The following is a 124,586-nucleotide window of genomic DNA, read 5'->3' as shown; positions in this document are numbered from 1 at the left end:
TCCCTGTCTCTGCTCCCAACACCTTCCAAATCATTTCACTCAACGCATTGGTGAAACCCATTCTCTGACACATCTCTTGCCCAGGACTTTAAATCAGTGGAAACTCTCCCCCAAGTCCCTCAACCATCAGCCCATGACAACGCTTTTCCTTTATCTGCTCAATCTAAACTTATTTCCCCCTCAATGACAGGAACAATATCAGGCAACATCTCAAATTCTACAGAATTCTCTTACGTACGATTAAGGTAACCATTGGGCAAGTTCAAAGGAGATGTGAGATGTAGGTTTTTCACACAGAGGGTGGTAAGTGCCTGGAATGCACTGCCAAAGGGAACACTGAACGCAGATACCGTAACAATGTTTGAGAGATGTCTTTACCAATATATCAATAGGCAGGGAATAGAGGGATACAGATCGCATAGAGGTTTTGTGTCAGCACTGATATGATGGGCCGAAGGGCCTGCTCCTGTGCTGTACTGTTCTTTGATTGCTGAGCAGTTCGCTCATTGTTCCTAAATCACCTTACACTGACCTGACATTGGTTAGTGTGTCAGCTACAAATTTGGGTTGTGTTACAGCTAAAAGGGCTATGCTTGACGCCTATAAAAAAAAGTGTTCCTGGGATGTTGTTGTTGCTGGCTAAGCCAGGATGGCTTAACTGCCCAACTGTGCTCACCACATAAGCACAGTGGCTATAAAAGCAGGGTAGAGGCTAGGAATATTACAGCCAGTAACTCACCTCATGACTCCCCAAAGCCTGAGGATGTTGACTTGCTGGCCAAGCTGGCTTGGTTTTGTTCAGACATTTCGCCACCACGCTGGGTAACATCGTCAGTGAGGCCTCATGGGTGACGTTACCTAGCATGGTCATGAAATGTCTGAATAAAAACAAGCCAACTCAGCGAGCAAGTCAACTTCCTCACCCTCAACCTGAGCTACAAATCTTTGCTAAAACTTTAAATCCCCAAAGCCTGTCCCACCATCTACAAGGCACAAGTCAGGAGTGTGATGGAATACTCCCCACTTGCCCTGGATGAGTGCAGTCCCAACAACACTTAAGAAGCTCAACACCATCCAGGACAAAGCACCACATCCACAAACATCCCACTCCCTCCCACCAATGACTCGCAGCAGTGTGTACCATCTCCCAGGTGCCCTGCAGCAACTCACCGAAGATCCTCTGACAGCACCTTCCAAACCCACGACCACTTCCATCTAGAAGGACAAGGGGCAATAGATACATGGGAACACCACCCCCTACACGTTCCTCTCCGAGCCGCTCACCATCCTGACCCGGAAATATATCGCTGTACCTCCACTGTCGCTGGGTCAAAATCCTAGAATTCCCTCCCGGGGGGCCTTGTGGGTCAACTCAGGGCAGTGGCTCAAGAAGGTAGCTCACCCCCACCTTCTCAAGGGGGCAATTAGGGACGGGGACAATAAATGCTGAACCAGCCAGTGACATCTAAGGCCCAGGCGTGTTAAAAGAAAAGTTGAGAGTCAACCACGTTTACCGGTAGGGAGTCACGCGTAGGCCAGAACAACCAGGGATGACAGATTTCCTTCTGTAAATACGTTGGTGACTGAATTCATTTTTTACAAAAATTGTTAGTTGTTACAGGTTAGAACAGTAGTTTTAAAACTGAATACCAATTCCATCATTGACCATGATTTGAACCCTGACCTGCAGAACACTAAGCTTGAGACTCAGCGTTAAGAACCCTCTGATATAACCGTTAATTCAGTGCCTGGCTCCTGCCGAAAGCCAAAAATTACCGGAGATCACAGTGGGTCAAGGTGCATCCATGGAGAGAGAGAGAGGGCGAGTTAACGTTTTGCACATAGGTGGCCCTTCATCAGAGCATCCTGCTGTCAGGATGGTCACAGGCAAGTCGTGTTTGGAAAGTCAGGAGGCGAGTCTGACCCAGCAACAACAACTGCCTGTGCCAGGTGGCCGCTACGCAAAGGTGCAAGCAAGAAATAGAACAATGTACCTTCATGCGGCACATCTCACAGCCTCACTAACTGAATCACAGCCAGCAAGTACCTGTGAAACGTAACAGCAGAGACTGTGCATTTGTGCACAGCAAGATCCCACAAGGAAAGATGAAGCCCCATCATTGCACTCTGTCGTTACATCTAACAGCGAGCTTCATCTGAGAAGGTGGGATCTTTGCAGTAACCACACACACAGGATTTGAACTCTCAATGTCAGTATTGTTCGACATTACATTGCAGCCAGCCAGCTAACTGAGCTCACTCAGCAGGGCAGGGAGGTTAGTCAAAGGTGATAAGTGAAGCAGCTTGCTTCTTCAAATGCTCCTTTACATCCAACTGAGGGTACAGATAGGTTTGTCCTCTCCACCTAAGAACAGTCCCATGGATGGAGCAGTGTACCTTCAGGGTCAGAGGGGAGGGCTGCTTCTCTCGGAGGAGAGAAGGTCTGAGAGAAGCAGGGTGCGGAGTAGATTGGGAGAGCCTGTTCTCATTGGTGGGAGGATCAAGAACCGGAAAAGCGCAGCAGGCCTGGCAGCGTTTGTGAAGGAACACACGGAGTTAACATTTCGGGTCTGGTGACCCTTCCTCAGGACAGGAGGACAGCCATTGAATGTCAGCAGTAAAAGGACCAAAGACGAGGCTGAATAGGCTGGGATTAGTTTCCCTGGTGCATTACTGGCAGAAATGTGACCTTGTAGAGGTTTATAAAATCATGAGGGGCACGGATAGGATGGGTACATGGATAGGAAGGATTTAGAAGGACATGGGCCAAGGGGCCGGATTAATATCGGATATCAGGTCAGCATGGATGTGTAGGGCTGAAGGGTCTGTTTTGGCGCTGTACTTCTCTACAACAACATGACACAGGGAAAGAAACATTTTGTGCAGCGGACGGTGAGGATCTGAACATACACGACAGAGCTACGAGCTGAGCCATTGAGCCATACATCTCAGAAGCGGGCCCTTTGGCCCAACTCATCCGTGCTGACCAGATATCCTAAATTAATCAAGTCCCAGTTGCCAGCTTTTGGCTCTAAACCCTTACTATTCATGTCCCCACCCCATGCCTTTTAAATGCTGTAACTGTACCACCCTCCACCACTTCCTCTGGCAGCTCGTCCCATACACGCACCACCCTCTGTATGAAAATGTTGACCCTCAGGCCCCTTTTAAATCTTTCCCCTCTCACTTTAAACCTATGCCCCTCTAGTTTTGGACTCCCCCACCCTGCGGAAAAGGACCTTGGCTATTCACCCCATCCAAGCCCCTCATGATTTTATAAACCTTTATAAGGTCACCCCTGACCCTCCCACACTCCAGGGAAGCAAACCCCCAGGCCCATCCAGCATCTCCTGAAAACTCCATGCTTGGAAAATCTTTTCTGCACCCTCTCAATTTTAACAACACAGCCTGCAGTGAGCTGGCATTGACACGATGGGTCTCCTCCTGTGATTATCTAATCTGAAGCATCCTTGCCTTTCGACGAGCTCCATCTTCTGAAGGGCAATCAGAGAAGTAGAGCGAACGCAGGCTGCACTGGAAGCAAATTATTTCTCCAATTCCCTCATGCTCAGCAAAGGTGAAAAGTCTCAACCAAAGTCAATTATCAAGGTAAATAAGAACTACTCCAGGGTACACATTCAGATGTAAAAATAGTTCTGCCTTGGGTGAAGGTGATACTAGATGGGCCCAGCCCCTGCCCAGTGCCCTTCACTATTAGCTAGCGAAAGGCTTTAATCCGTGCTAATGCAGGTGTACTGACTGCTTTTCAATAAACACATGTATCAGCAAGTTAACAGCTGTGAAGAAGTGTCAACCATCATTAAAATCCCACTTAAGTCCAATCTGACTGAGGGATCCCTGTCCCATCACGTTGCTGTACCTTCTGTACTTTACTATTATGGGGTTCGTACATTGACCGCACGTTCCTGGGACCTGTGTGATCATAGGGGCAAACGACAGGACCATACACTGTCAAGGTCGGGTGGCAATGAAATCTCTTCTTCCCAAGGGATCCGCCAAAACACAATGGAGACACTTTGTCAGGACCTTCGGGAAATACCCTGGCGTGTGGAGCTGTCTTCACGCACCCTGGAACCATCTCAGATTCCTCGGGTTGACACATCGACACCAGTTGTATGTAGGTGATGATTTGAAGTTACCAGTGTCACACAGAGAGGCTCTGTGTTGTGAATGTTCTTTACGCAAGATTTCAGAGCTGTTTACATTTTATCTGAGATACTATCAGGCTCAAGTTGAGATATAGCACACACAGAAGACCTGGTTACCTCTTCCCAGGACCGGACCTGCAATAGTGGGGGAGTTTATCTCAATGATGTTGGAAAAACATTTCACGCACCAATTTGTACAACCAGACTCACTAGTGTAATGGTGTATCCCTGAGATTAATTAACAGGCAATTCACTGCGTCATCTCGAGAGAGAGCTTTACTCTGTATCTAACCCCGTGCTGTCCCTGTCCTAGGAGTGTTTGATGGGGGGACAACGTAGAGAGAGCTTTACTGTGTATCTAACCCCGTGCTGTCCCTCTCCTGGGAGTATTTGATGGGGGGACAGTGTAGTGGGAGCTTTACTCTGTATCTAACCCTGTGCTGTTCCTTGCCCTGGGAGTGTTTAATTGGGGGACATTGTAGAGGGGGCTTTACTCCAAGTCCAACCCTGTGCTGTTCCTTGCCCTGGGAGTGTCTGATGGGGGGGACAGTGTAGAGAGAGCTTTACTCCATAACTAACCCTGTGCTGTTCCTTGCCCTGGGAGTGTCTGATGGGGGGGACAGTGTAGAGAGAGCTTTACTCCATATCTAACCCTGTGCTGTTCCTTGCCCTGGGAGTGTCTGATGGGGGGGACAGTGTAGAGAGAGCTTTACTCCATATCTAACCCTATGCTGTTCCTTGCCCTGGGAGTGTCTGATGGGGGAGGGACAGTGTAGAGGGAGCTTTACTCCATATCTAACGCTGTGCTGTTCCTTGCCCTGGGAGTGTTTGATAGGGGGGACAGTGTAGAGGGAGCTTTACTCCATATCTAACCCTGTGCTGTTCCTTTCCCTGGGAGTGTCTGATGGGGGGGGGAGAGTGTAGAGGGAGCTTTACTTTCAGTTTAAAAGAGTAGAGTAGGAGGCTCTGCACTCTGCCTGATAAACTGCGGAGTTATATGGCCAACCCACAGTGTTGGCAGTTGGGTCAATAGGTTCGCAGCTGGGTGCCTCTCTCCTGACCCCCTATCATCCCCTCTCCAGCTCTGGGCTGGAGGGTGGCTGGGGAGGGGGTGTGCTTGGAGATGCCAGGGCTGTGAGTTCCAACACAGCGTGTTGCTGAGGAAGTGGGAATGATTAGCTCTTGTTCCGAGCAGGATCTTTATCACCATGGTAACTGCTAGGCTGCTGGGAAATTGGTACTGTTCTCTCCGAGAGCTGGCAGGGGCTAAGGTGAGGAGATGTCCACATCCTCAAGGAGATCGTGATCCTTCTAAGATCTTCCACTGAGTGTCGAGTCAGGGCCCGACGAAGGTGTTAAACTGTTCGGGCTTTGCGTCGGGAAACGCTCTCGGGTCTGCCTTGGAAATTGGGAGCCTTCAGAATGTCATGGAGACTCGGGGAGGGAAGTGTGGAACTGAGCTCGATCTGGAATCTCATAGTGACTGTGTAGCAAAAATCCTTCATTTGAAACACAATCCTCCAGCACCATTTCCCTTCGTGGCTTCCCACACAGCCAGTCAGCCGGACTTAAGACATCGCTACGATCTCACGCAATCTCAACGTGGACAGGTACGTGGATAGCTAGGGTTTGCAGGGAGACCGGCCAAACGCAAACAAATGGGACTGGCTCGGTTTATGAAATGCTGGCGGGCAAGGACGGGTTAGGCCGAAGGGCCTGCTTCCGCGCCGGCAGATTTCCCAGTCAGTCCATCATCCGCGATCGAGACGCCACTATGCTCTCACACAATTTCAATGCAGCGGGGAGCCTGGGGGAGAGATGGGGGGGCCAGTTCAGAGAGACGGAGAACAGAAAGAGGTCTCCGGACATAGTCGACTGTACAGAAACGTAGAAAATAGGAGCAAGAGTGGGCCATTCAGTCCTTTGATTCTGTGCTGATGTTCAGCAGGATTATGGCTGATCATCCAACTCAGACCCCTTTGCTCATTTTCACTTCATATCCTTTGAACCCTTTAGCCCTAAGAACTATACTTAACTCCTTGAAAACATTCAATATTTCGGCCTCAACCACTTTCTGTGGCAGGGAATTCCACGGACTCCCCCACTCTCCGGGTGAAGACGCTCCTCCCCATCTCAGTCCTGAGTGGCCTACTCTGTGTCCTCAGAGGATGAGGGATAGGCCTCACATCCAACTCTTCGCCAGCGTTTTGCACGTATAACTGCTTCCACCCGTTACCGTAACAACACGGGATTGAGCAGGGTGCCCATTGACAGGAATTGTAAGGGTTACCAGCTTCTGGGCCTCACAGTGGACAACCCGCACGTCCCTCCTGAACCCAGGGATTGTGGACCCTGCCCTCCTCCAGGGACTTTGGCCAAAAGCCCAGTTGGGCCCACTCAGCGCAGTACAGTGGGAGAGCCGCACTGTCAGAGGGGAAGAGACCACAGCGTTGACTGAGCTCCTATGTAGACGAAGACAAGCAGGAGTGTTTCCTAGCTAGTTTTTTTAAATTTCATTCATGGGATGCGGGCCTCACCAGCCAAGCCAGCATTTATTGCCCATCCCTAACTGCATAGAGAGCAGTTAAGAGTAAACTGCGTTAGAGATCAGTTTAACTAGGGAGGGACTTTCTTGAGAAAGGAGGCCGGCTACCACCTCTGTCAGGACATAAGATATCGGAGCGGAACTAGGCCACTCGGCCCGTCGGGTCTGCTCTGTCATAGTGGATGGCCACCGTGCCCAGGAGTTTGTAGGCCGGGTGGATCGGCCTCAGGAAGTGCAGAGATATGGTAGTCCGGTTGGGTCTGGGTGAGATGCTGTTCAGAGGGTTGGCATGGATTTGCTGGGTCAAATGGCCTACTTCCACACTTCCCTGACCAGGTATGGAAGGCGGTTTCCATCCCTAAAGTGCACTCGTGACCCAGATAGGTTTTGTGGCCACACAATCGTCAGCAACACTGGCTTCACAGTCATCATTAGATTCTTTATTGCTTTTTATTCAAATCGATTTGAAATTCTACTGTAGCAGGATTTGAACCCACATCCCACGGAGCATTAACTGGGTCCCTGTATTAATAACAAAAACGGAAATTGCTGGGAAAGCTCAGCAGGTCTGGCAGCATCCACGGAGAGAAATCAGAGTTAACGTTTTGGGTCCAGTGACCCTTCCTCAGAACAGTGACTTCTGTTCTTCTTTCCAATTTACAGCATCTGCAATTCTTTCGGTTTTCTGGCTTATTAGTCCAGCGATAAAATCACTGGGCTATCACCTCTCTAAATATGGAGGTAAAAAGCTAATGGAGGCAAGGGAATCACTGTTTGTTGTTGCAAACACAGACCAAGCTCGCAAGGGAACTCTTTTTAAGGGAGGGAAATCTGTCGTCCTTACAAGGTCTGGCCCAAACGTGACTCCAGACCCACACCGATGTGGTCAACTCTGAATTGCCCTCTGAAACAAGCCATCATCCTGTGAATGAATGGTTAAAAAAAAAGACATTTTCCACCCAGAGAGCAGCAGTGGTTTCCTGCGTCCTCTGAACAGGTGGCTCTCGTGCATTGTGTGTTCAGACTGCGCTGGGACACAGCTCCCCAAGTCCGGGGCAGCTCCCCACGGTGTAATGTGATCCATCCATTTCATGCTTGGCCACAGAGGCAGAGGGAGCACTTTGACAGTCACGCCAAGGTGCTGGTGATGTGTCTTGCAACACTTCACATCTGACGGGTGTGGAGAGATGATTGTCACACGCTGAGTCAGCACAGAGGGCTCTGTAAGGGCTGCCCGCGGCAGAGGCATTTCTGTCCTGGTGTTCCACTGAAGTGCTGCCCCTTGAGAGCAAGCTCGGAATTGCAACGTGGGGCAGGGGAGCGGAGTGCTGGGGAGCAGTGGTGAACCTACCTCTCCAAACAGCAATGTTGGCAGCTCGGCTTTAACTAGGGAGGTGAAGTGGGCTGGATACCATCAGGCCATAAGATACAGGAGCAGAATTAGGCCATTCGGCCCGGCTCTGTCATGGTGGATTGGCCATCGTGCGCAGCACTGTGCAGGCCAGGTGGAAATGCAGGGATATGGTTGTAGGGGGAATGTCTGGGTGAGATGCTCTTCAGAGGGTCAGTGTGGATTCGATGGGCCAAATGGCCTGCTTCATCACTGTAGGGATTGCATGATTCTGTGATCATGGCTGATTTTTGTTTTCCTTTATTCACGGCTGTCGCTGGCCAGGCAGCATATATTGCCCACCTCTAATTGCCCAAGAGGCAGCTATGAGTCAACCCCCCATTGCTGTGGGTCTGGAGTCACATGTAGGCCCAGACCAGGTAAGGATGGCAGTTTCCTTCCCTAAAGGACATTAGTGAACCAGATGGGTTTTTCCAACAATCGCCAATGGTCATCGTTAGATTCTTAATTCCATGTTTTTATTGAATTCAAATTCCACCATCTGCCTTGACAGGATTTGAACTCCGGTCCCCAGCACATTGCCTGGGTATCTGGATTAACAGTCCAGCGGTAATACCACTAGGGCCTTTGAGGTTCCCAATGCCATTCTCCTGCCTTCCCTCCAGAACTCGTTGCCCTTTCTAATCGAGAACCGATCTATCTCTGTCTTAAAGGCGTTTGCGCTCTCTAGCACTATCACAACAGCTCCATACCCACCACACTTCCCCTCCCCCCACCCCAGACACTTCCCCCCCACACCCTGCACACCCCGCACACTTCACGCCCCCCCCCACCCCGAACATTTCCCCCTCCCCCACACCCCCCCCCCCCCACCCTGGACACTTACCCCCACCCCAGACACTTCCCCCACCCTGGACACTTCCCCCCACCCCGGACACTTCCCCCCCGACCCCCGCCCCACACTTCCCCCCTACACCCCCCCAGCCCGGACACTTACCCCCACCCCAGACACTTCCCCCACCCTGGACACTTCCCCCCACCCCGGACACTTCCCCCCCGACCCCCGCCCCACACTTCCCCCCTACACCCCCCCAGCCCGGACACTTACCCCCACCCCAGACACTTCCCCCACCCTGGACACTTCCCCCCACCCCGGACACTTCCCCCCCTCCCCTGCCCCACACTTCCCCCCTACACCCCCCCAGCCCGGACACTTACCCCCACCCCAGACACTTCCCCCACCCTGGACACTTCCCCCCACCCCGACCCCCGCCCCTCACTTCCCCCCTACACCCCCCCACCCCGGACAATTACCCCCACCCCAGACACTTCCCCCACCCTGGACACTTCCCCCCACCCCGACCCCCGCCCCACACTTCCCCCCTACACCCCCCCAGCCCGGACACTTACCCCCACCCCAGACACTTCCCCCACCCTGGACACTTCCCCCCACCCCGGACACTTCCCCCCCTCCCCTGCCCCACACTTCCCCCCTACACCCCCCCACCCCGGACACTTACCCCCACCCCAGACACTTTCCCCCCCCACACCCAGCACACCCCGCACACTTCGCGCCCCCCCGCCTCATCCCGAACATTCCCCCTCCCCCATACCGCCCCCCCTCACCCTGGACACTTCCCCTCAACCCCGGACACTTCCCCCCCGAACACCCCCCCACACTTCCCCCCTCCATTCCCCTACCATCTGCAGCAATATGTTCCACAGATCCCCACCCTGAGATTGAAGGAAGGAGCAAGCTGGTGAATTACCAGGCCAGAGGGGCAACAAGAAAGACTTGCATTCATATAGCGCCCTTCGCAAGCCTCTGCCATTGTCGAGAGCCCCCTTATCGGCCAATCAGTTACTTCAGGTGTGTCGCCACCTGGTAGAAGCAGAGCCAATGCGTCGGCCATTTTTCTCCCTCAGCCTTCTGTAAAGGATGTGGAAGTCGCTCTGTGCGGGCCGCCAAACCTTGCCCCATCTCTAATTGCCCTTCGAGAAGGTGGTGGCGAGCTGCCTTCTCGCACTGCTGCACTTCTGCGCGGCGTAGACGCACCCCAGAGCGCCGTGCGGGTTATCCAAGATGGCGACCTGACACGAAGAGCACAGCAAGATCCCACCGGCAGCAGTGGCTTCTCCGTAAGCCACAGGACTGGTCGCAATCCCAGCCATAATCGCGTGAAGAAGAACTGGACTGGACTGGAAACTCTGCTTTCTCTCTCCGCTGACACTGCCAAACCACACTGAGTTTCTCCAACAATTTCTGTCTTTGTTTCAGGTTTTGAGGTTCGATCCCCAACATGGCAGACGGTGAAATTTGAATTCAGTAAAAATTTGGAACGAAAACAAATCTCCTGGTGGCTAGAATAGTTTGGAAACCCACCTGGTTCACCAACGTCCTTTAGAGAGGGAAATCTGCCAACCTTAGCAAGTCTGGACTACACGTGACTCCCAACCCACAACGATGTCGTTGACTCATAACTTTCCTTCACGCACTTAACAAATGCTGATCAATCCCATAAATGAGTGCACAATCTGTTATAAGTGACTTTTTGTAATGCACACATGGGAAGTAGATATAACAAGGCGTACAGCTGGATGAACACAGCGGGCCAAGCAGCATCAGAGGAGCAGGAAAGCTGACGTTTCGGGCCTAGAGCCTTCATCACTGGTTAGACCAACACTCACACTTAATTGCCTTGGGATGAGTGGGGTTGTATGTTAACTGTGTTGCTGTGGGTCTGGAGTCTTGCCAAGAGGCAGGAAAATGCAGGCTGAAGAATTATTTTAGTGCGACAAATCTGCTGCAATCTGAAAAATGCAGCCTGACAGTAGACTCAAACAATAATTCAACGAAAGGAACTGGTTAAATACACCAGGGAGGGGTGGGGAAGAAAACATGGCCTATGAATGTGAGTAAATGGGAATGTTTTTGTAAACGAGACAACACAGGTAGAGTTTTCCAAAAGGTCTATACTGTAGACAATGCTGGTTGATGTTCTGTCCTTAAATCTCTGAGTTTTGAAACTGAACAGCCCCATCAGAGACAGAGACGCACTCAGGAATCTAACAGGCTTGTAAACATCCCCTTATATCAGGATATGTTAGCAGGCATTGTCAAACAAGAGAAGATGGACTGGATATTACTACTGTCACTGGCTTCCTAAAGCAGCCGCTCAGCTGTTGAGAGGCACGGCATCTTTGTCACGATCCAGGGAGCAGCTCCAAACAAACCGGGAACAATCCACAGCTCTGGAAACTTCCGCGTCGCCCGGGACGCTCTTCAAAATAGACACGCTCTCGATTCAGAAGTCAGAAGTTCACGGGTTTGAGTTGAAGTCAATGCATCGTCTGAGCCGACACTCCCAGGGGATGTACTGAGGGTCTGATGTACCTCCTTCAGGTGAAACGTTAAACTGAGCATGCACACACACACACCAAAACCACCTCCCCAGCCCTCACCTCTGGCCTCTCGGGAAGACATTAGGCAGATCAGGGGGATCTGGCTAATCCTTATCCCTCAAACATCCCCATTAAAACACTGTATCAGAGATAGTAGGAACTGCAGCTGCTGGAGAATCCAAGATAACAAAGTGTGGAGCTGGATGAACACAGCAGGCCAAGCAGCATCTCAGGAGCACAAAAGCTGACGTTTCAGGCCTAGACTTCTCCTCTATCCATCTTCGATCCGCCGCCCCCTCTCTCCCTAGTTATTTCACAACCCTTTTCCCTTTTCTGAAGAAGGGTCTAGGCCCGAAACATCAGCCTTCCTGCTGCTCTGATGCTGCTTGGCCTGCTGTGTTCATCCAGCTCTACACCTTGTTATTTCCCATTGAAACACTGGTCATTATAGGGTCATGCAATGCAGAAACAGACCCTTCGGTCCAACCACTCTGTGCTGACCATAATCCCAAATTTATCCAGTCCCACCTGCCTGCTCCTGGCCCATATCCCTCCAAACTCTTCTGATTGCTGTTTTTGGGAGCTTGCTGTGCACAGTTGGCTTCCACTTTTCTCAGGGAGGGAATTCCAGGATTTTGACCCAGCCATGGGTGAAGGGACAGCGATATATTTCTGAGTCAGGGTGGTGAGTGTCTCGGAGGGGAACCTGCAGGGGGTGGTGTTCCCATGTATCTGCTGCCCCTTGTCCTTCTGGATGGGGAGTGGTCGTGGGTTCAGAAGGTGCCATGTGCAAGGGAGGGTGATAGCGTTGTCAGTGTGAGTTAGCATCCTGAGGCCAATTTGCACACAGCAAGATCCCACAACGAGTAATGTATAACGTGCGATGAGGTAAAATGTGCGTGCTCGCGGACGATGAATAGCACAAAGACAGAAATTTGCTGGCTAAACTCAGCAGGTCCGTGGAGAGAGAAAGCAGAGTTAATGTTGTGGCTCCAGTGACCTTTCCTCACAAGGGGCCGAAACATTAACTCCGTTTCTCTCTCCACGGATACTGCCGGACCTGCTGAGTTTCTCCAGCAGTTTCTGTTTTGATTTCTCATTTACAGCATCTGCAGTTCATACAGCATGGGAACTGACCATTCGGCCCAACACATCCATGCTGGCCAGGTTTCCCAAACTGACTAGTCCCATTTGCCTGCGTTTGGCCCATATCTCTCTCATTTTCAGGGGTTGTTTTTTCGAAAGGGAGGTTGATGATGTTGGACCTAGCTCAATGCTTATCAAATGCTACGGCATGTCATCTATGCATTGGCTTTTTCTCTCTCAATGTAGGGCCTGATCCTCAATTTTGAGACGGATTGCCAGATTCAGATTCGGCCTCGCTACACCAGGCTTTGCTTGGGGTCAATTAGCATTGCCATGCTGGGTGAGACCAACAGCGTAGGTTCAGTTCCTGCACCAGCTGAGGTTACTATGAAGAACCTCGCAAAGTCACATCTAACCACATCCCGTCATTTCTATCTCACCAGACAGAGTCTTTCTTTTTCCCCTTATTTTTTGACTTATTACCAGCAGCAAGATGATTCACCTTAAAGTCACAAAACCATAAAAAAAGAAGAAATGAAATCTCCACATTGATAAATAAAGCTGTTGGAGCATTTTCATCAAATTTCAATTGTACCCTCGAGCGAGTGTTGAGTACGTTTATAAATATAGACTCCCAACAGCCTGGAAGCAGGCCATTCAGCCCACACGGACCCTCTGAAGACCATCCCAACCAAATGCACCCCTTACCCTGTAAGTTACCCTGTACCTGCCAGCTCTCTCCTTCTGCCTGAACACTCTTGTCCGTGCAAGGGAAAGATTTACCAGTAGCGGGTACTTTTCAGAACAGAGAGACCTGGTTTGATTCTCCTTGGATCTGATACAGTCAATCCCAAACAAGGATAAACAAGGATGTAAACACACCAAGAAATTTGCAGAAACAGAGAGTGTAAACCTTTCTAATAGCCTGTACTAGGGTGGCTCTGTGGTTAAAATTGCTGTTCAATTGTACTTTTACGGAGTTTGAATTTTGTCTTTATGGGTGGGTTTCCTCTGGGTGATCTGGTTTTGTCCCATCGGACTAAAGATGTGCCAGCTGTGTGGAATTGCCCAGGATGTGCAGGCTAGGTGGATAGGGTAAGGGATGAATTTGGTTGGGATGCTCTTCAGGGGATCAGTGTGCACTGAATGGCCTGCTTCCAGGAGTCTATATTTATAAACGTACTCAACACTCGCTGAAAATGTGATGAAAATGCTCCAACAGCTTTATTTATAAATGTGAAGATTTCATTTCTTCTTTTTTATGGTTTTTGTCTCATTAAAGGGCTTAGTTCTGATTGTTTTTTTATTCACAGGCCCTGCTATCGGAAGGATATTATGAAGCTGAAGAGGGTTCAAAAAGATTTAGCTGAATGTTTTTGGGCCTGGAGGGTTTAAGTTATAAGGAGAGGCTAGATAGGCTGGGATCCTTATCATTAGAGAGCAGGAGGCTGAGAGGTGACCTTAGAGAGGTTTATAAAATCCTGAGGGGCATGGATAGGGTGAATAGACAAGGTATTTCCCCTGGGATTGGGAAGACTAGGGGCATATTTTTAAGGTGAGAAGAGAGCAATTTAAAAAAGACAGGAGGGTTAATTATTTTACACAGAGGGTGGTTTATGTGTGGAATGAACTTCCAGAGGAAGTGGTGGATGTGGGCACAGGTACAATGTTTAAAAGACATTTGGATAAGTGTATGAACAGGGAAGGTTTGGAGGGATATGGGCCAGGCAGGTGGGACTAGCTTAGTTTGGGATTCCTTCATTCATTCATGGGATGAGAGCATTGCTGGCCAGGCAACATTTGTTGCCCAGAGAGCAGCTCAGAGGCACCTGCATTGCTGTGGGTCTGGAGTCACATGTAGGCCAGACCAGGTAAGAACATTAGTGAACCATATGAGTTTCTGCCAAACAGTCAACAATGGATTCACGGTCATCATTAGATTCTTAATTCCAGATACTTATTGAATTCAAATTCCACATTTGCTGCAGGGGAATTTGAAAGCAGGTCCCCAGAACGTTACCTGGGTCTCTGGATTAACAGTCCAGTGATATTACCACATGGCCATCGACTCCCCTTATGGTCAGCATGGACTGGTTGGGCTGAAGGGTCTGTTGCTGTGCTGTGTAACTCTCTGTGAGCATCGCTGACTGGGTCAGCACTTATTGCACATCCCAGGGGGCAGGTAAGACTCAATGACATTGCCGTGGGTCTGGAGTTCACATGTAGACCAGAGCAGGTAAAGGGCAGCGGATTTCCCTCACTCATTAGTGAGCCAGATAGTTTTTTTGACCCCAACCCCCGACCTGAAATATGCATGGTCTTCGTTAGACTCTTAATTCCAGATTTAGTCAATCATCTACCATGGCAGGATTTGAACCCACATCCCCAGAACTTCCCTACCCATCTTCTATCCGCCTCTCCCTCTCTCCCTATTTATTTCAGAACCCCCTTCCCCTCCCCCATTTCTGAAGAAGGGTCTAGGCCCGAAACATCAGCTTTCCTGCTCCTCTGATGCTGCTTGGCCTGCTGTGTTCATCCAGCTCCACACCTTGTTATCTCAGTTACTCCAGAACAGTACATGGGTCTCTGGATTAACAGCCCAGCAGTCATACCACTCGCTTCCCCATCAAAGGTCAACGGCGTGGATTTCTAACTCTGTTTCTCCTCACAGAAGCTGACCTTTTCCAGTCTTTCTTGGCTCTTCCTTCAGACTTCCAACAGCTGCTTTTGTACTCATATATGCCTTTAAGACAGAGAATCACTGATATTCCTATGGGAGGACGCTACCAGAGGTAGGGGACATGGACGAGGGGGATGTCAGAATTCCAGAATCCCTTTTTCAAACGAGGAAGTTGGTAAATATTCACAAAAGAAATCTTTTTTCGAGAAAGGAAAGCTGTGAGGGATAGGAGGATGGGGTAGAAGATAATTGGATAGCTTTCTGAAGGCATGATGGGTAAAATGGCCTCCTGCCATGTTGTACGTTCCTGGGATTTGCTTGTGTAAACTCACTACGGTAGATCCCAGCCCGCGATGATTCCTTGAGGTGAGAAGTCTCTGTCAAAATGGAAAATGGATATCTTACACAAATCTTCATTAATTGCTCAGTAATAAATACTTGCCCCCCAATACCATAAGTTAATACCATAAGTTAAGACTGAGTCTTCCCAATCATTCAGAAGGACAAGGGGCAGCAGATACATGGGAACACCACCCACCCTGAAAGATCCCCTCACAGCCACTCACCCATCCTGACTTGGAAATATATCGCCGTTCCTTCAGTGTCACTGGGTCAAAATCCTGGAACTCCCTCCCTAATGGGGCATTGTGGGTCTCCCTGTAACACATGGACTGCAACGGGTCAAGAAGGCAGCTCACCACCACCTTCTCAAAGGGTATTAAGGAACACCAGAACAAGAGTAGGCCATTCAGCCCCTTGACTCTGGTCCGTCACTCAATGCGATCACAGCTGATCTGTGGACTGAATCCATATACCTGCTTTTGGCTCATATCCTTTTGTTTAACAAAAGATTAGCTACCTCAGATTTAAAATTAACAGCGGATCCAGCATGCGCTACCATTTTTGGAAGTGTTCCAAATCTCTACCACCCTCTGTCTGTCAAAGTGCTTCCTAATCTCTCTCCTGAATGGTTTAGCCTTAATTCTCTTGTGTCCCCTCGAGACCACAACCGGTGGAAATAGTTCACCTTGACCAACTCTGTCTTTTCCAGTTGGTATGTTGAAATCTTCGATCAGATCACCCCTTTGCCTTCTAATTAACTCCATGAAGGTTGGTATTCTGTCACAAAGTCACCCTTTATTTACATTGTACATAACATGCATAGTACACAACACTGACTCAGCGAGTTCTGAGATGGCTCCTAGAGTGAGCGGAACCTCCGACACTCCTGTTTATATCTGTCAGCCAGGACTCCCCGATTGGACCAGGTTAACAGCCCCAGTCAGGGAACTCATATTCTGTGAGGTGCACGTGGCTGAACTAATTTCAACGCAAAGCTAGCTCCATTTGCCTGCTTTTGGCCCATATCCCTCCAAACGTTTGCTACACATGGACCTGCCAAAATGTCTTTCACAAGTTGTAACTGAGCCAGCGTTGTACCAGTTCCTCTGGCAGATTCTTTTTTTAGGTTACTGAGGTATGGCAGGACTGTAAGTCAAATCAATTGAAGATCTCCTCATGTCATGACGAACCAATGTCATGCATCAGGTGTAATTAGCAGTACAAGAGCAGTAATTTGCACAGGGTTGAGGGAACATTGAGGGGGCGTTGTGGCTTCTGTGAAGCTGAACGCAGACCAAAGCAAATGGTGCAGACATTCGCTTGAGTTTGTAGCTCAAAGCAAATCAACAGCTACTGGGTGCTTTACGCATAACAGCCAGTCAACTCCCTCGTTTTCTCATCAAATGTCTGAGACAATTTTTCTAAAACTCGCACATCCCTCCTTCTGTAGATTCTAATTGTAAATGTCACTCTGTTGCTATATCTTTCCTCTCTGATTTATCAGGTTCTGAAGGATATAATCATGACAAAAAAAATAAAAGCAGACACTCAGGGTCAGGACTGAGGGAGCACCGCAATTTTTGAGTGTTAGTTCTGAGGATTGGGCACTGTCGGAGGGTCAGTGCTGAGGGAGTGGGCACTGTCGGAGGGTCAGTGCTGAGGGTGCGCCGCACTGTCGGAGGGTCAGCGCTGAGGGTGCGCCGCACTGTCGGAGGGTCAGCGCTGAGGGTGCGCCGCACTGTCGGAGGGTCAGTGCTGAGGGAGTGGGCAATGTCGGAGGGTCAGTGCTGAGGGAGCGCCGCACTGTCGGAGGGTCAGTGCTGAGGGAGTGGGCAATGTCGGAGGGTCAGTGCTGAGGGTGCGCCGCACTGTCGGAGGGTCAGTGCTGAGGGAGCGCCGCACTGTCGGAGGGTCAGTGCTGAGGGAGCGCCGCACTGTCGGAGGGTCAGTGCTGAGGGAGCGCCGCACTGTCGGAGGGTCAGTGCTGAGGGAGCGCCGCACTGTCGGAGGGTCAGTGCTGAGGGAGCGGGCACTGTCGGAGGGTCAGTGCTGAGGGTGCGCCGCACTGTCGGAGGGTCAGCGCTGAGGGAGCGCCGCACTGTCGGAGGGTCAGTGCTGAGGGAGCGCCGCACTGTCGGAGGGTCAGTGCTGAGGGAGCGCCGCACTGTCGGAGGGTCAGTGCTGAGGGAGCGGGCAATGTCGGAGGGTCAGTGCTGAGGGAGCGCCGCACTGTCGGAGGGTCAGTGCTGAGGGAGTGGGCAATGTCGGAGGGTCAGTGCTGAGGGAGCGCCGCACTGTCGGAGGGTCAGTGCTGAGGGAGCGCCGCACTGTCGGAGGGTCAGTGCTGAGGGAGCGCCGCACTGTCGGAGGGTCAGTGCTGAGGGAGCGCCGCACTGTCGGAGGGTCAGTGCTGAGGGAGAGCCGCACTGTCGGAGGGTCAGTGCTGAGGGAGTGGGCAATGTCGGAGGGTCAGTGCTGAGGGTGCACCGCACTGTCGGAGGGTCAGCGCTGAGGGAGCGCCGCACTGTCGGAGGGTCAGTGCTGAGGGAGAGCCGCACTGTCGGAGGGTCAGTGCTGAGGGAGTGGGCAATGTCGGAGGGTCAGTGCTGAGGGAGCGCCGCACTGTCGGAGGGTCAGTACTGAGGGAGCGCCGCACTGTCGGAGGGTCAGTGCTGAGGGAGCGCCGCACTGTCGGAGGGTCAGTGCTGAGGGAGTGCTGCACTTTAGGAGGGTCATCGCAGATGGAGTGCTGCGCTGTCGGAGGTTCAGCGCTGAGGGAGACTCGCACTGTCACGGTGTCAGCGCTGAGGGAGTGCTGCACTGTTGGAGGGTCAGTGCTGAGGGAGTGGGCACTATTGGAGGGTCAGTACAGAGGGAGCGCCGCACTGTCGGAGGGTCAGTGCTGTGGGAGTGGGCAATGTCGGAGGGTCAGTGCTGAGGGAGTGCTGCACTGTCAGAGGGTCAGGAATGAGGGAGCGCCACACTGTCGGAGGGTCAGTGCTGAGGGAGCGCCGCAGTGTCGGAGGGTCAGTGCTGAGGGAGCGGGCACTGTCGGAGGGTCAGTGCTGAGGGAGCAGGCACTGTCGGAGGGTCAGTGCTGAGGGAGCGGGCACTGTCGGACGGTCAGTGCTGAGAGACCGGGCACTGTCAGAGGATCAGTGCTGAGGGAGCGCCGCACTGTCGGAGGGTCAGTGCTGAGGGAGCGCCGCACTGTCGGAGGGTCAGTGCTGAGGGGGTGCCGCACTGTCGGAGGGTCAGTGCTGAGGGATTGCGCACTGTCGGAGGGTCAGTGCTGAGGGAGCGCTGCACTGTCGGACGGTCAGCGTTGAGTGAGTGCCACACTGTCAGAGGGTCAGTGCTGAGGGAGTTCTGCATTGTCGGTGGGTCAGCGCTGAGGGAGTGCCGCACTGTCAGAGGATCAGTGCTGAGGGAGCGCCGCACTGTCAGAGGGTCAGAGCTGAGGGAGTGCTGCACTGTCGGAGGGTCAGTGCTGAGGGAGTGCCACACTATCAGAGGGTCAGTGCTGAGGGAGTGCCGCACTGTCAGAGGGTCAGTGCTGAGGGAGTGCCACACTGTCAGAGGGTTAGCGCTGAGGGAGTGCTGCACTGTAGGAGGGTCAGTGCTGAGGGAGCAGGCACTGTCGGAGGGTCAGTGCTGAGGGAGCGCCGCATTGTCGGAGGGTCAGTGCTGAGGGAGTGTCGCACTGTCGGAGGGTCAGTGCTGAGGGAGCGCCGCATTGTCGGAGGGTCAGTACTGAGGGAGCGCCGCACTCTCGGAGGGTCAGTGCTGAGGGAGTGCCGCACTGTCGGAGGGTCAGTGATGAGAGCGCGGGCACTGTCGGAGGGTCAGTGCTGAGGGAGTGCTGCACTTTAGGAGGGTCAGCGCTGATGGAGTGCTGCGCTGTCGGAGGTTCAGCGCTGAGGGAGACTCGCACTGTCACGGTGTCAGTGCTGAGGGAGTGCTGCACTGTAGGAGGGTCAGTGCTGAGGGAGCAGGTACTGTCGGAGGGTCAGTGCTGAGGGAGCGCCGCATTGTCGGAGGGTCAGTACTGAGGGAGCGCCGCACTCTCGGAGGGTCAGTGCTGAGGGAGTGCCGCACTGTCAGAGGGTCAGTGATGAGAGCGCGGGCACTGTCGGAGGGTCAGTGCTGAGGGAGCGCCGCACTGTCAGAGGGTCAGCGCTGAGGGAGCGCCGCACTGTCGGAGGGTCAGTGCTGAGGGAGTGCCGCACTGTCGGAGGGTCAGAGCTGAGGGAGCGCCGCATTGTCGGAGGGTCAGTGCTGAGGGAGTGCCGCATTGTCGGAGGGTCAGTACTGAGGGAGCGCCGCACTCTCGGAGGGTCAGTGCTGAGGGAGTGCCGCACTGTCGGAGGGTCAGTGATGAGAGCGCGGGCACTGTCGGAGGGTCAGTGCTGAGGGAGTGCTGCACTGTCGGAGGGTCAGCGCTGATGGAGTGCTGCACTTTAGGAGGGTCAGCGCTGATGGAGTGCTGCGCTGTCGGAGGTTCAGCGCTGAGGGAGACTCGCACTGTCACGGTGTCAGTGCTGAGGGAGTGCTGCACTGTAGGAGGGTCAGTGCTGAGGGAGCAGGCACTGTCGGAGGGTCAGTGCTGAGGGAGCGCCGCATTGTCGGAGGGTCAGTACTGAGGGAGCGCCGCACTGTCGGAGGGTCAGTGCTGAGGGAGCGCCGCACTCTCGGAGGGTCAGTGCTGAGGGAGTGCCGCACTGTCAGAGGGTCAGTGATGAGAGCGCGGGCACTGTCGGAGGGTCAGTGCTGAGGGAGTGCCGCACTGTCGGAGGGTCAGTGCTGAGGGAGTGCCGCACTGTCGGAGGATCAGCGCCGAGGGAGCGCCGCACTCTCGGAGGGTCAGTGCTGAGGGAGCGCCGCACTGTCAGAGGGTCAGTGATGAGAGCGCGGGCACTGTCGGAGGGTCAGTGATGATGGAGCGCCGCACTGTCGGAGGGTCAGCGCCAAGGGAGCGCCGCACTGTCGGAGGGTCAGCGCCGAGGGAGCGCCGCACTGTCGGAGGGTCAGCGCCGAGGGAGCGCCGCACTATGAGCCATGCTGAGCTCTGCACAAATCATTCAACTGACACCTCCATCTGCCTGTTTCATGGACGCGAATTAGTTTTTAAAACACATGGCATTATTTTGAAGAGGAATGGGTGGTTGGTGGGGGGGTGGAAGGGGGCGCGGGTGTCTCCGCGTTGGCCAATTTTTATCCCACAATCAACACAATGAGGAAGGGACAAACTTCATGTGGTCATTTCCACACTGAATGCCAATGGGATCTTGCTGTGCAGAGATGAGCGGCGCCCATTTCCGCTCCTGCGTGACCACAGCCATTGCCCTGCGCTGACTGACTGAAATGTGCCTTGAGCTTCCCTTATCTTGCAAAGTGCTTTGCAGATCTGCCTATTCATATTTCCCGAAGTGACTGTATTTCCCTTCCCTTCTGACGCTTTGTCATCCTTTTTCAGTTCCTCTCTATTTATGGAATCGCCTTGAGAGAAAGGAAATTCCCGAATGAGTGGCAAAAGGCTTTCCTGAGTTTCCTCTCCTCCTCCTGCTCTGGGACTTTGAGCCAAGCGAACGTATTATTATCCGATCGCGCTCCTAGGTCTGCCCCCTCACTGTGGACGCTGGCCCTAATTATGACTAGCAGCTCTCTCAACGTCTGCTTTGAGTGAGACACAAACAGCTCACGTGCAAAACTTGGCGTTGTGGGTCTCTCCACAGTCCCCCCCGGGTCAAAATCCTGGGAATTCTCTCCTGAAGGGGCATTGTGGGTCTCTCCACAGTCCCCCCCGGGTCAAAATCCTGGGAATTCTCTCCTGAAGGGGCATTGTGGGTCTCTCCACAGTCCCCCCCGGGTCAAAATCCTGGGAATTCCCTCCACAAGGAGCATTGTGGGTCTCTCCACAGTCCCCCCCGGGTCAAAATCCTGGGAATTCACTCCTGAAGGGGCATTGTGGGTCTCTCCACAGTCGCCCCCGGGTCAAAATCCTGGGAATTCCCTCCGCAAGGGGCATTGTGGGTCTCTCCACAGTCCCCCCCGGGTCAAAATCCTGGGAATTCCCTCCGCAAGGAGCATTGTGGGTCTCTCCACAGTCCCCCCCAGGTCAAAATCCTGGGAATTCTCTCCTGAAGGGGCATTGTGGGTCTCTCCGCAGCCCCCCCGGGTCAAAATCCTGGGAATTCTCTCCTGAAGGGGCATTGTGGGTCTCTCCACAGTCCCCCCCGGGTCAAAATCGTGGGAATGCCCTCCGCAAGGGGCATTGTGGGTCTCTCCACAGTCCCCCCTGGGTCAAAATCCTGGGAATTCTCTCCTGAAGGGGCATTGTGGGTCTCTCCACAGTCCCCCCCGGGTCAAAATCCTGGGAATTCTCTCCTGAAGGGGCATTGTGGGTCTCTCCACAGTCCCCTCCAGGTCAAAATCCTGGGAATTCTCTCCTGAAGGGTCATTGTGGGTCTCTCAACAGTCCCCCCCGGGTCAAAATCCTGGGAATTCACTCCTGAAGGGGCATTGTGGGTCTCTCCACAGTCCCCCCTGGGTCAAAATCCTGGGAATTCTCTCCTGAAGGGGCATTGTGGGTCTCTCCACAGTCCCCCCGGGTCAAAATCCTGGGAATTCTCTCCTGAAGGGGTATTGTGGGTCTCTCCACAGTCCCCCCCGGGTCAAAATCCTGGGAATTCTCTCCTGAAGGGGCATTGTGGGTCTCTCCACAGTCCCCCCCGGGTCAAAATCCTGGGAATTCTCTCCTGAAGGGGCATTGTGGGTCTCTCCGCAGTCCCCCCCGGGTCAAAATCCTGGGAATTCTCTCCTGAAGGGGCATTGTGGGTCTCTCCGCAGTCCCCCCCGGGTCAAAATCCTGGGAATTCACTCCTGAAGGGGCATTGTGGGTCTCTCCACAGTCCCCCCCGGGTCAAAATCCTGGGAATTCTCTCCTGAAGAGGCATTGTGGGTCTCTCCGCAGCCCCACCGGTCAAAATCCTGGGAATTCCCTCCTGAAGGAGCATTGTGGGTCTCTCCACAGTCCCCCCCGGGTCAAAATCCTGGGAATTCACTCCTGAAGGTGCATTGTGGGTCAATCCGCAGCCCCCCCGGCTCAAAATCCTGGGAATTCCCTCCCCAAGGGGCATTGTGGGTCTATCCGCAGCCCCCAGGCCAAAATCCTGGGAATTCCCTCCCGAAGGGAGCGCTGTGGATCATCCCATAGCACATGGACTGCAGTGGTTCAAGATGGCAGTTCACCCCCACCTCCTCAAGGGGGCAACTAGGGATGTACGATCAATGTTGATACAACTCAGCGATGCCCACAGCCTATGACTCAATAAAAAAAATTGGGAAGAGCAGACCAGTAGGGAATAGGGGGATTTAAAATAGCCAGAAACTAACTCAATGGAAGCCTGAACTCATTGTCCCATCGAATGAGAATTTGTATAAAATTTATTCATCCCTGAGATGACACTAGCTGGGCAAGTATTGATCCCTAATTGCCCCCTTGAGCAGGTGGGGATGAGCTACCTGCAGTCCTCCTGCTGTGGGTTGATCCACAACGCCCTTAGGGAGGGACTTCCCAGGATTCTGGCCCAGTGACACTGAAGGAACAGCGATATATTTCCAAGGCAGGGCTCCGAGGGGAACTTGCAGGGGGCTGGTGTTCCCATGTATCTGCTGCCCCTTGTCTTCCTATAAAGCCGCGTAATGTAGGAGCAGTAACAGGCCATTCAGCCCATCAGGTCCGGTCCGCTTTTCAATGCGATCAGTTCATGGCTGAACTGATCTTCCTCAACTCCACATCCCTGCCTTTTCCCCATAACCTTCGATTCCCTTACTGATTAAAAATCTATCTCTGCCATGAACATACTTAATGACCCAGCTTCCATGATACCATAAGACATAGGAGTGGAAGTAAGGCCATTCAGCCCATCGAGTCCACTCCACCATTTAATCATGGCTGATGGGCATTTCAACTCCACTTGCCTACACTCTCCCCGTAGCCCTTGATTCCTTGCGAGATCAAGAATTTGTCGATATCTACCTTGAAGACATCTAACGTCCCGGCCTCCACTGCACTCCGTGGCAATGAATTCCACAGGCCCAACACTCTCTGGCTGAAGAAATGTCATCTCATTTTAGTTTTAAATTTACCCCCTCTAATTTTAAGGCTGTGCCCACGGGTCCTAGTCTCCCCACCTAACGGAAACAACTTCCTAGCGTCCACCCCTTCTAAGCCATACATTATCTTGTAAGTTTCTATTAGATCTCCCCTCAACCTTCTAAACTCTAATGAGTACAATCCCAGGATCCTTAGCTGTTCATCGTACATTAAAACTACCATTCCAGGGATCATCCGTGTGAATCTCCGCTGGACACACTCCAGGGCTAGTACGTCCTTCCTGAGGTGTGGGGCCCAAAATTGGACGCAGTATTCTAAATGGGGCCTAACTAGAGCCTTATAAAGCCTCAGAAGCACATCGCTGCTTTTATACTCCAAACCTCTTGAGATAAACAACAACATTGCATTCACTTTCTGTGACGTCCTTCTGTGGTAAAGAATTAAACAGATTCACTGAGAGAAGAAATTCCTCTTCATCTCTGTCTTAAATGGACAATCTCTTGTTCTGAGATGATGCTTTCTGGTCCTAGACCAGAGGGTTAGTGATTGCTTGGGAGCTGATGACAAAGGAAGCTTGGCGAGTTGCTGCAGTGCATCTTGTAGATGGTACATACTGCTGCGACTGAGCCTTGACAGAGGAGGGGGTTCACCCTGAGAACTCACCTTTCCCCACATCCCCCCATGCCCACCCTGGTGCCACTGGCTTCTAGGTGGTGGGGGTGGGTATCACAATTTACCTCAGTGCCATGTAGCCAGCAAGTCAAAAAAATTGTATCCCTGCCCTCTGCTGTTTCTCATTCATTGAAGACCAGTGACCTCTTAACTTTGTCCAAGGCACTACATAAATGCACATTCATTCACCGTCAGTCAGCAGAGTTAAAAGTGGGCAAACAAGACATCTCCGAGATAATAAAATGTGAGGCTGGATGAACACAGCAGGCCCAGCAGCATCTCAGGAGCACAAAAGGTGATGTTTCGGGCCTAGACCCTTCATCAGCAAGACATCTCCCCCTGGCTTGGAGTTTCATGCACAAAGGAGAGAATTTTACCCCAAAGAGGCTGAATGTTATCTACCCGTGAACTTTGGAACCAGCTGAGATCGGAAGGCTTGACAAGGGAACCCTAGTCAATTAAACCTTCTCGGGAGATTCCCAAGAAACCAAAACCTTTGCTCCATGTTAATAATGCTCTTCCAGGGATTCATAGGCTCAATGAATGAAGGAGCGACCTGCATTTGCGTAGTGCCTCTCGCAATCTTAGGACTTCCGAAAACACTTCAATGTTCATCCAGCTCCACGCTTTGTTATCTTGGATTCTCCAGCATCTGCAGTTCGCATTATCTCTGATCACAGCCTTATGGGGTACTTTCGTGACTCATTCACTCAGGGTTTATATTCTCTCGGAGAATGTGGGCATCAGCATTGAGGTCATCCATTATTACCCATCCCTAATTGCCCCTTGAACTGACTGGCCTTTCAGAGGGCAGTTAAAAGGTGGGGGGAGAGAGGAGGAGAGACAGGGTAGAGAGGAAGGGAGGAGGGGAGAGGAAGGGGGTAGAGAGAAGGGGAGGGAGGAGAGAGGAGGAAGAGAAAAGGGGAGAGAGAGGAGGGAGAGAGGGGGAAAGAGGGGAGGGGAAGGGGGAGAGGGGTGAGAGAATGAGGAAGGAGAAGGAGAAGGGGGTAGGGAGGGGAGAGAGAGAAGGGAAGGGATAGAGTGGGAGGAGAGAAGAGGAGGGGCAGAGGGGGAGAGACAGGGAGGGGAGAGAGGGAGAGAGTGGGGGAGAGGGATGGAGAGGGAGATGGGGAAGGAAAGGGGGAAGAGGGAGACAGAGGGGACGAGCGGGAAGTGGGAGATGGGGGAGTGGGGAGATGGAAGGGGAAGGGGGTTGAGAGAGAAAGGAAGGAGGGGGAGGAGAAGGGGAGAAAGGGGGGACTGGGGGGGGTGGAAAAAGGGAGAAGAGAGGAGGCAGGAGAAGGGGGAGCAGGAGAGAAAAGGGAAGGAGGGGGGAGGAAAGGGGGAGTGGAAAGGGATGGAAAAGGGGGAAGAGAGGAGGCAGGAGAAGGGGCAGGGGGAGAGAGAAGGCGAGGGGGGAGACGAGGGGATAAAGATGAACCCACATCGCGGGGGCTCCAGGGGTTTGAGATGGGGTCAGCTCAGTGTCATCTGTTCAAGGGCCATAAACAATGACACACTCACCCACCACCCTCCCACCCCGTTTCTCCACCGCCCCCCCCCATACCAAAACCGAATAAATAGCTGGGGAAAACATTCCAGTCAGTTTGTCATCCTTCACACAGCATCGGTTAGCATGGGGCCGATATTGGCCGGTGCACCAGGGGTGGGGATAACTGTCAGCCGTCTCCCTCTTCCCCTCCCCTTCTCCATCCCTCATCTCTCTGTCCCCTTCATTGGAATAGCGCCGTAAGACATTGCACATCCCCTCAAAGTGCAGGCTGTGTGGTGGTGGTTCTGTAAAGCCAGCATGTAAAGCGGTTCTGGCTCAGTACCGAGGCAGGGAGCAGCTGCTAGGCCTGGCCTGGCTACGAGAGCCTCGATCTCTCTCCTTGCATGACAAATCGCCCCTTTTGACATCCCTCGCAGTGCCAACTGCCATCTGAATAAAAACCCAAAGAGCTTCCGGATGCTTTAAATCAGGAACAGGAGCAGGAGTTGCTGGAAAATCTCAGCAGGGTCTGGCAGCACCTGCGAAGAGAGAAATCAGAGCTAACGTTTCGGGTCTGGTGACCCTTCCTCAGAAATGCCATCTGACGGCTGCCCGAGAGGCAAGGTGATGAATGGTGTACCTTGGCCACTCGTCAACTTCAATCAGTCTGACATCTTTGTCACTTCCCCAGACGGGCACACCCACAGCTGGCCGCTATGCACACAGGAAGGAATCGCAAGTGTTTGAAAACAGACCTGGGTCAAGTGCCAAGTCCGCATGGCCAGCCTCGAGTGTGGTGTTGTCAAGCTGAATAAATAGGTTCCCACAGAAAGAGGAAGCGGTGATTTTCTGATTGGTTTGGTGATGAGGTGGCTCCTGTTGTTTAGATATTTTTAGAGCCTGTGAATAAGGTCAGCGAATGAATTACAACAGATGTCAACCGGACAAGTCCATTGGAGCAAACACACAGAGGCGTCAGAAGTGCCACAGGTAGTTCAAAGCAGGAACTTGAGCCCAGCTCCAGCCTGGAGACCATGTTTCAGCTCCAGCCTGGGGACCACGTTTCAGCTCCAGCCTGGGGACCACGGCCCAGCTCTGGCCTGAAGACCACATCCCAGTTCTGTCTTTGGAACCACAGGCCAGCTTCAACCTGGGGATGACAGTCCAGCTCTAATGTAGAGACCTCATCCCAGCTCCGTCCTGGGGATCTCAATTACACCTTCAGTTCAAAACACTGAAGGAGCTAAGTGCTACCAACAAAATGATAACTTTAGCCTGTTGCTCCATTCAATCTGAAGATGGCTGATCTTGAGTTTCAATCCCCATTTTCAGCCATTATCCTTATCCTTTCATTCCCTGCCACAGCCAATCACTGGCTCTTTCCCGGCCTTACCCATTTCCAAAGATGGAGCATTCACTCCATCTGAAGCACAGAATTCCATTGATTCACACCGCAGTGGGTGAAGTACATTCTCCTCGTCACTGTCCTAAATGCTCAGCGGTTTATTCTGAGACTGTACCCCCTGGATCTTCAATTCCCCAACCAATGGGTTCATCTCTCAGAGGTGACATTGACCAGATCATGCGGAATCTCAGCTTGCTGAGTGAAATCATCTATTGTTCTTGTGAACCCTGGGTTTTCAACTATTTTACGAAACTCTGCATCCCAGGAACGTTACTTTCTGTTTAAAAGAGTAGAGAAAGCTCTATGTTGTATCTAGTTTCCTGTTGTATGTGTACTGAGAGTGTTTGATGGGAAAAGTGTAGAGGAGTAATTAATTTTAGTTTAAAATATTGCAGGCTTTACTCTGTATCTAACCCCATGCTGTCCCTGTCCTGGGAGTGTTTGATGAGGGACAGTGTAGAGGGAGCTTTACTCTGTATCTAACCCCATGCTGTCCCTGTCCTGGGAGTGATTGACGGGGACAGTGTAGATAGAGCTTTACTCTGTATCTAACCCCGTGTTGTCATATTGCTGCAAATGTTTGATGGTCTTAGGAAGAGGTGAGATATTTCCTGGGATTTCGGATAAGTGAGCTACTGCCCAGAGATAACAATCAAAATTGCTGCGTTTACTGGAACTCTGATTCCAGACAAATCCCATCTATATCACAACCTGCAGTCTATTATGCAGTAATTCTTAAACCCTGTTAACTTCCTTGTTTAACATTCTCAATCCTCCAGGTTGCCTGGACTCTGGTCATGAAAATATCAATGGCCTGAATATTTACTGCTTTGTTTGTAATAGTGGTGATATATACAGGTGCAAAGTATGGTTTAGTTAAGTACCGAGGGCACTTATGAAGTGATACCACATTTTCCTTTCTCATGATTATAATCATGACTGTGGGGAACAGCCACACGGTGTCCAACAGTAATCAGGCTTTTCCATAATCAGTGCTTCATGATCCTTCCAAAGGTATTTTCATTTAAATTGATCAAATTCCTTTAAGTTCTCCCTTCATTTACATTGTCCCTTTAAGGGCCATGGGGTTAGATAGAGAGTAAAGCTCCCTCTACACTGTGCCCCCATCAAACACTCTCAGGACAGGGATAGCACAGGGTTAGATACAGAGTAAAGCTCTCCCTACCCCATCCCAATCAAACACTCTCAGGACAGGGACAACACAGGGTCAGATACAGAGTAAAGCTCCCTCTACACTGTGCCCATCCAACACTCCCAGGACAGGGACACCACAGGGTTACATACAGAGTAAAGCTCCCTTTACACTGTCCCGCATCAAACACTCTCAGGACAGGGATAGCACGGGGTGAGATACAGAGTAAAGCTCCCTCTACACTGTGCCCATCCAACACTCCCAGGACAGGGACACCACAGGGTTACATACAGAGTAAAGCTTCCTCTACACTGTCCCCATCAAACACTCCCAGGACAGGGACAGATACAGAGAGAGGCCCGCACTGTCCCTAAGCGGAATGTCTCATTGTGTGTCAGGAAGGGAGTGTGACATCAGGGAGCGGAGTGCTTTGGGAATCACACATTTCTCCTGCTGTGACGCCTGAAACAAATGGGACTTTTTTAAATTTCGAAAAGAAAACATAAGTTCCTGAGATGCGGGCGGCATTACCCAGATTGGTCCCTGAAAATGTGCTTCTCTTGCTGCAGTCACTGTGCAGCGCTGTTGGGGAGAAATGTGTCTGGGACTGGACCCTTCAACAAAGCCCACTCCACCCCCCTGTGAAAAGCCAGTGATCCGGGAAGGAGGGGGTTAATTATTCTTCCCCCATTGGCGACAAGCTTTGGTCTTTGAGAAAAGCTTACTGGACGCCCAGGGATTGTTATAAACCACTTCCTGTTTCTCAGACTCTATTGTAAGGAGTTGTCAGCAGCTTTCTGAACAGTGTATAACAGGTTGGACATAGAGTCCTCTGTTTTTGCTTCTGAGCACACACACACACACACACACACAGAGACTGAAGGCAAGGAAAGGAGCGTGAGAGAGAAAGTAGAAGGAAGGGATATTTTAAAACACACACACACACACAGGACGAGAGAACCATCCACAGCACCTGTGAAGTGAGCTGAAGGCGACCAGGGAATTTCAGAATGTCTGATGTTTAAATTGATCGCATCCGAGGCTGACTGTGAATGCAATCCAAGCCCCTGTGTCGGCTTTCGGCTGCTGCTGGAGAATGGCTTTTGCAGAAGCAGGCAGAGCTGAAACGTAGATAACAAAGTGTGAAGCTGAATGAACACAGCAGGCCAGGGTAGCGATTCTTTTTCTCTGCCCGGACCGAAGAGGAGCTCTCTGCTGTTGGCATTTGGAACTAAACAGTTTGATACCTTGGGACAGCGGGACTATGGAAGTGAATCTCTTGCCATCACCTGGGACCCGCAGCTTCGACTTTTAAGGTCATTTTTACCCCCGATTTTCTTCTTAAATGTTTTTATTATCGCAGTCGGTGAAGGGGAGGGAGGAACAGCATTGATGCTTGATAAAATCCTACTAATGTGCAGATTTCCTGCCAACTTTCTCTCTGCTGCTAGATATAATAATTTTGTTTCTTTCTGACTCCTTGGGTTGTCAGTTCGCCCTCTCTCGCTTTCTCTCTCTTCCCCCCCCCCCCCCCCCCCCGGACCCTTCCTTTTGAATGCTCTCCTCCATCCCTGGAATTCCTCACGCCAAACCGTTGCTGATGCTCAGTGCCAGAGGATCTGGGGCGATGTGGGGGCTCCCAGGCCAACAGGGACACCCCCTCGGATTGTGGGTGAACGGGCTCCCAGGCGTCTGGGCGCAGCCCCAAAGGCTGCTCGGCCCTTCCCTCCGATTCTCTCCCAGCCCAGCCAGGCTCGCGTTCCACCTTCACCCGAAGAGGGTCGTGACAGTTTTCAAACCCGAAATGGGGCAGAAAGATTCTGGGAAGTACTGAGAGAGGGAGAAACTGATGCCTTTGATGGGGGAGTGGAGGGGGGGGCGGTGTTTGAGAGCAAGTTGGGTGTTGAATAAATGAATGAGGCCGCACAGCCCCTCCTGGTCCTCCAAACCCACCTGGATGATCTCTTGCTCATTAAGAATCTATCCAACTCTGCCTTAGGACGTCCCAAGACTTTGCTTTCACCACTCTCTGAAGAAGTGCTTTCCAAAGACCCTCGGCCCTCTGCGAGAAAACAAATTATCCTTATCTCTGTCTCTTGGACGAGCCCTTTATTTTCACCAATGAGCCCTGGTCCCAGACTTTCCCACACCCACCCTCAGGTTCTTAAACAAGGAAAATAGAAATTGTTGGAGAAACTCAGCAGTGTCCAGGGAGAGAGAAACGCAGTTAACATTTCCAAGTCCAGCGACCCTTCGGGAACAATCAAGTCACCTCTTACTCTTCAGATACAAGCTCAACCTGTCCAACTTTGCCTTTAAGAGACAACCCACTTGCTCCAGGTATGGCGGTGGCACGGTGGCTCAGCGGTTAGCACTGCAGCCTCACAGCACCAGGGACCCGGGTTCGACCCCACCCTCGGGTAACTGTCTGTTTGGAGTTTGCACATTCTCCCTGTGTCTGCATCGGGTGCTCCGGTTTCCTCCCTCAGTTCAAAGATGTGCAGGTTACGGTGGATTGGCCATGCTAAATTACCCATAGTGCCCAGGGATGTGCAGGTTAGGGTGGATTGGCCGTGCTAAATTACCCATAGTGCCCAGGGATGTGCAGGTTAGGGTGGCTTGGCCGTGCTAAATTACCCATAGTGCCCAGGGATGTGCAGGTTAGGGTGGATTGGCCGTGCTAAATTACCCATAGTGCCCGGGGATGTGCAGGTTAGGTGCGGGGAAATGCAGGGTTACAAGGATGGGGGAAGGTGCCCTGGATGAGATGCTCTCCAGAGAGACGGTGTGGATGCAAAGGGCCAAATGACCTGCCTTCCACACTGTAGAGATTCTATGACTCTATTATGCTGGTAAATCTTGACCAGGCAGTGTCATGGTGCCCGGGACCTGGGTTTCAGTGCTGGTTCTAATATGCTTACATCTCTCCTTAAATAAGATAGCTAGTACTACACACCGTACTCCAGATGTGGCCTCTCCAGCACCCTGTATACCTGAAGCATAACCCCCTCGGTTTTTGTGACAACTGGATGTAAAGCAGCCTTCCTGCTTTTCTGATGCTGCCCGGCCTGCTGTGTCCATCCAGCTCTACACCTTGTTATCTCAGATTCTCCAGCATCTGCAGTTCCTACTATCCCTCAGTTTTTGTATTCAATTTCCCTCGCCATTGGTTCAAGGCAATTGGGAACAAAATAGGCTGGATCGTTTGTTTTGCTCTCATGCGGTGAGTGGTTTAGGATCTGGAATGCATGGTTTAAGAGTGCGGTGGAAGAACCAGGATCAATTGAGATTTTTGCAAAAGAATTTGCTGATTATCTGAAGTGAAGAAAAGCAGTCACAGGGCAGAGAGGAATTGCAAACAGCCCTTTCCCCAACAGGGAATCTGCAGTGGCCTAACAGCTCAGTTGAAGTCCCTTGCCCAAGTGTGGGGGGAGGAGGGCAATAAATGGGATGGGGGAACAGGAGGGTGACTGCTGAACAGAAGCCCTTATTCTCAATGCCCCCTTCCCAGGGCATTCCTCAACCTTAGCCCAGAGGTTCAACTCCCCTACTCCCATAACAAGAAAACTAACATTTCTTTGGTGCAGCATTCCATGGTTGAGCAGCCCTGGGCCTCAGGCCGTCAGCTGCATACAGATTGGGACTCCAGTTGAACAAGGTGCCTGATAGGCCAGAAGACCCTCAGGGGCTAATCAAGTGCTCGATTGGTCTTTTTTTTTGGTAGCGATGAGGTAGTAGCCTGGCTAACCACCAGTGAAGAGTCAGTATGGGACCCTCTTGTTTGAGGTTCTGCTCCCATCCCAGCATCCACCATGTCAGGTCCACTCCAAATTTGACATAGAGTCGCGCAGTGTGGGGACGGACCTTTTGGTCCAACTAGCCTTCGGAAAGAGACCTTTGCTATTTCCCTTATCCCCCTCATGATTTTATAAACCGCTACAAAGTCACCCCCCTCCACCCATCCCCAACATCCTATTCTCCAGCCTCTCCTTGTAACTCAAACCCTCCATTCCTTGCAACATCCTGGTAAATCTCATCTGAACCCTCTCCTTGATTCTGTCTTTATTTCAGCAGTATATTTTATTCATAAAAATGTTTAAACATACATATTCACTGAAGCAGAGATAATTGAAAGGGTCTAGGCTCGAATAGTCGGCGTTCCTGCTCCTAAGATGCTGCTTGGCCTGCTGTGTTCACCCAGCTCCACACCTTATTCACTGAAGCAGTTCGATTCTGTAGAGTCTTACTGTATTGGGAAGAAATAATCTTTGGAGTTTGACTCTCCCGCCAGTTCCAACAACTCAAAATCACTTCTTAGTATGCAGTGTGTTATTTATAGATATTTGGGGTATACACCACCTTCCTTTCTTGTTTGCTCCCTCAGAGTGCTGAGCAGAAAGTATCAGGCCCTTTAGCTCAGTCCGCAGGACATCCCTGGGATGATTGTATGCTCCTTCCAATTTTACCCCCTGCTAGTTGGCAAATCATACAATCCCCAGCCACATAGAAGCAGGCCATTCAGCCCCTTCGGTTTGCGCCAACCCTCCGAAGAGCATTCCACCCTGTCCCTGTGGATAATCCCTACCTAGCCTGCCCGTCCCTGGACACCTTAGTATGGCCAATCCACCCTAGCCCGCACATCTTTGGACTGTGGGAGGAAACCAGAGCACCCGGAGGGAACCCACGCAGACACTGGGAGAATGTGCCAACTCCACACAGACAGTCACCCGAGGGTGGAATCGAACCTGGGTCCCTGGTGCCGTGAGGCTGCAGTGCTAACCGCTGATAACAAAGTGTGAAGCTGGATGAACACAGCAGGCCAAGCAGCATCTCAGGAGCACAAAAGCTGATGTTTCGGGCCTAGACCCTTCATCAGAGAACTAGGGTCTAGGCCGGAAACGTCAGATTTTGTGCTCCTGAGATGCTGCTTGGCCTGCTGTGTTCATCCAGCTTCACACTTTGTTATCTTGGATTCTCCAGCATCTGCAGTTCCCATTATCTCTGAGCGCTAACCGCTGAGCTGCCTGCGGAGGCCAGCAGGTCCCCTCAGATTCTGAATAAAATCTGGAAGAACTGCGGATGCTGTAAATCAGAAACAGAAACAGAAATTGCTGGAAAAGCTCAGCAGGTCTGGCAGCCTCTGTGGGAGAGAAATCAGAGTCAACGCTGGCTCTGATTTCTCTCCACAGATGCTGCCAGACCTGCTGAGCTTTTCCAGCAACTTCTGTTTTTTATTTGTTCCGTGAGATTTTATTTTCTTGCTGGTTCAAATACGTTTGTTATGCATCTTTACGAAGATGCCCAGGAATTAAAGCATCTATAGATCAACACAGATTGATAGAGTGAGTTAGCATTCAACCAATGAGGCTGAACCCATGAACTGATTGAGTGCTGTGTCAAGGAAAGAAAGGGACAGTTGCTTGTGCACACAATGGTTTATTAACAAGACAACTCAACCCACAGATCTGATAAAATGTGGATTACTCTCTCCATTGCGCAGCTTCATTTGGATTAGGTCACTTCAAAACTGTGGATCGCTTCTGTGTTGTTTGTTTTCGGGGTTTTTTTGGAAGGAAACTCTCCTGTGCCTACGTGATGTGTTAGCTGAGGTCAGCTCAGAAGGGCTCTTCTTTACTCTGGTGTGTCTGAGATTTCTGTGTGTGTGTGTGCGGGGAGGGTCACACGTGTAAATCTTAAATCCCCACGCTCCATTATTTTCCACTCGTCTCCACAACAACGCACCCTGGTGGGTCATTAATTTTATATTCACACAAAGTCAAGCGAGGGGATGGGGAATCGATTGGCCCAGCTTGTATCTCTCACAAAGTCATACGACACAGAAACAGACCCTTCGGCCCGATTCGTCCATGCTGACCTGGTTTCCTGAACTGAACTAGTCCCGTTTTGTCCTGTGTTTGATCCATATCCCTCTAAACCCTTCCTAATTCATATATCCATCCAGCTGCCTTTTAAATGTTGTAACTGTACCAGCCTCCACCACTTCCTCTGGCAGCTCATTCCATACACACACCACCCTCTGTGTGAAAAGTTGCCCCTCAGGTCCCTTTTAAATCTTTACCCTCTCACCTTAAACCTGTGGCATAATGGAAAATGTGCAGACTTGGAGGGATGAAGAGCCTTTTTCTGAGCTTTACTGTCCTTTGTTCTGTGCCCTCTAGTTTTGGGATCCCCTACCTTGGGGCAAAGACCTTTGACTATTCGCCTTAACTATGCCCCTTATGATTTTATAAACCTCCTGCAAGGTCACTCCTCAGCCTCGGACGCTCCAGGGAGAAAGCTTCTGGCCTCTCCAGCCTCTCCTTGTGACTCAAACCTTCCAGTCACTTCCCTAGTTTTCATCTTCATTCTCAAATGTCTCTGTGACCTTGCGTCCCTCCTGTCTCTACAAGCTCCAACAGCCCTGCAAAAACCTCCAAGATTTCTGCACTCCTCAAACTCCCCCAAGTCCCATGATCATTGCAAATTTTAATTGCTTTAGCGTCAGTAGTAATAGCTTCATTTACCAAGTATGAGAACATGCTCCATTAAAGCCCTTGGTCCATCTTTTTGAAAAGCTTATTTAAAACCTCCTTGGTCAGCCAAGCTTTTGGTCGCTTGATCAAAAAACTACATCATACGGCTCCCTATCATATTTTGCTTTATAGTGCTCCCCTGAAGCAACCTGGGAGCCTTCATCACACTAAAGGTGCTCCTTAAATAGAAGTCGCTGCGTTATTTCCCTGGAAGGGTCAGAACAGCAACCTATTACAGAATCCCTACAGTGTGGAAACAGGTCATTCGGCCCATTGAGTCCACGCCAACCCTCTGAAGAGCATCCCACCCAGACCCACTCACCCCCCCATCCTATCCCTGTAACCCTGCATTTCCCATGGCTAACCCCTGCTAACCTGCGCGTCCCTGGGCACTAACACTAACCCTATCGCACTATGGGTAATTTAACATGGCCAATCTGCCCTGAACTGCACATTACATTTGTATAGCGCCTTTCACAGCTGTAGAGTATTCCAAGTTCCTTTGACACGTAGGAACCAAATTACGCACAGGAAGCTCCCATAAATGACAATAACCAGATCATCCCTTGTAACAATTGTAGGACATCCCAAGCTCCTTTGGTGTGTAGGGACCAATTTGTGCACAGGAAGCTCCCAAAGCACAGTGATGACTGGATCATCAGTTGGGATTTGTGATGCTGAATGAAGGATAGATATTGGCCCTGGTCACCAGGGTGACCACCTCTGCTTTGCTTTGAAATAGTGAGATTTTTTAAACATTGGGGCATGTTGGAGGCTATTGGGCCCCTTTAACCTGTGCAGTGCTATCTTCCTGCACTGGCCCCACTCGTCTATAGCATCTCTAACACCTGATTAATCAGGTGACCAGGGGCTATAGCTGGACACCTCAGGTGAGGGCCGGGCTCCTCTGGTCATGTCATTTTTTTACACTCGAGCTCCAAGTGTAGGTCTTGAACCCAGGACCTCTGTCTCTGAGGTGGGACTGTTACTCACAGAAGCAGAACTGACCCTGTGACACCATGACTTGGGTATCCATTCTCAGATCTTCAAGGGCACCCAAATCATCGAGCAACCCTCGTCTTCCTGTGCCTGTCCCTGTGTGCTGTAAAGATTATAGTTTGAGTTACTGCACAAACATAGAAAATAGAAGCAGGAACATGCTATTCAAGCCTACATCTCCATTCAATATGATGATGGCTGATCATGCAACTCAATCCCACTTTGTCCACCCCCCCAACACCCTTTGATCCCTTTATCTCTATGAACTATATCTAACTCCTCCTTGAAAACATTCAGTGTTTTAGCCTCAACCGCTTTCTGTGGTAGAGAATTCCACAGAATCCCCCACTCTCTGGGTGAAGACATTTCTCCTCACCTCGGTCCAACCCCATATCCTTAGGCCGTGACCCCCTGGTTCTAGATGCCCCCTCCCATCATCGGGAACATATCTGTCTAGTCCTGTTGGAATTTTACAGGTTTCGATGAAATCTCCTCCCTCCTCACGCTTCAAAACTCGAGTTAATATAGCCCTAATCAATCCAATCTCTCTTCACGCGAGAAGAGCCAATTATTGCCTGTTCCTCCCAGTAACTGGCCGATTCTCCCTGTAATTCTGCCCTCTTTGAGCAGCCTAACCCTTTGCAATCATCAAACACTATGAATAATAATCAAATTTCATCTTGGCCTTTCTAAAATCTTCTGGCACAGCAGGTAGTGTCCCTGCCTCTCATCTGGAAGCTCTAGGCTCAAGTCCCACTCCAGGAACTTGGTAGCCAAGGCTGATGGCCTTAAAATGTGGCCAATCCTCCCAAGTCTCAGTAGGTAATGAAACCACATAAGATGGAGCCTCTCCCATTTTCTAATGTCAGACGATAACACACGTCTAAATGTGTACACCGTCAGAACAACACCATCACCATCTAACATTAGTCATATAATCATACAGCGTGGAAATAGACCCTTCGGTCCAAACAGGCCATGCCGACCATCATCCCAAACTAAACTAGTCCCACCTGCCTGCTCCTAGCCCACATCCCTCCAAACCCTTTCCTATTCATGCACTTATCTAAGTGTCTTTTAAACATCCACCACTTCCTCTGGAAGTTCATTTCGCACACAAACCACCCCTTATGTAAAAAAAAAAGCCCCTTATGTCTTTTTTACATCTTTCCCTTCTCACCTTAAAAATGTGCCTCCCCCAATCTTGAAATGCCCCCACCCTAGGGAAAAGACACCTGCCATTCACCCTTTCCATGATCCTATGAATTTATAAACCCCTAAGTTCACCCCTCAAACTCCTACATTCCAGTGAGAAATGTCCCAGCTTATCCAGCCTTTCCTAATAACTCAAAACCCTCCATCCCCAGCGACAACCTGGTAAATCACTTTTGAACCCTCCCAGTTTTATGCATATCTTTCCTATAACTGGGTAACCAGCAATAGGATAGAGTATTCCAGAGGAGGCCTCACCAACGTCCTGTGCAACCTCAACATGACTTTCCAATTCCTACACTCAAAGGGGTCTTCTGGAGAACTGTGTCCAGTTCTGGCCGCCCTGCGGTAGAAAGGATACTGTTAAGCTAGGGACAGTTCAGAAGAGATTTACCAGGATGTTTCCAGGAATAGAACATAGAACATAGAACAGTACAGCACAGAACAGGCCCTTCAGCCCACAATGTTGTGCCGACCATTGATCCTCATGGATGCACCCTCAAATTTCTGTGACCATATGCATGTCCAGCAGTCTCTTAAATGACCCCAATGACCTTGCTTCCACAACTGCTGCTGGCAACGCATTCCATGCTCTCACAACTCTCTGCGTAAAGAACCTGCCTCTGACATCCCCTCTATACTTTCCACCAACCAGCTTAAAACTATGACCCCTCGTGCTAGCCATTTCTGCCCTGGGAAATAGTCTCTGGCTATCGACTCTATCTATGCCTCTCATTATCTTGTATACCTCAATTAGGTCCCCTCTCCTCCTCCTTTTCTCCAATGAAAAGAGACCGAGCTCAGTCAACCTCTCTTCATAAGATAAGCCCTCCAGTCCAGGCAGCATCCTGGTAAACCTCCTCTGAACCCTCTCCAAAGCATCCACATCTTTCCTATAATAGGGCGCCCAGAACTGGACGCAGTATTCCAAGTGCGGTCTAACCAAAGTTTTATAGAGCTGCAACAAGATCTCACGACTCTTAAACTCAATCCCCCTGTTAATGAAAGCCAAAACACCATATGCTTTCTTAACAACCCTGTCCACTTGGGTGGCCATTTTAAGGGATCTATGTATCTGCACACCAAGATCCCTCTGTTCCTCCACGCTGCCAAGAATCCTATCCTTAATCCTGTACTCAGTTTTCAAATTCGACCTTCCAAAATGCATCACCTCGCATTTATCCAGGTTGAACTCCATCTGCCACCTCTCAGCCCATCTCTGCATCCTGTCAATGTCCCGCTGCAGCCTACAACAGCCCTCTACACTGTCAACGACACCTCCGACCTTTGTGTCGTCTGCAAACTTGCTGACCCATCCTTCAATTCCCTCGTCCAAGTCATTAATAAAAATTACAAACAGTAGAGGCCCAAGGACAGAGCCCTGTGGAACCCCACTCACCACTGACTTCCAGGCAGAATATTTTCCTTCTACTACCACTCGCTGTCTTCTGTTGGCCAGCCAATTCTGTATCCAAGCAGCTAAGTTCCCCTGTATCCCATTCCTCCTGACCTTCTGAATGAGCCTTCCATGGGGAACCTTATCAAATGCCTTACTGAAGTCCATATACACCACATCCACAGCTTGACCCTCATCAACCTTACTAGTCACATCCTCAAAAAACTCGATAAGGTTTGTAAGGCATGACCTACCCCTCACAAAGCCGTGTTGACTGTATTTGATCAAGCCATGCTCTTCCAGATGGTCATAAATCTTATCCCTCAGAATCCTTTCTAACACCTTGCAGACGACAGACGTGAGACTTACCGGTCTATAATTGCCGGGGATTTCCCTATTTCCTTTCTTGAAGAGAGGAATTACATTTGCCTCTCTCCAGTCCTCAGGTACGACTCCAGTGGAGAGCGAGGATGCAAAGATCTTCGCAAGTGGCGAAGCAATTGCATTTCTCGCTTCCCAAAGCAGCCGAGGACAAATCTGATCCGGGCCTGGCGACTTGTCAATCTTAATGTTTGACAAAATTTTCAGTACATCAGCTTCCTCTATCTCTATCCATTCCAGCATGCACACCTGCTCTTCAAAGGTTTCATTCACTACACAGGTCGTTTCTTTCGTAAAGACAGAAGCAAAAAACTCATTTAGGGCTTCCCCTACCTCCTCAGGCTCCACACACAAGTTCCCTATGCTATCCCTGATCGGCCCTACTCTTTCTTTGACCATTCTCTTATTCCTCACGTAAGTGTAAAATGCCTTTGTGTTTTCCCGGATTCCTTCTGCCAAGCCTTTCTCGTGCCCCCTCCTGGCTCTCCTCAGACCATTTTTGAGCTCCTTCCTTGCCTGCATGTAATCCTCTCTAGCTGAACTTGACCCTAGCTTCCTCCACCTTATGTAAGCTACCTTCTTCCTTTTCACTAGAAGCTCCACCGCTCTCGTCATCCAAGGAATGTAGGGTTTAAGTTATATAGAAAGGCGAGGACTTTTTTCACTGGAGCTTAGGAAGTTCAGAAGCAACCTTAGGGAAGTTTATAAAATAATGAGGGGTATCAATGGGATTAATGGCAGGTATCTTTTCCCTAAGGTGGGGTTTTCAAGACTAGGGTCTCATTTTTAAGGTGAGAGGAAAGAGGTTTAAAAATAAACAGGAGGGGTAAATTTTTTTACACAGTGGATTGTGTATAGAATGAACTTCCTGAGGACTAAAAATAACTATTGATTAGCAATTCAGGTCTTGAGACTTGGTTATGTGATACCAGCCAAGAGACAGGCAACTTTTCTTATACAGAGAGTGGTTTATGTCTTTTTTACATCTTTCCCTTCTCACCTTAAAAATGTGCCTCCCCCAATCTTGAAATGCCCCCACCCTAGGGAAAAGACACAATGTGTGGTTTATGTGTGGAATGAACTTCCAGAGGAAATGTTGGATATGGGTACAGTTACAATGTTTAAAAAACATTTGGATAAGTGTATGAATAAGAAAGGTTTGGAGGGATATGGGCCTAGGAGCAGGCTCGTGGGGACTAGTTTAGTTTGGAGTTATGTTCAGCATGGACTGGTTGGACCGAAGGGTCTGTTTCTGTGCTGTATGACTCTAAGCCTATAAGACTCCTCAGAAATGCCATGTACAGCCTCAACATGACTTACAAACTCTTTTGGAGCAGGAGTGAAGCCATTTGGCCCTTCTTCCTGTTCTGCCACTTGAAATGGGTTCATTTGTGATATTGATCTTGAAAACAAGGAGGGATTGAGATCATTAGTGAATGAGGAATGGAGGGTGGGGTGGGGGGGGGGTGGGGAGTTGGGGAGGGTAGCACATGATTCGGTCACGTTAAGGAGTGAACCAGCACTGGGGTGTTTTCTCGTGCTGCAGAGGTTCTATGCGACTGAAATTCAGGCTGTTTTAACTGGTGCCACCTTGTAGAGAATCCACCAGCCAATTTCCCGTCAGCTCCAGGGAGAAAGTGCCAGGAAGTCAGTCCCCCTAGGGATGCCATCTCCTTTTGGACTCTTCTTTAAAAAATTTCTCACCTCCGACTACCCAACGAGGTCAAAAAGCCCTTTGCTTCCCGGTCCACATTATTTTCAAAACGAGCTCAAATGCTCAGACAAAATGGGGTGGGGAATTGTGGGGAGAAAGGTGATATAGTTATTTTTAATGCCCCCCCCCCCCCCAACCAAATCCCAGTGATTCATTCTCCATCTTTTTTGGGGTTTCGAGGGCAATCCTGGAGACTAGTTTCTAGAAGGCCATTCTAGAGGGCTGAAGGTGACCTAAGGAAGGTTCTGGAAGCACGAAGCGGGTCAGGTTAGAATCCCTGAGCTCGTGTTTCAGATCGGTGAGCTGTTGTGCGATTGGGAAAGTATCGCCACGGTAACGGGCTGTAGAGACAGGCAAAGTGGGTGTGAGGGAAGGGGGTGATTAACTGTCAAGGGGGACGAAGGCAGAAACTAAAAACACAAAGAGGACAACATTGCGACAACCAAAAGGAACAAAAGGTGGGTCAAAAGGAGTTGTAAATTGATACGGGATAATTATTACCGGGCCTATGCTCTGAATGTGGGTGTTTGCAAATAAAGGTCACCCAATCTGTACTCGACCTCCCAAGAGTAGACCTCCAACCGAGCGGTGACTACAAAAGGATATAATCTACTTTCTTTGTTTTAGTCTTCTCACCATGGATGGGTCCTGACTGGCAACTCATAGACTCATACAGCACAGAAACAGATCCTTCGGTCCAACTAGTGCATGCCAACAAGGTATCCCAAACTGAACTAGTCCCATTTGGCCCATATCCCTCGAAACCCTTCCTATTCATGTCCCCATCCAGATGCCTTTTAAATGCTGTAACTGTACCAGCCTCCACCACTTCCTCTGGCAGCTCATTCCATACACGCACCACCCTCTGTGTGGAAAAAGTTGCCCCTCAGGTCCCTTTTAAATCTTGCCCCTCTCATCTTAAACCCATGCCGCTCTAGCTTTGGACTCCCCTACCCTGGGGAAAAGACCTTGGCTATTCACCCTATCCATACCCTTCATGATTTTATAAACCTCTATAAGGTCACTTCTCAGCCCTTGACTCTCCAGGGAAAATAGCCCCAGCCTATTCAGCCTCTCCCTGTAGCTCAAACCCTGCTGCCCATGCAACGTCCTTGTGAATCTTTTATGAACCCTTTCAAATTTCACAACATGTTTCCGATAGCAGGGAGACCAGAACTGAACTCAGAATTCCAAAATGGGCCCTAACCAAGATCCTAGCCTGTTAGAATTTAACACGTTTCAATGAGATACCCACCCACTAACTTCTCATCTTTCTCAATCCTAGTGAATACAAATCCAGTCGACCTGATCTCTACCCAGAAGACAGTCCTGCCATCCCCAGTATCAGTCCAGTGAAACTTAGCTGCTCTCCCTTCTGTGCCAATTACAGTCTGGATTTGCACCTTGTAGATGACCGATAGGCTTTTGGCGGAGCGGGGGGCATGGAGAGAAAGTGACTTAGTTGTCATGGCATTCTTGACTTCTGACCCGCCATTGTGGTCACAGTATTTGTGAGGCTGGTCCAGTTAAGTTTCTGATCATTGGTGACACCAGGATGTCTATAATAGGAGAGTTGGTGATGGTAATGGCCATTTTGTTGTAGAGAAAAAAAATTATACATAAGGATATGTGCATGTGTGATCTACGCTGTGGTTCACTTGATAACGTTCAGGTCTTTTGGTTCAAGTCCCACTTCAGGACGAAGTATAAAGTTAAGATTAATGTGCCGGTGGAATATAGGAACAGGGTAGGCCATTCAGCCCCTCGGGTCCGTTCTACCATTCAGTGAGATCATGGCTTACTTCCACATACCTGTCTTTGTCCATGTGCCTTGACACCTTTACTTAACAAACAAAACAATCTCCGATTTAAAATTAACAAGGGATCCAGCCATTTGTGTTCATTTAACACTGAATTGGGGTTTCTGATGGTGCAGTGCTAGTGTCCCTACCTTGAAGCTAGGCAGCCCAGGTTGAAATTCCATCTGGTCTCAGGGTTAGCCATGACAACATTAATTAGGAAAGTATATCAAATTGGTTGAACTCGATGATTTGAGAGCGAGGCAATGTCTATGGATGTGACTTTTTTGAAAAGCAATGGACACCTAGTTTTTGTCTGTTTTGACAAGTGTTCTATATTTCAGTGCTTTGCTTTAATTTGATTGAAGCCTTCATGATATTAACAGGAAAAGACACGGTAGATAAACTATTTCCATTGGTTGGGGTTTCTAGAACCAGGGGGATAGTCTGAGACTTAGGGCCAGACTCTTCAGGAAAGATGTTAGAAAGAACTTTGACACACAGAATGCTAGAGATTTCAAACTCTTCCACAAGTGGCAGTTATCAGTTTTAAATCTGCGATAGAAACATTTCTGTTAAGGGAATGTGGGCCAAAGGCAAATATATGGAGTTAGGTTACAGATCGGCCATGATCTCATTGAATCTCAGAACAGTATCAAGGGGTTGAATGGCCTACTCCTGTTGCTATGTTTTATTTTATCAATTTCCTTTCGTACAAAAGGTAGTAAATTTTTGAGGTTTACTTACGAAAACCTGCAGCCCTGTGTGCTTATATTCCAGGGCAATGACCTGATTAAATTAAATTTAAAACAAATTATACATGATCTATCAAGTCAGGTCTCATTCCGGCCTGTAACATCAGCTGGGATCATTACACCAGCTATTGGCTGAGATTTGAAAACCTGCCAGAGCTGAAGGGGCTTCAAAGGTCTCAAGGCGCTAGTTTAATGAAGACACCAGGGCTAAGAACAGTATGGACCAGGAGTAGGCCATTCAGCCCCTCGACCCTGCTGTGGCATTCAGTTGAGATTGAGGCTGATCCGAATGTGGCCTCAGCTCCATATCCCCAGTGTCTAGGCCACGACTTAACCCTATCGCAGAAATCAATTGATCTCAGCCATTATCTCACTGCTGGTTGTGAGGAGCTTGCTGTCTGCAAATTGGCTGCTGTATCCACTACATGGACAGTAGCTGCATCTCATTGATTAGAAAGTTATTTTGTTCTTTTTGCCACCTTTCCTCCTTCTGTTTTTACCCTTTAATGCCTAAATGTGAAACTTAGATAGTCAAATTAAGGCTGTCCAAATGGTGCATGCATATATATTGTAATGGAATCCTTCAGTGCAGAGAGAGAGAGGCCATTCAAGTCTGCACTAAACCACCCCCTCACCCCCATCCTACAGCATCCTACCCAGATCCCACTCCATCACCCTGCATTCCCTGTGGCTAACCCACTTAGTGACCAGGGATGTTCAAGCTACAGGCGATTTGGCACGGACAATCCACCCTAACCTGCACATCTTTGGACTGCGGGAGGAAACTGGAGCACCCGGAGGAAACCCACGCAGACACGGGGAGAATGTGCAAACTCCACGTTGAGCCGAGGGTCCCTGACACAGTGAGGCAGCAGTGCTAACCCCTCCGCCACTGCGCCACCGCAAAATCACATCAAAACGCTGAAGCACCACTTTATTAACACTAAACCCATTCAGTTCCAGCTTACAACGAGCCCCGTGGTATTTATTTCGACTTGCGTGTGGAACAGTTCTGGTCCACGATGACCGAAAAATATCTGAGCTGGCAGGGAGCTAGCTGGGGAATTTGTCCCCAAGCTTTTATCATGAATGTTGTAAATAACATATCCCACAGAGAGCTACATGTTCTGAAACTAACCCAGAGCTCACCATGAGCGGAACTGCAAAAATATCGCTGAGAGGTTTATAGCAACTTCCTGAAGTGAGCAAACAACAAAAGGAACTGAATTTTAGGGTTAGTTCCTCTTTAATTCCTGAAAGGTTTGTTCAGGAAACTTAAATACAGTGTTAAAAATGTAATTAAGAAATTAATTCACACCTTCCCAATTGTTATAACACTGATTTGCCATTTAAAATAATCACAGTTCTGAGGAAGGACTCGAAACGCTAACTTTTTCTTCACAGACGCTGCCAGACCTGCTGAGGTTTTCCAGCAACTTCTGTTTTTGTTGCTAATAATAACGGAAGCTGAATGCTAAGCTCAGATGTCAGTGGTCCCATTAGTGCTATTAATTTATATCATTGGATTAACCCACATGACCTCAGGCACTCTACTACACTCTACAGTCATGCACTGAACGAGGCCATTTGGCCCATTGAGCCTGTGTCAGGCCGCTGAAAGAATGCCACCCTCCATTCTTTCTGACGTGGCATACAAATGACTCCAGACCCACATCAACATGTTTGACTTTACACTGTAAAGGCCTGGCAAATCACTTCATTTGAGGGCAGTTACAGATGGAATCAGTGCATTGAGTATAGCAGTCAGGGGGTCATGTTGCGGCTGTACAAGGCATTGGTTAGGGCCACTTTTGGAATACCATGTTCAGACCTGGTCTCCCTGCTACAGGAAGGATGTTATGAAACTTGAAAGGGTTCAGAAAAGATTTACAAGGATGTTGCTGGGGTTGGGAGGGTTTGAGCTACAAGGAGACGCTGAATAGGCTGGGGCTATTTTCCCTGGAGCATCGGAGGCTGAGGGGTGACCTTGTAGAGGTTTATAAAATCATGAGGGGAATGGATAGGGTGAATAGCCAAGGCTTTTTCCACTAGGGATGGGGAATGCAAAACTAGAGGGGCATAGGTTTAAGGTGAGAGGGAAAAGATTTAAAAGGGACCTGAGGGGCAACTTTTTCACGCAGAGGGTGGTCCATGTATGGAATGAGCTGCCAGAGGAAGTGGTGGAGGCTGGTACAGTTACAACATTTAAAAGGCATCTGGATGGGTACATGAATAGGAAGGGTTTAGAGGGATATGGGCCGAATGCTGGCAAATGGGACTAGATTAATTTAGTATATTTGGGCAGCATGGATGAGTTGGACTGAAGGGTCTGTTTCTGTGCTGTACAACTCAACGGCTCTAAATACCTTTGGCTTTTGTTTCTGTGGGGCATGTCAGATCCAATTTTTTTTCCTTTTGATATGCAAAGACTGTACAGAACGGCTTCAGTCCCTGTGCATGCACAGTCAGACCTTCCATTAGTGGCGTATATTTTAGGAAAAGAAAAGATGTAAGATGAAGGACAACAAACAACAAACCTCATTGGACAGAGGAGTACAGAATAAAACAAAATCCTTGAGAACCACAATTAAATGTGCCTCGTTTCTAGCTCAGATCAAAACAATGTGCTCACAGATGAATTACAACCAGGAGGTGGCTATTGAGCCCTTCATTGGCCGTGCTATTCCCCCACAAGTATGGCTGAGCGAGTTCCCACTCTTGGCTCCCAATAACAGATGGAAACATTTGCAGGGCACTGACTGGAATCTTGACTCGCAAAAGGCCCATCAGGGATTGAGGGATCCTCAACCGGCTGTGATTCCCTGTGACAGCCTAATGGGCACATTCCATTTGCGACAGACACGGCGTCAACATCTGCTTTGAAATGACAGCAGACACTGGGAAATACCAAAATTATTTGCAGTCCGTAGGGATCAAAGGAAGAGCAACAATATTTTTGTGGATGAACACAAACTAAAACATTACCAGATGCTGAGAGAAAGTCAGGGGGAGAAGAGCTGTTTGAGATTTACTTCTTTCCCTGGTGTTACTCCGTACTTTAGCAACTCCTGACCCACAGCCCTGGATCCCAGTGGCCCAGTATGTGTTGCAATTACAAAGCAGCCTGTGCCTCATCGAAGCAGCCCCTCTGTAACAAGAAACCTATCGCACGTGCTGGAGATCAGAGTGCTATAGACTCAGAGTAAAGCTCCCTCTACACTGTCCCCCATCACACACTCCCAGGACAGGGGCAGCACGGGGTTAGATACAGAGTATAGCTCCCTCTACACTGTCCCCATCAAACACTCCTAGGATAGGGGCAGCACAAAGTTCGATACAGAGTAAAGCTTCCTCTGCACTGCCCCCATCAAACACTCCCAGCACAGGGACAGCACGGGGTTAGATACAGAGTAAAGCTCTCTCTACACTGTCCCCATCAAACACTCCCAGGACAGGGACAGCACGGGGTTAGATACAGAGTAAAGCTCTCTCTGCACTGTCCCCATCAAACACTCCCAGGACAGGGACAGCACGGGGTTAGATACAGGGTGAAAAATACCTCCACGAAAGGCACTGACAAGTGGTAGTTACTGAGACAGAGGTGTGGCTATGCTGTCATTGCTTTCACTTCATGAAGTAAATGCAGTTGAAAACGCCTTCCACACACAGATATCGCACAGGCACCTCACAAGAGTGTATTTACTTAACAAAGCCACAGGCCACTCGCTCAGAAGCCAGGAACGCTGCAGCATCCCATCTACGTTGTGTGATTCCCCTTGGCGTTTTCCCAAGAGTCACTCGGAGGTAAACTTTCTTCTCCCACGTGAGACTGAGCATTGCCTCTGAGGACCGATGAAAGATTTGATTATCCTGTGTCACCTGTCCAACTGTCTCTGGGTGAGATTGTTAATGAACCGTTTTCCTCAATTTGATCTGTCTTCCTTAGAACAGCAAATAATTCTTGCCTCTGTGATTGACACAAAGGAAATGATGAAATCCTTTTCTTTATTTCACTTGTTTTACTAATTATCGTGGTCAGAGATATTATTACACAACTAGAGCACATGGGACTTGAACCTGGGTCTCCCTGATCCAGGGCAGGGTCATTATCACTGCCCCACAAGAAGACTCTTATGTTTGACGGCAAGAAAACCAGGGCAGAGATAACACAGAGTGGAGCTGGAAGAACACAGCAGGCCAGGGCAGCCTCAGAGGAGCAGGAAAGTTGACGTTTCGGGTCAGGGCTCTTCTTTAGAAACAGGGGAAGGGGAAGGGAACTCTGATCAGGGCAGGGCCAAGTTAAGTTTAGTGCAATTTGTGTTTAAAGGTACATGAAAAGGAAAGGTTTTGAGGGATATGGGCCAAACACAGGCAAATGGGACTGGCTGAGTTGGCATGGACAAGTTGGATTATAGGGTCTAGGCCCGAAACGTCAGCTTTTGTGCTCCTGAGATGCTGCTTGGCCTGCTGTGTTCATCCAGCCTCACATTTTATTATCTTGGATTATAGGTCTGTTTTTGTGCTGAATGACCCTTGAGATTGGGTTCAGTCCGTGTGGTGGTAAGGCCACTTCTCTATTTTGCCTTCTGCCAGAGTTTCACAGCGTTGTCCTACAGAGTCAGTGTTATCTTCAATTCTTAACAGGCTGTAACCTTATCTGTTCACAACGTCTCCTTCTCCTGCATCACATCTATTCTTGCAGTGACACAGTAACCTGCGGTTTCTGCAGGTGTTCTGAGGAAGGGTCATCGGACTCGAAGCGTTAACTCTGCTTTCTCTCCACAGAATGCTGCCAGACCTGCTGAGCTTTTCCAGCAATTTCTGGTTTTGTTCAAGGTTTTGGGTGACTGTGACAGAAGAGGGTGGTCAATGTCGTTCAAGGACCAGCAGTAGGGTGTTGGTGGGGGGAGGGGTTCATCCCAGTGTCCCGGTCAATTTTTTTTTCCCTAAATCAAGGTCACAGAAAACAATTATCTGGCCATTATCACATTGCTGCTAGTGGGATGTTGCTGGGCACAAAGAGGCTGCTGTGCTTCCTGCAGTAAAACAGCAAACACATCTCAATATGCACTTTGTGACATGCCTAAGTATGCAAATTCCACGACATATTTCTTTTTTTAACACCATAATTCACAAGGTCAGTGTTTATTCAGCAGGGTAAGGGTCACTCACTGTGTAACTGTACAGGGTCAGTGTTTATTCAGGGTAAGGGTCACTCACTGTGCAACTGTACAGGGTCAGTGTTTATTCAGCAGGGTAAGGGTCACTCACTGTGTAACTGTACAGGGTACAGTGTTTATTCAGCAGGGTAAGAGTCACTCACTGTGTAACTGTACAGGGTCAGTGTTTATTCAGGGTAAGGGTCACTCACTGTGCAACTGTACAGGGTCAGTGTTTATTCAGCAGGGTAAGAGTCACTCACTGTGTAACTGTACAGGGTACAGTGTTTATTCAGCAGGGTAAGAGTCACTCACTGTGCAACTGTACAGGGTACAGTGTTTATTCAGCAGGTTGAGGGTCACTCACTGTGTAACTGTACAGGGTCAGAGTTTATTCAGCAGGGTGAGGGTCACTCACTGTGTAACTGTTCAGGGTCAGTGTTTATTCAGCAGGGTAACGGTCACTCACTGTGTAACTGTACAGGGTACAGTGTTTATTCAGCAGGGTGAGGGTCACGCACTGTGTAACTGTACAGGGTCAGTGTTTATTCAGGGTAAGGGTCACTCACTGTGCAACTGTACAGGGTCAGTGTTTATTCAGCAGGGTAAGAGTCACTCACTGTGTAACTGTACAGGGTCAGAGTTTATTCAGCAGGGTAAGAGTCACTCACTGTGCAACTGTACAGGGTACAGTGTTTATTCAGCAGGTTGAGGGTCACTCACTGTGTAACTGTACAGGGTCAGAGTTTATTCAGCAGGGTGAGGGTCACTCACTGTGTAACTGTTCAGGGTCAGTGTTTATTCAGCAGGGTAACGGTCACTCACTGTGTAACCGTACAGGGTACAGTGTTTATTCAGCAGTGTAAAGGTCACTTACTGTGTAACTGTACAGGGTACAGTGTTTATTCAGCAGGGTGAGGGTCACGCACTGTGTAACTGTACAGGGTCAGTGTTTATTCAGCAGGGTAAGAGTCACTCACTGTGTAACTGTTCAGGGTCAGTGTTTATTCAGCAGGGTGAGGGTCACTCACTGTGTAACTGTACAGGGTCAGTGTGTATTCAGCAGGGTAAGGGTCACGCACTGTGTAACTGTACAGGGTCAGTGTTTATTCAGCAGGGTAAGAGTCACTCACTGTGTAACTGTACAGGGTACAGTGTTTATTCAGCAGGGTGAGGGTCACTCACTGTGTAACTGTACAGGGTCAGTGTTTATTCAGCAGGGTGAGGGTCACTCACTGTGTAACTGTACAGGGTCAGTGTTTATTCAGCAGGGTGAGGGTCACGCACTGTGTAACTGTACAGGGTACAGTGTTTATTCAGCAGGGTGAGGGTCACTCACTGTGTAACTGTACAGGGTCAGTGTTTATTCAGCAGGGTGAGGGTCACTCGCCGTGTAACTGTACAGGGTACAGTGTTTATTCAGCAGGGTAAGGGTCACTCACTGTGTAACTGTACAGGGTCAGTGTTTATTCAGCAGGGTAAGGGTCACTCACTGTGTAACTGTACAGGGTACAGTGTTTATTCAACAGGGTGAGGGTCACTCACTGTGTAACCGTACAGGGTCAGTGTTTATTCAGGGTGAGGGTCACTCACTGTGTAACTGTACAGGGTACAGTGTTTATTCAGCAGGGTAAGAGTCACTCACTGTGTAACTGTACAGGGTCAGTGTTTATTCAGCAGGGTGAGGGTCACGCACTGTGTAACTGTACAGGGTCAGTGTTTATTCAGCAGGGTAAGAGTCACTCACTGTGTAACTGTACAGGGTACAGTGTTTATTCAGCAGGGTGAGGGTCACGCACTGTGTAACTGTACAGGGTCAGTGTTTATTCAGCAGGGTAAGGGTTAACTCATTGTCATTCAAAAAGAGGCTGAATATTTATCTTGTGTCATTATTGTCAACCTATTGTATACTTCACCGCTCCTGACTGCAGAGCGTTGCAAAACAATAGCTGCAGATCCCAGGCGAATAATCAAACTGTCAGAGCTCTGTGATTTGCATGAATCCTGACTGAGTGAAAAGGTCTGGTGACAAGGCTCACATCATAGGGTGAAGCAGTGGAATCAATGTGGGCATGTTGCCACCCTATTGTCTTGGGACTGGAATAAAATTTGAAAGACTAAGGTGCTTTTTGAGAATAACGGCCTTCTGCCAGCGAAAAGTATTTGCCGAGTTTTGGTCACACACAACGATACATTAAAGGTGATTGTCATTGGCCCTAACTCCAAACTGAAGGAAATTCACCAAATGTGTGGTGACTTTATCGTCATCTTCCATCACCTCACTTCCTGCAAACTACTGATTTTACACTGGAACAACCACTAGCACATCCTCAGGCCTGGTCTCCAGCCACAGAGGTGTACAGCATGGAAACAGACCCTTCGGTCCAACTCCTCCATGCTGACCAGATATCCTAAATTAATCCAGTCCCATTTGCCAGCATTTGGCCCACATCCCTCTAAACCCTTCCTATTCATGTCCCCATCCAGATGCCTTTTAAATGTTGTAACTGTACCAGCCCCCACCACTTCCTCTGGCAGCTCATTCCACACACGCACCACCCTCTGTGTGGAAAAGTTACCCCTTTGGACCCTTTTTTTAAAATCTTACCACTCTCACCTTAAGCCAAGGGTGGCTCGGTGGTTAACACTGCTGCCTCGCAACTCCGGGGACCTGGGTTCAATTCCACCCTTGGGAGACGGTCTGTGTGTGGAGTCTCTGCACGGGGTTTCCTCGCCCAGTACAGAGATGCATGGGTTGGGGTGGTTAGACCATGCTACATTGCCCACTGTGCAGATTGGGTGGATGAGTAATGGGGAAATGCAGGATTACAGGGAATAATGTTGAGGTGGGTCGGATCTGGGTGAAACGCGCTTTGGAAGGTTGATGCAGATTTCGTAGAAGGATAGAAGCAGAAGGAGGTCATTTAGTCCTTAGAGGTTGCTCTGCCATTCTTCACAATCATGGTTGATTATCAACCACAATAGCCTAATCCTGCTTTCTCCCCATAGCCTTTGATCCCATTCTCCCTAAATGCTATATCTAGCTGCCTGTTGAATGCATTTAGTGTTTTGGCATCAACTGGCACGGTGGCTCAGTGGTTAGCCCTGCTGCTTCATTGCACCGGGGGCCTGGGTTCGATTCCACCCTCGGGCAACTGTCCAAGTAGAGTTTGCACATTCTCCCTGTGTACGTGCGGGTTTCCTCCCACTCCCGCAGTCCAAAGATGTGCAGGCTAGGGTGGATTGGCCATGGTAAATTACCAAAAGTGTTCCAGGATGTGTAGCTTAGGTGCGTTATAAGGGGGTGGGTCTGGGTGGGATGCTCCAATGGTTGGTGTGGACTTGTTGGACCAAAGGACCTGTTTCCACACTGCAGGGATTTGATAAATAATTCTACAACCACTTCCTATGGTAATGAGTTGCATTGGCTCACCCGTCTTTGGGCGAAGCTATGGAAGGATATGGGGCAAATGCTGGCAAATGGGGCTGGATTAATTTAGGATTTCTGGTTGGCATGGATGGGTTTGTCTGAAGGGTCTCTTTCTGTGCTGTAAGTCTGTATGTTTCTCTATGCCTTGCAACTTTTGTTATTTTTAATTGTTTGTAGGATGAGGGTGTGATTTTAACAAGTCAGGTCCACAATTAAGCAGGATTACAGACGGAGATAACATCACCTGTTGGTTGACTGTGCTTTGCTTCCCATAGTGTTGGATGAGAGAAAGCTTGTTATCCAGGGCTCTAGGGGTCTCTCGGCTATGTCTAGTACCAGATATTTTATGGTATCCATCTAAAGTGTCAGAAAGCAGCTTAGCGCCCCAGATAAACCGAACACAATGCTGTAAATTTCAAAATTAATTTGACCCCACTTATCTGGCTCTCTTTGGGAACACATGTTCACAGATTCTGGTCCATGAAATATTTTACATGAAATTTCGAGGGAGAGCAGCCCGCCTGCTTCGATGTCCCTGGGGGATGAGTTGGAAGCAATTTGTTTTCCCACACGGAATGCTGTCTGCCTTGAAGAAACCCAACAGAGAAATTCGTTTCAAGGTGTTTAGATTTGCATTTAGAGAGCGCCTGTCTCAGCCTCAGCACTCCACTGCCAGGGCGAGGGCGGGTTGTGGGGGTGAAGGAGGGGAGGTGTTAGCGCCTCTCGTGGCAGTCACTATACAGAATCATGGCACACAGTCAGCTCTCTCAAGCTTTGCATAGAATAAGCTGCAGGGACTGGGAGCACCAGGAATTCTCTGCAAATTGGGCAGCCCCTCTGAGGGGGGAGAAAGGGATTTAACGTTTTTGCGTTTCACGGCCTTTTCACTTGATGGCTGCTTACCGGGCGTCTCTCTTTGGGAGAGAAATGTCTCCCAGGAAATGGCGATGTTGCCCTTTAACTTTCTTCACATGCCGTGCAAATTCTAACCAACACTTCATCTGAGGAGCTTTTTCTGTCCTTTTTAATCTCTCCATTTTTGTGTTCCTAACAGCTCTTTGACATCAACACTATTCAACTCTAAATATGTGCATTTAATATTTTTCTTCACATTTTATGGACTTATGAAGTAATAGGGACGGGCATAGACCCTCAAAGCTTGCCCTAATATCCCAGAGGGCTGTGGTGTGACCTTAACTCCATTTGCTCCCTCTTACCTCTGTGTCCTTTCGTTCAATTGGTGCCCAAATATCGACAAGGTGAGGGTCAGGAGGTCACAAAATGACTATCGATCAGCAGTAGAGATAGTAGGAGCTGCAGAAGCTGGAGAATCTGAGATAACAAGGTGTAGAACTGGATGAACTACACGTTGTGAGATCAATCGATCAGCAATTTAGGTCTTGAGGCTGGGTTACGTGATACCAGCTCAGGGAGAGGCAACTTTTTTTGCACAGAGAGTGGTTCATGTGTGGAATGAACTTCCTGAGGAAGTGGTGGATGTGGGTAGAGTTACGAAGTTTAAAGGACATGTGGATAAGTACACGAATAGGAAAAGTTTGGAGAGATATGGGCCAGGAGCAGGCAGGTGGGACTAAATTAATTTGGGATTAAGGTTTGCACAGGCTGGTTGGGCCGAAGGGTCTGTTTCCATGTTGTGTGACTCTAAGGTATCCGTACTGTATTTCTCAAATGTTTTCTCATTACATACTTGCTGGAACAGATGCTGACACTTGAGTCTCCATTGAAATGGCTGGAGCACAGATGGTCACTAGTCACGGTGAAGTTAGATGCAAGAATAAAACAATCAAAGTTCTAACAGAACAAAGGAGCAGGCCATTCAGCCCCTCAATTCTTATTCTTTGATTCAGTTATGTTGCAGCTGTACGGGACATTGATTAGGCCACTTTTGGAATACTGCATTCAATTCGGGTCTCCCTGTTACAGGAAAGATGTTGCGAAACTTGAAAGGGTTCAGAAAATATTTACAAGGATGTTGCCAGCGTTGGAGGGTTTGAGCTATAGGGAGAGGCTGAATAGGCTGGGGCTATTTTCCCTGGAGTGTCAGAGGCTGAGGGGTGACCTTATAGAGGTTTATAAAATCATGAGGGGCATGGAAGGGGTGACTAGACAAGGTTTTTTCCCCAGGGTGGGGGAGTCCAAAACTAGAGGGGTGTAGGTTTAAGGTGGGAGGGGAAAGATTTAAAAGGGACCTGAGGGGCAACTTTTTCACACAGAGGGTGGTGCGTGTATGGAACGAGCTGCCAGAGGAAGTGGTGGAGGCTGGTACAGTTACAACATTTAAAAGGCATCGGGATGGGCAAGAGTCCTCGTCCCTAATTACCCAAGAGGGCATTTAAGAGTCAACCACATTGCTGTGGGTCTGGAGTCACATGTAGGCCCAGACCAGGTATGGATGGCAGTTTCCTTCCCTAAAGGGCATTAGTGAAACAGATTAATTTTTCCCCAACAATGGATTTATGGTCACCATTAGATTCTTAATATTGACGTCAAATTCCATCATCTGCTGTGGTAGGATTCGAACCTGGATCCCCAGAATGTTATCTGGGTCACTGGATTTACAGGCCTGTAATAATGCCACTAGGCTATTGCCTGTCCAGAGTGACTGCAAATTTAAGAACATAAGACTGTAAAACCTAGGAGCAAACATCATCCATTCAGCCCATCAACTCTACTCCATCAGTCAATGAGGTCGTACTTAATCTGATATTAGTCATCTCCAGTGTTCTTCCTTGTCTCTTGATTCCCCTTCTGATTTAAAAAATCCATTTCAGCCTTGAATATACTTAATAGCACAATCACAACATCCCTCTGTGGTAAAGAATTGCACAGGTTTCCTACCCTCTGAAAAAAGAATTATTGAGACTTGAGTATTGCTGGGCAAAACAGCTTTTGGATTGGACTCATCAGGGCAGTTTGCCAGAATGCCAATTTAGAGGGAAGCAACATGTTTATACTATATGAGAACTGTGTGATTGATTGACAAGCAGATTCTGCTTGCTCGGGACATTGCCTTGAAGAAGGCACCTGTCGGTTGATGACTAACAGTTAACCACCAAGCTTTGTTTAAATTTAAACCAGGCAGTTTGCTGATTGGACGAGGCATAGCCTTGGAGAATGAACTTGAACATATTTGTTACATATTTAGCTCTGTTAAAATGGTGCAAAGTATCTACATGCTATTTGTCTCCAAAAGAAGTCCTGTATATTAATGTATGTAGGTTCTGATATGCAGCCCAACTGAAAATCTTAAATTCTTAACTTCATTTGTAGCACAGCCAGGATGTTTTAATGAATGCAGTCTGATTCCAACATCACATCCAACCTGTGTTTGCAGGGCAGGATTGAAAAATGAGGCGTCTCTCATATAAGCTAGAGCTGAGGAGAATTTTTCTCCCAGCAGGTTGAGAGTCTTTGGCCGTCTTGCTTCTCCAGACAGGGAGGGAGAGACACAGTGTTGTTGAAGAATGTTAATGCAAAGGTGGAGATTTTCTTGGTTGAAGAAGGGTAGAGAGCAGGTAGGAAAATAGACTTGAAGCCACAATCAGATCAGCCATGTCCTTGTGCATGAATCAGCGAAACGTTGGTTTGCAGATGCAGCAGGTAATTAAGAAGACAAATGGAATTTTGTCCTTCATTGCGAGAGGGATGGAGTTCAAAAGCAGGGAGGTCATGCTGCAGATTACAAGGTGTGGGGCTGGAGGAACACAGCAGGTCAGGCAGCATCAGAGGAGCAGGAAAGCTGATGTTTTGGGTCGGGACCCTTCTTCAGAAATGGGGGAGGGGAAGGGAGCTCTAAAATAAATAGAGGCAATGATAGAAGTTGGATAGAGGAGCAGATAGATGGGAGGGAAGATGGACAGGGCAGGGATGCGGGGATGAAGTCAGTAAAGGTGAGTGTAGATAGAGAGTTGGGATGGGAGGTGATCAGTGAGGAGTGAGGGCCGGGTAGGTGGGAGGTAAGACAGACAGGTCAAGGAGCAGGGATGAGACTAGTAGGTGGGAAGTGGGGATGGGGGTCGGTCAGTGAGGTGGGAGGAACGGGTGGGTGGGAGAGAAGGTGGACAGGTCAGGGAGGCGGGGAAGAGACTAGTAGGTGGGAAGTGGGGGTGAGTAGGTGGGAAGTGGGGGTGGGGGTGGAGGTCGGTCAGTGAGGTGGGAGGAACGGATAGGTGGGAGAGAAGATGGACAGGTCGAGGAGGCGAGGATAAGAGGGGCTGGTCTTGGGTTGAGATCCTACAATCTCTGAGGTTAGTTGCAGCTGTACAGGGTACTGATGAGGCCACATCTGGAGTACTGTGTACAGTTTTGGTCTCCTTACTTGAGAAAGGGTGTACAGGCACTGGAGGGGGTGCAGATGAGGTTCGCTGGGTATTCCAGAGTTGAGAGGTTTGGCTTATGCAGGGTGGTTGAGTAGCCTGGGCCTGTACTCATTGGAATGTAGAAGAAGGAGGTGGTATCTCATAGAAATATGAAGGGAATAGGTAAGATAGAAGCGGGAGATTGTCCCCACTGGTGAGTGAAACTAGAACTAATGGGCATAGCCTGAAAATAAGGCGGGGGAGCAGATTTAGGGCTGAGCTGAGGAGGAACTTCTTCGCCCAAAGGGTTGGGAATCTGTGGAATTCCCTGCCCAGGGAAGCAGTTGAGGCTTCCTCGCTAAAAGTTTTTAAGGCGAAGAGAGATTTTTGAGCAGTGAAGGGATTAGGGGGTATGGTGAGCAGGAGGCTAAGTGGATCAACCTTGACCTTATTGAATGGCAGAGGAGAGACCCAATGGTCTACTCCCGCTCTTGTTTCTTATGATCTCATCGAACGGTAGACCAGTCTAGAGGGGCTGAATGGTCTGCTTCTGCTCCAAATTCATATGTATGTAGCATCTACCAACCTTTTGGAAAGGGAAGCACTCATTTCCAAGGCCTTTTGCAGGAAGAACTGCTTTATGATTCACTGCCAATTGTTCACTTCATTCTGTGAGTTTATGCTTGTCCCTGTTTGATTGCGCTGAGCCAGCAGAGGAAGTGAGTTCTGCAGAGCTGTTCAGCAAACCCTTTCCATCATTTTAGACATTTTTAAAGGCTCACATTCAACTCTTTAAACTTGGGGGGACACGAGCCAAGTTGATGGAGCTGAAACGTTGCTAAAAAGAGACACAAAGTCAAGGCCTTTCATCCTGCCTTTCTCGTGCAAGAGATTAAAGTTTGAACATGCATGTTGCGGTTACACATTGTAGCTACTAAGTGTTCGTGGTGGAGAGAGTGACTGGGCCAAGAGAGTCAGTGTGGCTCCAACCAAATTGCGATTGGACAGGGCTTTGATGAGGCCACTTTTGGAGTTCTGCGTACAATTCTGGTCGTCCTCCTACAGGGAAGGATATTATTAAATTAGAAAAGGTGCAGGAAAGGAGGGGGGGGGGGTGCAGAACGGTGGCTCAGTGGTTAGTACTGCAGCCTCACGGCACCAGGGACCAAAGGTTCGATTCCACCCTCGGGCGACTGTCTGTGTGGAGTTTGCACATTCTCCCCGTGTGTGCGTGGGATTCCTCCGGGTGCTCCGGTTTCCTCCCACAGTCCAAAGATGTGCAAGTAAGGATGGATTGGCCATGGGGAATGGAGGGTTACAGTGGTAGAGTTGGGGGGATGGGATGCTCTTTGGAGGGCCAGTGTGGAATCGATGGGCCAAATAGCCTGCTTCCATGCTGTAGGGATTCTATGAAAGAGTTGCCAGGAATGGAGCGTTTGATTCATAAGGAGTGTAGGAGGTTGAGGAGTAGCCTTAAAGAGGTTTATAAAATCAAGAGGGTGTGGAGAAGGTGAGTGGCAGGTTTTTTGTCCTTACTGGGGGGATTTCAAGACTAGGGGCATATTTTTAAGGTGAGAGGTGGGAGATTTGAAAAAGACTTGGGTGTAATTTTTTTTTGCTCTGGGTGATTCACATGTGGAATGAACTTTCAGAGGAAGTGGTGGATGTGGGTACAGGTCCAATGTTCAAAAGACATGTAGATAAATGCATGAGTAAGAAATGTTTGAAGGGACATGGGCCAAGTGCGGGCAGGTGGGACTAGTTTAGATTGAGATTATTGTCATCATGGACTGGTTAGACTGAAGGGTCTGTTTCCCTGGAGAGGAGGAGGTTGAGGGGTCACCTTATAGAGGTTTATAAAATCATGAGGGGCTTGGATGAAGTGTATTGCCAAGAGTTTTTTGCTCAGGTAAGGGAGTTCAAAACCACCGGTTTTAGTTGAGAGGGGAATGATTTAAAAGGGACCCGAGGGGCAACTTTTTCACACAGAGGGTGGCGCATGAAATGAAACGAACTTTTGAATGAAGTGGCAGATGCAGGGTCAGTTACACATTTGGACATGAATAGGAAATGTTTGGGCGGATATGGGCTAAACACTGGCAAATTGGGGCCAGTCCGGTTTGGGAAATTGGTTGGCATGGCCGGGTTGGACTGAAGGGTCTATTTCTGCGCTGTATGACTCTAAGTGGGCTGCTTTGTCCTGGATGGTGCCAACTTTTTGCGTGCTATTCCTGTGTGGACCCTGATCTTATGTCTTCTAGAAATCTGTAAAGACACTAGCCTTAAACCTTCTGTCGCCCCACCCCACAACTTCCCATTGCGTAAATGTAACTAACAATTTGTTAATCTCAGCCCCATTATGGGTTAATGTACAAGTATTGCATATACAGGCCAATTGTAGCACCCGATCTCACCATCACATCATGGATCAGCACAGATTAGTCGACGCTTGGGCCTTCTGAGTCTGTGTTTATTTGTTTTTCTGCTTTCTAAAAGCCAGATTTCCAGTCACTAAGTGCTGTCAGTCCTCATAGTATTCAGTGCCGTAGCGTTCAGCTGTGTTACAGCCTCTGTATCACGTTTGCAGTTGTATCATTCTGTCCCAAGCCACTATATTCTTCGAACTAGATCAGATGGAGATGGAGATAAGCTTGTGACACCTAACCACATGGAAGTTAGTCCTAGATGTGAAAGGATGTCAGTCTCACTGGCTTACACTGTACAGCGGTTGTACAGGATCCTAGATTCCATCAGAGACTGTGCAAGTGTATGTATTCACCACTAGTCTCTTCCTTTTTATTTTCCCACTGGGATTTATTGGCCATCCCCAACTGCCGCTTGATAAAGGGGGCACTTAAACTGCTGCAGCCCATCTGCTGTTAAATGCACCTGGAGTGATTTTTTGGGAGGGATTTCCAGGATTTTCCAAATGGACCGCAGCGGTTCAAGAAGGCAGATCACCAACACCTTCTCAAGGGGCAACTAGGGACGGCCAATAAATGCTGGGCCCAGGCGGTGATGCCCACATCCCACAAGTGAATAAATAAGAGATGCTGCGGATTTGGAAGGTGCTGTCGAGAGAAGAGACCCTTAGAGAGTTACCTCTGTACATGTTGTAGATGACACACTGATGCCACTGTGTGTTGGTGGTGGAGGGAGTGGGTGTTTAAAATGGTGGTGAATGGGGTGCCACTCATAACGGCTCCTTTACCCTGGATCCTGGCTTGACTCTCACTGGAGTTCCTCTCTTCCAGGACTATGTAGAGCACTCTGTCAGGTTTGTAAATATTGGGGTGGATTTGGGGCAATGTCAGGAGGTGTGTTATTCACTGCAGGGTTCCCAGCCTCTGGGCTGCTCTGATAGTATTTCAGTCTCTGGTTGATTTCTGGTCAGGTGTAATCCCCGGGGCATTGATGTCCTCATCCCTTTTAATCTCACCAGGTCTGTGTATCCTTTTAATTCGTAGAATGCCCACAGTGTGGAAGCAGACCATTTGGCCCAATGAGACCACACCAACCCTCTGGGGGCGTGTGGGAGGTGGCAGGCATCCCACCAACCCACCCAGACCGAAGCCCCTTGTCCTATTTCTGTAACCCTGCATTTCCCATGGCCAAACCATCCCAACCTACACATCTTTGGACTGTGGGAGGAAACCAGAGCACCCGGAGGAAACCCACGCAGACACGGGGAGAACGTGCAAACTCCACACAGACAGTCACCTGAGGCTGGAATTGAACCCGGGTCCCTGCTGCTGTGAGGCTGCAGTGCTAAGCCCTGAGCCACCGTGCCGCACCCACCCCTGCCCAGTCTGACTTCTCCTTAAAATGTGTCTGTGTTTTCCGAAGGTAAACTTCGGAATTAGAGACTGGCTCGTGCTGAGCAAAGCACCTCTCTGAAGGCGAATGTTTTCTTTGAATCTCGCCCAGGCGTGTCGGGGTTGGGGGGGAGCTGGACCAAGCTGTAACACTGTGTCCGTTCGATTCCTTCGGCTGTCTCAGTGGGTCAGTGGTGGGAGCATTTCAATCCTGTGCGGTCATCCAGGAGTGGGAGACTAGGAGACACCGGCTCAGGCCGGGCTGGTCTGGGGGAAAATCAGTCGAGGGCAGTTTTTAAAAAAATAATAATAATAATCAAGCTGGCACTGTGCCGCTCATCCTGACTCATGCCCATGACAGCAATGCATGCTGGTAAGCCCGTTATCCTGCGCGAACAGGGAGAGTGGGTAAGTGGCAGGCCAGCTAGATGTGCATGCTCCATTGTGGACCTTTAGCTGAACGTTCAGCTCTGCTCTGGAGAATTTAACATTTAATTCCCCGTCTGTCCCCTGCAGCCTCTGCAGCAGAGATAAAACAGATTTCAGCATTTCAAAAGGGAAACTCTTTCAGCGCTTTCATCCTCCTTACAGAATCCCTTGCAGTGTGGGAACAGGCCGTCGTCCTCTGAAGAGCATCCCCTGCCCAGACCCAACCTACCCCGTCCCCTGTCACCCTGCATTCCCCATGGCTAACCCACCGCTGGTAGCCCACTGCCCACCACCATCACCTTCCCAAAGGGGCAACTAGGCACAGGCAATAAATGCTGGGCCCGGGCAGCGATGCCCACGTCCCTTGAATGAATAAATAAAAAGTGAAGAGTGTGGTGGCTTGCAGGGGGGCAGCTATTTAGCCCCTTTAACCCCTGCTCACGCACCCTCTGCAGCAGGTGGGACTTGACCCCTGACCTGCTGGTCCAGAGGTGGGGACACTGCCACTACAGCACAATGCAGAAGTGTTTGATTTCTTCTTTTGGAAGGCAAACGTGGTGGATGCACAGCGCGTGGGTGAAGAAAAATGTCGCACCTTCCCCTCCCCCTCTCCCCCACCACCAGACACTGTGAGGACCCTCTTGAATGCCAGCCAACGGCCTCGACCCTCCAACCTCCAGTTGGCTCCAACCATCAGGCGGGGTGGCAGAGATGGGCAACGTCAGTTCCCTCAACGCCTTCCCATCGCCAGTGTCAACCCTTCCCCCCTCCCATTGTGACATCCGAGGCTTTTCCCACATGTCTGAGCCGCCCTTCCTGGCTGGTGTTCAGACTATCTAAAGAAATACTTCCTGCCTTCTCTTCTAAACTTGACCTTCAGGGCTTCGTCACTAGGTGCCATTTTTATATCTCCCATTCCGTTTTGGCAGAGTTTCGTTTCCTGTTGCAGAGACTGGAATGATGCAGCAGTTTGTGAACATACAAGACCCAATTTAATGACAAATATTTTCCCAAAGGTCACCAGGGTCCTTCCTGTATGAAGCCCAGCAGCTTCCAAATTTGACTTTTTTTCGAAAGGAACAGAGACCTGCATTTGTGTGTCGCCACCTGTCACACATCTGTGTGCCCTAAGGTGTTTCAAACCCTCTGTGTTACGTTCACAGTGTGGTCTTGGTTGTAATTAATGCTGTTACCACACATTACCTCAGCATTCCTTGTCTGTAAGCTATTTAGAATCTTAAGATGGTCCTGAGAGGAGGCCACTCAGCCCATACTGGGTCCCAGCAAATCAGCCTGCACACCCACCCGCCATAGAATCCCGATACTGTGGATACAGGCCATTCTGCCCATTGAATCTGCACCAACCCTCCGAAGAGCATCCCACCTCTTCTCCTATCCCATCCCCACAATCCTGCATTCCACATGGATAACCCACCCAGCCTGAACACTGCAGGGTAATTTAGCACGGCCAAACCACCCTAACCTGCACATCTTTGGACTGTGGGAGGAAACCAGAGCCCTCGGAGGAAACCCACGCAGACACGGGGAGAATGTGCAAACTCCACACAGACAATCACCCGAGTGTGGGATCGAACCCAGGTCCCTGGCGCTGTGAGGCTGCAGTGCTAACCCCTGAGCGACACCTCAGTGCAATCTGCCTGCTGGCCCTGCACTATAAAACAATTCAGATATTTATCCAATTCTCTTTTAAAAACATTGATTAAATCTTGAGGTTGGTTGGCTCGCCGAGCTGGTTTGTTGTTCCGCAGACGTTTCATTACCCTGCTGGGTAACATCATCAGTGCATCTTCTCTCCCACCTATCCACTCCTCCCACCTCACTGACCAATCCCCACCACTGCCCACCACCATCCCATCTACCTTCCCCAGCCCCAACCCTCCTCTCTGTATTTATTTCTGAGCTCCCTTCCCCTTCTGCGTTTCTGAAGAAGGGTCCTGACCCGAAACGTCAGCTTTCCTGCTCTTCTGATGCTGCCTGGCCTGCTGTGTTCATCCAGCCCCACACTGTCTTATCTCTGAGTGATTTATGACCCCATTGTGAAGCCTCTTCCAAGGATGCCCACCTCGAAGTAGTTATCCAACTCCCTCGAGAAAGACCCCAGTGGATTAAGATCAATTTCTCCTCACCCCTGTTGCAAACCTGCTCGTAGGTGGGAGAGCTCACATGTTGAGGAGGGTGCTATTGTATTAGGCCTTGATGTGCCGAGAAAGTTATCTTGTAGATGGTAAACAGTGATGCCATGTATCCACCCAGACTGATGAATGGACTCTCTAACTTCAAATAATGCTGATCTTGCCTGGTGCATGTCTAGTGGGGTGTAACCTGTAAGCCTCACCCTATTCAGATTTTAATGTCACCCTTTGATCAGTATGTTCCTGTTTACTGTGATCTTCCTTTACTGTCCGCAAACAAAGCTTTTCACTGTACTTCGGTACAGGCGACAGTAAGTTGACACGATCAGTTGTTGTTGGAGGGAGGGAGCATTGAAGGTGACAGTTTGTGATGCCCATCATGTGGGCTGCTTTGGGATGAATGGTGCCAAGCTTTGCCAGCGCCCTCAAGAAAGATACTTCACTGGCAGCGGAGTGTTGAGGGGGTAAAAGTCGCGGTGTGAATACGGGTAGTTTTCTCTTTGATCTATAAGTCAACAGGACTGTGGACCAAATGGCAAGCTAACAGCTCACAATGAGTCACAGTGTGCATGTAACGCTCCTGTAGTGACAGCCCAAGAAGCTGCGGGCAGTACACAGCCAGACCAGGAGGGCAGAGTCAATGCAGGGAAAATTTCCGCATAATTAACCTCCACTGCTGAAGGAAAGTTTCGCACAGCTTTCCTTCCGTGGAAAATTTTCATTTGGTTACTCAATCAATACATAATTTATGTGGCAAATTATCCATTGCATGTGAGGTGGAGATTGCTTATCTGCAAGAACATCCATTTATCACTCTCTGTGTGTTTACTTATCCATGACTTTTGAATTTGTGGATTTATGTAGCATTGCAAGACCCCTGAACAGTAAGTCAGGGCAATCAGAGTCGTACCCAGAGCCTTTATTGTATTCTTCTGTTTGATTTTCACAGTTAGGAACTAAGGTGCGAAAGTGCCATTCAGCCACGAGCACTGGGGTAATCTGCCAACCCGTCCCGGTCTGTCCTACGTGTGACTGCAGCCCCATAGCGATGTGGTTGACTCTTGCGGGGAGAGGGAGGGGGCTGGGCAATAAATGCTGGCCCAGGTGGTATCCCAGGAGCGAATATAAAAAAAAGTTTGGTACGCTTCCCTTTATTGGCCAGAGTTAGAAGTCTCGTGACACCAGGTTATAGCCCGAAAGGTTTATTTAAAAGCACGAGTCTTTGGAGCGCTGCTCCTTCATCGGGGGAATTGATCTGAAGAAGGAGCGGCGCTCCGAAACCTTGTCATTTTAAATAAAGCTGTTGAGCTGCAACCTGGTGTCGTGTGATTTCTGACTTTGTCCCAACCCAGTCCAACACCAGCAGCTCTACATCATGGCATTTATTGGACAATGCATTGAGTATATAGGAGTTGGGATGTTATGTTGTGGCTGTACGGGACATTGGTTAGCTCACTTCTGGAATACTGTGTTCCATTCTGGTCTTCCTCCTATGGGAAAGATGTTGTTAAAGTCGAAAGGTGTATGGAGCGAGCTGCCTTCAGGAGGCATCTGGATGGGGGCATGAGTAGGAAGAGTTTAGAGGGATATGGGCCAAATACTGGCAACTGGGACTGGATTAATTTAGGATATCGGGTCGGCACAATCGAGGTGGACCGAAGCGTCTGTTTCCGTGTTTCCATAGACTCTGTAACTCTAAAAGATAAGTAATTCTCTTCCCCGCGCCCCCCTCAGGCAAAAACCTCCCGCCTTTCCATTCCCCTCTGCACCCACAAGAATCTGTTTGATACTCAGCTTTTTAAATATGTTATCATCACCTTTTTCCTCCTCCTAGTTCTCCCATCTCCACGTGCCTGCGGTGAAACCGTTTGGATACTTGTCTGCAGTGAAAATGTTCTTGAAATGACCAGAGCAGTTTGTCAGAGTAGTTTGGGCCTGAACTCACTGGAATTCGAAGAATGAGGTGACCATATTGAAATCGGGAAGATTCTGAGGAAACAGGGAAGATGTTGTGTTCCCATGTGGGAGCGTCGATGTCCAGAGGCTCTCACCTCCACAGATTGCTGTCAAGGCTGGGACATTAAGCATATTCAAGGTAGAGAGAGAGAGATATTTTTAATCAGCAAAGGAATTAAGGGTCATGGGGGAGAAGGGGGGCTGGAGATTATTGGTTCAGCCATGATCTATTGCCTGGAAGAATGGACTCAATGGGCCGAATGGCTCCTTTGGTTTGTGGTCTGTCTTCCTTCAGGCAAATATTGGCCAGGATGTCATTGTCTTCTTTGAAATGATGGGCGTGGGTCTTTTACATTCACTTGAAGGTGTCTCAGTGGTTAGCACTGCAGCCTCACAGCGCCAGGGACCTGGGATCCCACCCTCGAGCAACTGCCTGTGTGGAGTTGGCACGTTCTCCCAGTGCCTGCGTGGGTTTCCTCCGGGTGCTCTGGTTTCCTCCCACAGTCTAAAGATGTGCAGGTTAGGGTGGACTGGCTGTGCTAAATTGCCCCCATAGTGTCCAGGTTAGGAATGTGGAATGCAGCGTTACAGGGATAGGCTGGGATGCTCTCCGCAGGGTCGGTGTGGACTCGATGGGCCAAAGGGTCTGTTTCCAGGCTGTAGCGATCCTGAGGAAGGTGGAAAGGCTGGTGCTCCACAGAAGTGTCACCTCTGACACTCTATAGCCCCAGGTAGGGACTTGAACCTGACACTGCGTGACTCAGAGAAGAATGAGTAACAAACTGACCTGCAGCTGACACACAACAGAAGCTGTCGTACTGAGATTGAAATGGTAAGACTCCCTGTTAAATCCTGCGCTGCAGGAATCTTAGAGAATGAGCTGCACTCAGCAGAATGTGCCCGTATTTTAGTTTTGAGAGGACAGGGTTCCTTCCCCCATCAGGCTTTATCTTTTTCCAAACTGTTCCAAAACAATGAGCTGATCTAGCCAACATTATCAGAAGTCTCAATCTCATGCTGGAAGGGAGCAAATCCTCTATGGGCAAAATGCGGGTCAGATGAACTTGCTGTACCTTCGCTGAGGAGTTCCCTCGCACACCCACACACTGGGCTGCTCCACAATATTCTCACAGTGATTAATCTGGGAGGAAAGACCCACCAACTCCACCATCTTCGACCAGGCCAACTTCGCCAGTATTGAGGCCGTGACCCCATTCTCCCCTGACTGGCTGCGATGGGCTGGGTACACTGACCGTGTGTCTGACATGAGACTCAGCTGCAAATCCCCCCCGCCACTTCTGAAACAGCAGGCCAGCCCCGGGGGGAGGGGGGGGGGGGCAGAGGAAGCGTTTCAGTGACCCCCTCAAGGCCCCACTGGGGAAGTGTGACATTCCCACAGACACCTGGGAATCACCGCCTCCGAGACCGTTCAAAGTGGCGGAGGAGCATCTGGGAAGGCGTGGAGCTCCTGGAGACTCACCTTCAGGAAAAAGCAGAATCCGGGGGTCGGGGGGGGGAGAGAGTGAAAGGGGCACGGTGCCACACCAAACCCCACCCATCCCCTTCCCGTGCCCACCTTCTGCCCCCAAGTGTAACAAAGCCTGCTGTAGCCCCATCGGTCTGTACGGCCACCTAGAGGCTCACCCTGAGAGGGGGAGGGAATCACCCTCATCTGTGAGGGACCATCAGTGATGATGATTCTGAATCCCCATCAGCTCCAGAACGTCTCGTGGTGTCTCAGTTCGGCTGCCTGGAGAACTTGGAGGAGACCCAGTTGGTGTCCTGCCCGAGACTGTATTATCCCACCTTTTCTCCTCTTGGCCCTGCAACAATTCCCCATCGGGTTAACAAACTGATTCCCTTTCGGAAGCTCCGCTTGAAACTCCCCGTTTTCCAGACCTCCAAGCACATGCTGCATGAAGAGGCTTCTGCCAGAGTGGCCTGTTTTATTTTATACGCCCGCCGGATGTGACCGTCTCCGGCCAGAGCAGCATCTATTGTGCGTCCCTGAACAAAGCTTTAAAGGGGCTGCCACATTGCTGTGGGTCTGGAGGCCAGACCAGGCAAAGGAGACTGAGGGCTGACCTTCTGGACATTTATATAATCACGAGGGGCATTGATAAGGTAGAGAACCAACAGCTTTTCCCCAGGATAGGGGAGTCTAAAACTGGAGGGTATATAAGTCTAAGGTGAGAGGGGAGAGGTGCAAAAGGACACAGAGGATGGAGAGTGACTGGAAGGGGCTGCCAGAGGTAGGGGTGGAAGTGAGTACAAATTAAGAAACATTTGGACAGGTACATAGATGGGACACCTACAGAGGGATATGGACCGAAGGGGACTAGTTTAGTTGTGAAAACTGGGCAGCATGGGCAATTTGGGACGAAAGACTTGTTTCCAGGCTGTACACCTCTCTGACTCTGTTTCCTTCAGGACAGAGTGGGGTGGCTCAGTGGTTAGCACTGCTGTCTGTCAGAGCCAGGGACCTGGGTTCCATCCCACCCTCAGGCGACTGTCTGTGGAGTTTGCACGTTCTCCCTGTGTCTGTGTGGGTTTCCTCTGGGTGCTCTGGTTTCCTCCCACAGTCCAAAGATGTACAGGCTAGGTGGGATTGGCCGAGCTAAATTACCCCATAGTGTGCATTAGCTGCGGAAGATGCAGAGTTGGAGGGATGCTGTTCAGTGGGGCAGTGTACACTTATTGGGCTGAATGGCCTGCTTCTACACTGTGGGGATTCTATGACATTAGTGAACAAGATGGGTTTTTGCTGACAATCAACAATGGATTTGTGACCATCATTAGGATCTTAATTCCGGATATTCATTGCATTCAAATTCTGTCGCAGGATTCAAACCCTGGTCCTCAGAACATTATCTGGGTCTGGATTAACAGGCCATCACCTCCCCCTTTTTGATGTGCCAATCACCTTCCATTGCTGACCCCTGATTCTCACCCCTTCCACCAATGGTTACGTTTTCACTCTCTGTCTCTCTTAAACAAAATGCTGGAGAAACTCAGCAGGCTTGGCAGTCTGTGCGTGCAGAGAGGGAGAGAGAAACAGGGGCAGCGTTTCAAACCTGGCAACTTCTCACCAGACTCGAAACGTTAACTCTGCTGTTCTCTCTGTTTCCACACAAACGCTGCTGAGTTTAGTTCCGCCGTCCCTCCAGACCCCTTCGTGATCACTCACATGTGCTCTGCACCCCTCTCCAAAGTGAACAGGACCCAGCATGGCTTATACAGGCACAGAACTGCCAAAGCTGGAGCCCATGCAACTGTTGTGGTCCTTTTGCATTCCTTTATTCGTTCATGGGACGAGGTCGTCACTGGCCAGGCAGCATTTATTGCCCATCCCTAATTGCCCAGAGGGTAGTTAAAAGTCAACCACATTGCTATGGGTCTGGAGTCACATGTAGGCCAGACCAGGTAACGATGGCAGTTTCCTTCCCTAAAGGGCATTAGTGAACCAGATGGGTTTTTTTTCCTGACAATCGACAATGGATTCATGGTCATCATTAGAATCTTAATTCCAGATATTTCATTGAGTTCAAATTCCACCATCTGCCGTGGTGGGTTTCGAACCCAGGTCCCCAGAACATCATCTGGGTCTCTGGGTTAACCGTCCAGCGATAATACCACAAGGCCATCGCCTCCCCTTTTTCCATTCCCTTTGCACCTTTCCAGAACCTCCACACGAGACTGGGCCAGTGTATTTTTTTTATTATTTGTAAAGCCTCCCCATTCGATTTCCTGGTGGTGACAAGGTCAGAAGGTGGCTTTGATGCCAGGGTGAGAATTTCAGAAGTCGATGCCTTAGCTCTGCAGTAAACCTGGCCCTTGGTGCGGGTTGGAATGCGGGCTGCGGAGTTTTGGATGAGTTCAGGTCGAGCTTGAATGGGAATGGAGAACTGAAGGTCACCCAGCAAGAACACTTCAGAGAGCTTGAAGCTGTCAGAGGGGAGGGATGAGAGCTCAAAGCAGCACGGTTACTGAGTCAGCACGACAGGAATTGAAGGTTCGGGAGGAGGCAGTGTGGCTGAGGGGCCAGAAATTTGATGGAGAGTGAGGGAAGGGGCGCTTGGGAATTGTTATCTGATAGCCACGCAAACCAGGCAGTAGGAATTCAGTTCCATCAGTGTTGCACCCTCGTGGCAATGCTAAAATTTTAAAATTCTCCCATTCTGCGGCTTTGCAACGTGTTCTTTTCCTAACTTCCCTTCAACACACTGTCTCTGTGTTTCACCCAAATTTCCAGCTGCTTCCTTGCCGAGCCCACCAGTCATTGATGGCTACCCCTTTAAATCATCCACACCCTCTGAATGTTCTCCTCCAGGATCGGCGCAGTGGTTAGCGCCGCTGTCTCACGGTGCCAGGGACCCAGGTTCAATCCCACCCTCAGGCGACTGTCTGTGTGGAGTTTGCACGTTCTCCCTGTGTCTGCATGGGTTTCCTCCGGTTTCCTCCCACAGTCCAAAGTTAGGCAGGTTAAGGTGGATTGTCCGTGCTAAATTGTCCCGTAGTGTCCAAAGATGTGCGGACAAAGTAGGTTAGCCATGGGAAATGCAGAGTGACAGGGATAGAGTTGGGGCTGTGGTTCCGGGTAGGATGCTCTTTGGAGGAATGGTATGGGCCGAATGGCCTGCTTCCACACAGTAGGGATTCCAAGCGTCTCTCTGTCATTTCTTGTTTCATAAAATTCCTTTAAAAGCCAGCCACATCTGACCAATCCTCTGGCTCAGCATTGATTTTTCCTAAAATACATTTACAAGGAGAAGCCAGAGTTGTTCCCCGCACCCCCCCCCCCACCCCCCACCCACACCTCACCTAAGGGTGCGTGTAAGAGTGTGAACTGTCGTAATATTTATGCTAAACAAATGCCAGGCAATTACTATTGTCTGACAAGAGTGAATCTCACCATTGCCCCTTAATGTTCAGTAATGATATCATCACTGAATCCCTCACTATCAACAATCCTGCGGCTTCCCATTGTCCAGAAACTGACGTGGACCAGCCTCCTCAATACTGTGGGTGCAGGGGCAGGGCAGAGGCTGGGAATCCTGTGGCAAGTGACTCCCCTCCTGACTCCCTGTCCCACCATCCACACGGCACAAGTCAGGAATGGGATGGAATAGTCCCCACTTGCCCTGGATAGGGGCAGCTCCAACAACACTCAGGAAGCCCGACACCATCCAGGACAAATGGGAATGGGATAACAAGGTGTAGAGCTGGATGAACGCAGCAGGCCAAGCAGTGCTGACGTTTTCTGATGAAGTGTCTAGGCCCGAAACGTCAGCTTTCCTGCTCCTAAGATGCTGCTTGGCCTGCTGTGTTCATCCAGCTCCGCACTTTGTTATCTCAAATTCTCCAGCATCTGCAGTTCCTACTGTCTCTGATACAAATGGGAATGGGTTTGATTTGATTTTGATTTTATTGTCATGTGTATTTTACAGTAAAAATACAATAAAACACAGTGAAAAGCTTTCATTTGTCACCACAAAACAGCATCATTTTGAATAATTTAAGAGGACGAAAAAACATGAGATAGCTGTCAGATAAGGGGATTTTTCACCTGTTTCCCCGCTACCTCTTCAGCTGAAGCTGTCTCGCAGTCTACTCTGTTTCAATTAGTTTGTTGTTCCTTTGTCAAGTATGTAATGGGATCCTTTTTGCTTATCAGCCCCGTAATCTGTTGTGCTGCTAGGGGCTCAAGGCCGTTCACACTGCAGAGCTGTCTGCTACAAGCTTCGGAACCCCGCAGCCCAATGGTATCAATGTGGACTTCACAAGCTTCAAAATCTCCCCTCCCCCTACCGCATCCCAAAACTAGCTCGTCCCCGCCTCCCTAACCTGTCCTTCCTCTCAGCTATCCCCTCCTCCCACCTCAAGCCCCAACCCCATCTCCTACCTACTAACTCCATCCCACCCCCCTGACATGTCCATCCTCCCTGGACTGACCTAATGCCCCACCTACACTCACCTTTACTGTCTCCATCCCTGCCTCTTTGACCTGCCTGTCTCCTCTCCACCTATCTTCTCCTCTATCCATCTACTATCTGCCTCCCCCCCTCTCTTCCTATTTATTTCAGAGCCCCCTTCCCTTCCCCCATTTCTGAAGAAGCGTCTAGGCCCGAAATGTCCGCCTTCCTGCTCCTCTGTTGCTGCTTGGCCCTGCTGTGTTCATCCAGCTTGTGATCTCGGATTCTCCAGCATCTGCAGTTCCCACTATCTCGGAAGCATTACCTGTTTTACTGCTTGCAACCAGCCTTAAACATAATCATCTCACCTCTGGCAGGATATATTGGATGGAAGAATTGTAGAGGCGCTGAAGGAGTCTATCATGTTTGTGCTATCTCGCTACACGCTACAGCCTTTTCCCCAGAGCCCTGCAAATTATTTTATCTTCATAGACTAATCCAGTTCTCTTTTGAAAGCGTTTAATAGATTTACCTCCACCACTGTTTCAGGCATGTGAATTCCAGTACCTTGCTGAAAACTGGAACAGCTCTGTCCAATCTCCTCTCAAACACATAAGGCGAGAACAAACAAAATCGCTGTTTCTCGTGCAGATACAAATGCATAAAGCAAAATGCTGCAGGTGCTGAGAGTCTGAAATAAGGAGAGAGAGAGAGAGAGAGAGAATGCTGGTAACATCCAGCTGGGCAGGCAGCATCTACAGAAGGAAAAACAGGGTTCACACTTCAGGTCCATGATCGCCAACCAGCGTTGGGGAAACAAGGTGTGGAGGTGGACAAACACAGCAGGCCAAGCAGCATCGGAGGAGCAGGAAAGCTGACGTTTCTGGCCTAGACCCTTCTTCAGAAATGAGGGAGGGGAAGAGGGTTCTGAAATAAATAGGGAGAGAGGGGGAGGCAGATAGAAGATGGGTAGAGGAGAAGATAGGCAGAGAGGAGACAGACCGGTTAAAGAGGTGGGGATGGATCCAGTAAAGGTGAGTGTAGGTGGGGAGGTAGGGAGGGGATAGGTCAGTCCAGGGAGGAAAGATGATTGGAGCCTTCATTGGTCAGTGCATTGAGTGTAATAGTTGGGAGGATCATGTTGCGGCTGTACAGGATATTGATGAGGCCACTTTTGGAGTGTTGCTTTCAATTCTGGTCTCCCTGCTACAGGAAGGGTGTCGCGAAACTTAAAAGGGTTCAGAAAAGATTTACGAGGATGTTGCCGGGATTGGAGGGTTTTAACTACAGGGAAGGGTTGAATGGGCTGGGGCTATTTTCCCTGGAGTATCGGAGGCTGAGGGGTGACTTTATAGAGGTTTATAAAATCATGAGGAGCATGGATAGGATGAATAGACAAGGTCCTTTCCCCAGGGTGGGGGAGTCAAAAACTAGAGAGGCATAGGTTTAAGGTGGGAGGGGAAAGATTTAAAGGGGACCTGAGGGACAACTTGTTTCACACAGAGGGTGGTGCGTGTATGGAATGAGCTGCCAGAGGAAGTGGTGGAGGCTGGTACAGTTACAGCATTTAAAGGGCATCTGGATGGGGACATGAAGAGGAGGGGTTTGGAGAGATGTGGGCCAAATGCTGGCAAATGGGACTGGATTAATTTAGGATATCAGGTCAGCATGGATGAGTTGTGGACCAAAGAGTCTATTTCTGTGCCGTACAGCTCCATGACTCTAAGGAAGGGGAGGGGTGCTGCTGCTGATGGTCCTCATGGGAGAAAGAACAAAAGGGAATACTGTTATATGCTACAGGCCTGCTGCATTTGGGAGGGTGATGGCCCACTGGTATTATCACTAGGCTAATAGCCCAGGGACCCAAAAAAATGTCCTGGAGTCATCGGTTCAAATTACACTATGTCAGATGGTGGAATTTGAATTCAACTAAAAGGGAAAAACATCTGAAATGTAGAGACAAATGAAACTATCATTGGAAAACCCCATCTGATTCACTAATGCTCTTTAGGGAAGGAAGCTGCCATCCCTTACCTGGTCTGGGTTACATGTGACTCCAGACCCACAGCAATATGGCTGACTCTTGACTGCCCTCTGGGCAATTAGGGATGGGCAATAAATGCTGGTCCAGCCAGTGAATGATTATTTTTTTCAAAAACCAGAGGTCAGGTACAGGATGAGGAGATTACAGCTATGACAGGATTTCAAGAGTGAGGTGGCTTTCAAAATATATCCCATGAGTCGGTTGTCTGTTAACAGTGACGTTTCGGAGTTGGGAATGTTTCTGTCCCTACCTGAGGTGTGCGATGTCACTGCAGTTCACCAGACAGCACTCCTGTCTCAGAGCCAAAGAGCTGCTCATTTGCTCCTTGAGTATAAAACACTCTGAGCAGGAGATCTGGGAATCCCCACAGGTCAGAAGGAGGGCACTTTGCCCATCTACTCTGCTCCGCAGATCATTCCCATACAGACTCAAACCCCACTCTATCCCCACAACCTTGCATTTGCCATGGCTAATCCACCTAGCCTGCACATCCCTGGACCTAGAGTGATGTGATTAACCAGTAACTGCATTCTTTTTAGGGATGAACAACACATCTGGCCTAGCCAGTTAATGATTTTTTTTTAAAATGAGGCAATATGGCATGGCAGATCCACCTGACCTGCTCCTAGACACTTCAGCCCAACTCATCCATGCCAACCAGACATCCCAATCTGACCTAGCCCCATTTAGCCCATATCCCTCTTAATCCCTTCCTATCCAAATATCCACTCATCTTTAGACTGTGGGAGGAAACTCTCGCATACCCAGAGAAAACTTGCAAACTGCACACACACACGCGTACTTGCACTCACACACGCACACACATGCGTACTCGCGCGCACACACACACACACACACACACACACACACACACTCTCTCTCACATAGACACACATATGCACACACATGCATGCACACAGTCTCCCACAGACACGCATACACACACACACTCTCACATAGGCACACAAATACCCACTCAGACACACATACACACACGCATGCACACTCTCACATAGGCACGCATGCACACACACACACAAATGTACACACATGCACACCAACTACACACATATCAACACACGCACACACACACACACATTCACAGACATGTGCACACAGACACGTGCACACACACACGTGCACACACACAGACTCGTGCACACACACACACACACACACACACACACACACACACACACACACACACACACATGCACATAAGCGCACACACAGACACCCGAGGATGGAATCAAACACAGGTTCCTGGAGCTGTGACACAGCATTGCTAACCACCCAAGCCATCCTACGTCTACAACGATGTTCTGTGTCTGAGACACTGATGTTAACTTAAAGCTCTAGTTATCTCATCACTAATGGGAGCTTGCTATGCGTAAACTAGTTATTGCTGATCCTTACAACAAAAGGCAAAGTCACCAAGGCGCTACTCTCTCATTAGGGAGAGATGGCTGATGGTTGGTTAATCTGTGGGTCACTCAAGCAATTGACAAGGAGATTCCTTCGTGGTCACTTCCGAATGTGTTATTGTTGGAATTGCTTTTCATCACAAACCAGCCAACGGAAACTCATGAACATCCAACTCTCACAGTGACCACAGATACTTGTGAGGCTATAAGGTGGCTTTGACCCTCATTTAGTCTCGCTCTTCAACTGCAGTAATATCCCTAAGATGCCGAGTTCAAAAGACAGACCCTCTAGTGCAACGGGGAGGGGTACTGCACTGTCAGAGATGCCATCTTTGAGATCAGATGCACACTCAGTTCAGGGTAAAAGGTCCCGCTGTAGGGTTTCAGAAAAGGACAGGCAACATCTCCCCGAAGTCCTGCCCAGTAGTCATCCTTCAAGAAACAGCATGGACAAACAGAGATAATGGGAACTGCAGATGCTGGAGAATCCGAGATAAAGTGTGAAGCTGGATGAACACAGCAGGCCAAGCAGCATCTTAGGAGCACTAAAGCTGATGTTTCGGGCTAGACCCTTAAGCTGTCTGATGAAGGGTTTAGGCCCGAAACGTCAGCTTTTGTGCTCCTGAGATGCTGCTTGGCCTGCTGCGTTCATCCAGCTCCACACTTTGTTATCATGGACAAACAGTTGTTTTTTTCATTCATTAACAAGATGAGGGTGTTGCTGGCCAAGCAGCATTTATTGCCCCAAGCTAATTGCCCAGAGGGCAGTTAAGAATCAACTGCATTGCTGTGGGTCTGGAGTCACCTGTAGACCAGACTGGGTAAGGATGGCAGTTTCCTTCCCTAACGGGCATTAGTGAACCAGAAATCGTGGGCACTGCAGATGCTGGAGAATCTGAGATAACAAGGTGTAGAGCTGGATGAACACAGCAGGCCAAGCAGCATCAGAGGAGCAGGAGAGATAATGTTTTGGCTTGAGACCTTTCAGAACAATTAGTGAACCCAGTGGGTTGTTCCTGGCAATTGACAATGGATTCATGGTTGTCATTAGGCTCTTCTAGGTATTTATTGAATTCAAATTCCACCAACTGCTGAGGTGGGATTTGAACCCAGGTCCCCAGAACACTACCTGGGTCAACAGTCCAGTGATAATACCACTGGGCCATTGCGCCCCCCCTAGCCTAGCCAGGATGCTACCACAGTGCTGTCTATGGGAGCTCCTTGTGCACAAATTGGATGCCACACCCCCCAGGCAAACAGCAGGAGGTACATTTCGAAAGATAAATTGGGTGTAAAAGGCTTGGAGTCTAAACTGGCCATGACAAGCGCAATATAAATGCACATCCTTCTTCCAGTACCATTGTCTCAGCTAATTAACATCACAGGATAGAAAGCTGCACTGCTGGCACGGAGAGTGTTGGCATCACCGAGGGGTCCAGTTTGGTGGTGAGGCCGGGCTGAGCTACAACAGTAGAATCCAGACTTACAGGGCGTTAGAGATAGTGCCACATCAAAGTCTGTTGCTAAAACTAAAAACTCATGGTGACATATTGGACAGAAGACTGGCTGGCAAACAGAAAACAGAGAGTAGGGATAAGGGGATCTTTTTCAGGTTGGCCGATGTTATGAGTGGTGTGCCACAGGGTTTTGTGCTGGGCCCTCATCTCTTCACAATTTATGGAAATATTTTGGATGACGGGATCGACCGTATGGGAGCTAAATTTGTCGATGACTCAAAGACAGGTGGGAAAATGTGTCGTGCAGAGGACAGAAGGATCGCACAAAGGGATAGGGACAGGCTCAGTGAGTGGGCAAAGATCTGGCACATGGATTGCAATGCAGGAAAATGGGAAATTGCCCATTTTGACAGCAAGATTGAAAAAAAGGAACACATTATTGTTTGGCGAGAGGTTGCAGACCCCTGGGATGCAGAGGGGTCTGGGTGTCCTAGTGCATGAATCACAGAAGGCTGGTCTTCAGGTACAGCAAGTAATCAGGAAAGCTCATAGAATGTGGTGGTTTATTGGGAGGGGAACCGAATGCGAGAGAGTATGGAGGGGATGCTTCAGTTACACCGAGCATCAGGAGGACTGTGTACAGGACTGTTCACTGTTCCTACAGAAGGATGTTAATGCAGTGGAAGCAGTTCAGAGAAGGTTAACCAGACTAATCCCTGGAATGAGTGGATTGCCTCATGAGGAAAGGCTGGGCCTCTAACCTCTGGAGTTTGGGAGAGTCAGAGGTGGCTGAATTCAAACATCTACGATCCTGACTGGGTGGATGTGGAGAAGGATGGTTCGTCTTGTGGGAGAGTCTAGGAAGAGGGGTAACTGTTTAAAAATAAGTCGGCGTCCATTTATAAACGGAGACGGGGAAATATTTTTCTGAGGAATTGAGAGTCTTTGTAATTTCCTTCCTGAAAAGGCAGTGGATACAGAAGCTTTACATCTGACGAAGGGCCACTCGACCTGAGACATTAACTCTGATTTCCCTCCATAGATTTTTTTTTGTTTCAGAATCTTTACATTTCTTTCAAGGCCTGAGGCAGAAAGATTCTTGTGTTAAATAAAACAGAGAGCTGCGGACGCTAGATACCGGGAACAAAAACTGAAATTGCTGGAGAAACTTGGCAGCACGTGCAGAGAGAAAAACAGAGGTATCGATTCGGGTCCATGTGACCTTTTGTCAGAACCTCTGGATAGTGAGGTTGTAAGGTTTACACAGGACAATAGAATTATGGATAAAATCAGAGCAGTCATGATGGCAGAGTATCAAGAAGGGCTGAATGGCCTGCTCCTGTTCCTGATTCATGGAGGGGGACACTGGTCGCTGTCGTCCTGTGGCCTCTCTCTCTTTCCTTCTCTCTCTCTATTTCCCTCGTTTAATTTGCACAGCGATGAAGCTCCTTTAAGGCTAGCTCCGTTCTGGTAACTAGTGAAGCGAGGCAAGACCAGGCTGTTAATCTGAAGCATTAATAACCGGGCTCTCAGTGCAGACACCTGGGCCAGACTGGAGAGGTGGAATGCGAGAAGGCAGCCCCAGATAAACCAACAACCCTGTTCACTGTGAAAACACCTCGAGCATCACAATTTGTATCGGGCCAGTACAACCACAAAGAATAAACAGGGATCCACGGGCGCAGTAGCTTTCGGTCTGTGGGACGGCATTGCATTCCTGTGGACACAGCAGCATCTGTGAGTCGGACGTCAATGGGATATGTGTGTGAGCATTTCCTCGATTTTATTCTCCTTTGTCTCATTCTAAAGCTAATTGAAATCTGATCCGGCCTTTCGTGGTCTTGCTCCATGATTTCTCGAATCATGGTGAGTTTTGGGGGTGGGGGGGGGGTGGTGGTGCCTGAGGGCCATCCTTAACAATGAGGTTGTGGGGAAGAGGTGTGCAGTTACCGTGTCAGGGTCACAAATCTCACCGTACTTAGCGGACCCAGGGTGAGCTGCCAGCTAAGCGAGATCTTGGGAACGGCGATCCAAGGATGGGTACCCGATGGGTCGACACCAGGACCTGGAGGGGAATTATAGTCAGGCCTCCTCAAGGTGACCTGGACCCCCAGTGTCTCAGAATCTGCTCTTAAATGATTTATTGTGGGGTTGTATACATGTGGAATTATCTAAAGGATGATTTTTGTTTATGGCATGATCAGGCCAACGATAAAAAGGGCAGAAGCAGCTCACTGAGCTTGATCTGCTACTCAGTGCACTGGCAGTGAATCTGAGGTCCCCTCTGCATAATCCCAGCCTCTCTGCGACCAGCGGTATGCCACAAGGATCAGTGCTGGGTCCTCTGCTTTTTGTCATTTATATGAATGATTTGGATGTGAACGTACGGGGTATGGTTAGTAAGTTTGCAGATAACACCAAACTTGTTCGTGGAGTGAATGGTGAAGGAGGTTACCTCAGAGTACAGTGGGACCTTGATCAGATGCACCATTGAGCCAGGGAGTGGCAGATGGAGTTTAGTTTAGATAAATGTAAGATTTTGCGTTTTGGAAAAGCAAATCAGGGCAGGCCTTATACACTTAATGGGAAGGTCCTGGGGAGTGTTGTTGCACAAAGAGACCTTGGAGTGCAGGTTCATAGCTCTTTGAAAATGGAGTCACTGGTAGATATGATGGTGAAGAAGGTGTTTGCTACGCTTGCCTTTATTGGTCAGTGCGTTGAGTGTAGGATTTGGGAGGGTCATGTTGTAGCTGTTCAGGACATTGGTTAGGGCCAGTTAGGAATATTGCATGCAATTCTGGCCTCACTGCTATAGAAAGGTTGTTGTGAAACTTGAAAGGGTTCAGAAAAGATTTACAAGGATGTTGCCAGGGCTGGAGGGTTTGAGCTACAGGGAGAGGCTGGGGCTATTTTCCCTGGAGTGTCAGAGGCTGAGGGGTGACCTTATAGAGGTTTATAAAATCATGAGGGGGCATGGATAGGGTGAATAGCCAAGGCTTTTTCCCCAGGGTGGGGGAGTCCAAAACTAGAGGGGCATAGGTTTAAGGTGAAAGGGGCAACTGTTTCACACAGAGGGTGGTGCGTGTATGGAATGAGCTGCCAGAGGAAGTGGTGGAGTCTGGTACAATTACAACATTTAAAAGGCATCTGGATGGGGACATGAATAGGTGGGGTTTAGAGGGATATGGGCCAAATGCTGGCAGATGAGACTAGATTGGTTTAGGATATCGGGTTGACATGGGCGAGTTGGGCCGAAGGGTCTGTTTCCATGCTGTACATCTCAATGATTCTCCACATGTGAGTCAAAGGCGACCTGTTGGTGGGATACCAGCTGCTCAGCAGTTGCTGCAGTGATAGTCTCTCAGTGTTTATCCTGTCCAACCCTTTTTGAAACCTTGTATTGTGCATTGAGATCACCTCTCACTCTTCTGAACAACAGCATAAGCCCAACGTGGTCATCAGCTCATCATAGGACAACCCTGTCATCCTCAGGTCCACTGAAAGAACCTTTACTGCCTCCAATGCATGCGTGACTCTTCTTAATTGTGGAATCCAAAATGTTTCACCAACGCTTCTTATGATTGTAACGTTTGATGAGGAAGCGGTGAGAATCAAGACTGTTTAAGTTCGAAATATTCTCTGGAGAGAGGAAGGAAAATTACAGCAACAACAACAAAAACCTCTGATTTAAAAGCTGGAAGGAATGGAGAGAAGAAGCAAAAGTGAGACTGAAGTAGATTTAGTGTATTTTTGGCAGTATGGAATCGATGGGCCAAAAGGTCTTATCAGCTTCTAAAATAGTCCCAAAAATATTGATAGAAAAGGCACCCAGTGACAAATTATCCAGGTTATTTCAATGAGTTGGTTCCCAGGCATGTCATTGGATGTTAAGAGATTGTCTCTTGAGTACGAATGTGCTAATTGGTCGAGAATCCAGGATGAGGCCATTTGGCCGACCAAGTCTGCATCAACTCTCCAAAGATCCTCCCACCCAGACCTATCTTGTTTCCCATGGCTAATCCACCCAACCTACCCGTCCCTGGGTACTGTGGCAGGATTTAGCATGGCTTCTGTACCTAAGCTGCACATCTTTAGACTGTGGGAGGGAACTGGAGCACCCACTGAAGGTTGTTAGCCAAGGCATGCAATTGAACCCCACTCCCTGGCACTGCCATGCTTACCACTGTACCATCTGACAGCATTTTCATGTGTTGCAAAGAGGTAATGAGTAATTCTTGACTGATTCAGGCTCTAATTGATTAGCCAAGGTCAAGGCAGATGGGACTAGTTTAGTTTGGGATTTAAGTTCGGCACGGACTGTTTTAGACCAAAACGTCTGTTTCTGTGCTGTGTGTCTGTGTAACTCTATTATAAGGAATAGAAGCAAGAGTGGACAGTACGTCCCCGCCTCCCTAACCTGTTCTTCCTCTCACCTATCCCCTCCTCCCACCTCAAGCTGCACCTCCATCTCCCACCTACCAACCTCATCCCGCCTCCTTGACCTGTCCGTCCTCCCCTGACTGACCTATCCCCTCCCCACCTCCCCACCTATACTCTCTTCTCCTCTATCCATCTTCGGCCCGCCTCCCCCCTCTCCCTATTTATTCCAGTTCCCTCTCCCCATCCCCCTCTCTGATGAAGGGTCTAGGCCCGAAACGTCAGCTTTTGTGCTCCTGAGATGCTGCTTGGCCTGCTGTGTTCATCCAGCTTCACACTTTGTTATCTTAGTATGGTCCCTTGCCACTGCTTCACTTTTTCATGAGATTACATCGCTCTATTTTATCTCCTCCTTTCTTGCCTTATCTGATTGGCCATTGATTCCTGTAGAGCCTGTAACTGTTGATTTCAGAGCTTACCACACAACTGAGCAAGGGCATGTGTGAATTTCAGCATGATGCCAGGTAGGTTGTTCAATCAGCTGGTCAAATCAAACAGTAAGGTCCATCACAGTGGACTGCTCTCCAGCAGTCCGTACTTATGAAACCCAAAGTAAGTGCCTGCTGTCAGATGCAATTCTATGATTGGGGAGCAGTCCCCAGTGTTAAGCAGCTATGGCGGCAACCAATTTAAGGTAATCCTTCAAACATAGCTCATTCACAATCACTAGTGTGTGTCTGGGGCAGTGATGGCCTAGTGCTATTGAGATGGGACTGTTAATTTAGAGACTCTGGTGAAGCTGGGTTTGAATCCTGCCACAGCAGATGATGGAATTTGAGTTTAATTTTGTTTAGAAAATCTAATGTTGACCATGACAATTTTTTTTTGGAAAACTCCATCTGGTTCACTAATGCCCTTCAGGGAAGGAAACTGCCATCCTTACCTGGTCTGGCCTACATGTGACTCCAGGCCCACAGCAATGTGGTTGACTCTTAACTGCCCTCTGGGGCAATTAGGGATGGACAATAAAAGCTGCCCTCATCCCCCATGAATGAATTTTTTAAGAAGTTAGAATTTACATCCATTCTTGCTCAGATCAGTAGAGTTGTAGATGCTGAAGGTCTATTAGTCACTCTACATTTGTGGCCTAAAAAACATCCTTACTCAGGGCAATTTTTCTCTGTGAAACTAAAAGAATGTGTTCGAGCCTTGTCTTTTTATAAAAGTTACCCAGGAACCTGTAATGCCCCACTTTCTCACCGAGAATGGTTAGGAAAGGGAATTGTTAAACCATTGTATCCTGGATGATATGTGGGGCAGCACGGTGGCTCAGTGGTTAACACTGCAGCCTCACAGCGCCAGGGACCCGGGTTCGATTCCAGCCTCAGGCGACAGTCTGTGTGGAGTTTGCACATCCTCCCCATGTCTGCATGGATTTCCTCCGGGTGCTCCGGTTTCCTCCCACAGTCCAAAGATGTGCAGGGTAGGGTGGATCGGCCATGCTAAATTGCCCATAGTGTTCAGGGGCGTTATAGGGGGATGGGTCTGGGTGGGATGCTTCAAGGGGCAGTGTGGACTTGTTGGGCTGAAGGGCCTGTTTCCACACTGTAGGGAATCTAACCTAATATGAAACCTGGACCAATTATCATCAAATATTCAACAGGATACAGTGACCAAGCTGAACAGACCACCCTTTTGAACTGAGATTGCGAGGAAAGTTTTTAGCCAGTTAATCTAGGGAACTCAATGCTGCCCCTTGGGAGGTGATGGTTTAGCGAGATTATTGCTAGACTGTTAATCTAGAAACTTAGCTCCTCTTCCAGCAATCCAGGTTTGAATCCCTCCACGGCAGATGGCGGAATCTGAATTCAGTAGAGATCTGGAATTAAGAATCTAATGATGGCTGTTGGTGATTTTTTTGGAGTATGAAGTCCATCTGGCTCACTAATCTCGTTTTATGGGAAGGAAACTGCCATCCTTACCTAGTCTGGGCCTACGTGTGACTCCAGACCCACAGCAATGTCATTGACGCTTAGCTGCCCTCTGGGGCAATTAGGGATGGGCAACAAACGCTGGCCTGGCTAGTGATGCCCACATCCCCTGAATGAACAAAAACAAAGAGTGTATTTAAGATGGAGATGGGTTTGTGATGTATGGGCCGAATGGCCTTACTTCCACTCCTATGTCTTATGGTCTTATGACTGAGAGGGGGAAATCAAGGGTACAGGGAGAAGGCAGGGGAATAGGGTTGAGAAACATGCCAGCCACGATCAAATGGTGGAGCAGACTCGATGGGCCGAATGGACTAATTCTGCTCCTGCGTCCTGTGAGTCTGGTCAGTCAGATAACAGCAGGGCAGAAACTCTCCGGAGAGAGGAGCAGATTTAACGGTTCCAGTCCAATGCTCTTGGACAGTGAAATAGGTTGCTGTTAGTCAGGAGCTCTCGCAGTTGATGTCTGTGACAAATCAGAATGAAGGAACTGAATTATCAGGAACAGTAGCCCATCATTGCTCTGGGTTGAGATCAGCACATTTCCCCTCACGTATTCACACTCACTGAATCACGTTGACGGCGCTCGATAATCACCAGATAGTTCTTTTCTCCCTCCTAGCCAGAGGCTGTGAAAGGATGGAGGATGAGATGGCCACAGCTTTAAAGCCGTTGGCTAGCAGAAGCAAAAATGATACGAGGCAGGAGAAAAAATCCTTGATGAGTAGCATGTGGAATGCCCTGCTAGAGAGTTTTGACGGGATTCAATTCAAAAGGGAATTGTTTTATTACTTGGTAAGGGAAAGTGTGCAAAGACGGAGGAATGCCCCTATGGAAACTGCACATTTGGGGGATTGACCCAAACTTAGAATCCCTACAGTGCAGAAGGAGGCCATTCAGTCCATATCAACTAGTAGCCCTGCATTTCCCAGGCTGATGCACCTAGCCTGTTCATCACTGGGCACTATTTGCTTATCTTTGCCCCACTCTCTCAGATAGATAGAATCCCTGCAGTGTAGAAACAGGCCATTCAGCCCTCCAAAGTACATCCCATGCAATCCCTGTAACCCTGCATTTCACATGGCTAACCCACCCAGCCTGCACGTCCCTGGGCTCGATGGGGTAATTTGGCATGGCCCAGTCCACCCTAACCTGCACATCCTTGGGCTGTGGGAGGAAACCGGAGCACCCGGAGGAAACCCACGTAGACACGGGGAGAATGTGCAAACTCCAGTCATCCGAGGGTGGAATCGATCCAGGGTCCCTGGCGCTGTGAGGCAGCAGCGCAAACCATTGAGCCAATGTGCCACATCTTGATGAGGTGCCTGTTCTCCTTTTGTGCTGAAACAATTCAGCGATTAATTTTTCCAGCAAGTTTGTCTCCAGTCACTGTTTAATTTCAAAAGTCAACACAGCCTTACAGAAATGGATGTGTAAAGTTATTAATAACTATTCTAAATGTTTAATTATTGAGACAGGGTGTAATGGGCAGCGGGAACACAAACAGTACTTAATGCTTTTTATAGATGCCCTCCAGAAGGCATCCTACCAGGTTGCATCACAGCATGGTACAGCAAATGCTCTTCCCAATTCTGTAAGAAATTACCGAGAATTGTAATCAGAGCCCCGGCCATCAGACAAACCAGCCTCCCATCCACTGACTCCATCTACACCTCCCTCTGCCTTGGGAAAACAGCCAACATCACAGACTCCTCCCAACCCACTTCAACTCTCTTCCATTGGGCAGAAGATATAACAGTTTGAAAACACATGCAAACAGATTGAAGAACAGCTTCTTCCCCACTGTTATCAGACTTATGAACGGATCTCTCATATATTAGAGTTGATCTTTCTCTGTTGCTCTAACACACTATTCTGCATTTGTTCTATCGCCTTGATGGACTAATGAAAGGTATGATTTGCCTGGATAGCACACAAACCAATACGTTTCACTGTATCTCAGTACATGTGACAATAGTAAATGAAATGAAACTAAATTAAGGTCCTGTCTTTGGCTATTCCCGAACAGACTCTGTGTCTTCTGAGATAGTAAGAACTGCCGATGTTGGAGAATCTGAGATAACAAGGTGTAGAGCTGGATAAACACAGCAGGCCAAGCAGCAGAGGAGCAGGAAAGGGTTTTTCTGAAGAAGGGTCTGGACCCGAAACGTCAGAGTTCCTGCTCCTCTGATGCTGCTTGGCCTGCTGTGTCCATCCAGCTCTACACCTGGTTATCTCCGTATCTTCTCTGGAAGGTTGGGTAAGACCCTGTTTTGAAGGTGTAAATGATGTGAATGTTGGTGAAAAAAGGGACATATTTGCCATAGCATCGCGCCTCATCACTTCTCTTTCTTCATTCATGGGATGTGGGCGTCACTAGGAGAGGATTTGTTACCCATCCCTAACTGCCCCTTGAACTGAGTGGTTTTCTTGAAGAAGGCATTAAGAGTCAGCTGCATTGCCATGGGCCTGGGGTCACGTTTCAGTCTTGCCCCCATTTAAGGACCCATCCTGGCACCTCTGGAATTTATCAGAACAGGAGGTAGGCCATTCAGCCCATCCTGGCACCTCTGATATTTAAAGGAACAGGAGGTAGGCCATTCAGCCCATCCTGACACCTCTGGAATTTATAGGAACAGGAAGTAGGCCATTCAGCCCATCCTGGCACCTCTGGAATTTATAGGAACAGGAGGTAGGCCATTCAGCCCATCCTGGCATCTCTGGTATTTTTAGGAACAGGAAGTAGGCTATTCAGCCCATTGGGCCTACCCCACCATTCATTAAGGTGATGGCTGATTGACCACATCTAATCCTCTGACTCCATGCCATAACCCCATATGCCAACTGGCAAGAGTGCACAAGGCTGTCATTATGTGGTCATCCTTCAAAACTGTAGCCTGTTGTGTTTGCTTACAGCCTTGTGGAGGGAGCGGGGGACACCCTGAAAGCATATTGTATCTGGACCTTCTCCACAGAGAAGCCATCGAAGGATCGTGAACTTCAGGCCTTAGTGGTGGCTTTCCCATTGTATTGGCACACACCCGGCCCATGATACTCCGTCTCTGAAAGATGTTTCTCTTTAATGAAGAGTTATTTTGCTGTGGCCCGCTGTTGCTTTCCCCACTGCTTGCTTCATGATCTGACTCCTCTCCCAGCCCTTTCACTGTTTGAAATACTCACCGAATGAAGGAGGAGATTGAGTTTTTCACTTGCATCCCACTGTCAGCAAACCGCGACAGTTCATTGACAGACTTTGGGTTTTGGGTCAGGTCTAATTGTCCATGAGAGTACAATTACCCACAACCCTCAAACAGCCCTGCCCTTTGGCCCTGAGTCCTCAGGCCTGAAAGGGGCTTGAACTGGATTGAATTAGCCCTACTGTCACACGTACTCAAGTGAGCACAGGGAGACGTTTACACAAGATCACTCACAGCACCCTCTTAGATACAAAGTACCTCAGTACAGCTTCTTCAGTACAAGTTCTGAGGAAAAAGAAATAGAAAAATAAAGAAATAAAATGTCTAGCAAATAAATTAGAAAGTAGTGAAATTAAAAGTTCGTATCAACGGACCTTCCAAACCAAGCTAGCCCATGTGCTGTTCAGGTGACATCAGGTTTGCCATCTATGATTGCGCGCAATCATAAAATCCCTGCAGTGCAGAAGCAGGCCATTCGGCCCATCAACTCAGCACTGACCCTCTAAAGAACATTCCACCCAGACCCGACATTTCCATGGCTAAACCCCCTAGCCTGCACATCCCTGGGCACTATGGGTAATTTAGCATGGCCAATCCACCCTAACCTGCACATCCCTGGGCACTATGGGTAACTTAGCATGGCCAATCCACCCTAACCTGCACATCCCTGGGCACTATGGGTAACTTAGCACAGCCAATCCACCCTAACCTGCACATCCCTGGGCACTATGGGTAATTTAGCATGGCCAATCCCACCCTAACCTGCACATCTTCGGACTGTGGGAGGAAACCCACGCAGACACGGGGAGAATGTGCAAACTCCACACAGACAGTTGCCCGAAGGTGGGATCGAACCCGGGTCCCTGGTGCTGTGAGGCAGCAGTGTTAACCCACTGAGCCACTGTGTAGTCACTGGAGGTGTCACAACTTGGCCTCCTCCCTCCAACTGAGAATCGGTCTCTCAGCAGACTGGCACCAACGGTCATCAGCATTTTAACCATCATGGAACTCTATTCATTCACAGGATGGGGACATCGCTGGCTAGGGCAGCATTTATTGCCCCATCCCTAGTTGCCCAGAGGGCGGTTAAGAGCCAACCACATTGCTGTGGGTCTGGAGTCACATGTAGGCCAGACCAGGTAAGGATGGCAGTTTCCTTCCCTAAAGGACATTAGTGAACCAGATGGGTTTTCTCCCCGACAATTGACAATGGATTCATGGTCATTGTTAGAGGCTTAATTCCAGATATTAGTTTCACCATCTGCCGTAGCAGGATTCGAACCCAGCTCCCCAGAACACTACGGGAGTCTCTGGATTAACAGTCCAGTGATAATACCACTAGGCCATCCCCTCCCCATAATGACCAATTCGAAAGCAAGAGGACTGAGGGGGACGATTTCTTAACAGTCGAGTCCAGTTTACAGCTTCTAGTCCCACACCAGAGAGCCCAGTGCAAAGTTCCGGTTACCACCCGCTGTCAGGGGGGTTCTGCCTTCCCGGTGAGATGTTAGGCTGAGATCCTACCTGCCCTCAGCACAGCAATGCCTCACCGAAGAACAGGGAAGTTCTTCAAAGCGTGGTGTCGGCAATACTTATCCACCAACCAGAGGGAGCTCACCGTGGGATCTTGCTGTGCGCAGCCAACTGCTGCTGCTCCCTACGACACATGATAAGAGGGCAATCAGCGCTCTTTGGGGATGTCTCAAGGTGGTGGAAGGCGCGATATAAATTTAAGCCTTTCTTCGTGGCACTTTTCCACGTCCAAAATGTTTATTATTGGTGGACGCTGTGGGGCTCGGTTCAGCGAACGGCTGACCGGTGATGCACAGGCCCCCCAACACCATGGGTTCGATTCCTGCACTAGCTGAGATGAACATGAAGGACTCTCCTTCATAGCGTTTCCCTCGCGTGGTGACCCTCAGTTATCCTTTGTGACAGCAGGAGTTGGTGATTTTACCTTCAGTTATAACTGATAACCAACATAGTCCATTTGCAAAATTGTGAACAGTTGCTCACCACAAAGCCCTGGAGATGAAACGAGAAATTCCAGGGCTGTTCTTAAGGGTTGGAAATCCTGGGACATGCATTCCGTTGTCAACTAGTTTGCAGTTTTGTTTTATTTTGAATGGGCAAGTGGGAATGCATGAAGAGGAGGCAATGACCTACTTTTATTATCACTGGACTGTTAATCCAGAGACCCAGATAATGTTCAGGAGACTGGGTTCAAATCCTGCCACAGCAGATGCTGGAATTTGAATTCAACAAAACATCTGGAATTAAGAATCTAATGATAACTGTGAATCCATTGTTGATCGTTGAAAAAACCCATCTGGCTCACGACTCTCCTTTAGGGAAGGAAACTGCCAACCTTACCTGGTCTGGGCCTATGTGTGACTCCAGACCCAGAGCAATGTGTTTGACTCTTAACTGCCCTCTGGGCAATTAGGGATGGGCAATAAATGCTGGGCCTCTCATGCCATGAATGAATAAAGGGAGGGGAAAAAAATATTTGCAAGCTGCACATTTCAATCCAAATATTCACCCTGTGCACAGTCACAAGTCAAATTTAATGGATGAGTTAATGAAAAATATTTGCAGATAGTCGGGTGGGATATGCGGGTCATCGGCAAGCAGCCATAGTACCCAGGGATGTGCAGGTTAGGGTGGATTGGCCATGCTAAATTACCCATAGTGCCCTGGGATGTGCAGGTTAGTGTGGATTGGCCGTGCTAAATTACCCATAGTGCCCAGGGATGTGCAGGTTAGGGTGGATTGGCCGTGCTAAATTACCCATAGTGCCCAGGGATGTGCAGGTTAGGGTGGATTGGCCGTGCTAAATTACCCATAGTGCCCAGGGATGTGCAGGTTAGGGTGGATTGGCCATGCTAAATTACCCATAGTGCCCAGGGATGTGCAGGTTAGGGTGGGTTGGCCATGCTAAATTACCCATAGTGTCCAGGGATGTGCAGGTTAGGGTGGGTTGCCGTGCTAAATTACCCATAGTGTCCAGGGATGTGCAGGTTAGGGTGGATTGGCCATGCTAAATTACCCATAGTGTCCAGGGATGTGCAGGTTAGGGTGGATTGGCCGTGCTAAATTACCCATAGTGTCCAGGGATGTGCAGGTTAGGGTGGGTTGGCCATGCTAAATTACCCATAGTGTCCAGGGATGTGCAGGTTAGGGTGGATTGGCCGTGCTAAATTACCCATAGTGTCCAGGGATGTGCAGGTTAGGGTGGATTGGCCGTGCTAACTTACCCATAGTGTCCAGGGATGTGCAGGTTATGGTGGATTGGCCATGCTAAATTACCCATAGTGCCCAGGGATGTGCAGGTTAGGGTGGGTTGGCCGTGCTAAATTACCCATAGTGTCCAGGGATGTGCAGGTTAGGGTGGATTGGCCGTGCTAAATTACCCATAGTGTCCAGGGATGTGCAGGTTATGGTGGATTGGCCATGCTAAATTACCCATAGTGCCCAGGGATGTGCAGGTTATGGTGGATTGGCCATGCTAAATTACCCATAGTGCCCAGGGATGTGCAGGTTAGGGTGGATTGGCTGTGCTAAATTACCCATAGTGCCCAGGAATGTGCAGGTTAGGGTGGATTGGCCGTGCTAAATTACCCATAGTGTCCAGGGATGTGCAGGTTAGGGTGGGTTGGCCATGCTAAATTACCCATAGTGCCCAGGGATGTGCTGGTTAGGGTGGATTGGCCGTGCTAAATTACCCATAGTGTCCAGGGATGTGCAGGTTAGGGTGGGTTGGCCGTGCTAAATTACCCATAGTGTCCAGGGATGTGCAGATTAGGGCAGATTGCCCGTGCTAAATTACCCATAGTGCCCAGGGATGTGCAGGTTAGGGTGGGTTGGCCGTGCTAAATTACCCATAGTGCCCAGGGATGTGCAGGTTATGGTGGATTGGCCATGCTAAATTACCCATAGTGCCCAGGGATGTGCAGGTTAGGGTGGATTGGCCATGCTAAATTACCCATAGTGCCCAGGGACGTGCAGGTTAGGGTGGATTATCCATGCTAAATTGCCTGTAGCCATGGGAAATGCAGGGATGGGATAGAGGGGGGTGCGATCCCTTTTGGGAGGGTTCAGTGCAGACTTGTTGGGCTGAATGGCCTTCTTCCACACCGGACAGATTGTATGATTGCATCAACCCCAGTTTCCCCTCAGTATTTTTTGGTAACAGTGACTCAGGCATGCTGTACTGTTTTGAAGATTGTCTCAGACCGATTACGTTACAGTCAGCCAGTGAGTCAGTCAATTCCTTTGATCATGCCATTTCCAGAAATGATTTCTTGATTGTACTTATGGGAAGTAATGACATGAATCAGTCACAATGTTGGAGGTTAGTGAGGGGGCAACAAGACAAATTTCTGTGAACTAAAAAAAGTAATAGGAGACTTTTTCTTGACCCTGAAACATTATGCCTGTGCGCTATGCAATCCTGCAGTGACGTGTTGGTTATTACTACAATGTCAAAACCCAGGAACAATTGTAGCAAAGACTGAAAATGCTGCGAAATTGCTCAGAAGAAGCGTCACTCAATCCCAAAACGTCAACTCTGATTTCTCACCACGGACGCTGCCAGACCTGCTGAACGTTTCCAGCAACGTCTGATTTTGTTTCTGATTCACAGCATCCGCAGTTTACTTTTTCTTTATTCGTTCATGGGATGAGGATGTCGCTGACCAAGCAGCATTTATTGTCCATCCCTAATTTAAAAGTTTTAAAAGTCAACCACATCGCTGTGGGTCTGGAGTCACATGTAGGCCAGACCAGGTAAGGACATTAGTTACAGAGTCATAGAGTAATACAGCATGGAAAGGGGCCCGTCAGCCCAAACTGGCCCATGCTGCCCACTCAGCTAATTCCAATTGCCCACTTTTGGTCCATATCCCTCTAAACCCTTCTCATCCGTGCACCTATCCAAATATTATTTTGGTTTTTATCTTAACCAGGAACAACAGTGCTGGATCGCGCAGTTTACTCTGACAGGGTAAGGTCGAGCAGATTGAAATTATCCTCACAATGCTTAACAGAAATGTTGACGCTGTTTCTCACTCTACACAGATGCTGCTAAACTTGCAGATTTTCTCCGACATTTTCAGTCTGTGACATTTCAGGTCTCAATGCAGAGCTGAAATCCTGCTTAGCTCCCTAATTCGATAAGCATTTCCTATTTTTAAGATCCGTTTTGGGGCTGTTGCTAAGGGAGAGCTCTAAGCCTAATTCTCATGCTTTTCTTTAAAATACTTTGCATTCAGCTACAAACATAAACTGAACCTCAGTGTAAGATCTCATTGTCAGGGACTGTATCCCTGATAGAGCAGCTCGAATGCGTACCCCTAGTGTCACTCGGGCCCTCTGGCTCGGAACTGTGTATGGGTGATGTTTAAACTTACAGCCTTTTGAGGAAGGGATCTAAATGAAAAATATAAAGAACTGCAGATGCTGGAGATCTGCAACAAAACCAGAAAGTGCTGGAGAAGCTCAGCAGGCCTGGCAGCGTCTGCAGAGAGAGAGAGAGAGCAGAGTTGATGTTTCAGGCCGAGGGACTCTCTCTCAGAAGTCTTGGACCCAAACTGTTAACTCTGCTCTTTCTCTCACCGCAAGCACTGCCAGACCTGCTGAGTTTCTCCAGCAATTTCTGTTTTCGTGTGGAGAGAATGCCTCTCATTCACCACAGTCTCACAGGCCCAGTGCTGGCAAACAAAGAATTGTTTCCCACGCTTTCCAACATGAACTCAACTTTTAATCTGTTTGGACAACGATTTAACCCATTCACTCAAAAAAATTTATCAAAGCTCTTAGAACCCTGACAGTGCAGGGAGAGGCAATTCAGCCCATTGAGTCTGCACCAACCCTCCAAAGAATATCCAAACCAGACCCATCCCTGTAACCCCAGATGGGGTTTTTAAACCATGGCTAACTCACACATGCCCACACACTACGGGCAATTTAGCACGGCCAATTCACCCTAATCTGCACATCCCTGAACACTGCAGGGTAATTTAGCACGGCCAATTCACCCTAATCTGCACATCTTTGGACTGTGGGAGGAAACCGGAGCACCCGGAGGAAACCCACGCAGACACGGGGAGAATGTGCAAACTCATCGCAGACAGTTTCCCGAGGCTGGAATTGAACCCGGGTCCCATGTGCTGTGAGGCTGCAGCGCTAACCACTGAGCCACCGCGACCCCCCTATGATTCTAAAAATTTAAACTCAGCAGAGCTGGTAAGATTGCCTGACATCTCCTTGTGAAATAGTCAGGGGAGGGGGAATGGTGTCATAGAACCTTTACAGTGTGGAAGCAGGCCATTCAGTCCATCAAGTCCACACTAGCCCTTCAAAGGGTATCCTTCCCAGCCTGCTATCCCTATATTTTCCACAGCTATCCCCACCCAAATCTGCATATCCCTGGGCACTATGGGTAATTTAGCATGGCCAATCCACACTAACCTGCGCATCCCTGGGCACTATGGGTAATTTAGCACGGCCAATCCACCCTAACCTGCACATCCCTGGGCACTATGGGTAATTTAGCACGGACAATCCACCCTAACCTGCGCATCCCTGGGCACTATGGGTAATTTAGCATGGCCAATCAACCCTAACCTGCACATCCCTGGGCACTATGGGTAATTTAGCACGGCCAATCCACCCTAACCTGTACATCCCTGAGCACTATGGGTAATTTAGCATGGCCAATCCACCCTAACCTGCACATCCCTGGGCACTATGGGTAATTTAGCACGGACAATCCACCCTAACCTGCGCATCCCTGGGCACTATGGGATAATTTAGCACGGCCAATCCACCCTAACCTGCGCATCCCTGGGCACTATGGGTAATTTAGCACAACCAATCCACCCTAACCTGTACATCCCTGGGCACTATGGGATAATTTAGCATGGCCAATCCACCCTAACCTGTACATCCCTGGGCACTATGGGTAATTTAGCATGGCCAATCCACCCTAACCTGCACATCCCTGGGCACTATGGGTAATTTAGCACGGCCAGTCCACCCTAACCTGCACATCTTTGGACTGCGGGAGGAAACTGGAGCACCCAGAGGAGACCCACGCAGACACAGGGAGAATGTGCAAACTCCACACAGACAGTTGCCCGAGGGTGGGATCAAGCTGTGCAGCAGCAGAGCTAACCACTGAGCCACTGTGCTGCCCTGGGGCTTAAATGGCACAGAAACCAGGATCACTGCAGGAGACAGCTCTGAAGAAAGTCTGATTGGAGAGGGAGGCTATACCTGCGAGAGGATCTGAATCGAGTGTGATTTGTGTTTGACCCATGCCAAGCATGAGAAGGTTGTGCAGGCCAGAGCCAGCAAACACTCGTGAATAATAGAATTTGCTTCAGTGAGAGCAGCTGTGTGATGAATGGATGTGAATGCACTGCTCTGGTTCCTGTGTCCAGCCCCAAAAATATTATGTTTGTACTGCACCTTGGGTCTAGTGAGAGCACCTACTGGCACAGTCAGTGATCCAGAAATCGAGGTAATGTCTTGGGGAAGTTGAGTTCGAAACCCACCATTATCAGATGAAACTATTTGACTTCACTCTCAGTTATTAAAAAAAAGTAACATTGAAACCATTGTTATAAAGTCCCATCGGGATATCTAGGGGAAGTGACCTACCTGGTCTGGCCTACATGTGACTCCAGACCCATACCACTACGGTTGGGTCCTAACTGTCCTCTGAAACACATGTATCAAGGGGACAGGCTATTAAATGGTAGCCCTGCCTGTGACACCATTTTGGATTCTTGAGGGGGTAAATGCTGTGAGGCTATTTGCCCTCGCGGGAGGGTCCAGGACCAGAGGGCGTAGCCTCAGATTTAAGGATGGTGAATTAAGAGAGCAATGGGGGCAGAATGGAAAACAGACCCTTTGGACCAACCAGTCCATGCCGACCATAATCCCAAACTAAACTAGTCCCACCTGCCTGCTCCCTCCAAACTTTCCTATTCATGTCCTTACCCAAATGTCTTTTAAATGTTGTAACTGTGCCCACATCCACCACTTCCTCTGGAAGTTCATTCCACACACGGACCACTGTCTATGGAAAAAAAATTATCCCTTTTTAAATCTGTCTCTTCTCACCTTTAAAATGTGTCCCCTAGGTTTGAACTCCCCCATACTAGGGAAAAAGATAATTCCCATCAACTCTATCTCTACCTCTCATTATTTTATAAACTTCAATCAGGTCACCTCTGAACCTCCTACAGTCTAGTGGAAAAAGTCCCAGCCTATCCAGCCTCTCCCTATAACTTCCATTCCCAGCAACATCCTGATAAATCTTTTCTGAACTCCCTCCAGCTTCATAATATCCTTCCTATAGCAGGGCGACCAGAACTGGACGCAGTGCTCCAGAAGAGTCCTGGACAACCTCAACATAACATCCCGACTGTTGAAGACTGAGATAGATTCTTGATCAAAAGGTTGGAGGGAAAGGCCGGGAAAGTGGGCGTGAGGACTGGCAGATCAGCCATGATCCTATTGAATGGTGCAGCAGCTTTGAAGGGCCGAATAGCCTAGTCCTGAATCTATTTCTTGTGGCACATATCCTGCAAGTAAATGAAAGTACCCTTCTTCACATCTCAAAGTGCTTTACAGGCAAAGAAACATAGCAACAGTCAGTAAGAGGCACCGCGCACAGCAAGATCCCACAGAGATGCAGCAGTAACCCAGGTAGTCTGCTTCATTTCCTCCCTCTTGCTGCTGATTGAGGGACAATTATTCATCCCACACCACCAAACCAAGTTTTGATTTAAGCCAAAATCAAATTCTAGCACCTACCATGTTGGCATTTCACCCTGGGCCTACTGAGAAGCACTGTGGGAAAAACAATTTTTTTTGCATGATGCAAGGCCAAAAATTTGGGGTCATTATAGTAAATCATCCATTAATACGCTCTAGAGTTAAAGAAAAACCTCCTACCCAGAGAGTGGTGAGAATGTGCAACTTGTTACCTCAGGGAATGATTGCGACCAATAGTGTGGATGTACATAAGGGAATGTGTTGAGGGGAGACTGTAACATACAGAGCACTCAAAAATTTAGCCCATCGATCTATTCTGACATTCAAAGTGGTCATGGCCCACCTTGGGGTTCAACTCTTTCCTATACCCTGAGAAACCAAGTATCTGTTAGTCTCAGCTTGATACCCTCGAGATTCGCAATCGCTCGAGTGAAGTAATTTCTCCTCCTCTTAGTCCCAAATTGTCTTATGGATGTTCCAGGTAACCCAACCATTTAGAAAGGTAATAGCAGGCTGAAATAGGATGGGAGGAGGTTCAAGAGGAGCATTGACACCAGAATGACCTGCTCCCATATAATTCATTGGACTTCATCACTCCAGAACCATCCGAACACACTCTGTTCAGTACAGCAACTCATAGGATCCCTACAGTGTGGGCCAGGGCCTTTGGCCCAACAAGTTGTCCCCAGACCCATTCCCCTAATCTACACATCCCTGAAATCTGTGGCTAATCCACTCTAACCTGCACAATTTCGGACTGTGGGAGGAAGCCCACACAGACATGGGGAGAATGTGCAAACTCCACACAGACAGTCGCCCGAGGGAGAATCGAACCTGGGTCACTGGTGCTGTGAGGCTGCAGTGCGAACCACTGAGACCCCGTGTCATCCTGTGGGAATTCAATGCAAAGCTGGAGGTGTAGTGGACAACGATGAAGGTTACATCAGAGTACAACAGGACCTGGATTAGATGGGCCAATGGGCCAAGGAGTGGCAGATGGAGTTTAATTTGGATAAATATGAGGTGTGGGATTTTGGAAAGGCAAATCAGGGCAGGACCTCTACACTTAATGGTAGGATTCTGGGAAGTGTTGCAGAACAAAGAGACCTTGGAGAGCAGATTCATAGCTCCTTGAAAGCAGAGTCACAGGTAGACAGGGTAGAGATGAAGTTGTTTGGCTCACTTGCCTTTATTTGGCAGTGCACTGATTATAGGAGTTGGGATGATTGTAGGAGTTGGGATCATTGTAGGAGTTGGGATATCATATTGCAGCTGCACAGCGCATTGTTTAGGCCACTTTTGGAATACAGCGTTTAATTCTAGTCTCCCTGCAACAGGAAAGACATTGCTAAACTTGAAAGGGTTCAGAAAAGATTTACAAGAATGTTGCCAGGGTCGAAGGGTTTGAGCTTCAGGGAGAGGCTGAATAGCCTGAGGCCGTTTTCCCTGCAGTATCTGAGGCTGAGGGGTGTCTTTCTAGAGGTTTATAAAATCATGAGGTGCATGGATAGGGTGAACAGCCAAGGTCCTTTCCCCAGGGTGGGGGAGTCCAAAACTAGAGGGGCATAGGTTTAAGGTGAGAGGGGAAAGATTTAAAAGGGACCTGAGGGGTAACTATTTCACACAGAGGGTGGTGTGTGTATGGAATGAGCTGCCAGAGGAAGTGGTGGGGGCTGGTACAGTTACAGCATTTAAAAGGCATGGGGATGGGGATATAGGTAGGAAGGGTTTGGAGCTTATGGGCCAAATACTGGCGAATGGGACCAGATTAATGTAGGATGTCTGGTTGGCATGGACGAGATGGACCGAAGGGTCTGTTTCTGTGCTGCACAGCTCTGTGACTGTAACCAGCATCTGTAGCATTTACCACTAGATCGAAGGCTAATGGAAACAGACCAGGGTCCTACAGAAACAAAAACAGAAACTGCTGGAAAAAGTCTGACAGCATCTATGAAGAAAATAAATTAGAGTTAACGTCTCGCATCCAGTGGCCCTTCCTCAGAACTGATTCCTAATTACAGTGGCCTTTGCTGTAAGCCTCATTGTGAGGGTCCTACAGAGACACCCTGGAGTGCGAGTGGGCGCAGGAGCAGTGTTGAGGCACTGGAATAAGTTTTAAAGCAGGTAGACAAGATCAGCAGCATTCTGCAGAGATATGCAGGCGCACAGTTCACGCACTGTCACGGGCAATTAGCGCACCAGAATGCAGAACCTGCTCCAACATAGCACAGGGCCCTGCGTTCTGTTCTAGCTACACTCGCATGTCCACGATGGTGGTTAGCCTCTACCAGGATGGGGGTCAGTGTAGAGTCAACAGTTGACTTTGTCAACATAGGGGCTCGTTGGCAATCAGTCTTCAGCAACAGCAAACCCATACATTTCACTCAACACCTGCGACGGTCAGCCTGCTGTGTGTCACATCATCTTCCCAGGGCTCTGCCAGGTCACCGGTACCAGGTAGATAGCTCAGTTGGCTGGATTGCTGGCTCACAATGCGCATGACACCAGTAGCATGCATTCAGTCCCCACCTCAAGCTCCAACCTTGTCCCCTCGCCTGAGGGGTGCTGACCCTCAGGTTAGACACCCGCAGTCACCTCCCTTTGCACATGAGAGAGTGGGGCTTTGTCCTTTCAATCAGGAAGGTGTCGGGGTCACCCACCAGCCTGTTTCAAAGAGTGGGACCAAGGTCTGGAAAGGACAGCAGAGACTTTGTCAAGTTAGAAGCCCAGCTGGCAGAATGGCTAGTTGGCACACCATGCCAAGTAGCTTGTTGACTGGGAAATCGTACTCTGAACGGTGCGAGTCAGTGCCAGATCTGAGCCAGACACTTTAATCATTAACACCTTCACCACTTGTGCTCTCATTTGTTAGATCAGCAGTCAGACCATTTCTAAAGCCCTGTGTGGCTTTAATTTCTATCATGTTTACAATGCCAGGCTAGACCACAATTCTACTCGAAACAATGTCTTTTCCAAGAGAGGCGATGGGTTCATGGTATTGCCAATGAATTGGTAATCCGAAAGCGCTTACCACGCTGGTTCAAATCCTGCTCCGGTAGCTCGTAGAGTTTAAATTCAGTTCATAAATTGGGTGGAATGCTCTTCAGGGGGTCTGTGTAGACTCAATGGGCCGAATGGCCTGCTTCCACACTGTAGGGATTCAATGAAATCTGGGCTATCAAGTTCGTCTCAGAAGTAGTGACCGCACATAGAGCCTTACACATGGAAACAGACCCTTTGGCCATGCTGAACACAATCCCAAAACTAAACTAGTCCCATTTCCCTGTGTTTGGCCCAGATCTTTCCTCTTCACCTACTTATCCAAATGTCTTTTAAACATTGCAACTGTGCCCACATCCACCACTTCCTCAGAGAGTTTAAAGCGTGTACAAACTACCCCCTGTGTAAAAAAAGAATTACCCCTCATGTCTTATTTAAATCTCTCTCCTCTCACCTTAAAAAAATACTCCCCTGGTCTTGAAATCCCCCACCCTAGTGAAGAGACACCTACCATTAACCTTATCTGTACCCGTCACGATTTTATAAACTCTATTGTTGCAAAATCCCATCTGATTCATCTGCTCCCCATTTTAGGGAAGAAAATCCACCAACACTATCTGGTCTTGCCTACACAGGCCTGTCGACTAGGTTTCCCCAAAGTAAGCGTCGAGATCCAGTCGGGATCATGAACTTCTGAAGTAGCATTGACGCTCACAGAGATCTGGCCAAGTTATAACAGCTCTGTCCCTGCTCTTTCAGCCCACCCATCCCAATCTCACGCAGGGACCATTTTCAATCCCAAATTAGGAGAGCCACAATGAGGGCGAGCATTTGGGAAACATTGCTCCGGACCCACAGCAATGTGGATAATTCTGACATTGCCCTGGCAAGCTACTCAGTGCAAGGGCTAAGAATGAAGATATTTTTAAAAGATGCAAGCAGCCCAAGAAACCCTTTACTGGAAAATGTTCTCTCCCCTGAGGAATCACTGTGTACATTTTTTTTCCATTTGTTCTTGGGAGGTGAGTATTTGTTGCTTTAATCATGCTTCAAACAATTATAGTTGAACCACTGCCAGTCCATATAGTAGATTCATAATAAGGAGTAGGCCATTCAGCCCTTCAAGGCTGTTCTGCCCTCAGTAGGATCGCAATGCATCATGTCCCCTTTCCTGCCCTTTTCCTTTAACCCTTTAGCCCCCGACCAATCAATAATCTCAGCCTTGGATATATGCAAGGCCTCTGGACAACACCCCCCCCCCCCCCCCCCGCCCCACCCCACAGCCTTCTGTGGCAAGGAGTTCCAAAGATCCTCAACCCTCCAAGAGAAGAAATTCTCCTTGTCTCAGTCTTAAATTGGTGCCCCTAAATTCCAACACTATGCCGTCTGGTCCTGGACTTCCACGGTGTTATTTGAGTTTTCTCGTTTATTGAAATTGAGCTCATTTCAGTAGTTAAGAGTTGCTGTGGGTCTGGAGTCATGTATAGGCCCAGACCAGGTAAAGGCAGCAGATTTCCTTCCCTAAAGGCCTTGGGTGAACTAGATTGTTTTTTTTATGACGATGGAGGATCATTTCAAGGTCCCCATCACTGAGATTTATTTCCAAGCCTGGATTGAATTTAGATTCCATCAGCCACCTGAGCGAGATTTGAACCCACATCGCATTTAGTATCTAGGGGAGGTGTTACTGCTTAGATTGTTAACCCGACAGCCCAGGCAACGCTCTGGAGGCTCACGGTCAAGCCCCACCATGGGCAGATGGTGGACTTTTTAGTTCAATTAAAATCTGGAATTAGGAATGTAATGATGACCATGATTCCATTGTAGATTGTCAGGGCAACAAAACCCATCTGGTTCACGAAATAAGAACTGCAGATGTTGCAAATCAGAAATTGCTGGAAAAGCCTGGCAGGTCTGGGGAAAGACATTAACTCTGATTTCTCTTCACAGATGCTGCCAGACCCACTGAGCGTTTCCATCCGGCTCACTTATGTCCTTTAGGGAAGGAAACTGCCATCCTTAGCTGATCTGGCCTACATGTGACTCCAGACCCACAGCAATGTGGTTGACCTTTCAACTGCCCAGTTAGGGAGGGGGCAATAAATGCTGGGCCTGGCCAGCGACACCCTCATCCCGCGAATGAATAAAAAAGGGGAAAATAAAATCGACATCTCTGCCTCCACCTAGTGAGCGAACATGGCACGCCTGTGATTTCGTGATTATTAATAGTGAATCTTTCATTCCGGACCTATTAAATAATTGAATTTAAATTCCCCGGGTACCACGGCAGGATTTGAACTCATTTCTCCAGAGCGTTAGCCCATGCATTGGTCCAGTTGAATTGCCGTTATGTGCGTGCATGCTAGAGAGGTCTATGAGGCTCCCTTCTCTAGTAAGTGCCCCTGTCGGCATCATGCCACCCCAGCCCCTGTTGCCCTCCATTTTGGATGTTAAGAGTGTCAAGCATTAGACACCCCCCACCTCCCCCAAACAAGTCACACTCCATCCTGACTTGAAAATACACTGAGGGAGAGCAAGAACTGCAGATGCTGGAGTCAGAGATAACACAGTGTGGAGCTGGAGGAGCACAGCAGGCCAGGCAGCATCAGAGGAGCGGGAAAGCTGACGTTTCAGGCCGGGACCCTTCTTCAGCAATGGGGGATGGGAGGGAGGGAAGGGAGCTCAGAAATAAACAGAGACGGGAGGGGTGGAGCTCGGGGGAGGTAGGTGAGATGGTGATCGGTGATCAGTGATAGGCAACGGCAGCGATTGGCCAGTGTGGTGGGAGAGAAGATGGACAGATTACTACCCGTTTTTGCTGAGTTAAAATGCTGCCCTAACCGCGGGCGTTCTGTTCTTGAGAGGACACTGCAATTGTTTGAGAAGAAGGCTCAGCAGACTCTCTTTGAGGGCAATAAGTGCTAACATTACCCCTAGGACCCAACCAGATTAACATGAGTCCTAAACCAGAACAAAAACACAACCTAGAAATATCACAGAAACTAACTTTCCTCAAGTAGAAACCAGTTCTCATGTGATTTTAGTCACTCACACTGTTATCTCAGCGTCAGATGGTTCATAGTTTTAGCCAAGGTGTTGGGGAGCTGGCAGGAAAGAGACAGCTGATAAGCCTCGATTGTGATTTATAGCAGAGCAGGCTCAAGGGGCTGAATGGTCAAATGCTGCTCCTCATAGAACCCCCACAATGAGGAAACAGGCCATTCAGCCCCTTGAGTCCACACTGACCTTCTGAAGGGCATCACACCCGGACTCAGCCCCCTATCATCTCCCTGTAACCCTACATTCCCCATGGTTAACCCACCTGCACATCCCTGGGCACTATGGGTAATTTAGCACGGCCAATCCAACCCAACCTGCACATCCCTGGGCACTCTGGGTAATTTAGCATGGCCAGTCCACCCTAACCTGCACATCTTTGGACTGTGGGAGGAAACCGGAGCACCCGGAGGAAACCCACGCAAACACAGGGAGAATGTGCAAACTCCACACAGACAGTCATCCGAGGGTGAGATCGAAGCCAGGTCCCTGACGCTGTGAGGCAGTAGTGCTATCCACTGAGCCACTGTGTTGCCCCAAATTCCTATTCCTTATTCCTTATATTTTTATCCTTGGGAAAAGTAAGGTGGGTATTCAAAAAAAAGCAATCAGAAAAAATAAAGGTTCCCTATTATCACTTGGCACCTGAAAAGTGCACTGGGCCTGGATTTAGGGCTGGGTGGTGACCTTGAAATCAGGCCGGTGTGCCCATTGCAGTCGAATAGCTGGACACACACAGCTCTAGTCTCAAACACTCTACGTTGAGAAATCAGCATTTGTGGCACAAGCTGCCAGAGGAGGTGGTGCAGACTGGTTCAATTACAACATTTAAAAGGCATCTGGATGGGGACATGAGTAGGAAGGGTTTACAGGGATATGGGCCAAATGGTGGCAAATGGGGCTGGAGTAATATGCGGTCAGCTTGGATCAATTGGATTGAAGGGCCCGTTTTTGTGCAGTACATCTCGACCACTCGCCACTGGAAGCAGGACTGGGGAGAAAAAAGCAAAGTCTCGCTGTTTCCTCACCAACAGAAGGTGCTACGTAAGAATCCCCACCAAAATAAACAACTCTCTTTTGTTTTCCAGGCATCGTTTTACTTGATGGGTCATCAGACTTGCAAATCCCCGAGTGTCCAGTAGATAGGTTCCCCGTCTCCGCTGCCTGACTACCATTGTGAAGAGCCAAAGGGAGAGAAGACACACACACACGAAGATAATAGCCCGCCCTCCATCGTCATAGACCGGACTTCATTGAGAGCAGTGGAGCACCCACCACTACCCCCCGCAAAAATAGTTCATGGAAACCGGCTGAGTTGACTAAGTTTTACTGTGGGTGAGGGGGGGCGGGGAGTGTGCCCGATTACCCCGGATTGTTGACTGAGCAGTGTGCGTCTTCAGGCGATGGGTGTGTCTGAGTTACACAGATTTGCGACAGTGACGGCCTGAGGATTCCCCACTCCCCCCCCCCCCCCCCAACCCCGAGGAAAATGTGCAACATCAGCGATGAGAGCTGCGACGTGGACTCGAGACTGGACAGCCTCTTCCCCCCGACTTTGTACATCTTTGTCATCGTCATCGGGCTGCCGACCAACTGCCTGGCACTGTGGGCGGCCTACCTGCAGGTCAAGCAGAAGAACGAGCTGGGCGTCTACCTACTCAACTTGTCCATCTCTGACCTCCTGTACATCGCCACCCTGCCGCCGTGGATTAACTATTTCCTCCATCAGGATAACTGGATCCTGGGGCCGGAATCCTGCAAGCTCTTCGGCTTCATCCTCTACACCAACATCTACATCAGCATCGCCTTCCTCAGCTGCATCTCGGTTGACCGCTACTTGGCCGTAGCCCACCCGCTGCGATTTGCCAAGATCCGTCGGATCAAGACAGCAGTCATCACCAGCCTGGTGGTCTGGACAATCGAGATTGGGGCCAACTGCGCCCCGCTCTTCCACAATGAACTCTTCGAAGACCGCTTCAACCACACGTTCTGCTTCGAAAAGTACCCCATGGAGAAGTGGGTGGCCCAGATGAACCTCTACCGTGTTTTCATCGGCTTCCTGTTCCCCTGGATCTTGATGCTCTTCTCCTACCAGGGCATCCTGAAGGCCATCAAGGGCAACTTGTCTACCGAGAAGGGGGAGAAGGTAAAGATTAAACGCCTGGCCCTAGGCCTCATCATTATCCTCCTGCTGTGCTTTGCACCATACCACATTATCCTCCTCCTGAGGAGTGTCATGTACTTGAGCAGGCCCTGGGACTGCAGCTTCGAGGAGAACATCTTCACGGCCTACCACGTCTCGCTGGCCCTGACCAGCCTCAACTGTGTGGCCGACCCCATCCTTTACTGCCTGGTGAACGAGGGCGCCCGGAGTGACATGACCAAGGGCCTGGCACCGATCCTGAAATTCTTCGCCAGCCCCAAGTCGACGGATATTGCACGCTCGGTCACCCTGGACACCCCCCTCTCCTCCAAAAAATCCCAATATTTCAACATTGAGTTGGTGGTACTACGTGATGACTGCATTCAAATGAAGACTTTGAGTATATGAAGAACGAAGGACTGGAATGAAGTCCAAGGATTAAACATTGATGAAGTATTGCTACCATCATAAATGTATTTTTATAACAGTCCGGTATGCGGCAATGATTTTTTTAAAGAGAGAAAACCTTATTTAAATCATTCTGAACTGCTGAGTAACCACCCTCCAACCCACCAGGCCTCATTTTCTCTTCTTCTGTTGTTGAGGTTTAGTTTGCCTCCTTCTCTCTTGCTGTACTTCCTGTGCACACTGGAGGGTGAGGAGTGCATAGGATTGGCCAAAATGGTTGCCACGCCGATCCCCCCAAGAGGTACCAACTATGGCTGAGTGGATCCCCAGAGCTTTCGCCTCAGGATCTCTCCATCCACCAATGGCCAAACAGCACCTCTATCGGGAGTAGGCAGCTGGCCATTGCTATGAGATTCTTGGCCACCCAGTTGGATGATGCTTGTCCATCAGGTGAGCTGCCTTTCTCCACCCCCACGGGAGATTCCTCCGCGGTCACTCCCAACAGCGACCCTCGGGATTAATTCCCAGAGTCTCCAGCTCAGGGGAGGATCAGCAACTGTGTTCCCTCTGTCGACAATCTGACGACCATTGCCATACCCTCCGTCTGGGCACGCTGTCGAAATGGAGGTGTGCAGTGGGAAAACTGTACCCCACCCCTAAAAATATGGGCAGCTCCCATACCCAGCCACGTCTGATTGTTAGCAAAACAGTTTAAACTTGCTGACATGTTTGGTCAAGGTGTCGGAATGGATTGAAGATCGGCCTTGCATAACTGTTCTTTGCTTTAATCTCTTTCACAGGATGTGTGCATCACTGGCTAGACCAGTGTTTTTTGCCCGTCCCTAATTGCCCCCCCCCCCCCCCCCCGAGAAGGTGGTGGTGAGCTGCTTTCTTGAACCGCCGCAGTCTATGTGCTGTAGGGGGCGCCCTTTGGGGGAGGGAATCCCAGGCTATTGGGCCAGCAACAGTGAAGGAACAGCAATATATGTCCAAGTCAGGGTGGTGAGGGGCTCGAAGGGGAACATGCAGGGGTTGGTGTTCCCATGTATCTGCTGCCCCTTGTCCTTCCAGATGGGAGAAGTCTTGGGTTCAGAAGGTGCTGTCTGAGGATCTTTGGTGAATTGCTGCAGGGCATCTTGTAGATGGTACACACTGCTGCGACTGAGCGTCGGTGGTGGGGGAGTGGGATGTTTGTGGATGCGGTGCAGGGGGCTGCTTTGCCCTGGATGGTGTCGAGCTTTTTGAGTTTTGTTGGGGCTACCCCCATCCAGGTGCCTTGCAGATGGTGGGACAGGCTTTGGGAGGGAGTTGAGGAGTGAGTTACTGGCTGCAGGATTCGAGCCTCTGACATGCTCTTGTAGCCATGGGATTTATCAGTTGGACCAGTTGGGTTTCCGGTCACTGTTAAGATGTTGACAGTGGGGGAATTCAGTAACAGTAGCACCACAGTTCAAAGCAATTCACCTGCCCAGCTGCATCTCAAACAGAACTCAATGTCAAACCTAGGAGATAACGGGAACTGCAGACGCTGGAGAACCTGAGATAACAAAGTGTGGGGCTGGATGGACACAGCAGGCCAAGCAGCATCTCAGGAGCACAAAAGCTGACGTTTCGGGCCAAGACCCTTCATCAGAAAAGGGTGTCTAGGCCCAAAACGTCAGCTTTTGTGCTCCTGAGATGCTGCTTGGCCTGCTATGTCCATCCAGCCCCACATTTTGTTATCTCTGTCAAACCTAGGAAGTTGTTTTATTTCTGGTTCACACTTACTAAGCAATGATTACACCAGGAGAGTTCTTTGCTCCCAGTGACCGGCCTGGGATGAGCTGAAACAATCTCTTCCCCAACATCCTTGCGTTACTATCAAGAGTTGATTCCTGCCCTTTCTTTTCGTGTCTGTAATCTTGGCTACTGAGGCCAACGCCAGCTCTTCTACCTTGGCACCACTTAAACACCACAAAATCAACACTGCACGTGGGATCCTCCAAGAACTCTGTGCACCCTCAGTGCTGGGACCTTGAGCATCCCTGTGCCATCAATACTGACCAATGCCATCAGCTACCAAGGCCTTAAATGTTGACATTACAACAAGAACTAACCACCTGTGGAGACAATGATAATGGGAACTGCAGATGCTGGAGAATCCAAGATAACAAAGTGTGGAGCTGGATGAACACAGCAGGCCAAAAAGCATCTCAGGAGCTCTCTAATGAAGGGTCTAGGCCTGAAACGTCAGCTTTTGAGCTCCTGAGATGCTGCTTGGCCTGCTGTGTTCATCCAGCTTCACACTTTATTACCTGTGGAGACAAAGATTGGTTTTTCAAGATGAAGGCACCATCTGTTGTTTTGTGTGGCACTACCCCCATGCTAAATATGATAGACTCAGTACAGGCCTGGCAGCTGAAGACTGGACACCACCAGAATTGTACTATAACACTATTTGCAACTTCGTGGCCTGGCATGTCCCCCACCCTGCCATCAGGCTAACCCCATTCCACAAGGAATGTACCAGGCAAACACAGGATGAAGCTACAACAGTATGCATGCTAAACAACAAAAGTAGCAGGCCATTGACTATCCCCATGGCCGACAGATCAGACCGAAGACCCAGTTGTGAATGGTGGTAGACAGTTAAATTCACTGGAGGAGGCAGATCGCCGATGATGGAGAGCCCCAGCACCTGAGGACAAAAGACTGAAGCATTTGCAACCTCCTGCAGCTCAGTGCCCAGTGCATGGTCCAAGGCCAGTGATCCCCAGCAGAACCAGATGCCAGTCTTCAGTTAATTCAATTCACTCCCCACTCTAGCAAGAAATGGTTGAACATACAGGATATGACGAAGATCGCAGGCCCTGATGAATATTCCAGCTGCTGTTCTGAACATCCAGATAATCTCTCTGCTTCTCTGGGAAACAAATGACTCTGAGATTTGCATTTGGGGAGGAAACACGTTTTGTCAGGTCCTCAGATGCCCAGAATCACCTAGCGATGTGGCGAATCAGAGCTCAGTTCTATGATGTTGATATCATTGTTCAACAGTTTCCAGCCTTGAGTGTTGGCTATAGAAAATATAAACAGAAGAAACCAACCCTTAAGCCAACCAATGAATGAACAGCTCTGACTATACAGCATCATGACTCAGTGGTTAGCACTGCAGCCTCACAGTGCCAGGGACCCGGGTTCAATCCCACCCTCTGGTGACTGTCTGTGTGGAGTTTGCACATTCTCCCCGTGTCTGCGTGGGTTTCCTCCAGGTGCTCCGGTTTCCTCCCACAGTCCAAAGATGTGCAGGCTAGGGTGGATTGGCCATGCTAAATTACCCATAGTGCCCGGGGATGTACAGCCTGAGTGGGGTAGCCATGGGAAATGTGGATTTATGGAATATGGGTGGATCTGAGTGGGATGCTCTTTGAGGGCTGGTACAGACTTGATGGGCCAAATGGCCTATTTCTTCACTGTCAGGATTCTACATCAACTTATTTACATGCCACCTTTCACAAAACCTCCAAAAACACTCATCAAACAACCACAATTGATTTTGTGGCTTGAGGAGACTAGGCCTGAGGATATGGGTGAGAGAGAAGGGAGGCAGTTCAACAATTCCAGCTAGACTCATCAGGGTGAAATTAGGGGACACTTACATGCACAATAGAGACATACAGATGTACAGCTCAGAAACAGACCCCTCAGCCCCAAAGCATCCATGCTGCTCCAAATATCTGAAATTAATCCAGCCCCACTTGCCAGCATTTGTCCCATATCCCTCTAAACCCTTCCTATTCATGTACCCATCCAGATGCCTTTTAAATGTTGTAACTGTACCGGCCTCCACCACTTCCTCTGGCAGCTCATTCCATACTCTTTGCAAGAAAACATTGTCCCTCAGATCCTTTTTAAATCTTAAACCCATGCCTTCTAGCTTTGGACTCCCAAAGACCTTGGCTATTCACCCTATCCATGCCTCTCATGTTTTCATAAACTCTATAAGGCCACCCCTCAGCCTCTCATGCTCTTGGGGAACAAAGCTTCAGACTATTCACCTCCTCCCTTTGGCTCAAACCCTCCAGCCCTGGCTATATCTGTGTAAACCGTTTCTGAATCCTTTCAAGTTTCTTTCTATCTTTCCTATAGGAGTGAGGCCAGAAGTGAAAGCTGTGCTCGAGCGTGGTAGAGATTAGTAACTCCCATGCAGATTTTCGTTGTGAGCAGGGATTTGGCACGGGCAGTGATTCCAAATTCTGTCTCGCTAAGTTTATTTTCTCCCTGATTGTCACTGGTGCTGAGGTGTGTTGGGGCGTCTTCTGAGCCCTAAACGAAGAAAGAATGCTCCAACCAAGTCAGAAAGAGTAATCTGCATTCACAGAGGTGTCATGCAGTGTGGCATTCTTGAGAATGTTGCAGAGCAGACAGCAACCACCACTTTAATTCAGTTTCAACAGAGACCTGAGTTCATTCATGAGTTTGTTCACCTGTAATTAATTGTAGCAGGAGACACAGTTCCTTTTTATAACGCCCATTCCATCCTTTACTCTAAAAACTGGCAAAGTTGAAAAAATGCTCCAGGAATTGTCACTCCAAGGATTGTTACTCACAGGACTGTTACCGTATAAGCTATTACTCCAGGGATCGTTCCTTTTCGAACGTTACACCAGGGAATGTTACTGTCTGAACTGTTACCCCAAGGATTGATCCTCAGGGATTGTTATTCCAGGCACTGTTAGTCCACAATGATTCCTCCAGCGATTGTTTCTCTGGGAATGTTACTCAGAATATGTCACCATCTGAACTGTTACTCCCTGATTCCATGGGATGTTATTGTCTGAACTGTTACTCCAGGAATCATGTTGCTGGGAATGTTACTCAGAAAATGTTACTGTCTGAACTGTTACTGCAAGGATTGTTCCTCAGGGATTATTACTCCAGAGACTATTAATCTGCAATGATTCTCCCAGGGATTGTTTCTCTGGGAATGTTACTCAGGATATGTTACCATCTGAACTGTTACTCCCTGATTCTATGGGATGTTATTGTCTGAACCGTAACTCCAGGGATTGTTCCGCTGGGAATGTTATTCAGGATATGTTACCATCTGAACTGTTACTCCCTGATTCTATGTGATGTTATTGTCTGAACCGTAACTCCAGGGATTGTTCCGCTGGGAATGTTACTCAGGATATGTTACCATCTGAACTGTTACTCCCTGATTCCAGGGGATGCTTTTGTCTGAACCGTAACTCCAGGGATTGTTCCGCTGGGAATGTTACTCAGGATATGTTACCATCTGAACTGTTACTCAAGGGATAAGGTACTCGGGGACCATTAATCTGGGCAATTCTTCTCCAGGGACTGTTACTCCTCGAACTGCAAATGATCATCTTCGAGGCTGTGAGCTGGTGGGGAGGCTTTTCTTGCTGTAAATGTCATGGGACCCCAGGGAGCAGGGAGAGAGGAACATGTCGAAGACAGGATTGGGTTCCTGTCTGCTCGGGAAGAATCGCTGACAAACTCCCCTCACCTGCCTCCTGAGGAATCCCAGGCAATCTCGCCTTCCCTACGGGTCGTGGAAACTCCTTTGAGTCGGCAGTCATCCTGTGACTTTCCCCGCTGAGGACAAGCCCTAAGCGAAGTCAAAACATTCTCCCAGAAGGAAGCAGGAGGGAGATGCATTTGTGCCAGTCACATCCTCGGGGCACCCCAATGCTGCTGGGAGCAGTCAATGAACTGTGGCAAGGTGGGAAAAGGTGGCATCCAGCTGGCATGTACTGAGAGAATAGCCAAATAACTGCCTCAGCAACATTGGTCAACGAGTAAATAATAGTTGGGGCCACAAGACAGATCTCACCCACCTTTTGTTGGATCTTTTGCTTCCATCTGAGAAAATAGATGGACGCTTTGGTTTCTTCTCTCATCCCAGAGATCGATAATCCATTCCCTCCCGTTCACATGGGGTGGCACAGTGGCTCAGTGGTTAGCACTGCTGCCTCACAGTGCCAGGGTTCAATTCCACCCTCAGGTGACTGTTCACGTCCTCCCCGTGTCTGCGTGGGTTTCCTCTGGGTGCTCCAGTTTCCTCCCACAGTCCAAACGCATGCAGGTTAGGGTGGATTGGTCATGCTAAATTACCCATAGTGCCCAGGAATGTGCAGGTTAGGGTGGATTGGCCATGCTAAATTACCCATAGTGCCCAGGGGTGTGCAGGTTAGGGTGGATTGGCCATGCTAAATTACCCATAGTGCCCAGGGATGTGCAGGTTAGGGTGGATTGACCATGCTAAATTACCCATAGTGCCCAGGGATGTGCAGGTTAGGGTGGATTGGCCGTGCTAAATTACCCATAGTGCCCAGGGATGTGCAGGTTAGGGTGGATTGGCCGTGCTAAATTACCCATAGTGCCCAGGGATGTGCAGGTTAGGGTGGATTGGCTGTGCTAAATTACCCATAGTGCCCAGGGATGTGCAGGTTAGAGTGGATTGGCCATGCTATATTGCCCTATGGGTCCAAGCTAGGTGAGTTAGCTATGGGAAATGTTGGGAGTGGAATAGGCTGCCCTTTGAAATGTTATCACTGACTCAATGAGCCAAACGGCCTCTTTCTGCACTGTCAGGATTGTATGCTCTTAAAGTCACCAGCCTGAGTTTTGGCATGTGGACACCCATCAAACTCTGAGGTAATATCTCAACAACCCACCTCTCAATCATCTCTGATTAAGGAAGAGATTCCCTAAGCTTTTCCCTGATAGAGGAGCACGATGCTCTGGACGCTGATGTCCCATAGCATTGCCAATGGGATAGATGGTACCAGAGGTCCACTTGCCCTTGCTTCATCAGAGTACGAGAGAAGGTCACAGTGCTGAAGGGGGATGTGACCCATCAAAAAAAAAATGATTTGAAGAGATAGAGCACCATGCTTTCCTGGTTTAAACAGGAATGTTGACGCCGAGATATTCCTTCATTCTCGTGAACAAACTGACAGATATTGTCCACAGACCTTGCGTCACAGCCATGACCTGGAATGCTGGGTCTGGGGGGAAGGAGGGTGATGGGAAGTCTGAGATTGTGACTCTTCCCAGAAGGTGAAGAACAACATTTCATAAGGAGTTACCCCGCCAAGAAAAGAACGTGCACATATTTGCATATTTTTGGTTGGTTAAAATTAGGAGTTGCGTTCGGAATTTAGAAACTTGGAAAGGTGACCCAAACTGGGGCAGGGAGGGCTACTCTTTGCGTTAGAGGCTTGGATCGAGAGCGTGCCAGATGTTCAATGCAGCTGCCTCCCAACCCCTTCCCTCACCTACTCTTACAGTGCAGAAACAGGCTCTTCGGCCCATCTACACGAGACTAGCGTTTATACATGAAATGCTCACCCTCTAACCCCTATCAGTGGAGCATCCTGGTCCCTTATGCCTTGTGCATTTGATCACCTCCATGTCTGCACTCTATATCTTGGCTGTTCCCTGCCCTTCTGCGGGTCCCGCATCCCCATCGTTGCTTGGGCAAAAAAAGCATTCCTTTTAAATTTGAATTGTTTCTTGGGATTTGTGGAGTGTCTAACGTAGATCCATAACTCTTGGGGTTTCTTTCTCATGAGAGAAACAAGGAAAAGGGGGACTGTTTTGCAGTTGTGCAGGAGATAGAGTGACTGCACTGTTCTTTGGAATTAGCAGCGTTGTGCACTGACTGTAACTTTGTGTATTAATGAGGAGAGCCACTCTGTCTCACTGATCTTCCATTTGGTGTTGTACTGTAATGATAGTTTTCTATTCGCAGCCTACGAGATTGACTTGAATTCGAGCATTTGACTGCAGACTGTGTTTCAAAACACTCCCTCGGTTCATGTCAACATCGAAGGGTTTGGTACAAATGTTTGCACTCTGTAAATAAAAGAAAGTTTTATGCATATTATTGTGCGTTTGGTATCTCTTGTCCTGTGACAAGCTGCTGTGGGAATGCTGCCAGCAAAGATATGTAGTCGCCTGGCAAATAGTTAACCAAGCAGTTAAATTGTTAACCAGCTGTACCCGATCAGTTCGATCATTGCCCACTTTGCTTTGCTGAAGATTTACACTGAAGGGGCCTGCTTCCCTGCCGTCTGACTCAATAATTCTAGGAGTAATCAATATTGAGATCATTTCTAGGCTCAGCGAACCCTCCAAGTTTACACATGACCTTGTTTGGTCCTTAGTCTTAAATGCTTTCAGGGCTTGAGTTGAACTCTTCAAATTAAATGAAGATTATTGTGGTAGGTTGGCTCGCCGAACTGGTCGATTAGTTTGCAGATGTTTCATTACCCTGCTGTCATCAATGTGACCTGCAATGAAGCGCCGTTGTGTTTTCTCACCTGGTTTTTAAACTCTGGGGTCGAGACCCTTAAACGAACGTTGGCATTCGTGTCATGAAGCGTCACGGCAGGGACAAATCTTTAACTTAGCAAGAAAACAAAAACCGAAAGAACTGCAGATCAGAAATGAAAACGGAAAAGCTCGGCAGGCCTGGCAGCATCCGTACGGAGAAATCAGAGTTAAAACGTTTCAGGTCAAGAGACCCTTCCTCAGAATTCAACTGCGTTGATCTGATGGAGAGTCACCTAGATTTGAAACATTAGCTGGCTGTCACTCCACAGATGCTACCTGAATTCCAGCTGTTTTTTTGTTTCCAACCACATCACCGGGGGTCTGGAGTCACATGTAGGCCAGACCAGATAAGGACGGCAGATTTCCTTCCCTAAAAGTAAACTAGATGGGTTTTTCCAACAATGGATTCATGAGCATCATCATATTCCTAATTCCACGTTCCTTTTTATTGAATTCAAATTCTGCTGTCTGCTGATTGAATCCGGAACATTCCTGAGTCTTCTGGATTAACAGTCCTGGGATAATGCCGTCATCTGCCTGGGGATACTTTGATCCCAGTGCAATATTGTAGATATTTAGCTCATTTGTGTGATTCATAGCAACCTCCAATCTGGCTGGGATAGCCCCTGTCCTGCTGAAGACATGGTTCCAAGGCAAACAAACACCCCCACCCTCAGCCCCCCACCTCCTCTGCACGTGACTGCTGATAGGGCCAGTTGTGTTGCACAGGGTTTCACACGGTTTCCCAAACTGGGGCCTGGAATCCCGAATGGAGCCTCAAGATCTGAGAAAGCAATTGCTGCTGCAAAGCTCCCTTCGAAAACAGAACCGTCAGGGCACGGAAGGTGGCCATTTGGCCCACAGTGCTCATACTGGCTCCTCAAATCAGCCTCGCGCCAATGTCTAGCTTCCCGCCCATACCCTTTCACATTACTTCTATCCAAATAATCTTCCACAGCCCCCACCTCTTGGCTGAAGCTGTCTCTACCGGTGTTTCCAGGCAGTGAGTTCCAGACCTTGCTTAATAAAAAAAAATATTATTTTCTCAGCCACACCTCCCGTTCCAACTGGGCCTCACTCTCAGTCTGCACTGAAGGGTCCCGGAAATTGTAAAATCTCGAAATTTCATTACAGTGGGATGAAGTCTGGGAACAGGAATATCTTCTGCTATTCACACTACACAAATGCCAAGCTATCCAATAAGACACAATCTAATAACACCACCCTTTGACATTCAACGGGGTTACCATCACTGAATCCCCCATCATCAACATCCTGGGGGTTACCATTGACCACAAACTCAACTGGACTCGCCACACAAACACAGCGGCTGCAAGAGCAGGTTGGGAATCCTGCAGTAAGTAACTCTGTCCTGACTCCCCAAAGCCTGTCCCACCATCTACAAGGCACAAGGTAGGAGTGCAATGGAATACTCCCCACTTAGAACATAGAACATAGAACAGTACAGGCCCTTCGGTCAATGATGTTGTGCTGAACTTTTACCCTAATCCCTAAGGACTATCTAACCTCCAACCCTACCTTATACTATCATCCATATGGCTATCTAACAGCCGCTTAAATGCCCCTAATGAGGCCGACCGCACTATCCTCTCCGGCAATGTATTCCACACCCCGACCACTCTCTGAGTAAAGAACCCACCTCTGACGTCTCCCCTATATCTACCTCCACTCACTTTAAAACTATGCCCCCTCATAATAGCTACATTCACTCTAGAAAAAAGGTTGTCCACTCTATCTATACCTCTGATCATTTTGTACACCTCTATCAAGTCACCTCTCATCCTTCGTCGTTCTAGAGAGAAAAGTCTTAGCTCTCTCAACCTTTCCTCGTAAGACCTTCCCTCCATTCCGGGCAACATCCTGGTAAATCTCCTCTACACCTTTTCCAACGCTTCCACATCTTTCCTGTAATGAGGTGACCAGAACTGGACTCCAGATGTGGCTGAACCCAGATGGGGGCAGCCCCAACAACACTCAAGAAGCTCGACACCACCCAGGACAAAGCAGACTCCGCTTGATTGGCACCACATCCACAAACATCCCACTCCCTCCGCCACCGACGCTCAGTCGCAGCAGTGTGTACTATCTCCAAGGTGCCATGCCGCAACTCACCGAAGATCCTCAGTCAGCACCTTCTAAACACACAATCACTTCCATCTAGAAGGGCAAGGGCAGCAGATACATCGGAACACCAAGCCCCCCCGAGTTCCCCTCCGAGCCGCTCACCATTCTGACTTCGAAATATATCGCCGTACCTGGAAAATCCTGGAATTCCCTCCCTAAGGACATTGTGGGTCAACCTACAGCATGTGGACTGCAGCGGTTCAAGAGGGCAGCTCACCCCCACCTTCTCAAGGGGCAATTAGGGACAAGGCAATAAATGCTGGGCCCAGCCAGTGACGCCCACATCCCAGGGGTGAATTATATAAAAAGAAGCCAACGCTGACTGGCCAATATGGGCTTAGAATCATAAAAGCCCTACAGTGGATATAGAGGCTATTTGGCCAGTGTTGTCTGCACTGATACTCCAAAGAGCATTCCGCACAGACCCATTTCCCGGGGTGTTTTCAGAACTGGTTCTCATAAAAAGTCATCGGACTGGAAATATTAACTCCACATCCTTCCCACAGGTCCTGCCAGGCGTGCTGAGGTTCGCCAGCAATTTCTGTTTTCATTTCAAATTCACTGGGGCCATGGCAGGGTAGATGTGGAAAGATGTTTCCCCTTGTGGGGCAGTCTTGGATCAGAGGGCATGACATCAGAATAAGGGGGTGGGGGGTTTGCGTATTTCAGACAGAATGTTCTTCTCCCAGAGGATGGCATAGCTCTGGAATTCTTTCCCACAAGGCGCTGTCAAGACTGGGCCATTAAATATACCCAAGGCTAAAGGGAATCGATGGATGTGGGGAAAAGGCAGTAAAGTGGATCATCAGGTCAGCCATGTGCTCATTGAACGGCAGAGCAGAACCAATGGGCTGAGTGGCCTGCTTCTGCTCCTACACCTTATGGTCGTGTACATCAACATTGCTTCCCCGTTCTAATGGGACGATGGTCAACTCAATCAGATCATTGCTGTGCAGTGCGCGGAAATGGGTCAGAAACCTCCACATTTTCTTATTCATTCATGGAGTGAGAGCATTGCTGTCCAGGCAGCATTTATTGCCCGTCCCTAATTGCTCAGAGGGCAGTTAAGAGTCAACCACATTGCTGTGGGTCTGGAGTCACATGTCGGCCAAACCAGGTAAGGATGGCAGTTTCCTTCCCTAAGGGACATCAGTGAACCAGATGGGTTTTTCCAACAATTAACAATGGATTCACGATCATCATTAGATTCTTAATTCCAGATATTTATTGAATTCAAATTCCACCGTCTGTTGTGGTGGGATTCGAACCCAGGTCCCCGGATTAATAGCCCAGCGATAATACCCCTGGGCCATTGCCTCCAGGCTGCAAAGTACCCGGCCTATCTCACATCATCCTGGACAGGCAACGGATAGGATCCCACTTTAAGTGAGCTGTTCCATGCTGCTACGGCACAGTGAGAGGATTTTGGAATGTCGTAATGTGGGAACGTAGAAACTGTTGGAATCTTAACGTTAAGCCCTGACATTGGAAGCAGATTTGATCTCACAACCTCGCACTGTGCACTTGCTCCAGGCCCCTGTGACTAACTGGCCCCTCTTGCATCAGCTTCCACTTCCTCCCTGAATTACTTCACACGAAGGAACTTCGGGAAGTGGAACCGAGGGAACACCCCTGTCTGTATCAAAGGTGCTGAAGTGGAGTTATTTGAGAGCTTCAGGTCCCTAGGAGGAAATATCACCAACAATCTGGCCCTGGTCCATCCACGGTAATGGTCAAGAAAGCGCACCACTGCCTCTACTTTGCAGGACCTTCGACATGTCTGTAATAACTCTTTTTATAGATGCACTACAGAAACATCCTATCAGGATGCATCTCAGCTTGGGACAGAAACTTATCTGCCCAAGGCTGCAAGAAACTGCAGGGAGTTGTGAAAGTAGATCCAGTCCATCGCAAAAACCAACCTCCTACCCATTGACTCAATCTTCACTTCCCACTGCTTTGGGAAGGCAGCCATCATCATCAAAGACCCCTCCCACCCCAGTTATACTCTCCACCACCTTCTTCCGTCAGGCAGAGATACAAAAGTTTGCAAACACAGATTTGAGAACAACTTCATCCCCCGCTGTTATTAGACTTAACTCCTATATTAGAGTTAATCTTTCTCTGTAGCTCCGACATTATGTATTCTGTCCTATTATCCTGGTGCACTTATGTAAGGTACGATTTGCCTGGATAGCAGGCAGAACAATACTTTTCACTGTACCTTGGTACATACATCACCAGTAAAATGAATCAAATTGAAACGACAAGCTGCAAATGAACAGGAGCAGGATGCAGGAGCTTGCATGTGCTTTATCGCCCGATCTCCGGGGAATACGCCAACACAATCCTCATGAGTTATGAGAGGTCTGACATGAAAGTCTCACACCCAGCTGTGTGCACGCAGACTGCTCTAAACCAACACAGCTAATAAAAATGTTGAGGCGATGGTGGGAACTGGAATGTAAACAATTATTGCAAACGCAGAGAGCCTATCACCTGCAGCAGAAGCTCCTGAAAGTCCACCTCCCAGCCACCGGCCATCCTGACTTGGAAATATGTCCCCATTTCTTCAGTGTCGTTGGGTCAAAATCGTGGAATTCCCTCTCTAAGGGTGTCCCTAGAACACACGGACTGCAGTGGTTCAAGAGGGCAGCTCACCACCTTCTCAATGGGCAACTAGGGACAGGCAATAAACGCCGGCCCAGCCCCACGAGTGAGTGAGCTCTGAAGATAAATCTATTAACACAAGCAAGAACGCAAACAGAAATTCGTGGAGAAACTCAGCAGATCTAGCAGAGAGATATCAGAGTTATAAGTTCCAGGTCAAGTGAACCTTCTTCAGTACTGGACTCAAAAACGTTACCTCTGCTTTCTCTCCACAGATTCTGCCAGACCTCCTGAGTTTCTCCAACAATTTCTGTTCTTTGTTTCTGATTTCCAGCATGCATAGGTGTTCTACTTACAAAGACCCCTGGCACTCCCCGACATTGATCCAAACCACCTTGGATCTTTATTAGTTTAATTCGATGTGGGTAACCTCCAAAATGTATTGCCCATCCCTAATTGCCCCAGAGGGCATTTAGGAGCAGACCACATAGCTGCGCGTCTGGAGTCACATGTAGGCCCAGACTAGGTGAGAATGGCAGCTTCCTTCCCTGAGTGAGGTAGGTGGATGTTTTAAAAGTATGACAATCGACATTATTGAATTCAAATGTCCCCATCTGTTGCAGAGCTGGATGAACACAGCAGGCCAAGCAGCATCAGAGGAGCAGGAAAGTTGACGTTTCGGGTCCGGACCCGGCTCCTCTGACGCTGCTTGGCCTGCTGTGTTCATCCAGCTCCTCACCTTGTTATCTCAGATTCTCCAGCATCGGCAGTTCCTACTGTCTCCCTTCCCAACTGTTGTGGTGGAATTTGAACCTACGTCAACAGAAATTGCGTTTTACTAAAACAAACATGGGCAGGACTTATATAATTAAAACTACGGCCTTGGGTAGTGTTGTAGAACAGAGAGACCTAGGGGTGCAGGTACATAATTCTTTGAAGTTTTTTTGGACAGGGTGGTTAAGAAGGCGTTTAGCACACTTGCCTTCATTGCTCAGATCTTTGAGTGTAGGAGTTGGGACGTCATGTTGAGGTTGTACAGGACGTTGGTGAGGCCTCTTCTGGAGAACCGTGTCCAGTTCTGGTCTGTTACAGGAAGGATATTATTTAAGCTGGAGAGTGTTCAGAAGAGATTTACCAGGATGTTGCCAGGTATGGAGGGATTGAGTTATTGGGAGAGGCTGGATAGGCTGGGACTTTTTTTCCACAGGAGGTTGAGGGGTGACCTTACAGAGGTGTATAAAATCATGAGGGGCATAGATAAGGTGAATGGCAGGTGTCTTTTCCTTAGGGTGGGGGGGGCGTGGGGTTTGCAAGACCTGAGAGGAGAGATAAATAAAAAAGATATGAGGAGCATTTTGTTTACATGAGTGTGGTTGATGAGTGGAATGAACATTTGGACGAGTGCATGATTAGGAAAAGTTTGGAGGAATATGAGCCGAGCGCAGACAGGTGGGACTAGTTTTGTTTGGGATTATGGTCAGCATGGACCGGTTGGACCGAAGGGCCTGTTTCCATGCTGTATGACTCGAAGCTGGGGTTTCTGGATTGTAAGCCTCATGATATTAGCATAAGCTCACCATCAACACTTGTCCCCTACTGATGAAGGGGGTTGGTTAGACAGAGGGGCCCAGCAGGAATTGTTTGGCTTAAACGGAGTTGCTACGCAATCTGTCAGTTTTGGAGGGGTCTGTCCTCTCGGACCATTTAACTCCTCTTTGAGCTCCCAGAAAGAGGAGACTGTCACAGCCAAATAGTCGACCCTAGCAGGGGACCTTGTGCTTTGTACGCTATCATATCTGTTGAGAAACAGAATGGGAAGTAATACACCCACCAACCACCGCCCCCCCCACCCCCCCATCCCAGCAGACCGACATATATAAATATCAAGAGGGGCAGAACACCAACGCTTCACCAGAGGTGTGCTGATGATGTTACCGAGCAGGGAGATGAAACACACCAGCTCAGCGAGCAAGTCTACACTCTCATCACCAACCCGAGCTACAAATCTTCCGGAAAACTTTAAACTGAATGCAGAGGTGAATGCGGTACAGAGAGGCCACTAAGAGACGTAAAGCTGTACTACGAGGAAACCGATGGAATTAACTGCACAGAGGCTGCTATCCTGTCACCAAGTTATTTCTTGTATGCAGAGCACCGTGGCTATGGCCAACCAGCTCAGCGTCATTCCCTGAAGCGAGGAGATTCTGAATCCCCTGTTTAAATCTGTCAGCCAGGACTCCGTGATTAGCCCGGGTTAACAACCCAAATCAAGGATTTCATGGTCAATGAGATCCACCTGGCTCCAATCACTACACAGAATCTTCAGTCCAACTCCCCCATGCTAACCAGATAATCTAAATTAATCCAGTCCCATTTGCCAGCATTTGTCCCATATCCCTCTAAACCCTTCCTATTCAAGTCCCCATCCAGATGCCTTTTAAATGCTGTAACTGTACCAGCCTCCACCACTTCCTCTGGCAGCTCGTTCCATACACGCACCATCCTCTGTGTGAAAAAGTTACCCCTCAGGTCCCTTTTAAATCTTTCCCTTCCCACCTTAAACCTACATCCCTCTAGGTTTGGACTCCCCCACCCTGGGGATAAAACCTTGTCTATTCACCCTTCCATGCCCCTCATGAGTTTATAAACCTCTATAAGGTTACCCCTCAGCCTCCTACGATCCAGGGAAAATAGCCCCAGCCTATTCAGCCTCTCCTTGTAGCTCAAACCCTCCAACCCCAGCAACATCCTTGTAAATCTTTCCTTCGCCCCTTCAAGTTTAACGTCAGCCCTAGAGCAGGAAGACCAGAAGTGAACACAACACAAGCAAGAAGTTGCATTTTGATAGCACCTTTCACCGTCCTCACAAAGCCCTTTGCAGCAAACAAAGTGTTTCTTTTTAAATTGAGAGTCTCAACCGCTCCTTGGTGGGTGTAGGTCCCATCACACTGTTTGGAAGGAGAGATGGGCAGTTTCGCCCTGGGGTTCCGGGCCAATATTTATCCTTCAATCAACATCACCAAAAATAGTATTATACAACCAGAAACAAAGCAAGTGTGGCGGCATCTGCAAAGAGGTAGGATCAGAATTAATATTTGGAGGCCAGTACAGCAAATCCTCTGAAGAAGAAAAAGATGTCATCTTGGACTCGAGGCATTAGTTCTGTTTCTCTTTTAACTTGCTTGCTGCCAGACCTGCTGAGTGTCTGCAGACCCCACTGTTTTCTCCCTCAGTTGAAGAATAAATATTTCTCAATTTGTTTTATTTCGGATTGTCGGCGCCCACAGACCTCTGGTTTTGTTCATCTGTTTACGGAAATGAAGCAGTCATTATCGCACGCCTGTTTCTGGGATCTTGCTGTGCACCGTTTAGTTGCCACGGTTCCCACGTTGCAACCTTGACTGCACTTCAGAATCCCTACAAGGTGTGCGCAGGCTATTCAGCCCATCGAGTCTGCAGCAACCCTCTGACCAGCACCCAACCCAGACCAACTAATCTACTCTTTCCCTGTAACCCTGCATTTCCCATGGTTAACGCACCTAGCTTGCACATCTTTGGACACTACGGGGCAATTTAGCAGGGCCAATCCACTCCTAGCCTGCACGTCTTTGGACTGTGGGAGGAAACTGGAGAAAACCCGCACAGACACGGGGAGAATGTGCAAACTCCACACAGACAGTCACCCGAGGCTGGGATCGAACCCGGGTCCCTGGCGCTGTGAGGCCGCAGTGCTAACCGCTGAGCCGCCGTGCTGAATTATTTATATTTTCACCGAGTTCTGGGTGTTAAGAGTTAATAAAAAAATCAGTGTAGAGTCCAAAATCTGGAACAGACTTGACGAAATTATTTTCCCAAACAAATTGATTTGATTCACTTGACATTTTGTCCATCGTAACCAACATTATGTTTATGTACAGTCCCACAAATACGTCATAGGTATTTTTTTAAGAGGCATTAACGCCCTCACATTTCATGGCAGCGGGGTGAAGTACTCAGAGAACAGTTTTATGTTAAACTTACAACAATCAGTAAGATACTGAGCTCACTGTGTAGTCACATCATCAGGCATTTCAGGCTTTCGGTTAAATCCTTTGGCACAATTATTAGCTTCTTCCTCCATATCTACAAAATGCTGCTTCCAGTTGGATCCCCTACCTTCCAGGAGTAACCTGTTATCTTCAAGCGCTCGACTATGAATTCCTAGAATACTTCTGCAAAACAACATTGAGCGGAAGAATCAGGATGTTGCTCAAAATTACGAAGATTTTACAAAGTGAGAACAGGCCATTTGGCCCAACTGATCAATGCTTACCTCTGTGTACCATACAAGCATCATTCACCCCTCTTTATCTCAACATGTTCCTTTCTCCGACAAATGCATCCATGTTAGAGTCATAGAGCTGTGCTACATGGAAAGAGGCCCTTCAGTCCGACTCACCCATGCTAACCAGATATCCTAAATTAATCTAGCCCCATTTGCCAGCATTTGGCCCACATCTCTCTAAACCCTTCCTATCCATGTCCCCATCCAGATGCCGTTTAAATGTTGTAACTGTACCGGCCTCCACCACTTCATCTGGCAGCTCATTCCATACACGCACCACCCTCTGTGTGAAATAGTTACCCCCAAGGTCCATTTTAAATCTTTCTCCTCTCACCTTAAACCCATGACCGCTGGTTTTGGGCAACCCAACCCCTGGGGAAAAAACTTTGGCTATTCACCTTATCCATGCCCCTCATGATTTTATAAACCTCTATAAGGTCACCCCTCAGTCTCTGACGCTTCAGGGAAAATAGCCCCAGCCTATTCAGCCTCTCACTGTAGCTCAAACCCTCCAACCCTGAAAACATACTTGTAAATCTTTTCTGAACCTTTTCAAGTTTCACAACATCCTTCCTATAGCAGGGAGACCAGAACTGGACACAACATTCTAAAAGTGGCCCTAACCAATGTCCTTTACAACTGAAGCATGACCCCTCCCAACCCCTACACTCAATGCACTGACCAATAAAGGCAAGTGTAACAAAGCGCCTTCCTCTTGACCCTGTCTACCTGTGACCCCACCTTCAAGGAGCTTCGATGTTATTTGCCTCAGCTGATTTTCCATGACAATAAGCTTCACAATATTACCGACAGTGGGCCCATGGGAAAGGCCGACAGGTTCCACTCTGAGCCACCCTGACTCGGAAATGTATTGCCATTCCTTCGTTGCTGCTGGGTCAAAATCCTGGAAGTCCCTCCCTAAGAGACTATCCCTACAGCATGTGGACTACAATTCTTCAAGAAGGCAGCTCACCACCACCCTTTCAAGGGGCATTTAGAGAATGGGCAATAAATGCTGTGATGCCCAAATTGTGTCAACAAATAAAATTGTTAGAAATCTTTAGATAAATAACTTTCTGTGGGCTTCTCCATTGGGTTTGTTGCTGACTATGAAAATTTTGGAATAGAAGCAGTTCTATATTCAGCCAGTCTCCCTTCCTTTATTATTTCTTCCTGGCAGACTCCCTCTGTTGGTACATGTGTGTGTACGGTAACCTCATGTGGACAAAAAGCACAATGCATATTTTCAATACACTGCACCCAGATGGTTACTTTGGCAAGATCAGGGTCCACATGTTCCTACAGCGCAAGCGTTCATGTTTTTAAATCTGTGCTGGGCAGCCCCTTTAACGCAACCACAGGTTATTCCTAAAGCTCCAATTTAAAATGCTGCCTGCACAAAGTGGACTAAAACCTCGAAAACTTTCATTCCTGAAAGCAAAATTTCTAGCTTTAATCTTCACTGCGAAGGTCTGACAGAAGCAGTTATGCTCTCAAGCACAGACATTTAACACTCGGACTGCCTGTAGTGTTAAACATTTACTAACACTTCAGAGCAGACCTCCTCTGCCGGTATATGCTTCTACAGCCACTCCAAGAAGATAAAATGCCAAATGCAATTTCCAGTGCCGTACCTTGGCTATCCCTAAAATATACAGACTGCAGCCATTCACAAAGATGGTTCACGGCTAGCTCCTCAAGGGCAGGAATACCACATTTCAAAAGCAGAGAACTTTAATTTGTGTTCTCTTTGAAATTTGGCACTCTTGCATCTGTCCTGATACTTGCAAGACAAAAAGCTACAGCGACATCTCTCTTTCTGAGTAACGGCTATGTGTTCTGCAAATGCAAGCAAACACTTTGTGAGCAGTAACAAGACAGTCACTCACTTCATCAGGTGCCATAACAGCTGAGGTTTAGATTGTTATTTAATAAGATCAAGGTTCCTGAGGAGGAGCGAGCCCACTCCATCCATTTCATTTCTTTTTCTTCTCTGTCCTTTCAATTTTTTCTTTTCACCTTCCATCCTTGGGCAACATCAGCAATGTTTGGGGTGAAAGCCAGCCTGAACTCGAGCTCACAGCCTCAGCCTGGAATCAAACTCCCGGCCTCAGCCTGGACTCGAACTCACAGCCTCAGCCTGGACTCGAACTCCCGGCCTCAGCCTGGACTCGAACTCCCAGCATCAGCGTGGACTTGAACTCCCGGCATCAGTGTGGACTCAAACTCCCGGCATCAGCGTGGACTTGAACTCTCGGCCTCAGCGTGCACTCGAACTCCTGGCCTCAGCGTGGACTCGAACTCCTGGCCTCAGCCTGGACCCGAACTCCCGGCATCAGCGTGGACTTGAACTCTCGGCCTCAGCCTGGACTCGAACTCCCGGCCTCAGCCTTGACTTGAACCCCCGACCTCAGCCTGGACTTGAACTCCCGGCCTCAGCCTGGACTCGAACTCCCGGCCTCAGCCTGGACTCGAACTCCCGGCCTCAGCGCGGGCTCGAACACCCAGCCTCAGCGTGGGCTCAAACTCCCGGCCTCAGCCTGGACTCGAACTCCCGGCCTCAGCCTTGACTCGAACTCCCAACCTCAGCCTGGACTTGAACTCCCGGCCTCAGCCTGGACTCGAACTTCCGGCCTCAGCCTGGACTCGAACTCCTGGCATCAGTCTGGACTCGAACTCCCGGCCTCAGTGTGGGCTCGAACACCCGGCCTCAGCCTGGACCTGAACTCACGGCATCAGCATTGAATCAAACACCCGGCCTCAGCCTGGACTTGAACTCCCGGCCTCAGCGTGGGCTCAAACTCCCGGCCTCAGCCTGGACTCGAACTCCTGGTATCAGTCTGGACTCGAGCTCCCGGCCTCAGTGTGGGCTCAAACACCCGGCCTCAGCCTGGACTTGAACTCCCAGCCTCAGCGTGGGCTCGAACACCCGGCCTCAGCATGGGCTCGACCTCCCGTCCTCAGCCTGGACTTGAACTCCCGGCATCAGCGTTGAGTCAAACACCCGGCCTCAGCCTGGACTCGAACTCCCAGCCTCAGCCTGGACTCGAACCCCTGGCCTCAGCATGGACTCGAACTCCTGGCCTTAGCGTTGAGTCAAACTCCTGGCCTCAGCCTGGACTCGAACTCCTGGCCTCAGCGTGGACTCGAACTCCTGGCTTCAGCCCGGACTCAAACTCCCAGCCTCAGCGCGGTCTCGAACTCCCGGCATCAGAATTGAGTCAAACTCCCAGCCTCAGCCTGGACTCGAGCTGCTGGCCTTCAAGGTAAATCCCAGTGTGGACTGGGTTGGAATGACTGTTGTTCTAAACTAAGAATTTCCACTGAGGAATCGATAGCTGGATGCCTCAGTACCATCGACAGAAGCCGAAGTGGCACCTTGTAAACTTGTCACTCTGCTCATGTGAGCATGTGACTGCAAATCTAACTCTAATGCTAATTTGTCTTCAACATGTTCGGTAATGGGACACAAAATCAACCAGCTGAGCCCCACAGAATAAGAGTTTCCTGATTGGGGCTGTTAATCTGGTCTAATCAGGGAGCCCTGGCTGACATAAAACATTGAGTGTCAAGGGACACTGACAGCTGACTCTGTACAAAGCAGCACCATAGTCGAGAAATAACAAGGTGTGGAGCTGGATATACACAGCAGGCCAGGCAACATTTTAGGAGCCGGAAAGCTGACGTTTCAGTCCTAGACACTTCATCACCCGAAACGTCAGCTTTCCTGCTCCTGAGATGCTGCTTGGCCTGCTGTGTTAATCCAGCTCTACACCTCGGATTCTCCAGCATCTGCAGTTCCCATTACCTCTATAGTCTAGGAATGTTAGTTTGTAAATAAAGGGTGACTTGGTGATGGGATGGGAGAGTTATTTCAGCGTGAAGGCTGTTGCAAACTAAAATTGCATCTAATCCCCAGTTTTCAATTAAAGGGGCTGCCCTTTATGTATCACGGGCTCCTCAAAGAGTCAGCCTGTAAAAAACCCATGTCAGCTCCTTGCAGGATTGATTCACCACACATCACCCTCTGCTCCATTTCCCCTCATCGCCCTGCAACTGTTTCTCTTTGCAGCACAATGTTTACATATGGAGTAAAGCTTCCTCTACTCTATCCCCATCAAACATTCCCAAGACAGAGATAGCATGGGGTTAGATACAGAGTAAAGCTCCCTCTACACTGTCCCCATCAAACATCCCTAGCACAGGGACAGCACGGGGTTAGATACAGAGTAAAGCTCTCTCTACACTGTCCCCCATCACACACTCCCAGGACAGGGACGGCATGGGGTTCGATACAGAGTAAAGCTCTCTCTACCCTGTCCCCATCAAACACTCCCAGGACAGGGACAGCACAGGGTTAGATACTCGGTAAAGTTCTATCTCTCTCCACAGATGCTGTCAAACCTGCTAAGTGCGTGTGTTTGTTCCAGGAAGTATTTAAAACTGACTTCGGAATTCCCAACTGTAAAAGGACTACTGTGTAAATAAACAACTTGGTTTCGAACTGACCTTTAGATCTACCTGAAAACAATTAGCTTCTAACTGTCCCAGAAACGTACGACAATTAATCCTTGCAAACTCAAAGCATCATTGTAACCAGCTGGTAATCTGCTGCATTTTGTACATGATTCAATGTTCATAACATTATATGGAGGGGCATGGAGAGGGTGAATAGCCAAGGTCTTTTCCCCAGGGTAGGGGCCACCAAAACCAGATGGGCATAGGCTTAAGGTGAGAGGGGAAAGATTTAAAAGGGACCTGAGGGGCAACTTTTTCACACAGAGGGTGGTGCGTGTATGGAACGAGCTGCCATAGGAAGTGGAGGAGACTGGTACAGCACGGGGTTGGATACAGGGTAAAGCTCCCTCTACATTGTCCCCCCTCAAACACTCCCAGGA

At 49.0% G+C, this 124,586-nt stretch overlaps 1 protein-coding gene across 2 annotated transcripts; it reads left to right on the top strand.

The window, feature by feature from the left end:
• Positions 1 to 5,724: 5,724 nt before the first annotated feature.
• LOC125447707 (G-protein coupled receptor 4) lies at positions 5,725 to 103,126 on the top strand. Of its 2 annotated transcripts, none has more exons than XM_048522327.2 (2): positions 5,725 to 5,779; positions 100,801 to 103,126. In XM_048522327.2, the coding sequence occupies exon 2, from the start codon at positions 101,202 to 101,204 to the stop codon at positions 102,261 to 102,263; it is 1,062 nt and encodes a 353-aa protein (XP_048378284.1). In that variant the 5' UTR covers positions 5,725 to 5,779; positions 100,801 to 101,201; the 3' UTR covers positions 102,264 to 103,126. The 2 variants fall into 2 exon arrangements, with proteins under 2 accessions (XP_048378284.1, XP_048378282.1); XM_048522325.2 differs by lacking the exon at positions 5,725 to 5,779 and adding an exon at positions 29,198 to 29,732.
• Positions 103,127 to 124,586: the final 21,460 nt, after the last annotated feature.

This window comes from Stegostoma tigrinum, chromosome 39 (genome assembly GCF_030684315.1).
Source record: "Stegostoma tigrinum isolate sSteTig4 chromosome 39, sSteTig4.hap1, whole genome shotgun sequence".
In the NCBI taxonomy this organism is placed as follows: Eukaryota; Metazoa; Chordata; class Chondrichthyes; order Orectolobiformes; family Stegostomatidae; genus Stegostoma; species Stegostoma tigrinum.
Note: the sequence above shows the minus strand (reverse complement) of the source record. Positions and strands in the feature narration are given on the sequence as shown.

What these genes read in the sequence shown, in the direction of transcription:
- LOC125447707 (XM_048522327.2), top strand. Translation starts at nt 101,202, where the DNA reads ATGTGCAACATCAGCGATGAGAGCTGCGACGTGGACTCGAGACTGGAC.